At 37.8% G+C, this 144,179-nt stretch overlaps 6 protein-coding genes, 1 long non-coding RNA gene, 1 other non-coding gene and 1 pseudogene across 9 annotated transcripts; 3 read left to right on the top strand and 6 right to left on the bottom strand.

Moving 5' to 3' along the window:
• Nucleotides 1-40,131: 40,131 nt before the first annotated feature.
• LOC137742669 (uncharacterized) lies at nucleotides 40,132-45,588 on the top strand. The gene is made up of 10 exons (XM_068482593.1): nucleotides 40,132-40,684; nucleotides 40,947-41,021; nucleotides 41,384-41,437; nucleotides 41,807-41,885; nucleotides 41,983-42,110; nucleotides 42,390-42,473; nucleotides 42,933-43,016; nucleotides 43,208-43,359; nucleotides 43,960-44,110; nucleotides 44,881-45,588. The coding sequence occupies exons 1-10, from the start codon at nucleotides 40,142-40,144 to the stop codon at nucleotides 45,265-45,267; spliced, it is 1,737 nt and encodes a 578-aa protein (XP_068338694.1). The 5' UTR covers nucleotides 40,132-40,141; the 3' UTR covers nucleotides 45,268-45,588.
• A 1,071-nt stretch (nucleotides 45,589-46,659) lies between these two features.
• LOC137741546 (uncharacterized) lies at nucleotides 46,660-48,374 on the bottom strand. Its single transcript, XR_011069315.1, has 3 exons — nucleotides 48,199-48,374; nucleotides 47,428-47,512; nucleotides 46,660-46,923 (listed from the first exon to the last, which is right to left on the bottom strand). It is a non-coding gene; the product is annotated as an uncharacterized lncRNA (long non-coding RNA).
• A 5,570-nt stretch (nucleotides 48,375-53,944) lies between these two features.
• LOC137742451 (uncharacterized) lies at nucleotides 53,945-60,478 on the top strand. Its single transcript, XM_068482316.1, has 12 exons — nucleotides 53,945-54,418; nucleotides 54,736-54,800; nucleotides 55,315-55,398; nucleotides 55,566-55,859; nucleotides 56,652-56,791; nucleotides 57,450-57,537; nucleotides 57,829-58,011; nucleotides 58,092-58,253; nucleotides 58,418-58,611; nucleotides 59,378-59,528; nucleotides 59,897-60,062; nucleotides 60,145-60,478. The coding sequence occupies exons 1-12, from the start codon at nucleotides 53,980-53,982 to the stop codon at nucleotides 60,210-60,212; spliced, it is 2,034 nt and encodes a 677-aa protein (XP_068338417.1). The 5' UTR covers nucleotides 53,945-53,979; the 3' UTR covers nucleotides 60,213-60,478.
• A 121-nt stretch (nucleotides 60,479-60,599) lies between these two features.
• LOC137742939 (origin of replication complex subunit 1-like) lies at nucleotides 60,600-68,299 on the bottom strand (annotated as a pseudogene).
• Nucleotides 65,481-65,558, bottom strand: LOC137743964 (small nucleolar RNA snoR28). Its single transcript, XR_011069569.1, has one exon. It is a non-coding gene; the product is annotated as a small nucleolar RNA snoR28 (small nucleolar RNA).
• Nucleotides 68,300-69,579: 1,280 nt separating the features above from the next.
• Nucleotides 69,580-75,266, bottom strand: LOC137742311 (polyadenylate-binding protein RBP47B'-like). Of its 2 annotated transcripts, none has more exons than XM_068482151.1 (8): nucleotides 74,859-75,266; nucleotides 71,899-72,382; nucleotides 71,639-71,718; nucleotides 71,418-71,548; nucleotides 71,029-71,125; nucleotides 70,713-70,871; nucleotides 70,402-70,502; nucleotides 69,580-69,968 (listed from the first exon to the last, which is right to left on the bottom strand). In XM_068482151.1, the coding sequence occupies exons 1-8, from the start codon at nucleotides 75,042-75,044 to the stop codon at nucleotides 69,878-69,880; spliced, it is 1,329 nt and encodes a 442-aa protein (XP_068338252.1). In that variant the 5' UTR covers nucleotides 75,045-75,266; the 3' UTR covers nucleotides 69,580-69,877. The 2 variants fall into 2 exon arrangements, with proteins under 2 accessions (XP_068338252.1, XP_068338253.1); XM_068482152.1 differs by having other exon boundaries at nucleotides 71,639-71,715.
• Nucleotides 75,267-82,369: 7,103 nt separating this feature from the next.
• Nucleotides 82,370-87,422, top strand: LOC137742938 (1-acyl-sn-glycerol-3-phosphate acyltransferase 3-like). The gene is made up of 11 exons (XM_068482874.1): nucleotides 82,370-82,450; nucleotides 83,417-83,539; nucleotides 83,817-83,856; nucleotides 83,947-84,020; nucleotides 84,503-84,562; nucleotides 84,896-84,973; nucleotides 85,057-85,215; nucleotides 85,404-85,529; nucleotides 86,111-86,203; nucleotides 86,861-86,947; nucleotides 87,136-87,422. Exons 1-11 carry the CDS (start codon nucleotides 82,370-82,372, stop codon nucleotides 87,355-87,357), a joined length of 1,143 nt encoding a protein of 380 aa, XP_068338975.1. The 3' UTR covers nucleotides 87,358-87,422.
• Nucleotides 87,423-127,580: 40,158 nt separating this feature from the next.
• LOC137742937 (receptor-like protein 7) lies at nucleotides 127,581-130,454 on the bottom strand. Its single transcript, XM_068482873.1, has one exon. It carries the CDS (start codon nucleotides 130,452-130,454, stop codon nucleotides 127,581-127,583), a length of 2,874 nt encoding a protein of 957 aa, XP_068338974.1.
• A 1,865-nt stretch (nucleotides 130,455-132,319) lies between these two features.
• Nucleotides 132,320-133,651, bottom strand: LOC137742936 (uncharacterized mitochondrial protein AtMg00810-like). The gene is made up of 4 exons (XM_068482872.1): nucleotides 133,509-133,651; nucleotides 133,286-133,349; nucleotides 132,778-133,083; nucleotides 132,320-132,337 (listed from the first exon to the last, which is right to left on the bottom strand). Exons 1-4 carry the CDS (start codon nucleotides 133,649-133,651, stop codon nucleotides 132,320-132,322), a joined length of 531 nt encoding a protein of 176 aa, XP_068338973.1.
• Nucleotides 133,652-144,179: the final 10,528 nt, after the last annotated feature.

Here is a 144,179-nt window from a genome sequence, read left to right as displayed (position 1 = left end):
GAGGAGAAAGGGAAGGGAATGGTGCAGAAAATGGAGAGACTCACGGCTAGGGAGAAGATGGAAGTGTTTGTGGTGTGTTGTGTATGAAAATGAGATGTCCATGAATGAATGAATGCAAGGGTATTTATAGGAGTAGTGGAGGGAACATATGGCTATGTCATTTGTAGGTGAAGTAGGTGGATGTTGTAGGTGAAGTAGGTGGATGATATGTTAAGTGATAAGTGATAAGTGATATGATATGTGGTTATGATATGATAAGTGGTTAAGTGGTGATGATAAGTGATAAGTGATTAAGTGATATGATATGTGGTGATGATAAGTGATAAGTGCATGTGGGTTAACTAATGAAGGAAATGCATGTGCAATGACAATGTGTTAGAATGGATGTGTGTTATGCATGGCATGATTGGGATTAGGAAAGGTTTAAATGTCCTAAAACTAAAGAGAACAAGGTTCCAACACTTTGGCTCCAATTAGGTCTTCAATTTCGTCCAACACTTTGGCTTCAAGCATAAGCTATCCGTCCTTAGCCCAAAAGTGCTCCAAAAGTCTCCAAAATGCATCTTTTTGCTCCTTTAGCCCTTTGGACCTACAAACACACGAAAATAGCTTAAAGTACTAAAATAACTAAAGAAACATAACGTAAATGTACGAGAACAAGCCATTTAAGTCGCATAAATATGCTCCTATCAAATACCCCCACACTTAGCTTTTGCTAGTCCTCGAGCAAAACAGAAAAACAAAACAAAAAGAACAAAACACAACCTACACCTTCCAACAATCGTATCAGGGACTTCCAATGCACATGACAAGTTAAAAATCATTATTCTCACAGATTTGAGCCATCTTTACACTTAAGTACATTCTTAATCATAGTCACCACATACTAGTTCACAATTAAGCAATTAAAACACATTTCAAATGTAGTAACATGCCTTTAGAGAATTCCCTCAATTTCTTACTAGATGTACTCTCGTTTTTCACACAGATTTTCTGACTACACACCCTACACTAGGTATATGTGAGAAGATTGATGTAAACATGTAGATGAACACTCACATATGTTATAATAAGGAAAGCATTTTCTGGAGTTAATAAGCATGTTTAGATATGATCTCATGAATGGAATGCTACTACTTAGACGCGAGAACCAGTGACACCATAAGCTCATACCAAGTTCAAACTCCACAATTGAAATACATAACACTCAATATAGAAGTCAAAGGGTAGTAACGGGGCTAGGGTATTGGCTAACAATGAAAGGTGAAGGATAAACAAACATTCTTAAAGCAATAGTGAGCAAAGTATTGAATTAGGCACTTAGAATTCCCTTAAGAACGCAGAAGTCAACTTTGAACACCCAAGGGAAAATCACACAAAACTTAGGGCCATATTCAACTTTTTGGACCCTTTCTTCAACCATCAACGCTCGTGAGTTCATTCTTACTTATTTTCACTCCTTTTTTTTTTTTTTTTTTTTTCTTTTCTTCTTTTTCTTTTAAATCTCAAAACATACATATAAACGTAAGAACAAACTTTTACTCCCCCACACTCATTTTCTTGCATAATGTAACTCAAAAGGAATTCATTTAAGTCATGCTCACTAAACTTTAAGAACAAGGGTGGGGATTGTCCTAAACTAGGCTAGGTGAGGAAAATGTGGGTAAACAAAGAATAAAGGCTAAACAAGGCTCAACGGGGTTAAAACTTACAACATATACGAAGTATGGGAAGTAAGGCTATTTGGCTATGGTGGTGGTCACTACACAACTTCTTCTTGAATATGTGTTATGCAAATCAATAACATGCTTTGAATGAAATGGGCATGAGTTCTAGCATTTAGTTCTATCATGATACAATTGCATTCTAAGTAGCAACCAAGCAAGGAATAATGAGATCATGCAACAACTTTAGAAAATAAAGAATCACAGAAAATAACTCTCCAAAGAAAGTAATGGCTCGAGTCTCACAGGGATGTAGCGTTTGTTTGAGTTTCTTCCTTCAAGCATGTTACAAAAACGAATTTTTCTTTTATGATTGCATGTGAAGTCATACATTATAACCATAACCAAGCATATACCAAGAGTAAATCAAACTTTTCTCTATGTTTATAACTCTTTCTAACCGTCATGCAATTATAAACCAAATCCTTATCATTGTGTTGGAAGGTACCCTAAGACACAAACACACAAAAACGACTTTTAAAACAACTCTTTTTGGGTTTTTCAAAACAATTTTTCAAATTTTTATGGGATTTTCGAATTATAAAACAAAACACACTAAAACACTCTAAAACAACTTAAAAACACCTTAAAACAGCAAGGAACAACATTAGAAGTTATGGTGGATAAAACCCTACGAATTTGCATCAAAACACTTTAGTTACCCCCCCCACACTTAAATCAAACATTGTCCTCAATGTTTTAAGCATAGATTCACACAAAACATAAGTAAACACATAAAAAGCAACTAAAACATATTAAACATGGCATAATGTAATTAACAAAGAGAAGAGTTTAGGGACGCAAATCTGGTTATGGAGTGTAAATTCCCTCTTCTCCTTGGTGATTGCATTGAGGCTTTGATTTTTGTGATTCCACAGGCTTACTCTTGAACTGGTTTCTGCCCATCGTTGATTTTCCTTTGTGCTACTTCTTGAACTGGGCAGCAGGATGGTTCTTTTGGTTTCCCCCGAAGGTCTGAGCTTCCTCCTGTTATCTGTTTCTTTGTTCAATCTTTGCAGGAGTGGTCCCTTCTCTGGAAGTGTAACAACCGTTGAAGATAACTACTCGAGAGCAACGCTAGGTAAGCAATCAGGAATAGATTCCAGGCAGTTGGCTCCAGATCGGAAGACTGACTCCAAGTGCCGGCTGATTGCTTCTTTTACTTTGCCATGCAAGTAAGAACAAGGACAAAGAAAAAGACAGGGAAAGAGCATGATATGAGATACTTTTGCTTTTGACCTTGATGATATGAGATACCTTTGCTTTGAAGAAGCGGTGAATGAATCAGCACATGCTTCAATCCGCCGTTTCCTCCTGGGTCATATGTACTCCAGGCATCTGGTATCATCTTTGGGGAAGAAGAAAGAATTGAGTATTTTGAAAGGCTTTGCTGGGAGTGCGCCCTCAGAGCTGAGGGAGAGTTGGGCATTTTCTTCAGGTTTGCCCTGCCATAAAAGACGAAGGTCGACATATATAGAGATAATATCAAGTGGTGGTACTTTTTACCCTTGTCGACAAACGTTTTGATCCCGCAAATCCGGCTCTTTGAAATAGTGGCGCCTCTTCGATCTTTGAATACGCCTCTTCGATTTCTGAGCAGGCGCCCCTTCGATTTCTGAACGACGCCCCTTCGCTTTCTGAACGACACGTGGTAGTGCAGATGCGGCTCCTTTTGACAAAGATGCACGCGTCTTCTGAAAAGCAGAGAAAGCGTCGCCGAACTTTGCGCTTGTCGGCTAAAGATGTGTAGATGCGATGATGGCCTCCACGTGTTTTCAGCTTTGTCAGAAATCTTTTGACAAAGTTGAACGCGTTTTCTGAAAAGCCGAGGGAGCGTCGCCTAAATTACGCCGGAAAATCCGGCTCTTTGAATCGGTGGACGCGTCGTCTTGGCTTTTTATAGAGCTATCAATCACCCCAACACACACACTCTGAAGATTTCCCATTCCTGAAACTCGACTCCGGCCCTTTGTGAAATTTTAACTCCATCCACCCCTTCTCTTTGAACACTTTTGAAAAAAAATGGCAAACTCATCGAACCTTAGCTTAGATTTGAGCCTTAGCAGTGATACGGGCGCGCCGCGTCAAGGTAACGTATGGCGCCCTTCTTTCTTTTCTTCTAACGGTCCTCTCACAGGTGAAGACTCCGTGATGCAGGACGCCACAACAGCTACAATAGTAGCTAGGAACCTCCTCACTCCAAAAGATAGTAGGCTGCTGTCAGGACGGTCCGATGAGTTGGCCGTTTAAGAGTCCCTCGCACTTAGTGTTCAGTGTGCGAGTTCTGTGTCCAACATGGGCCAACGCCTGCTTGCCCGCTCCCGTCAGGTGGAATCATTGATGGCAGAGGTGGAAAGTCTCAAGCAGGAGATCCAGCAGCTTAAGTATGAGAATAGAAGTTTGCATGTGCTTGCAAATAACTATTCGTCGGGCATGAAGAGGAAGCTTGATGAGCTGCAAGAATCTGAGGGTCGAATTCACAATGACCGTCAAAGGCTTGCGTCTTATCTCCAGAGGCACCTTTTTCCTGGGTCATCCAGCGCTTGGCCAAGTATTGAGGCCTGGAATGCTCTAGCTCCGATGCCTCCCGCTCCGATGGCTTCCGCTCCGATGCCTCCCGCTTCTATGCCTCCCGCTTCTGCGCCTTCCGCTTCTGCGCCTCGTAGTGGGGCTTCACGTAAACAACATTTGTGAAGCTCCACCTTTCTCCATGTTTAGTATCTTTTTTTTTTTTTTTTTTTTTTTTTACATAAATAAAATCAAACGGCATGGAATTTATCTTTGAATGGGCGGTGATACTTGAAATGATCCGGTAATAGTTTAAATTCCAGATTGGGTGCCTGAATCATTAACCACATGTTAGTATAAAAGAAAATTGAAATTCGGGGAGGCGGCTTACCTGTGTGCTCCAAAATGAACTCCAGAATAAACACCCCTTCGAAAGTTATGACTTGTCCCGTGTCATAAAATCCAACTTCCTTGGGAATTGTGGTTTCAAATATGTCCTCTTTGATGCCTTCTACATCTTCTCCAGCCACTACCTTCTCTTGAATCATTCTTCTTGGTGTACAAAGTCCTTTGAAGAATTCAACACCATCTAAAACTTGCTGTGTTGCACCAAGAATTTGAATAGCATTTTGCTCCTTTGGGAAGGCTTCCACGATGTCCTTTTTACTCTCTTCTTGGTTGGGAATCAAAAACCTGCTAGGAAAAGGGACATTGGGTGGAATAACATCAGAATAACATGGAATTGGGACGTCCTTACTGGTGGTGGGTGGTTTAGAGGGCTTAGGGGGCTGCGGCAAGGGTTGTTCTACCCTTGCCGTGTGCATGTTTTCTTCCTCCTCCTCAATTAGCAGCTCTTCATCCACTTCTAGGCTATGTTTGGACATTTTTAGGTCAGCTCCAACCTCCATAGCACTTCCCAAAGTGATAGCATTATGGATTTCAACATCTTCCTTCGAGTTTTCAATAGTTGAGTTGGAAAGTTCACTTTGCTCTTGAATTTGTTTCATGAACTCCATAATCTGCCCAAATTGCTCGTCCAATTTACCCAACTTCTTGTCTTGATTTTGTTCGTCCTGCGTCAAAGAGGTTAGTAATTGAAAATTTTTATCATTATCCATGGACATACTTGAACTTGATTGGAATTGTTGTGGGGGAGGTTGTGGTGGCTGCATAGGTGTTGTATTGAACTCCTCATATGGTTGCCAATATGCTTCTTGTTGAGCCTCCTTGGCTTGATTTTGTGACCCATGCGCCAAAGAATTTATTTCATTAAGAATTTGAATATAATCTATTGGCGAACTTGAATTTAATTGAGCATATTGCATATGAAGTTGTGGTGGCTGCATAGGTCTTGAATAGAACTCCTCATATGGTTGCCAATATGCTTCACGTTGAACTTGTTGATCTTCCCACCATATAGAGTTTGAATGATCCCTCCAATCTCTTTGTGGACATTGATTGGCTTGAAATCCTTGCCTATATGAAGCACCAAATGTAGGGACACTCTGCATTGTGGTCCTTTCGGCATACGGCAACAATTTAGAAGTAAGATTTGCCAATTGAGCTTGAATGCTAGCAAAATCCATATCTTACTTCTCTAGTACCTAAAATCAAAGAAAGAGAACTAAATCAAATATCAAAAGTAACAACAAACAAAGAAAACAACACTAAGTTAGAAACTAAAACGAAAACAACTAAACCAAAAAAAAGAAAAGAACCAAGGGATTAGCAAAGTTGCTAATCCCCGGCAACGGCGCCAAAATTTGGTGCGAGAATTTCTTGACACTCAAATTAAACCCTCGTTTGACAATTGTAGTAGAATGGATAAGTGAGGGATCGTTCTAGACCGGGGATTAGGAGGGCTTGCTAAAACCTTCTAAATTGACTTAAAAACATAAAAACACAATATAAAACACTATTTAATGCTCGAAGAAAGCAAAACTAAAAATAAGAAAGATTAAGACTAAGACTTCAACGAAATAGGGGGGGATTGGATTTGGACGAATTTAAACTAAAATGAATACTTGGAAACAAAACAAATTGTAAATATGGATTTGACAGAAATGAATGGATGGGAAGCTAGCTAAGGGTTCTTTCTCTACACATGATATTTATGCATATGAATCAATTTCCAGTTATTCCTTCATTGAATTATGAACGACAATGCCCCAAATTAACCGTGACATCACTAGTTAACCCTCAGATTTTCCTTATATTATTGGATTGGATGGCATCATTCGACAACCCAAAACATTCTCAAAAGTTCCCTACATGTCATCATAATAGAGATACAATCGAAGATCATTAAGAATAATGAAAACCATAAGCATTGACAAAGCATTTGCAACTATGACATCATGTTACTCATGCTAAGAATTAAACTTAACGCGATCGTGACAAGCGACCTTCACTACTTTCAAGTATAAGTTAGTAACGATTATGTGAAACCTTCTTAAACTTTAGCCACATATTCATGCATGCTAATTAAGTGTCGACCCTCAATCAACAAACACAAATAAGTTAATCATCAAATAGTTAAGCCAATTGCATTCACGAATCAAGAGTTCATAACCGGAATTCATCAATTCATATCACATAAATAATCATGGTATTGAAATCACCCCTAGCCAAAAAGGGTTTAGTTCCTCATAACTTTGAAATCAAAGAAACACCTAAACATTCCAACAACTCAAACTTGAATTGTATGAACGTTTAGGCACTCTTCTCTTCCATTCCTCATATTATAAAACAAAGAGAATTGAATTTAAACATTGAAATCAAAGAAACGCGTAAACATTCCAACAACTCAAACGTGAATTGTATGAACGTTTAGGCCCTCTTCTCTTCGTCTTCGTTGTAGCACAAGGACTAAAGGATGTTGTTGGTGTGTTGAATGGATTGGGGGATTATGGAAATGGAAGAAATGGAGGAGAAAGGGAAGGGAATGGTGCAGAAAATGGAGAGACTCACGGCTAGGGAGAAGATGGAAGTGTTTGTGGTGTGTTGTGTATGAAAATGAGATGTCCATGAATGAATGAATGCAAGGGTATTTATAGGAGTAGTGGAGGGAACATATGGCTATGTCATTTGTAGGTGAAGTAGGTGGATGTTGTAGGTGAAGTAGGTGGATGATATGTTAAGTGATAAGTGATAAGTGATATGATATGTGGTTATGATATGATAAGTGGTTAAGTGGTGATGATAAGTGATAAGTGATTAAGTGATATGATATGTGGTGATGATAAGTGATAAGTGCATGTGGGTTAACTAATGAAGGAAATGCATGTGCAATGACAATGTGTTAGAATGGATGTGTGTTATGCATGGCATGATTGGGATTAGGAAAGGTTTAAATGTCCTAAAACTAAAGAGAACAAGGTTCCAACACTTTGGCTCCAATTAGGTCTTCAATTTCGTCCAACACTTTGGCTTCAAGCATAAGCTATCCGTCCTTAGCCCAAAAGTGCTCCAAAAGTCTCCAAAATGCATCTTTTTGCTCCTTTAGCCCTTTGGACCTACAAACACACGAAAATAGCTTAAAGTACTAAAATAACTAAAGAAACATAACGTAAATGTACGAGAACAAGCCATTTAAGTCGCATAAATATGCTCCTATCAAGAGTGCCATGAAGAAAGGCCTTCTGAACGTCTAACTGGTGAATGAACCAAGTACGGGCAGCAGCAACGGTAAGGAGACAGCGCAGAATGGTGAGTTTGGCAGTGGGTGAAAAGGTTTCCTGGTAATCAACTCCCTCAACCTGTGTGTATCATTTTGCAACAACACGAGCCTTGTAACGATCAAGAGAACTGTCAGACTTGTACTTTTTTTTTTTGTAGACCCATTTGGAGCCAATAGGCTTATGACCAGCTGGAAGAAGAACCAAGTCCCAAGTGTGATTACGTTATAACGCATCTAATTCTGTGTGCATAGCTTGTTGCCAGTTTGGATCAAGGATAACGTCAGCATATGTGGTAGGCTCAGATGAACTTGTAATGTTAGCTAAAAATGAATAATGGGCAGAAGAGAAACAAGAGTTAGAAAGAAAATGAGATATGGGATAACGGGTACCTTGTGCAGAACGTGGTGCCAAAGAAGAATGATTGACGTGGTGAGACATATGGTAGTCTTTAGTCCATGCTGGTGGCTGTTTGGGACGAATGGAATACTTGAGAGAAGGTAGAATGGGTGGTGAAGAGATGGGAATATCAAGGTCAGGGAGAGGCATTGAGAGGGGTAGGAAAATATGTAGGGGGTGCAGGATGGGTGGGAAGGTGTAGTGAGGGAGAAGAGGTGGGCACAAGTTGTGGAGGAATGTCGGTGAGGGAGAGAGCATATGGGATATTGGGAGTGGGAGTGTCGTCATGTGGAGCAGCAGTAGATGGGTCAGCGCCAGGTGGGATTAAGGTAGGAGGTTAATCAATGTGATTGGAAGGTGCATGAAGCGGTGGAGGGAAATAGGAAATAGGAGAAAAAGGGGTGGGGTCCTGATTTATGGGGTTAAGGGTAGTGGTATGAGAATCAGGAGATGAAAGATTGGAAAATGGGAATGAAGTCTCATGAAATATTACATCACGGCTGATCAAAAATTTTTTAGTGTCCAAGTTGTAAAGTTTATACCTTTTGTGACCTGTGGGATAGCCAACGAAAACATACTGGTGAGCTCTAGGTTCAAATTTATGGGTAGGGTGGACAACGGTAGCATAACTAAGACATCCAAAAACACGTAGATGCTCAAGGGATGGTGGACGTTTGTATAATAGTTCAAAGGGTGATTTGTTGGAAAGTAATGGAGAAGGTAAACGGTTGATGAGGTAGACGGCAGTGAGTACGAATTCACCCCAAAATATGAGTAGTATGTTAGACTGAATGCGTAAAGCACATGCCACTGTAAGAATATGGCGATGTTTGCGTTCCACGACCCCATTTTGTTGGAGGGTGTAAACACAAGTGCGTTGGAGTTTAATCCCATTTGATTGAAAATAATCCCTCATGGATAGGAATTCAGACCCAATGTCTACTCTGATGGTTTTAACTATGGCATGGAATTGAGTGTGAGCAAAGGTGATAAACGATCTTAAAAGATGTTGTGTCTCAGATTTGTGAGACATTAAAAACACCCAAGTGCATCGACTAAAATCGTCCACAATTGTAAGAAAGAAACGAGCCCCAGAGTGAGTAGGAATTTTGTAAGGACCTCATATGTCACAATGTAATAAAACAAACAGTGCATGAGTTGATATTGAACTTAAAGAAAACAGAAGTCGTGTCTGTTTGGCCAAAGGACAGACACTACAATTATTGTCAAAAGAAATAGCATGAGAAAATAACAAAGAAGAAGCTAATTTGAGACGAGAAGGGGATAGATGTCCCAGTCATTGGTGCCATAAATAGGAAGGATGAGAAACTTGATGAGAGGCAGGTGTCCGGTGTATATGCAACATGAAGTAAAGACCATCACACATCTTACCCGAACCAATCATCTTCCCTGAAGCCAAGTCTTGCAAAACACAAAAGGTGGGAAACAAAATGGCACCACAATTAAGAGAGTCAGTGACTTTGCTAGCGGACATGAGATTGAGATTAAAGGACGGAACACACAAGACATCGGCTAAAGTGATATCAAAATTAAATGGTATTGTGCCAGTGCAAGTGATTAGGATTGAAGAACCAGTGGGCAAGTTAACAACGGGTATAGATGGAGGTTTGGTGGTAGTAAATAAAGTGGAATCAGAAACGATATGGTCGGTAGCTCAGCTATCCAAGATCCATGGCTTAGTAAACACAGAATTAATGGTAGTAATAGAAAGAGAATTCGGACCTGCGGCATTTGCATAAGTGTTTCCATTACCAGAAGAAAGCAAAGAGAGAACATGAGTTAGTTGTTAAATTTGATCAGCATAGAGGGTACTCAACGGATTGGTACTGGTGGATGCAGAAGGGTATGTTGGTTGCAGCATAGATGGCCCTTGAAGACTTGACATGGTTTTCGCTGCACAGGCGGCATGCAAAGGACGTGAAGAAGAGCCCCGTTGCTTTCGGCCATTTTTATTGCCATTTCCTCCATTGGGATTAAGCACCCATGTGCCATTCTTGATTTTGCACCTGTCCTCTGTATGGCCTCTTTTGTCACAAAAATTGCAATGGTATTTTAAAGTGCGGCAATTATCGACGGTGTGTCCCTCTCGGTTGCAATGATCACAGCCCTGGTCAGAACGAGTTTGTGCTGCAGCAGCAAGGGAAAAATTATCAGAATTTATTGTGCAAAGGTTGTGAAAAATGACCTTGCGCAACGAATAAGTGCAAATTCGTCACGCATCTAAACAATTGTGCGACGCTTTAGTACTCGTTGCGCGAAAGTTATACAGACAAAGGCTTTCGTCGTACGATATAAAAGGGTACAAGTGTGCTTTGTGACGACAAATTTCTGGGGACGTCAACAATTTGTCTTGAAAAAAAATTGTGAAACGAAATATTTAAGCGGTGCGTGGTTTTGAGTGACAAAGACGCACATGGTAATAAGCAACGAAGCAAGTAAGATGGGCATTGTTTGGAGTGACGAAATATATAAGACACGCGTAATTTTGCGCGATGACCAGTCGGTGTCGTGCAAGTGTAAGTTTTAATGAAAAATAATAAATAGAATAAAAGGAAAATTATAATAAAAAAAAATTTCATACAAATGAAAAAAAAAAAAAAAAGCAAATTAATGAATAAAAAACAATTTTTATTTATAATATAAATAAAAATGTACGTACAAATACAAAGTTTTAAAAGAAAGCAGGAACAAAACTACGAAAAAAAATAGCAGAATAATCTATAGGCAAGTCATTTGGAGGTGCTTGGTAATCTTGCTGCTGGTAGGGGGTAGGGTTGGGGATGGGGTCGAAGGTCGACGAGCTTGATTGTTGTGCATGCTCGGGGTGTAAGGGCTCTGAGGGTGGTGGTGCAGAAAAATCGAGGAGACGTATTTAGGAGGAACTGAGGGCTTGTACAAGCATTGACATTTGAGAATTGTAAGATGCCAACTCACTTCCAGGCCAACGACTTCTTGTGTCAAAGCCATAACCTGGCCTTTTGATTACGAGGATGACGAGGCTTCACTCTCCCGCCGCCTGGCATTTCCCATCCCCCGACAATATATCCTTGGCCTCCAACTAAAAGTCTGGTCCAACGTCTCTATTAGGATGTGATACCCTACATCCTCAAGGGGATCCACAAACTCAATCGGCATGTCTGAGGGAAGCTGGGAGGTGAACTCTTGAAGCACCGACTGACCTTTCTCCACCATAGTCACCTGTGAAAAAAAAACATGGATTTTTAATAGAAAACAATTTGAAATGATTAGTATAAATCTTTAATGCATAAGAAATTACTTACATTTTGGGGCTCAGTCAACTCATCCCTAGGTTGAACATAAACGTCAGCAAAGACGTTGATCTCCGAAAATTTTGAACCCTCCTGAAATAGAAAAAGATAAGGAAAATGTTAGTAAAAAAAAAAAAAATAGCGACATTTTAAAATTGGAAATGAAAGCTGTAATATATACCTTCCGCCATGCCTCCATCCTATTGGAGAAAGGCCTCGACCCCGAATGGTGGAGAAGAGCCTTGTTCTCCTGATTGATCTTGTTCACTTTCGCCTTTTTCTGTTATACAAAAAATAAACGTATTAGTTGTAATACTTAAAGAAAATTAAAAAATAATAATAAACATTAGTAAAAATTAAAAAAAGTAAAATGAAAGAAGTCGTAATTAAAACCACACCATGTAGCCTGGCTCCTGAAAATGACTGCAAAGCCAAACCCAACTATTTTGTCGGTCCTCGAACTCTTTCGGGCAACCCTCCTTGAAATATTGGTGCAGGTCGCTCTTCCACTGGTTGTAGCATTCAGAGAATAAATGATTAAGGTACGCCAACATGTCCTCGTTCATGTCCTCCAAATTGTAGTTTGTCTGTAATGTAACAAATATTATGATAGTATTAGTAATAAAAGATAGTAATAAATATAAATATATAAATTTGACATTAAAATCATTAAAAATGCGACGCTACTTACCGACTAATGATTGCGCACCGTGTTCTTCATCATTTTCGGCATCGCCTTTCAACGTCGTGGGCCAATGCACTATTCTGCTCTGCCATTGGTGTTGTCCGATGTCGCTCACCATATCCGATTATGATACGATCGTTTGTCACCTGGGTGACCTTCGCAGTCTTCAATTGCCGACAAGGTCCCTGGGTGTTTTTCTTCACTGCAAAGAAATGAAAAAAATAAAACATATTAACCCAAAACTAATAACAAATCCTACTAAAATTTCGGCATAACCTCCCCTATCATTAAAACATTTTCCAAAACCCTGAAAATAACATAAACAATATACGTATCCAACACAATGATCATAACAGTTTAATGAAAGGTTCGGAACGATGATAACTTTTTAATCCTTACATGACATAACTTAACAAATTGAACCTACAATAACAAAACTTAGTTAACATGGGAATGGGGGAGTAAATTAGGATCGTAACCCGAGGCATCAGTTGCTATAACTGGTTGTGTACCCGAGGCATCAGTTGTGGATCCCGATGGCGACATCTGGTCCGAAGTGTGGAGGCCTGGTGAGCACGTCGGGTGCTAACAAGTAGCGCCACCAAAGAAGTCAATGATGCTAGCACCTGTGGGGCTCAAGGACCAACTGGGTCAACTGGATTCATCGGCCTATGGTCCATCTCTGCCAGAGCAGTGATGGCAATAGTAAGTTTAGTCGTTGGCCTAGGTGTAGAAGTCATTGGCCTCTGGGTTCTAATGAGTCGTGACATCTACAAAATTGGAAATAAATTTGTTTCGTACACAAAGATTTAACTTACCGTACACATGCATAATAATTTCAACTTAAATTTTAAAAAAAATTTAAAAACCCTAATTCTAAACTCAATTTAGGTTTGGCAGAAACAAAACTTAAAACTGATCTACTATACACAAACTAATCAATTCAGATAGGATATGGACCCAACAATTATAACTTATAAGAAGAAATAGCATAAAGGAGTAGTTGGAGGCAAAATCATAGTCTATGAGTGTATGCGTCTATATGTATGTACATGTTATATGTGTGTATGTACTCTGCCTGTATGTGTGTCCATGTATGCTAATTTAACACTTTCTATCTATTTAGGAGTCAAGACCTTCGAGAGAGAAGCATTAGTAGGCTAATTAAGCTGTTTCTGCTCTTCAAATTAAAAAACCCCATGGCCTTAATTCTATAACTATCTCTATCTGATTGTATGACTAACTAATTAAGCTACAACAATATTTATGTCTTCATGTGTTTGATTGCTTTTTTGATTTCCATTAAGAAGAGAATGCTTTGAAGTTATTTTCATTCATCTCAAGGTGGGGTATAATATACAACCTTAATCCTAACCAAATAGGGAAGAATAATTACAAGAGATTACAAAGAGATTTCTCCCAGATTCACGGGATCCATCATAAACTAGGAAATCCTAAATTATAGGAAACTATACAAGTCAACACTCCCCCTCAAGTTGGTGCATATATGTTACACATGCCCAACTTGTCTAGAAACTTAGAGAACTTTTCACTAGAAACTGCTTTGGTGAAAATGTCAACTATTTGATCTTTAGTTCTAATTGGAGGCATTTCAATTATTTTACCTTCTAGCTTTTCTTTAATAAAGAACCTGTCAACCTCCACATGTTTAGTTATATCATGTTGCGCTGGATTATGAGCAATATTGCGGGCAGCCTTATTATCACAAAACAACTTCATCGGTTGACCATGTTTGACACCCAAATCTTGTAGTAGTAGTTTAAGCCATATAATCTCACAAATACCAAGGGCCATAGTTTTGTACTCCGCTTCTGCACTTGACCTTGCTACTACTCCCTGCTTCTTGCTTCTCCAAGTAACCAAATTTCCACCAACAAAAGTGAAGTAACCTGATGTTGAGCGTCTATCATCATTTGAACTGGTCCAATCAGCATCCATATAACCTTTAATACTAAAATGACCATTCTTTTTAAATAAAATCCCTTTCCCTAGACTTCCTTTCAAATAACTCAATATTCTCATAACTGCATTCATGTGTTGTTCTCCTAGACCATGTATGTATTAACTAATGAGGTCTGGTTTAGTATGTACCAAATACATTAATCTTCCCACTAACCATTGATACCTCCGTTTATCTACCAGTACTTGGTTTAGATCAATGCTCAGCTTCATTCCTTCTGCCAACAGAGTAGTCACAGGTTTGCATGTTGACATGCCAGTTTCTTTTAACAGGTTAAGAATATACTTTCTTTGTGACAGGAAGATTCCTGACTTGCTCCTTCATACCTCAATCCTAAGAAAATATTTCATAGACCTAAGATCCTTCATCTTGAATTTTGTACTTAAAATATTTTTGCAAGGCTACACGTTCATTCGGATCACAGTTACTTTTCATATATCCAAATGTTCTCATAGACTTGGTAAATCTACCAAACCATGCTCTTGGGGACTGCTTTAACCTATACAATGATTTTCAAAGCCTGCACACCTTTTGTCTATGCATATCTGGAACGTTACTCCTTGGTGAAAGTTCCATGTAAATCTCTTCTATCAAATCCCCATGCAAGAAGACATTCGTCACATCGAACTGCTATAATGGCCAATTAAGATTTGCAGCCAAGGACAACAAAAAACAGACTGTATTGATCTTGGCCACAGGGGCAAATGTATCTGTATAGTCAATTCCATATTTTTGAGTGTATCCTTTTGTTACTAGTCTTGCCATGAAGCGATCCACCGTCCCATTAGCTTTATACTTCACTGTATAAACCCATTTACATCCCACAGGTTTCTTGCCAGCTAGTAAGTCTGTGATTTCCAAGGTAGCATTCTTCTTCAAAGACTTCAACTCTTCATTCATTGCTGCTTTCCAACGTGGATCAAGTAAAGCTTCCTGCACACTGTTAGAAATAGATACAGTAGATACTTGATGCACAAATGACTTATTTGATTCTGATAGGTGATTGGTAGACACATAATTACTTAACGGTTATAACACATTAGACTCAACGTTGGGCTTACTCATTGGATACCTAGTTTTGCATTTAGGGTTGACTTCATAAGTAAGTTTAGGAATACCTCGGTTAATGCGATTAGGGAGACGACTTGGTGGTGGTGCATCCAGGATTGAAGACGATTGATTATGGTTATTAGGACTCAAGATCGACTGTAAGGTAGCTAGCAACACAAGACTGTCCAGTGGTGAGGAAACTGGCAGTGAGCTATTAGGCAGTGAGTTATTTGGCGATGTCGAGTCATCCCTTTCAAAGTTTTGAACATTGTTTCAATGTGAATGATCACCACTTGTCTCCATGACATTACCACTAAGTTCCAATTCATTCACATCATTGTTTTCGTGTGAATGACCACCACTTATTTCCAAGACATCACCACTTAAATCCAAATCATTCACACTATTTATATCTGGAATAATATAATCCAGAGTTTGAACTTCTGTCTGATTCTCCCCTTGAAGTGAAGACTCGGAATTGGCAAAGTACATATCATTCTCATGAAACACAATATCCACAGTGACAAACAATTTTTTCGTCAAATGGTGATAACAATGATACCTTTTTTTATTTGAGGCATACCCCAAAAACACACACCATAAGGCTTGAGGTTCAAGCTTACTTCTCTGCTGTTTATGAAGATGAACAAAGGCCACACAGCCAAACACGTGAGGTGGAAGATTAGGAACTATAAGAGCATCAACAGATGAAGAGAGAGAGTCTGGAGCGGTGTCTGAAAGTCAACTGATCAGGATGGAGCACAATTCATGAGATACGCAGCTGAGGTGAGAGCTTCTCCTTAAAAGGATAATGGGAGACGCGCCTCGAGCAAAGAAGCATGAACAACCTCTAAAAGCTAACGATTGTTGCGTTCTGTAACACCATTTTGTTGTGGAGTATCTGGACATGTAGTTTGATGAACAATACCATGATGATCAAGAAAGGCACGAAGTTCAGAGTTCACATATTCGCTGTTATTGTCACTACTGAGAACCTGTATTTATGACTTATATTATACTTGAATCATTTTGAAAAACTGCTGAAACAAAGAAGTAACTTCACTTTTGGACTTCATCAAACAAACCCAAGTCATACGTGTGCAGTCATCAATAAAAGTAACAAACCAATGAGCACCACCAAGTGTAGCAGCTTTAGATGGTCCCCAAACATTAGAATAAATGATCATAAATGGGATTGAACTTTTATTCAAACTATACAGAAATGAAGTATGATGACTTTACAAACACCACATTTAAAGGTAGAAATATCATGGTTAACAAATAGGCTAGGAAATAACCTCCGTAGATAGCCGAATGAAGCATGTCCAAGTTGACGATGCCACAACCAAAGCTCTGAAGCTTTATTTTGATCCCCTTGATTTCCTTCCACTGCAAGAGCTTGAGTCAACATTCGGGAACTGTTCGATGTCAACTCCAAGTAGTAGAGTTTCCCCTTGCTAATACCATAACCAATTTTCTTACGAGTCCAAATGTCCTTAAACATAAAAAGAAGGCCAAAAAATCACAAGACAATGTAGGGCGACAATTATTTGGGCAACAGATAATAAATTATAGTCAAGAGAAGCAACAACGAGTACATAATCAAGATTCAGGGTATCAGAAAGTAAAACATCGCCTTCTCCGATAATGGGGGTAACATTACCATTGGCAACACTCACGATAGTTTTGGGTGATGGTTTTAGGGTTTGTACCTGTCTAGAAACACAAGTCATATGTTTAGTAGCACCTGGATTAATTATCCATGTATTATTCGTAGCAAATGCAGAAACCTTTAAAGCCTTACCATCATTACGTGTATCACTAAGAAAGGTCGACACTTTCTCAGCTATATGTTCAGAATCTACCGTCACTTTAGCAATGGAGGTACAACAAGGAAAAATTGGAAAACAATTGAACCGATCATGATTGATCCCAGTAGAAGTGTTTCGAGGTTTATTGTCATCACTGGCCACAATACTCAAGGCTGATGCCTTGTCATTTATACGATCTAATTTACTTTTGGATTCGACAACAGATTCGTATGCTCCAACTTCTATAATGGTGGGCTCGGTTATGTCAGGGTCACCCTTTATGGGCAAATAAAATAAAAAATAAATATGTTGACAATTCTGGGCAACAAGTCTAAGCAACAACAACACAGTAAGATGTTAATCAGTACATTGTAGTAACAACACAAACGTTGCTTGTTGATCATGAATCAGGACGGTGCACCGAAACCCTTGGCGGTGGTGCTGATCAAGGGAACATGGGGCTGCACAGAATTCTGAGCTGCAGGAATGTTTGCACAGGTTCCTTAACAGCAACGATGGCCTAATCGCTCTCTGTGATTCCGAGGACAGCAACGACAATTCCTCGCTTGCTGTGGTTTTCTTTCGAGGGATAACAACGGTACGAAGCACCGCTCGCTGATCAAAGACCATGCTACTGTCGGGCACGGTGTTGGGTTCGGACGGTGCACTGATTACTCAGCACTGCTAGGTTTCTTCTTAATTTTTTTTCCTTTTTCAACCTAACTCTGATACCAAGAAGAAAATGCTTTGAAGTTATTTTCATTCATCTCAAGGTGAGGTATAATATACAGCCTTAATCCTAACCAAATAGGGAAGAATAACTATAAGAAATTACAAGGAGATTTCTCCCAAATTACACGAGATCCATCATAAATTAGGAAATCCTAAATTATAGGAAATTATACAAGTCAACACATTATTTCTCAACACACTAAATCACTTTGCATACATTGTTGGAAGGAAGGAAAGTATGTGACAAACAAGTGCATCTGGCCATGCACTAATCCTACAATTATCTTTTGCTTAATGCTTTGACATCGAAGCCATCTGCACCCTGACGATTTGAAAACACAGTTAACACGCAATTCTCAAAATTTCACAAATAATTTCATCTGTATTCTGGTCTAGTTACACAGAAACAGTAGCAGTCAAAATTACATGATGATTGCAGTGAAAATTACACAGAAACAACACTTGCAGCGAAAATTTCGATCGAAACAAGTTGTAAGTTAAAGCTTTGCTTCGTTCCTGAGAAACGATGGGAATATCAAACAAGGAAAATGAGAACTGCAAGTGTGAAATTATGAACCTGGTTATCAATATTCTTTACAGATAATCTAGCTATATCTCCATGGAAACAAAAATATTACCAATATAGATTTTACTGCCAGAATAATCAGTAAAAGCATATTACCCTATTTTCTATTCACATTCAATCAAGAGCGAGACAAGGCCCTAAATGTAACCCCACGACCTTAATTTGAACCCTTTACTTGAAATTAAAAAACCCCTAATTTAAGAACCCTAATCTAACCCCCAATTTAAGAAAACCTAATCTAACCTCGCTGCCCAAAATCGTTCTCCTAATTTAAGACCTAAATCTAAGCCCAATTAAGAACCCTAAAAACTCTAATTTAAGAACCTAAATGTAACCCCCAATTTACGAACCCTAAATCTAACCCCACCGCCCCCAATTTGAAAAAAAAATAAATAAATAAATAAATAAATAAATAGAACCCTAATTCTAACCCCCAGTCAATAAACAAAATTGAAAATAAAAAATAAAGAGGAAATTACTTCTTGGAGATGAAGAGGGGACAACCAGAGAGAGGGATGGAGAGACGAGGTGAGTGAAGGAGAGACGGATGGAGATACAAAGGAAGGAAATAGAGGGTATCGCGCAAGGAAAAAGGAAAAAGAAGGAAGTGAGGGAGGGAGGAACGAGACACACGAGGTCAAAAATATAGAATCTTGCACGATGGAGGCTTTGTATCGCAAGGTTCTAAAAATCATCGCGCAAGTTTTTTAAAATTTACAAAAAAAAAAAAAAAAAAAAAAAAAAAAAAAAAAAAAAAGCTCCTTAATTGAATTTTCAGACACTTGTGCGACTAATACATGTATTTCATCGTGCAAATACCCTTTGGGCGATGAAATATATTTATTTATCGTGCAAGTGTCTGAGAATTCGATCTTCCCGTGTAAAATTAAAATGCTTGCTCGACCAAAAGTTGTTGTGCATGCGCAATTATGTTTTAAAATGGTTTTTTTTACTTTTTTTTTTTATATATATTTTGATTACAATTTATTATAATATAAAAATTGAACGAATTTATTTACAAAGTAATTCACATATAAAATGTTACAAATAAATTCCCTCAATCTTCATCTGAATTATAACATCAACCATTTCATGTGTTTTAAAAAAAAAGTTACAAATAAATTCCCTCAATTTTCATCTGAATTATAATAACTTTTACTTTTGTCGCTATCATCATTTTCAATGTCCCATTCTTCATCATCGATCGGGACGTCATCATCGTCGTTTGTGCGCACTGGACCATAGTATCGTGGAAGATTACCGAGGTCAATTGTGATCAACTGAATCAGTATTTCGATTGAAGATACTCTTTCTATCTGAAATGGTTATTGGATAAGATTAGTATTACAGAGTGTTTCTACAACACTTTCCCTCGAAGATTCTAGACGTTGGTCAGCAACATTGTCGATGTCATCGCCAGTAGGGTCTTGTTTTGGTATAGCATACACATTCCTATGATCCATCTTCTGAACAACTTTCCAACCCCTCCCTGCTTTAGGGTCATCTATATACACAATTTGCTTTGCCTGGTTGCTAAGATGTAAGGGTCGTCATCGTACCAAGTTTTGGTAGTGTTCACTAATAATAATCCATGATCTCTTTTCACACTTCCCTGCCTATTTGAGTTTGTATCAAACCATTGACACTTAAATAGGATCACTTAGCACTGGTCTTTGTAAAGTAATTATGCGACACTTGTTAGTTTGCCATAGAATTCAATATATGTACTTTTGCCTCCCCTTAAGACATGAACACCGTTGTTTTGTGTACACAACTTGTCATCTCGTGCACCCGTTAAGAACTTGATGATGTTGACATGGTAACTCGAGTACAATTCAATGTGAATCGATCTGAACACCAAGTTATATAACTCTTCACTGTACACCGGGGAATTCAATGCTTTCAATTGATTCACCTAATATTAGATAAATATTTAAATTTGTTAGTTTGAGCAAATTAATGGGTACAATATACATGTCCAACACAAAAAACTTCAAACTTACATATTCGAGAAACCACTGCAAAAACAATTCATGGTGTTTGTTGGCATACAAATGTGAAAAATGTGCCTGCTTCATCGTATTTTCATCCTCATCTAAGTATGACAGTGTCTCGTCACATTTGTTGTGTACAAACCAATGTGCTACCTCCATATCCTTCTTGGAAAATGACTCGTCTCGTATCAGATCTCTGAATGGTTGAGCGATTTGGGCAAAAAATGAAAGTTTCTCCTTTCTCACACCCCCGTCATTATTGCGAGGAGGACGATTGAAAGTTGTCTCAACATCCTTTAAATACATTCCACAAAATGTAAGCGCCTCATATCCCACCCAAGCTTGTATAATGGATCCTTCGGGCTTTGCTTTGTTTCGTACACTTTTCTTCAAGTCTTCGAGAAGCCTGCCAAAATAAAACAATACGATACAAATTTTACTAATCGTAAGATATTTAATATTGATTAATAACAATGACAAGGAATATATACCTTTCTATTGGATACATCCATCAAAAGTTGACTAGTCCAACAAGCAATGCCTCCTCTGGTAAGTGAACCATCAGGTGGATCATACTTGTGAAGAAAGCTGGAGGAAATATCATCTCAAACTTGCATAAAACTTGCATAGAACTTGCACAATGTCATGGCACAACTGACTAACATCCATTTTTCGCAATGTTCTTGAAGTCAATTGCAAAAAAAAATTGGACAACAACATGATTGGTTTCACTACATCGGCTGGCAAGAGATGTTGAATACCCACATGAAGTAGGTGTTGCAAAACCACATGGCATTCATGACTCTTTAGGCTAGCTAATTTACCCCCATCAACATTCACGCAATGCACGATATTTGAAGAATACCCATCGGGAAACTTTACAAACAATACAAACTTTAAAAATTCTTTTTTGTCATTCGGTTACATTGAAAAAAACGCAATATCCCTTATGGCTTTATCATTGTCCCTATTCATCCATAAACCCCGTTATATTCCCATTTGTTCCAAATCAAGATAAGGTTTGATCGTGTCCTTTATCTTGCCATTAATATCTAGAATTGTGCCGACCAATGTATCAAATACATTTTTCTCAACATGCATAACATCAAGGTTGTGTCTCAATTTTAGTTTTGACCAATATAGGAGCTCAAAAAACATAGACTTGTGCGTTTAGTTCTTATGTGTAGAAGGTCTCGTCCTATTGACATTGGTCCTAAACGGAACAAAATCCAAATGGTTAAGCTGTTCTAAAATTTAATCATCGAACCATTCTTTGGGTCTGAGGCGATGCTCCTTCTCCCCGTTAAACTCTTTATTCTTTTCTCACCACTCATGGTCCCAAGGCAACCATCTCCAATGACCAAGGTAACAAACTTTTCCTACGTGCCAACTAGATGTTACATCTTCCTTGCATACAGGGCATGCCATATAACCCCTAGTGCTCCACCTGGAAACCATTGCATATGCGGGGAAATCATTCAAAATCCACATCATTGCAACCCACAAAGTGAACATCTTACCAGTACACTTATCGTATGTGCGCACTCTGTATGTCCATAAATCTTTTAGCTCATCCATCAACGGCCATAAGTATACATCGATTGACTTACAAGGATCCTTAGTGATCAATAAAGTCATCATCATGTATTTTTTTTCATATATTTCCATGGCGGCAAATTATACGGAAATATGAAAATCGACAAAGTACTTGGTGTTGGTTTAAAACCCCAAACGGATTAAATCCATCAATGGTAAGTCCCAATCTAACATTCTGAGAATCAGCAGCACAATCAGGGAACGTTTGATCGAACTCTTTCCATGCCTCTCCACCTGTAAGATGCCTTAGGACATCGTCATCAACCCACTTTTCCTTATGCCATCTCATGTATGTGGCAGTATGCGTTAAGATATACATTTGCTGCAACCTAGGCTTCAAAGGCAAATAACGCATGACTTTTTGTGGGATCTTCGTCGATCTATTCTAAGATGCCATTTTGAACCTTGACTCATTGCATACAAGACATTTATCTAACGCTTCATTCTCCTTATAGAACATTACACAATTGTTTTTGCAAGCGCGAATTTTTCATGACCCAATTCGAGACCATTCGACACCTTTTGAGCATTTCTATGGTCTTTTGGCAAACAATTGTCCTTTAGTAGCATTCTTTTGAAAACCTCCAAAAAATAATCAAAACACTGGTTCGACATACGATACTTTATTTTACCGTGCATCAATTCCATAATAGTTGTGAGAAAGGAAAATCCATCACACCCCGAGTATAATTCTTGGTTGGTATTTTTTAATAATTTTACATATTCTTCAAATTCTCCCCTATCCATTGGTGTTGGTACATCATCTTCCACTTCCTGATTGGTATTTGTCAACACAAATGGAAAAATGTCATTCAAGATTTCCATGACTCGTTCATTAGGATCCATATTTGGTTCAACATTGCTCATTGTTGTCACATTTGAAGACGAAACATTGTGTGATTGTTCCTCATGATGGTTCCAAATATTATAGGTCTCTACCATTCCATTCCTTACTAAATGAAATCAAACATTTTCAAAAGTTTCCCTTAATGTGTTGTTACACCTCCTACAAGGACATCAGATTCTAGTTGCACCCGGGTTGTGTGTACGTGCAAAGTCAATAAAATCCTTGATTCCGTTCAAGTATTCGTTGGTGCATTTGTTCGGGTTATGCATCCATGTTCTGTCCATCATTTCTGTAACCACAATAATAGTACAACAATCACAACAACTTCTACATGATCTTCTCACCTTATGCCTCTGGTAAGGGCCCTATCCCATTCAGGAATGCAAAATTATGTCACATAATTTACGGCTACTTCGGATTAGATTTTGACGTGGAGAAATTTAGGTAGCATCTCTGTACAATGCTTCAAGTGCACAACATAGATATGAAATACTTATGTGCCACCCGAAGAATGTACATAGATGACATCGAAATTCCCACGACCAAAACCTAATCCTTTAACTATAAACTACGCGACATAACTTTGCATTCCCAAACTGTCCAAATAATGGGACAATTCAAGAATCAATTGGACCATAGTCATGCTTTCGCATCCATGCACTGAAGAGGAGGTCCAAGATGTTTTCCACATCACGGTTCAAGAAGGTAAAGAAGACGAAATCCCCGAGGAATATGTCACTGCTGCACCACCACAGCTCGAAGATGGGGGGCAAGCCACGGTCGATGATTTCAAGGAACTCAACTTAGGTACAAGCAAGGAACCAAAGCCTATCTTCGTAAGTGCATTATTAAGTACAGATGAGATAGAGGAGTATTATCAGTTGTTGTTAGAGTACAAAGACGTCTTTGCTTGGACCTATAAAGAAATGCCCGGCCTGGACCCTATCATCGCTGTTCATCATCTTGCGGTCAGGCCCGGAACACGACCGATAAAGCAAACTCAAAGACTCTATCGATCTGAGCTTATCCCACAAATCAAGGTCGAGATCGACAAGCTAATCGAAGCAGGCTTTATTCGAGAAGTGCAATACCCCAAGTGGATCTCCAACATCGTCATTGTCCTTAAGAAATCAGGACAAATACATGTTTGCGTAGACTTCCGGGACCTCAACGATGCTTGCCCAAATGATGACTTCCCCTTGCCAATCATTGAAATCATGGTGGATGCAACCACTGGCCATGAGGCATTATCATTCATGGATGGCTCTTCTGGGTACAATCAAATTCGCATGGCCCTCGAAGACGAGGAACTAACAGCCTTTCGTACTCCAAAAGGTGTCTACTGCTACAAGGTGATGCCCTTTGGTCTAAAGAACGCTGGAGCTACGTATCAACGCGCAATGCAGAAAATCTTCAATGACATGCTACACAAAAACGTAGAATGTTACGTAGATGATGTGGTGGTTAAGACGAAGAAAAGATCAGACCACTTGAAGGATCTACGAATAGTGTTCGAAAGGCTATGAAAATACAACCTTAAGATGAACCCGTTAAAGTGTGCGTTTGGCATTACCTCTGGAAAATTCCTTGGCTTCATCGGCAAGCACCGTGGTATTGAAGTAGACCAATCAAAGATCAAGGCCATTCAAAGCATGCCTGAGCCAAGAAACCTGCACGAGCTGAAAAGTCTACAAGGACGGCTAGCCTTCATCAGACGCTTCATCTCCAACCTCGCAGGGCGTTGTCAACCGTTTAGTCGCCTTATGAAGAAAGATGTTCCATTCGTATGGGACAAAGCATGCCATAATGCTTTTGAAAGCATAAAGAAATATTTGTCAAGTCCACTTGTCCTGGGGGCACCTGTGCCTGGGAAACCACTCATATTGTATATTGCTGCTCAAGAAAGTTCAATCGGAGCACTCTTGGCGCAAGAGAATGAATCCCAAAAAGAAGGAGCACTTTATTACCTCAGTCGAACTCTCACCGGCGCTGAGTTGAACTATTCCCCAATAGAAAAGATGTGCCTCGCTTTGGTGTTTGCCATTCAGAAACTCAGACATTACATGCATGCTTACACCATCCACTTGGTTGCTAAAGCCGACTCTGTCAAATATGTTATGTCTAAGCCAGTCTTGACAGAGTGACTCGCTAAATGGGCTTTGCTTCTTAATCAATATGAGATCATCTACGTCCCAGCTAAAGCCGTTAAGGGACAAGCGCTAGCAGACTTTCTTGCCGATCATCCAATCCCGGCTGATTGGAAAATCTCAGACGACTTGCCTGACGATGAGGTGTTCTACATCGACATCTTCCTGACATGGACGATGTTCTTCGACGGATCCGCACGAGCAGACGGAGCGGGGGTAGGAGTAGTATTCATGTCGCCACAAAGGCAAATACTACCTTACTCCTTCCAGCTAAGTGAGCTATGCTCCAACAATGTTGCTGAGTACCAAGCATTGATCATCGGGCTCCAAATGGCGATCAACATGGAAATCACAACTCTTGAGGTATATGGTGATTCCAAGCTCATAATCAATCAACTCTTAACTGAATATGAGGTGAGGAAAGATGATCTCGTCCCATACTTCCGGCTAGCGACTCAACTGCTACAAAAGTTCGAGGCCGTGACACTAGAACATGTGCCAAGAAAGGAAAATCAAATGGCAGACGCTTTCGCCAATCTAGCCTCGAGTATGACACTAGGAAAAGATGAAGCTGCAGACGTGCCAGTTTGCCAAAGATGGGTGCTTCCGCTCGTTAATGAAATGTCACTAGATGATACAAATGTCATCTCAGTACTTCCAGTCGATGCTGAAGAGTGGAAACAGCCGCTGATCGACTACTTAGAGCACAAAAAGTTTCCAGATGATCTTAGACACCGTTCCGAAATACGTGGACAAGCACCTCGCTTCCTTTACTACAAAGGAACACTCTACCGACGCTCTTTTGAAGGAGTGCTCCTGAGATGCCTAGGTGAGGAAGAAGCTAATCAAGCCATGGAAGAAGCACATTCAGGTGTGTGTGGGGCACATCAGTCTGGACCAAAGCTACATTTCCAGCTTAAAAGAATAGGTTACTACTGGCCGAGCATGGTGAAGGACTGCCTGGAACACGCCAAAAGGTGCCAAGCCTGCCAATTCCACGCCAACTTCATACATCAACCGCCTGAACCATTACACCCTATAATTGCTTCATGGCCGTTCGACGCATGGGGATTGGACGTTGTAGGACCGATTACACCAAAGTCATCTGCAGGAGAAGCTTACATCCTAGCTGCAACAGATTACTTCTCCAAATGGGCTGAAGCCATACCTTTAAGGGAAGTCAAAAAGGAAACTGTTGTTCGTTTCATCAAGGAGCATATCATCCACCGATATGGGGTGCCTCGCTACATTATCACTGACAACGGAAAGCAGTTCTCCAACCGACTCGTGGACGAGCTTTGCGACAAATACAAGTTCAAGCAGCACAAGTTTTCCATGTATCATGCTCCGGCCAACGGCCTCGTGGAAGCATTCAAGAAGACGTTGTGCAACCTCCTCAAAAAGGTAATCGGCCGAACAAAGAGAGACTGGCATGAAAGAATAAGTGAAGCACTTTGGGCATATAGGGCTACACATAGGACTCCTACCCAAGCTACGCCTTATTCTCTCGTATATGGCGTGGAAGCTGTTCTACCGCTCGAAAGTCAAATCCCATCACTAAGGATGGTTATACAAGAAGGCTTGATTGATGAAGAAAATGCAAAGTTGCGCCTTCAAGAGTTGGAAGCGCTGGATGAAAGAAGGCTCGAAGCTCAACAACACTTGGAATGCTACCAAGCACGGTTATCCAAGGCATTCAACAAGAAAGTCCGCCCAAGGTCTTTCCAAGCCGGAGATCTCGTGCTGGCATCGCGTAGGCCTATCATTACAACTCACAAGACAAAAAGTAAGTTCACATCAAAGTGGGATGGACCCTACGTAATACAAGAGCTCTACACCAATGGTGCCTACTTAATCATGGCAGAAGACGGATTGAAGATCGGCCCCATCAACGGCAGATTTTTGAAGCGCTACTACCCCTAAAGCAAACGCACCACGCTCCTGGCCCGCAAGAGCATAAACTGTGTACGGCAAAATCATCACCAAAATCACCATTAAAATCCAAAAAAAAAAAAAAACCATCACTCATTTGAACTACGTCATGACTTGGTCCCTCCTCAACCAAGGGTACATAGGCAACTTGAAACTTCAAAACTTCAAGTACAGTCACATCATTAACAAAAACACAAACACTTTGGAGAATAAAAAGCAAATTCAAGAATGCAAACACTTTATTTCTTTGAAGGAAAAAGCCTGATTACAAAATAGAAGGCAGAAGACACTACTCGAAAACTATGTCCCTAAAACTGCGGAGGCGATCTTCAAGCAAGCCTTCCAAAGTCTTCAAAGTCTCTACCTCGGTGAGAGACAAGATGGGCAACTCCATAGCCATGTCTTTCTCTTGTTCTAGGCGTGAAATCTCCTCTTGGCATTGAGAAAGTGTAGCTGCCCGCTCCCCGAGAACACTTTCAAGTCGTGATGCTTCGATGCCCAACTGTTCTTGCTCTCGTATCAACGTATCTAGACGTACTTGGATGGAAGCTAAAGAAGTTTATGTGGCTTGATAATTTCCCGAAGCAGCTTGCTGAGAAGACCGGACTTGGGTTAGTGACAAGTCTATTGCTGCAAGCTGGTGAGCTCTAACATCTGGACTCAACTTCTTCGAGGAAATAGCACGCAAGGAAAAATACTCAGTTGAAGCGGCTATAAGTTCGGCGATCTTGATCTTCAAAGATGAAGAATCAACGTTAAGATTGGCAATTGCAGAAATAAGCTTCGATAAATCCTCTTCAAGCAACGCAAGGTCCTCCAACGGGCATTTTGAAATCCTCTCCTCGATATGGCTCTTGATATCCATTCCTGCACGAAGATTGATGCGATGAATAAGCTGCTCAGTACCATTAAGGTTTGGCCCTCTTAGAGAAATCTCAGAGCTAGCTGGCAAAGGTATAGAACGCATGACGGGATCTTGCATACCTTCACCTACACACGGCAAACTTGGGAAACTTGACGGATTTGGGACAAGCTCTGTACCAGGTGGATCCCCGATCTCCCCGCCTGTAGGTAGGTCGCATCCAAATAGCATCTCCGTATAAGAGTGAATAGCTATGGTCGCCAAGTCAAAAGAACAAGAAAGCCCAACCTAAAGAGAACAAGGAAAGCTGTTAGAAAAAAAGCTAGAACAATGAAAGCAAAAGAAGTCATAAGAGAGAAGAAAATGCATACATCTTTCTCACACACTGCCATCGAGTTGAGGGAGCCTAAACACTTCTTTCTTCTTATGACGAAAATTGACATCGCTATCGACCTGAGCGCCTTCAAGTCGTCGTTTGTTTAAAACTTGTTGACGCTGCCACAAAACAAGTCCATCTTCATGCGAATCAACTTCATCACCGGCCTCTTCAGATACATCCAGATGTTGAGAAGACAAGCGTGGGCATTGAGGGACTAAAACCACTGGTCTGTCTTGCAAAGTGGCAGCACTCGCGCAATCAAAAGATATCAGTTGCGTAGAAACCACAGAACAACCCTTCCTCGATACATCAAGGCGTGAATGAGAAGAATTGGTACCACTTGCCATCCCCAAGTTCTCGTAATGTACCTTTGACCACCAACTTACGTAAGCACGGGTCATTGGACTACTCTTGAACTCGTCTTTGGTCGGCAGGATGATAGAAGCATTTGTACATGCACGGGTACAAGACTCCCAATGCATATACACGGCTTGCAATGAGTCTAATTGGTTTTTTCCTTCAGCTTGCCTGGCACATTTTGAACAAACCAAATTGCCTGCTGAAACGGTGGGGACTATACGGCTGAACAATGCATCGGTTTTCTTGCCGCAAAGAAACATACCCCGAGCGAAGACTTATAAGGTAAGATAAGTCCGAGAAGCGAAGATGCGAATCATCCATGATGCCTCGCCGCACCGAGCCAACTCTCGCCAGATGGTCCATCTTCAAGCCTTCACAGCTTCTAAACAGTGCTTGCGCTTGGGAATCATTGAGGCTCTTCGAAGAAAGCACACTAGAATACTTCGTCATCAAAGGCCCCGACTTGTCTAGAGTTGAAGAAAAAAGATGAGTGCCGAAGTACTCACCTAACCAACCATACACATAGTAGTAGGGAAGAACCGCAGCACGATCTTCAGTGTTTGCTGAGTTCGAAACAACACCCAAGCTGTGATAAATGTTGGCCAAGACCGGGATAGCAACACTAAAAGATTCACCTGCAGCCATCTTGCTAGCAACTTTGAAAACCCCAGGACGAACAAAGTTGACGTCGCCGGTTGGAAAAACAAACTTACAAAGCCAACAAGCTAAGAAAGCAGCTAGGTAAGATTCTTCCACATGCTCTGATGCTATGCCAAGGTCCTCAAACGCTCTCAACTCGGCAGAGGAACGACGCCTAGCTGAACCAATAGCACCAGACGGATATGGGTCTCCCTTTGGCTTAGTGGTTTTGTTGCAACCTCTTTTCTTCAAGGACTTCTTGTACCTTGTGTCCTCCCAATACTAGAAGCGGATCCATGAAGAAATCTTCACGCTTGATTTACCTCGAGCATCTTGGGAAAGCTTGTGATATGCCCAAAATAAACAGCGACAACTCGCAGGCAATCATCGGCTATTGCAGAGAGAAAGTTCCTCCACACTAGGAACGACCTCGTCATAAAACTTACCTTGGATTGGCAAGCCCCCTATCTTGTGGAGATCCCAAAGTGAAATTGACATCTCTCCTTGAGCTGTATGAAGCGTGTTAGTCGCTGAACACCAATGCTCGAGGAACGCATGAAGGACGGAATGATGGAGATCATAACTGAACAAAGATGCGTACACGGCATGGTAAAGGCCCACGCTAGTAAGCACATGTTTAGATCGGCCCAAGACATCTTCAAGCCAGTCCCAATAAGACTCAACAAAAACAGCTTCTCCAGTAGTCGACAAGACATCATTCCAAGCCATAGCTCCGCTGTGGATGTGACCACCAAGAAGCTTAAACGAAGCCGGATGATTGTCACGAGCATGGTGCGAAAGGTTCAAGATAAGAATCCTCAGTGTGCATGCCTTCTTCTCCGTATTTGATCGAACAAAGTCTGCCACCTCCCAAGATACTTCAGAAGACCACGATTTAATATGCATGGAGTTGTCTTTTGTAGGAAGAGCAAGCGCCTTAGGGCCAGTCAGTGGGGCGTAAATCTTCAGCGTTGTTCCCCTATCTTGCAAATCACTTTCCTTCGCAAGAATGGTGATGGTGTTGCTCTTAAAACACTTGAAAAATACCATAACCGCAACAAAGCAAAATCAGCCACAAAACTTGGGCAGCACAGCAAAAAGGGCAGCCACAAAACGGTCCTTCAAGACACGCTACAGTGGCAAAGAAAACCAAAATGTCACGCAATCGCACTACGCAACCCCGCAGCGATTACGCAAGCAGCTTCTTCCACCACATGGCGACGTAACCACCAAAGGAAAACTGTGACCAAAAGGCATTACACAGCGAAGCCCCGCTGCAGTCTCTTGCACAGCACCACACGGCAGCGCACCACCGAGGGAAAACTGTGATCAAAAGGCACTACACAGCGGAACCCCGTTGCAGTCTCTTGCACAAACACTAACTCACACACACTCACACAAACATACACACACTCACACGCACGTACATGCATATATCCCATTAAAAAAATAAAAATAAAAAGCAACACATCTTAATATGTTTTGCTTGTACTTAACACAATACGCTGAATGAAATAAAGTATGTTCATTGATCCCCGAGAAATTACAAATGCGTACAAAAAAAAAAAGATGGAGCACAAAGGTTGCTCACGTGAAGCCCCACTACTTGGCAAAACTCCAGGAGCGGGAGGCATCGAAGATAGATCATTTGAGGCCTCAATACTTGGTTGAACGCTAGATGACGAAGGCAAAAGGTGCCTCTGGAAGAAAGCCACAAGCCTTTGACGGTCGCTTTGAATTCGACCTTCAGATTTTTGCAGCTGATCAAGCTTCATCTTCATGCTCGTTGAATAATTATTTGCAAGCATGTGCAAATCTCTATTCTCGCGCTTAAGCTGTTTGATCTCTTGTTTAAGATTTTCCACCTCCGCCGTCAATGATTCAACTTGACGGGTTCAAGCAAGTAGGCGTTGGCCCATGTTGGACACAGAGCCCGCACATTGAACACTGAGAGCTAGGGACTCTTGAACGACCAACTCATCGGACCGTCTTGAAAGCAGCCTATTATCTCTAAGAGTGAGGAGGTTCCTAGCTACTACCATAGCCGTTGTTGCATCCATCATCACGGAGTCTTCACCTGTAAGAGTGCCATTAGAAGATAAGAAGGATGGGCACCATATATTACCTTGACACGGCACACCTGTATCACTGCTGAGACTCAAATCTACGCAAATGTTAGATGGGTTAGCCATTTTCAAAGATGTTAAGGGAAAACGGTGGGATGAAGTAAAATCTTAAAAAAAAATAAAAAATATACGCCGGAGACGATTTTCATGAGCAGGCAATCTTCAAAGTGTGCATGTTGGATGTGATCGATACCTTTATAAAGGGAGAGGCAACACAACCACCAATTCAAAAAAAAAAATCGAAGAGACACCACTCTTCAAATCTTAAAAGCCGGATTTTCCAGCGCAAAGTTCGTCAACGCTCTTCAGACGCAATCTCGGCTTTTCAGATAACGCGTGCAACTTTGTCAAAGATCTCTGACAAAGTTGAAAACGCGTGGAGATCATTATCCCAACTACCACACTTTTGCCGACAAGCGTGGGTGACAAAGCCGCACCCGCACTACTACTTGCCATTAAAATTCCTATATATGTCAACATTCATGGCAAGGCATACATCCAAAAACGCATGACTCTTCTTCTCGGCCGAGAATGTAGCTGCAACCAAACCTCTCAACATGCTCAGATTTCTTCTTCCCTTGAGAACACCTATTCAACCAAGTCTTCGAGAACAAACGTATCCCATATCATTAGGGTCGAAACTAAGAGTATCTCATAGCATGCCTTTCCCTCGTCTTTTCCTTTGTTCTTGTTCTTCCCTGAAAGACAAAGAGAAAGAGAGAGATCAGTCGGCACTTGGAATCAAGCTTCTCGTTTGGAGCCGACTGCCTAGAGTCCCTTCCCTGATTGCTTATCCAACCCTGCTCTCAAGTACTCATCTTCAACTATTGATGTACCCCCAAAGAAGATACCAGATGCCTGGAGTACCGATGAGGCAGGAGGAAACGGTAGATCGAAGCATGTGGAGACAAGCACAACAAATATATGTGTTGATTCATTCGCTGCTTCTTCAAAAGCAAAAGTATCTCATATCATCAAGGGCGAAAGCAAAGGTATCTCATATCATGCTTTTTCCCTGTCTTTTCCTTTGCCCTTACTCTTGCCTCCAAGACAAGGAGAAAGAAAGCAATCAGTCGGAACCCGAAATTAAACTTCCAATCTGGAACTGATTGCCCAGAACCTTTGCTTGGTTGCTTACCTAGCGTTGCTCTCGAGTGCTCATCTTCAACTATTGGTGAGTCTTGAATTCCCTCAGCGTATACTTCAGGACAGGTGACAGAGTGTCGGCTCTTTACACTGAAGCTGCCAAGCATAGATGAATTGCTAGGAAGTGATGCCCTGAAAGACCATTTAAAGGCAAAGGGTTGCGCACCACCTCGGCTATGTAAAAGAAACAAGCAGAGAATAATGCGGTACAAGGAGCTGGAACAAACTGCTGGAGCACGACACCTTCCCATGCAAAACCATCCAGACAGAGGAGTTTAAGTCAAATCCAAGCTCGACATCATTGTTCTAATCAGAGAGCTCGAAAGGCCTCAACAACCCTCCGCTGGCGCCGTCGCCAAAGAGCAAAGCCTTGCCATGCGACGCCGTTAAATCGTCAATACTTCTTCAAAAGCAAAAGTATCTCATATCATGCTTTCTCCATGTCTTTTCCTTTGTCCTTGTTCTTACCCGTTGGGCAAAGAGAAAGGGAGCAATCAGCCGGCATTTGGAATCAGTTTTCCGATCTGGAACCGACTGCCTAGAATCTATTCCCTGGTTGCTTACCTAGCGTTGCTCTCGAGTAGTCATTTTCAACGGTTGATACACTTCCAGAGAAGATACCACATTCGCTTGGAGAACAGCTAGGACAAGTGACAATGAAACATCAATCTTGTGGATCATCGGCAAACGCAACAACTGCACACGCTGATTCATCCCCTAACCCTCTTCAATATGAATTGGAAAGATTGAACAAAGAAACAGGTCATACCTCCACCTCGTGCTTGCCTGCCATGTGTCTGAATCCTGAAACCGCTCATGGTCCTATTTTCACTCAAGATCAAGCCTCGATGGCCCTTGAAGAAATCACAAGTTCGATTCAAAATCAAGTGTTCACCACCCTTGAATCAAATTCAACTCCAGATAAGAAGAGTAAGTTTAGACCTTCGGAGGAGACACAAAAAAAAAAACCCTCCAGCCCAGTTCAAGATTAAGCCTGTGGAAAATCAACGATTGGAGGAAACCAGAAAATCTTCCAGTCGAATTCAAGTTCAAGCCCCGACGACCCTTGAAGAAATTTCTAGCCCAATTCAAGATCAAGCCTCGACGGCCCTTGGGTTGACATCTACATTAAGGGACTTCAAAACGCATCTTCTACACATGACAAGCACATGAATACGACGCGCCTTGAAGTGGGGGCATTTGTAGACACCAAAATTTCAGTGAAATAAATACCAATGTATTAAAATTACAACATTTATTCATTTCACTTATATCACACATTCATTTCACGTACATCACACATTCATTTCACCTACATTACACATTTACTTCACCTACCAATTCCACTCACTTCACCAAAAAAATGGATGGTGGTGATTCACTTTCTTGGCCTATAAATAGCCTTCTCCATCAAGAGGAAAGGGGGAATTTTAGAAACCTACACCAAAGCCTTGAAACTCTAAAGCTCTCAAGAAAATCCCGAAGGATCAAGAAAGCACTCTTCGTTCTTCGTCAAATCCTCCTTCAAGATCAAGCCCCAACGGCCCTTGAAGAATTTCCACCGACTCAAGATCAAGCCCCGACGGCCCCTTGAAGAAAGTGTTCATCATTCATCATCCGTTCATCCTAAGATCAAGCCCCAACGGCCCTTTAGATCAACAATCTCAACAAACCTATACACCCATTCTTCAAGATCAAGCCCAACGCCCCTTGAAGATCCATTCATCAACTGTTCATCCCTAGATCAAGCCCCGACGGCCCTTTGGATCAACAGCTCATCCACAAACCTACACCCTACGAAGATAGAATCAGAGGATCAAATTCCAAAGAGATTGTAACCCCAAAAAATCATTAATACAAAAAATATATTTTGTACACGTATTCTTGTTTCTTGTTTCAGGAATTTTTCGTGTTTACAGCTATACTACGACAACCTTGTACTCTTGCAAGTATTTTTAAGTGTTTTTATCCTTACTTTTGCAAGTGGTAAAATCTCTATTAGTGAACATCACGTGAAGGACTAGCCTTGGCCCGGGGCGAGAGCACTAACACTGGGTGTAGCAATGATGAGCCACTATATGAAAATGAGCATGCCGTAACTCAAACATTCCAAACAACACAATAAACTCACCTGAACTTACCTGCGCGTCCCATAGAATTACTTAGCATTTCATAATAACATAGTATTTATGAGCAAGTAAAATGCATATGATTATGCCATGATCAAATGTAAATCTCAACCACTACGGCATGATTATAAAAGTAAGTAAAACGTGGCATAACATTCATAAATCAACTTAAAAGCATTTGTGGAAACTAAACAATATATATATATATATATAAACAAAATGCCCACTCATTGGAAAGACTCCCCTATATGCGAAACAACTAATAAAAATTACTTAACTAATACATATACAGAAAAGCTCGAAAAGACTCCCCATAATTTGCTTAAACGGAAGGTTTGATTATACATAAATGTTCTACTCGAAGTCACGGACCTACATGTGTCAACCACTCGCCGGCCAGAGGCTAGATGCGACCTCACGCGCCTTCCAACCCACAGCCACAAGGGCGGCCACGCGCAGGCACATGCACAGCAGAACCCTAATGGAATCCAAGAATACTTCGTCAGGCTTGACGGAATATTCCGTTAAACAGTTAATGGATGTTAACGGCGTTACCCGATGCCGTTAGAATATTCTGTCAACTCTGATGAAATATTCCTTGTCTTCTCCAATCAGCTTCTGGGGGAAAATTTCAAACCTTAATATCTTGCTCATTTCTTAACCATTTTTCACGAAATTTATATGGAAATGAAGCTCATGACGAGGGGAACAAATCTATACCTTTTGGAGGTCCAAAAACAGACGGGAAATTGCCTGAAAAAGCTTCGCAAGGTTCGATCAAAACTCTAACTTCTCAAAACTGGGTTGTTTCACGTCAAAGCTTCCTCAAACCTTCACTAAAGGCCTTAGGGAGTTGAGTAGAAACTTCCCCACATCCCAAAATCTTGTAACTCAGTCAGGATCATGATGATACCAACTCGACCAAGTCGGAGCTTCCGAGTTGCTCTGCGTTGACCACTCAAAACTCACGATGGTGGTATTTTGAGTCTCGATCTGTGAGTGTTTGATGTCGTTCTTGAGTGTTGCAGAGGAAAGATAGATCGGGTTAGAGAGAAAGAATGAAGAAGAAAAGAGAGAGAGTAAGGTGAATTCTGATTGGGTGACAGGAAATGGGAGTGGATTTCTGATTAGTTGCGTGAGAGAGGAACATATGTTGATTGGTGAAAAAGCAAATGGCACGGGTCCAATTTCAAAGAAAAAAAGAGATAGGGTTTTCAGACTTAAACAATAAAAAGTGCTCAGAAAATCTATCCAAAACAGTGTTTCTAATACTGATAAATTAGCACACATGTGTGTACAATCTTACTTGTCGTTTACGTATTTTAACGAGACATAACTTTTTCATTACGAATCCGATTCGGGTCAAACTCGTGCTCACACCATCGTATCAACGAATACTATTTAATTACGATAGCGAGAAAAATAATTTAAGAACAATAATCACATCCACGTCACTTGCCAACAAGGGCATAAATGTCAATTCACATACTCGGGGAGAAATTACATAGAAAATTAGGGACGGGTCATCACAACATGCTCTCCACTCTCAGTAATATTTTTCTCACTAAGTTAGCCTTTAGGTATCACCTTGGCCCTAGGATTAGGAAGCTACTACGAACTATGGCAGTTTGATCCATGTGCATTGGCACAAGGCACGTAGGCAATCTAACGAGACTAGATGCAACAGAATCCTCCTTGGATAACGCTCTCCTTCGTGGTTCGTGCAACGGTTCGTAGGAACGAGATGGCGATTTAGAATTTGTTAATTCCACAAGGTATATCTTATATCGAATTTCTTATGTTATTTGTACTAATTCCCAACAATGGTATCAGAGCCATAGGGATCGTTCCTCACCTTACAATTCAATGTAAATTGCGAGAACCACGATATCTATGGTTGCATAAACCTAAAAAAATCACTAAAGGCAAACAAGTCTTCTGGAGAAATAGACAAGGTCTCGAAGTCTTTCCCAGCAAACTCAAAGTCAGATGGCCTACCAAAAAGATGATCTACATAACCCAGCTTGTAGAAATCGACCTAACTCTAAACAAGCGAAGCCTCGAGCCCAGCCTTCTTCCCCTTCAGCTGCTCGTTCTCCTCGAGCAGACCAACACGGACGCATTGCAGTTCATCCACTTCCTTGTTCAGATTTTCGTTGATCTTCAGTGCACCTTGAAGTTCCAACACTTGAGGTTCAGCCTATCAACGCTCTTCTTAAAGTGGATCACTTGATTATAAGTAGCAATCAACTCTTCATCCTTTGCGTAAACAGTAGAACGAAGCACAGAAACAGCATGCTCAAGATCTTGAATCTGAGGTATGTAACAACCAATCTCTTTCTCTACACTTTCATACTTAACTTGGATCACGTTAAGCATAGTCTTCAAGTCAACAATCCCCTGTCAAACGGTCTCAAGCTGCAGAGATATTGGACCCATTCAAAGTGACGAGCTCAGACTCTAACTTCTTGATCTTCTCGGCATAAGAATAAGCCTTAGCTGCCATAGTCATTGTTATCTCCTTAGCAACCTTGGTATCCTCTTGGTCAAGAAGCATAGACTCAGCTACCAAAATTGCCATTTTCTGCATCATGGCAAGCAGAGCACTCCTCATATATTGAGTTGTGTGCTTCGCAAATGAACCTAGGCAAACAACCCCTCTAAGGCCATCAACAAGATTGGTACACGCGTCCATATCTTCAAGCATATTTGGCTTCAAAAGTGCACAGATCTCAACAACCTCTCCAGAAACAAGCTTGGTGGATTTCTCACAACTGCCTACGTGAGCAGTCTCCTCTTTCTCAGCAGGCGAACTAGTCTCAATAGTAAGAGAAGTACGTTGTGGCGCCACTTTATTAGTAGGGTCTACCTTATCGCTCTTCATAATAGCAAGCCTCTCCAAATGTGAGCCTAACTTAGCTCCCAACGGACGTCTTGGCACAGACTTCGGCACTAGGGGTAAGATGAAACCTCTATGCTAAGCAATCCTATCAGCAATTGTACTAGTTATCTTTGGCATGATAGAAGTCGCCGGCTCAGATCTAGCAACCTCATCCTTCTTCCTCTTGGAAGAAGTCAAGTTGATCACAAGCCTCTTGGTAGCGCGTGGACCCTCACGAGCAGCGGAAAAAGCCTTTGGTTTTTGCTCAACTAACATCTCTTGAGCAGGCAGGGAAGATCTCTTCTCTCGGGGGCAGCCCACATTTCTCTCGGCGAAGAGGACTAAGCAACCAGCACCATTCACGGTACTCAACGGGGATACCTAAAGCAGCGTACACCTTCTTTATATCTGGAGAAGTTTTGGGAGTTAAGCCAAATTCTAAATCTACATAGATAGATGAGGATAATCAACAAATTAGTGGGCAACTCAGCAAAAGCACAAAGTAGCCTAAAGACCAAGCAATCTACTTACCAGTGACAAAAATCGTCAGAACACGCAGCTTAGGGGAAGAATCAGACTCCCACTTTCCACTTGTCTCCAAAGTCTCATTGCTCCACTTGTCTTTTGCTCGAATGACTGAAGAGACTATGGCGGGATTGCAGCTGCTCAACTCCATCAATATGACCTATGTCAAATAAGTACCAGAATTCATTGACGGTCAGATCCAAGTCAAAGAATTAGCTTAGATTGAGGAATCTCACCATCACACGGATCGCATTTGGAAAACATTGAACGGGGGCACACTTCATGGAGCAAAGCAGTTCTTGGAAAAAACACAGCATAAGAAAAGTAAATTCCAACACGAAGTAGTAGGGGTGAAACTTGATAGCTTTTCGAGCCCCATTACATGGCTCACAGCTGCTACCCTCCTTGACAAGCTTCACACGCATCCCAGATGGAATGGCATGCCTATATGCTTCAAGGAAATCTCTAAACGAGTCATCAGAATAAATTTTGAAGTAAGCAGCCTTGAAGTAGCCTAGTTTACTCAAAGAACCGCCTTGACGATACAACGGCGATACACCATCATCACTCTTGTGGCTTGAAGAATACATGCTCGAAGAAATTCTACAAAGATGCAATGAAGAATTGTTAAATGGATGCACCAAAAAAAAAAAAAGTGCAGCAAGCTTCACAGCCTAAGAGCAGCAACCAAGGGAGCCCAGACCCCACTAGCTCCCGTTTCTCTTTCTCTCGGCCCAGCAGGCCTCACAACTCAACTTAATTGGAGAGGGGCTGACGGCCGTGCGCCTCCCTATCCCTCTTTCATCTCTCATGTGGGCCAACCCAATGGCCTAATTACACGGGCCCGAGTCCAAACCTCACGCCCCAACGCCTACCAGCCTTGGCCCAAGCCAAATGGCCCCTGATGCATGCCAGCCGAATCCAAGCTGATCCTCAGCCTGTCTCCGTGACCCACGTCACTGCACCCAGACCTCGGTCAGCGCCAAGCCGCCGCCGCATCAAACCGATAGCAGCCATGACCATGTCATCCCCAGCCAATTTTTTCACACATCCTCGATGACTTTGGAAGTGATTTATTTCCCTTTCCTAGAAGGATTTAATTTTCAATTAATGTCGGAATCTACACCTAAATAGGAAACAATCTTATGTTTCCTAAAGCAAGGGAAGATATCTACACCTGCTGCCTTTTCCTACGAGCAGCCCAACAAGTGTGAGGGCATCTGTGGAGCAAAAAATAATCAAGAAAATTATGGAGGTGACACGTGGACTTTTGGATTGAAAGGACAAAATTACCCTCGAGGCACAACGGGATTCCCACGCACATGCAACGAACAATAACGGCTCAATCAAGGAAAAGTCAAAGGTGATCAAAATGGTATTTATTCAAATCCCTCTCATCACTCCTCATCAAATCCTTATTCAAAAGGTAACTCTCAAATTTCTTATTTAATTTAGGATTAATTACCATGTTAATTGCAAGATATTATTTCACATAATATCTTGCAATTACTCACACAATTTCTCCATATATGGCAGGCCACTATTCTCCAAATATGGTCGGCCACTCCCCTATAAATATCCCTATTATCCCACTAAAAAGCTAAGTTATTAGCTATCCACAAACTCCTAAACACATTCTTTTCAGAGTTCTAACTTTGGCATCAAAGATTCTTCAGCCAAAGCCCCACCCATTCATCGTGGGCGCGTGGGGCATTTTCGTTAAAGGAGAAGACGGCAGAAATTTGCATCCACAAAAGCTACTCTTGAAACATGTATGTTTCTTTTGTTGGCAAGAAATTTGGTTTTTGTATTTTTTTTATTGAGTCTCACTTTCATCCAATATTATTAATTTTGATAATGTCTTTAATAAAAAAAAAATTAAAATAGAACAATAATTTAGTCCTAGTCCGAGCAAACATCAAACTAGTGACAGTACTATTTTCATTATCCCGTTTCTTAGTCTAACATTGCACCAAATGTTTCACTAAGTCAGTCCAGTTTAATCCTTAAAACTAGTCCAGTCCAAAATAGTATGCAACACTTGTGCAGCCCAAATGTTGCTAACCTTGGCCCAATAAACTCAGAACTCGTCTTTAAGCCCATTAATGACAGAAGAAATGAGAAACGCAGCTGCCATGGTCGTATGGCAATTGCTTCGCACCGTCTTATCTGGAAGCTCCTCCTCGTCATCCAGTGTTACAGCCATTTCCTCCCCTCCAAAACCAAAAACCCCAATTTCAAATCAGCACTCTTCCCCCAACCTCCACCTTCCGAAACGCTGTCGTTTACTGTATAATGTGTATGCTACGAAACCAATGGCGAGATTAATACCAATGGCCATGGCAGCCTCTCTACTCCCCCACATCACCTCCCACACTCTTCCTCTCAAACCCTATCTCTGGCCTTTTCCTCGCTCTCCAACCCCGACAACTCTCCTCTTCCTCAGACCCTTCTCTCTCTCCGCCCGCTCCGTCAACTGCTTCTCCGTCCCCCAAACTCCGCGCTCTCCAAACAGCTTCAATGGAGATGTTGGCCCTTACTTGTCCTGTTCTATGCCCCATCAGAGCCTTAAAGTCGCCGTCTTGCTTAGCGGTGGCGTCGATAGCAGTGTCGCCCTCCGCCTCCTCCATGCCGCCGGTCACTCCTGCACCGCCTTCTACCTCAAAATTTGGTTCCAAGTATGTTTGAATGAATCCCATTTTGACAGTTTTAGAAGAATTGGGAAATATTTTCTATTGGGTAGTGTAGAAACAGATAAAAATGTGGACTTGTTGGGTTATTGATTGGATTCGTTTCGTATTTCGGGTGTTCTGATTCAGCTGCCTCTGCTACTTTGTTAAAATTTTGATTATTTTGAGAATATAAATTAAAAAATAAAAATAAAAAAATAAAAAAAATAAAAAAAAAGCTGAGCTGCTTCTGATGTGTGGTTTTGTGTAGGAAGACTTTGAGAACTTTTGGTCAGAATGCCCATGGGAAGAAGACTTGAAGTATGCAAAAGCTGTCTGCAATCAGGTCACTTTATTTCACTTGCAATCTTCTTTAATTTCTAAACTATCAACATAAAGTGGGGTGAAAGTGATTTGATCTTTAATCTTATGTTTCCAAATGAGGCTTCACTCTGAGTGTTCACATTTTGTGGGGTGCTATGAGTTATAAACACAGACATGAGTGTTCACATTTGATCTTTAAATTTCTCTATCCTCATTTTTCATCCATCTGCCTTACATTTATGAGTAAAGAATCCCATATGTACACGTTTTTGGCAGAAACCTCTTGCTATTGTTTGTGATACAAGAAGTTTATCATGGTTTTCTTGGTATAGGCTATGCAAGCGGTGGCTCTTAACAACTGAAACTAATGACGTCTGTCTACAGGTTGAGGTCCCACTACAAGTTGTGCATTTGACGGATGAATATTGGAAGAATGTGGTATTCATTACTTTCCCTGTGCTTCAATCGTAGGTTATGTTCCAATTGTAGTCACTTCTGTACGTAGCCTTTTAGTAGTTATATCCTTGATGATTATATCTCACAACTGTTTAATATTCTATTATTTATTTCAGTTTTAAAACTTTATAATAGCATATGTGGGTTAGGCCAGTTGGTCAGCAGAGTGTTCTCAACCCTTGCACCCAAGTTTGATTTACCCTCCTGTAGTTTAGATTATTGCCATGTCACAAAAACAACAAAAAATCTTTAAATGGATAATTATTTTTTTGGCCAGTCTTCATTATCAGCTGCCTTCTCATTGGGTAACCGGAAGAAACTTTTGAAGTTTTTCTTCCCATCATGTTTCAGGTTTCCTACATTATTGAAGAGTATCAATGTGGCAGAACTCCTAACCCCGATGTTCTTTGCAATACAAGAATAAAATTTGGTATGCAATGAGTTGAATTTAAGATTTAGTTCTGACTCTTGTGATGCAGAATCCGACTTTTAGTTTTTTGTTTCTTCAAGTTTATGTTACTTTTCAGGTGCATTCATGGATTCCATCAACAGCATGAAGTTTGACTATGTGGCATCTGGGCATTACGCAAATGTTGTCCACCCATCTGCAAGTCAAACGGACAAAGATTCTGTTCTAGAACTCTCACAAGATATGGTACCTATATATGATACACCATTGACAACTTATATTTTCATCTTTTTGTCATTTTGGATTATCAATATTGGCTTGTTAAACTTGTTAAGTTTGAGATTATTTCATTTGATTCAAATAGGGTTTTTTGCTATGTAGACCTATATGTAAGTTTTGCTGTCATCATACATCATCATTTATATGTCTCTCTGTTATGATAAGCCTTGAAACATCATGGGATTGCATCTCATTTCCTGCTATATTTTTTTTTTTTTGTGCTGATTTTTCCTTCTGAATTTGTAGGTGAAGGATCAAACATACTTCCTTTCAAATCTTTCTCAGGCCCAGCTTAGGAGATTAATATTCCCACTTGGTTGTCTGTCAAAGGTCAGTGGTGGGTGCTATAGTTTGAATGCTATGCAATACTTCATTGGATACTTCCCTTAGCTAATTCTAAAATGTGCACATAATATTTCTTGAATCACAAATTTCAGCTGGGGAGTAAATTGTCTACAAAAATTTGAAAAGGCTCACTGTTGCTGTATTAAATTCTCCAATAATCTTATATAATACACGTTGAAATGAAGTGAATTGTTAACTTGTCAATAACAAACATTTCCACGGTTTCTCATTGCTACAAAAATAGCATTATTGTTGTGAATTTGTGAAAATATGTAATCTTTTATTTTGTAATTTGTAGTCTTTCCTTCGTTGTATTCTTTCTTTATGTTTGTAATCCTTTTAATTCATTTTTTGTTACTTTTCTTTCCACTCTGTAGACTCTTCAGTCTTCACTCTTGCATGTAATTCTTTATGCCGATTCCTTTTCTATGAATATTTCTGTAGGATGAAGTTCGCAAACTTGCAACAAAGTTTGATCTGCCTAACAAAGACAGAAAGGATTCACAAGGAATATGCTTTCTAGGGAAGGTATGTTTTGTGGAGCTCCCAACATTCCTACCCGTTTGCAGAAAATAATTTCATCCTTTGAATGGCACAACTACCTATATAGATGCCAAAATTTTGTATGGTAGCACGTGGAGTGGACATTTAAAATTCCTAACATCATTCACTCAGCCTTTTTTTTTTTTTTCTTTCTTTCTTTTTTTTTTTTTTAATAGATTAAGTTCAGTGAATTTATAGCGAGACACATAGGGGAGAAGGAAGGTGTCATATTGGAAGCTGAGTCAGGAGATTTCCTAGGAAATCATCGGGGGTTTTGGTTCTACACAATTGGTCAACGACAAGGTCTACGCCTCCCTGGAGGACCCTGGTACGCTGTCTTATTGTAATTGTTGGACCACTTCTAAGGTTTTCTGGTGGTACCTGTGTTGTTGTCGTTTTAATCCTAAAACTGGTCATTTGGGAATCAATAATTGGAATATTACAGTGTTTAACAGACTTAACTTTGTTATATTACCCAATAGTTTTAAATTGCTATATGGTTCTAAATTGAACATCAGTATTCCACTGTATATGATATATAGGATGATAATGACTTCTATATCATTATTTCCCTTTGACGTAGCTAGTAGCTACTAAAATCCTGTCAAATATTCCTACAAAATGTGATTGTGCCTTTGTAGCACGAATACTTTTGAAAGGTAAAATTCATTGCAAGCAAAGGTTTGCAATTTTTGGTTGAAAACATGAGACTACATTATGATATTGAAGCATGTTTGTATGATACCAAATATTTTTCCTTACATTTTTCAACTGTAGAAACTCAACCATGTAGGAAAGGTTGAGACATATGTGCACATTATCGGTATCCCTGTTTATTGAGAATCAGTGTATGAGCTTATGTTTGGGTCTACTTGTACCACTTCAAACAGGGTTTCAGCTTTACTGTCTGCTGTATCTTCTTTTGCAGGTATGTTGTTGAGAAGGATATAAAAAACAATGTCGTTTTTGTGTCAAGAAATTACTTTTCAGTTGACAAAAGAAGGCGCCTGTTTCGTGTAGGCTCCTTGAAATGGCTAAATGGTTTGTCCCCAAACCAGATCAATCAGCTAGAGTGCAAGGTACAAGGACGTTATAGGTTTTTCCTTATATTAGTTTTCAGAATGCAATACTATTGTTTTCCCGATGACTGTTTGTTGAGTAAATATTGGTCTAACTCTAAAATGACTTTTATAAATAATTTCCTTATTAATCTTGAACTCATACTTTCAATATTATCAATTAATGCACAACATGCATAGTGGCCACATTGTGGGTCCACTGCTACTACAATAAGAAATTATGTGTACAAATGAATGTAAACATTAACTACAGACCATACAGCATGATTCAAAACAAAAGGGGAAAAAAATTATCCGTACAAATGAATGTATCAAGTACATGTTTCTAGCCTAAAATTTTTACACGATTTTGTTACGTTTCGTTTGGTTTTTATTCTTTGCTTTTTAGTTGATCTTGTCTTTTCTTTTGAGTTTTGAAAACAAGACAGTTTTATGTTAGTGGCAGTCTCATAAGTAATGACTTTTGACTGTGGCATAGAAAACTTACCACTAGTTTTAGTTGTTTTCTCTGTCTTGTACTCCGTATCAAAGTCAGAACTTGCACCTGGAAGCGCTTACAACTTATTGTATCACCATCCATCAAATAAAGTCTTAAATCAAGTTGTGTTAGTTAGATGTAGACCAATTGTTATGTGTGTTTTTGGATGTCCACAAGTCTCACAAGGATGGGTTGTACAAGGAAAGCTTTGAATCGTGTTGTATGGTTTGTAGTTAATGTTTACTGTTTAGAATCCAAGTCGGAAGAAGCTGAAATGTTTTAAACCTTTCAGGTTAGGCATGGGCCTGCCTTTTGTAAGTGCAGCTTTATAATGGAACCTGGTGAAGATGGTCATGAAGATGTTGCAGTTGTCCACTTGTCTCAAGATGATCAAGGCCTGGCAGCTGGGCAGTTTGCGGCCTTTTACCAAGGAAGAACCTGCTTGGGCTCCGGTGTAATTTTGGAGTCTTGGGATGATCAAGGTTTTCCCGTGTGTGCAAGAGCCCATGAAATTGCAAGAATGGAAGATAAATCACTTCTCGGTAAACCAGTTAAGATAAAAGTAGAGCCAGAGAATCTTTTAAGAGAGTCTGGTGAGGTAGATGGCGTGGAACTTTGCGGAGGACTGAAAAATCCTGGAATTGCTGCTACTAAACAACCAATGCAGGTATCTCAATGAGAAGCAAAAACCCGATTCCTTGTAAATTGGCTGCGGAACTTATAGAGAAGTAGTTGCACATATTCTAGCGTTTTTACAAATGACTGTTCAATGTAGTGCTTCGGTCTTGCGATGATCCTCTGTTCATATGTTAGGAGTAGTAGTAGTAAAATTTGTTCAGCAGAGTTTGCATCGGTCATAAGGAGTTTTGGCCCTTGGTGCAGCAATTATTTTCAAGCAGTCTCTAATGTGAGTCCTTTGCCAAGGGCGGCATCGTAGTTTTCTTTCGTGTTTATGTATTGAATCCTGATTACTTGATCAAAGCTTCTTGAATTTTCTGAATTGAAACTTGTAATCTTTAAATCGTAATCCCATTCCGTCAGCCAATTCCGTTGGCAATTTGTTTTGGTTTTGTTAATGACATTGAAGGGCAACAAGAGAGCAGCAGAAGCACACCAACTTTCAAACCCAAGACCAAGAGGTGTCATGCAGGAGCTGGGCAGTTTCAGATGAAGCGTATGGAATGGAAATAAAGGAAATTTCGAATCTGTTTCGATTTCATGCTCTCATCCTATTCGGAGGAAAGTAAAATAAAGGGTATGAAAATTGGGACTAGAAGATCTCAGATGAGGATGAAAGTAAACTACATGGAATGGAAATTGGGACCCTCTGCAGGATCGATGGCAGGAGTGAAGGATTTGAGTTTGCAGTATGTTATGGATCTCCCGCAATCAAGCTCTCCGTTCTCACCGACGTGCGCGCAGACATTCCCGCTTCCGCTTGAAACAAAGGCAGGCCGCTTTGCCGAGTGTGTACGCGATGCAACCGTGCAGCGGGTCCTGTCTGTTCTCAGACTCACCTAGAGAGAGGGGAGAGAGAGGAGGTTAGGTGCTTTGACAGGGAATGGTAAGCAATCCTAGTTGATTGTTGGTGTGGCGCTCTAGCTCGATATATTTTTTGTGAATTAGTGCGACATGACAAATGCACACTTGTAACAGAAAATAACGTATTTGTCAAGGTTATATGGAGAGGAAAATGGTTTGGTTTTCTCTATTTTAATTGGAAATTTGCGGTTTTATTTCTGACTTTTAGATTGAATAAATTTAAGAAGAATGAAAGTATAGAATGCTAGAAAAAAAAAACTTTAATTTTTAGATTGAATAAAGTAAAAGAGAATGAAATTAACGGATGCCGAAGAAGAAAAAAGACATGCAAATATCACAAATGCTTTAATCTAGTTAGCTAAACACAAGTACTAAACTATTTCTGGAACTAACTATTTATGAAACTCAACACGAGTACACTATTTACGAAACTGACAACACGGGTACACTATTTATGAAATCGAAAACAGGTACACTATTTATGAAACTCAACATGAGTACACTATGTATGAAACTGAAAATGGGTACACTATTTATGAAATTGACTATTTATGAAACTCAACATGAGTACACTATTTATGAAATTGAAAATGGGTATGCTATTTCTGAAACTAACTATTTATGAAACTGAAAACAGGTAGGCTATTGGGTCTAGTGTAAGATCAAAGTCGTTAGCTCTTAGGTCTAGAGTCTTCGCTCCTTTCTTCTTCCTCCCCGGTCTGTCTAGGGAATGGTAACATCCAAGCATATCACTATCATGATGTTGTTGATGAACATGTTGGAGTCGAATAGCCTGAAATATGCATTTGACAACTTCGCAGTCGATTTCAACTTCAATGGACTAAAACTTGAGCTAAAAACTCACACCTCACCGAAATTTGTAAAAAGAAACGTAGATAGTATTGTATTTTTTTATTTATTGTTTTTGAAAATCATCCCTCAAGTTTTGATTGGATTTGGTAGACCCATCAAGCCTTCACACCATAAAAAAAAAAAAATCATCGTAAGAAGAAAAGAGAAATCATGCACTCCCAATTCATAAAAAAAAATAAAAAAAAAAATACAATCCCCCATTTATCCAAAAATAAAATAAAATAAAAATACATGGATGCACAAATACACAAAGACCACAAACAATTCATTAGAAGCATGGATGAATTTACATCAATGAAGCACTGATAATTTTGCATTTATTCTCTCAGCCACAAACATTACAGAGATTACATGACAAAGTCAAAAGTGAATCCAAAGCTACAGCACTGACAAAAGAAGGAAGGGATGAAGTTTTTCTGTTTACCTTATCATTCATGAATTTGCAAACCTCGAGATCATCGCTGTTTGTTTGTTCATCCAATCTGAAGCCATGGCCTAAAATCAAGGTCCTGTTGGAATATGTGGCCAAGTGGCCAACTCACATTCACTTTCGGCTCATAAAATAATAAGGTGGATAAAATCATTGTTGTTTTCCTTGTTTTGAGGAGAAAAGGAAAATGCTAGCTAGTAGCCTTATTATTTTATTTGTATTTGGTTGTTTTTAAAAGGGAATGAAGGGTGCAGCCGAGTGGAGAGGAAAAGAAGGAAGGGCACCATTTGTTTTTCAGCATTCCTTTTGTGAGAGCACCGAGAGTAGAGAAAAGTGAGGGAGCTCATTTGAGTTTTGGGAGCAAGAGAGAGTTGCAGAGAGAAATCTAGAGAGCTAGAGTTAAAGGTCTCTTGTGAAAGAACTCTTGGGGGTAGAGTGAGGTTCTTGGGAAAAATTCTGTGAGTGGGTGTATAAGGGATATGAGATTGAGTTATGTCGATTTAACTCATGTGTAACTTGTACTGTTTTTTCTCATAGTGAAGAGCAATATCTCTCCGAGGACGTAGGCAGGTTTTTGCCGAACCTCGTAAATTTCTCGGTGTCTTTATTTCTTATATTTTAAACTATTCAACTGTGGGTTTGTATGTTGGTGAAGATAATCAGCCAAGGCACAACAGGTCCTACACAGCAACAACATGCATGAGTAATATATTGAGCTTTTCATTCCAATTCTTTGAACAAAGATGAAGGATGGCAAATGCTTACCTTTGCGATATCGGAGAAAGGGATGGAGATGGTCCAGCTTAAGTTTTGGGGTTGCAAATTTGGTGAAGGATTGTTTGCAGTTTGAGCATCTTGAGGTGGCTCTGGTTGGTTGAAGGATGATTGAGGTAGGATTTGGTATTTGGACGGAGAAGAAGACAATTTTCCCCCAATTTCAGAGTTTGACGGAGAAGAAGATATAAAGGAAATAGACCAAATAAACGGGCCAAGACTTGACGTTAGGGGTAAATTCAGAAGCTCAATAAATTTTTTTTGCTTGGGCAAATTTTATTGGGCTGATTTGGTATTGAGTTTTGTTCTAAGCATTAAATAAAGTTAGTACATGGCTTTTGGTTAAAATTCAAAGTTTTGAAGCCATTTTCATTAGTTTTCTTTAAGATGATAAAAGCAAATATCAAAGGTGAAAGAAAACAATAAAAATAAAATTTTACCTATTTGGTTTGTTTATTCCATCAGGGAAATTTTTTCATAAGATAATTGAGTAGGTAATTTGTCACGTCAACTATTACTGTACAAGGTTGTCGATATTACACCATTGAAGATGTTTTATTGTTACTTTACCCGCTCTGGAACTATATTTGTAAAAGCGTCGGATTCGATCGGGTCATCCTTGATCTATATCTGAATTCATTTATAATCAATTTAACGGATTCAGTACCTATCAGATAATTGAATCTAGCTTGTCAAAATACCATTAGAAATCTCACTTTTTATTATATTTTTCAATTTTAAATTAAAAGTTTCACATGTTAAATAATAAGAAAATAAACTTAAATTACCATTAAACAAAAGTATAAATAATATTTTATATTAAATCGGATTAGATTATTATCTGAACGAATTAGCCTCAATCCATATTCGGATCTATTTACAATTGATTATCGAATTCAGATCCCTTTCGGAAAATTGGATTAGAAGTCAAGATCCATATCCTATTAATTTGAATTAGATCTAGGTCAAAATATGATCCATTAACAAGTCTTTTTCCATGTAAAATCATTATACATTGTATATTAGATGATTAGTACAAGGAGTATCAGATTCCTCGTACAGTCATACTACATGCAAATTGATCACAAGTCAGCAAGGTCGTGCTTATTCAAGGAGAGGTTTTTGTGTGAGGCACCAAATGTGGTGGGTCATGAGTATGGTATGAGAGGGAGTGGGACACAAAATAGGGTCGAGTGAACCTAGCAAAATCAGTGAGGGTAGGTAAATGGTGTTGGTTGCTAGGGTTTTTGCTTTGTGCTTTTTTGTTTTGAGCTCCAAACCTTGTGTTAGGCCGTTTGTTTGTGCTGCCTTGGAGATCCATATTTTTGTTGTGTGTTTCACCTGTAATTAGGGCTCTGTTTATGTTTTTGTTTTTTGTGCTAGCAATAAATTTCAGAGTAATTCCCAATTTAACTATCCTTAAGTTTTGTCAAAATTGCACTTTATTACATTTTATTTTTTTCTTCTCACTTTCATACCTAGAGTTTAATTTTCTTGTCACTTTCATACTTCTGTTAGGTCATTTATAATGAATCGGGTCGTAGAGCCATAGCACCATAGGGTCACCGGGGCATAGACCATGTTTTGGCCCAAAATGAGACAAAATCCAACTCTAATAGAGGGATGGGCCACAAAAAAGGGGACAACTAGGCCATTTCTCAACCCTTGGCCATTAGGTTGGGCAAAAGCGATAGCCCATGTTTTGGCCTGAAATGGTGGTCACCCACGTTTGATCTTAATCCAATGACGGTTGGTTATTCAACTTTTGTTGTTGTATTTTTTCCTTCATTGTTAGACCACCAACTGTAGGAGAAGGGGATGTGATTTGTAGGTATGATGGAAGAGAACAAGAGGACGAAAACGAGGCAATGAGCCATTTGTATATAATTAGATTGCTCACAGGTACCCGTTCATAAATTATAATGGAGCAAAGTTACTTGAGTATGTTGAATGACAAAGAAGACCGAACATCTTCTACAAGACCTGAGGAATTGGAACACGAACCACACGATACAAATTTTCCGAGGTCCGTTCGACATGAGGAAGAGAGATTTCGATGGGTTACGTTACGAACGGATAAAACATGTACATAGACCCTGCAAACTATTCATTTTGTTACTAAAAGAAATGCTAATAGAAGGTGGGAACTTCAACCTAACAAGAAAGTTAGCCGAGAGAACAACAGTGGTGCTCACCTAAGGTCCTCTTTTTTTTTACACCCTTCGATTAATCTGAAGGTGAATTAATCAATTCTATCACTCTAACAAACATTGGGGACGTGAATCAGCCATAGTTTAGTACTAAAGTGATTCTGAAAAAAATGGTTATAAAAAAAAACTAAGAGTTTTTTTATGTTTGGTAAACATTCGGCTTCAGCTTTTTTTCACAATTTTGGATGAAAAAAAACCAAAAACACAAAGCTGCAAAACCCAACTTTGAAAAATCAGTTTTTTTTATAAAAGTTTATCAAACACTATAATACTGTTTTTTTTTTTTTCAAAAACACTTTTACAAAAAAATTTACCAAACACTCTACTACTTTATTTCACAGCTGCTTATTCTCATAGCACAGCAGAAACAATTTTTTTTTCAATGGGAGTTTTAATGAAAAGCCGACGGTACTATTCACTTTAACGAAAAACCACATTTTTACACTAAAAAATCAATCATGTACTATTCACTTTAACGAAAAATCATATTTTTACACTAAAAAGTCAATTCTAGTACTATTCACTTTACGTTTTATTTTTTCCTTATCATTAAAACTCCAAGTTTTCATACCTAACAAACCAGCCCTCAGCCTCTTTCAATTCTATCACCAGCATTCCCATATTGAATCCCAATCAAAAGTCCCAACATCGTCGCCGCCAAATCTTCGTCCTCAGACAGTACATACCAAAAAACCCAACTTTTAAACCCATTACCCTCCATTGATTTCTTTGTGATGCTGCAATCAACTATCTCGTTTGCCCTTGAAGACCCATCTCGGTTTGTTCCTTCCCAATCACTCTCATAAGGCATATGGGCTGCTCTGCGAGGTTGGGCTTGAGCACGTCGACAGTGTTTAAATCGACGGAGGTGGTTTGTGTCTTCTTCTTGGGCACGGTGGCGGCAGTTGCAGAGAGTTGGGAACTCAACGAAGGGCGGCGTCGTCGGCTTGTAGCGCCCAGGTGCTGGGCTTGGCTGAAGGAGACACTCGCTGCCCTGAGGTAGGAGATAGAGGGGATGAAGGGGATAGAGGCATTCACTCCCTTTTTTTTAAAAAAATTATTATTTTGTTACGATGTAACAAGGATAATATCATATTATTGATTATTTCATTAATTTAAGTGTTTAAATGAAATAGGACCTCACAAGGTGAGCATTCCTGAGGAGAGCAATTTGGCAAAATTTGGAGAAAGGAATACGTGAATAGTGTGGAGAAACATAATAAGATAAAAGCAAATAGCGAAGGTGAGAGAAAATAATAAAATAGAATTATACCTACTTAGTTGGTCTATTCCTTCGGTGTAACTTTTTGACAAGAAAATTAAAAGGTAATTTGTCACGTTAATTATTATAGTACAATTTTTTTATTTTATTTGCTTACATCTTTGAAGATGTTTTATTGGTACTTTATAAGCTTTGGAACTAGACCTCTAAACGAGTTTGGATTCGGACTGGATCATCCTTAATCTATCCAGATTCATTTATAATCAGATTAACAAGTTCGGTACCTGTTCCCGATTATCGAATCTGATTTGTCGAAATATCATTAGTAGTCTCATTTTTAATTATATTTTTCTACTTTGAATTAAAAGTTTCACATGTTAAATAATAAGAAAACAAACTTAAATTATCATTAAACAAAAGTATAAATAATATGTTATACAAATTCGGGTCAAATAATTATTGGATCAAATTATCCTCAATCCATATTCAGATCCATTTACAATTGGACTATCGAATTCAGATCTTTTTCGGATAATCGGATTGGAAGTCACGATCCACATCCTATTAATTTTTTTGGATCAGATATGAGTCAAAATTTGATCCATTAACAGTTTTTTTTCATATCAAATCACTGTACAATGTATATTAGATTATCAGTACAAGGAGTATCAGATTCGTCGTATTGAGTGCAAATTGATCACAAATCAGCAAGGTCATCCCCATTCAAGAAGAGTTTTTTGTGTGAGACCACCATATATGATGGACCATAGGTGCGGTGTGAGAGGGAGACACAAAATAAGGTTGGGTGAACTTGGAAAAATCAATTGTGGTGGAGGGATCAAGATCCTCTCCTGATCTAAGGATGAGGATCCTCATGATCAAGAAGTGTGGACCGTTAGATATAAACGTGATTTTATCTCTCTCTTGACACATAGACACGTGGTCCAGCCTGGATACGAAAGAACTTTTCCCATTCATATCAAATCCCTCAACAGCCTCAATAAGAGGAATGCTAGCGAAGTGTGGGTTTAGAAAGGTAGATGGTGCCCCGACGGCCGCAAAAACAGTTAGATGCTAGGGGCTTTTTGCTTTGTGTTTTATTGTTTTGGGCTCCAAAACTCGTGTTGGGCTCTTTGTTTGTACTACTTTGGAGGTCCATAGTTTTGTTATGTGGTTCACTTGTAATTGGGCTTCTGTTTACATATATATTTTGTGTTCGTATTTAATTTTAGGGTAATTCTCATATTACTATCCTTAAATTTCGTCAAAATCGCACTTTTATTACGTTACATTTTTTTCATCTTACTTTCATACCTATAATTTGATTTTCTTGCCACTTTCATACTTTTGTTAGTCTTTTAGTTAACTCCTTCGTTAACTGATGAAGTGTCATAGTTTTTACCCTATCCAATATGTTATGTGTAGTGGTAAAATAAATAAATATTACAAATCAATTATTTACTTTCAAGAAGTCTAACCACCATTCTTCTCTCTTCTCTTTTTGAATTTTCTTGACACTTACTCACCTTCCAAGCACCTTTTCTTCTTTTAATTTTCTTCAATTTTCATCAACTTTTTTTGTTTTCCTTGAATATCTTCAATTTCTTAGTTTTCTACACTAATTACTTAATTTTTTTCCATTATCCGCACATCTACGGTTTCCTTTCCTCCTCCACCTACAATCTCACCTTCTCCATCTGCAAAATAAAAAAATAATGCAAATTGAATACAAAAATATCCATCAAAAGTCCAAAAGTCCTCCCATTTGGTTTGTGGTATTGTTATTAATGAAGAGCACTCCAAAGTCCTCTCAACCTGCCAACAAATCAGAGAAGGCAAATATCCAATTTCCCATATGAAAAAAAAAAAAAAAAAACAAAACAAAAAACAAAAGAACAAAACTAAGCAGCAGCGTGGAAGAAGTCTTCCTGGCCCGAAGTTCCTTGCACGCGCCTTTAGTTAGGTGTTTTTTTGTTTTTTTTTTCTTTTGTTTTTATTATTATATAAAGTTATTAGATGATTTTTTTCTTCTTAAATTTAAAATTTTGAAATCCTTTTTAGTAGTTTTCTTTTATTAAATTTTTGGCCTTATGTGGCATGAATTAGTGAGTTAAGATTTTACCACATCATTAGTTAATAGAAAAGATAACGGTTAGACTGACGAAAATGTCAAAGTAACAAAAAATTAAATACAAATTTAGGTGTGAAAGTAAACGAAAAACAATAAGCGTAGTAAAGTCTGATTTATGGGAAATTTGAGGGCAGTAAAGTGTATATTACTCTTAGTTCAAATGATTTTGATTAACCATTTTTTAAAAGACGCATAAACCCCCGAACAAGATGGAACTGGATAAACCCCTCACCCGCCAAACCCCGAAAACTCACACACAAAAAATGGCAGCTCCACTGGAGCTCTTGTGCTACAGAGGAACCACCAGTTCTTCTCCCTCTCTCTCCAAAACTCTCTCCCGCCTCTCTTCCCCTTTCGCAATCCCCAAATCTCTCTCTCCGATTCTCCGCACTCATTGCCTTTCGCTCCACGCTTCTCTTCACTCCCTTCCTCGCTTCGTTTCCCGCCACTCCGCCAATGAATTCAATATATCCTCCGTAGCAGATGACCAACTACAAGAAGAAGACGACGGAGAAGAAGAGGGGGAGCTCGTGGATGAGTCCGACGGCGGCGGCGATTTATTGACGGTCGACGTCGATGACCTCGAAGAAGACGCTCGTTATGTAGTTGAAGAGTTCTCTTCCTCTTTGTCCACCCAACTCAGAATCGGTGTGTTCCTTCTTGTCAATGGGAAACCCAGTTCATAATTTGATTGTAATTGCAAAACCCAATTCGTAATTTGATCAAATTATTCTAAAAGCTGCTGAATTTTCCGAAAGGTAAAAAAATTCAGGGAAAAATGAGGCTGCATTAACTTTCTCTTTCTTTTCAATGGGTGTCAAAAAATTTATTGAAAAGATTTTCCTTCAGGTTTTTACTCCTTTAAATGTTTGCTAAAATAATTAACTTTGTGTTTGGTGGAATTTTCCCATTTTGTTTTGGGATTATTGATGGCTAAGTTTCTACTGTGTCTTGCATCAACGAAGATGACAATGATGACCAAGAAAAAGTTAGTCGAAAGCAAAGGAGGCTGACAAGTACCGTTAAAACTGTGAGTATCTTATCATGGCATATTATCTATTTATATGAAACTACTGAAAGTTCATGTTTGGTCCCAAGGTCTCCGGTGCATATCCAAGCTAACGTAAATGAGTTCAACGTCTTCTCATTACAGTGGTTATCGTCATCTTTTCCACTTAGGACCTTAGGCTATCTTAGGAATTGAAAATGGATACGCTGTAGTTAAAAGATTATAACTAGGACCGTGGATTGGTGGGTCTTCTCAAAATTACTGCAGCCATAGTTTTGATTAAATCGGTTTCCGCAACTAGGTGTCATGAACACTTTTTTGGAGTGTGTCGACTTTGCATTTGCATATGCCCCCATTTTTGTGTATCTTATGCTTCTGGAAAACTTTTATTATATTTTCTTTCCTTTTTATTTTCTAAGTGCACGTTGATTTCTATGATGCAATCAGACTATTATGTCCAATGATGTAAGTTGGGGATTCTTTGTGTTGGAATGAAGAAAATTCAGTCTCTAAACCATTCAAATTTCAATTGCAGATCCCTGACCATCTTCTACCAAGGGTTGCAATTGTTGGAAGGCCGAATGTTGGTAAATCAGCATTATTTAATCGTCTTGTCTCGGTATGTAACAAGAATGTGGCCTTTTGTTTTCTATTTACCATCAATACTTCTAACACTGAGGAGTACATTTTCAAGCTTCCAGATGTAAAATGTATGAGTTTTTACTTCGTAAATTAACTTCCTTTTTGCTTTCCTTTTCCTGGTTCTATATATGTTATGTATTTCAGGGGAACAAGGCAATTGTAGTGGATGAGCCTGGGGTTACTAGGGATCGCCTGTATGGTAGATCCTTTTGGGGTGACCATGAGTTTATGGTGGTGGATACCGGTGGTGTTCTTACAGTTTCAAAGTCCCAGGCAAATGTCATGGAAGAATTAGCTATTTCAACGACCATTGGTATGGATGGAATCCCACTTGCCTCTAGGGAGGCAGCTGTTGCTAGGATGCCCTCAATGATAGAGAAACAAGCTACTGCAGCTGTTGAAGAATCATCTGTCATTATATTCCTCGTTGATGGCCAGGTACAGCTTTTGGTAAATGGATGCAGGACCACTGCAATGTGCCTTTGTTTTCCAGCTTTCGGCTTCATTGTGTTATAGAAGAGTATGAGGTTAAACTCTTTTATTCTTCTAACGATAGTCATATTCAAGCAGTGGGATATGATGCTGGTATTCAGGAAACTTTCGAAGTCAACAACTATGATTTATATTGGAAATACTAAACAAAATTGATCATAGAAATTGTAAAATAGTATAAATATAAACATACAGGTTTACAATAATAAGGTGGAGGAAGTGAATTTGCTTTTGGAAATCATTAAATTTACAGCTTGGTTTTAGGGATCTTTGTCAAAGACTTTCAAAAATATTCTTTTAAAGCAATTTTGATTGGTGGGACTTTTGATTTGAATGCAATGTGTTTTTGCTAGAGTGATGTCAATCTGATTGTGATAGATTTTCCCATACATGCTACTTATACTGTTATTCAAATTTTTGATGAAAAAAAAAAAAAAAAAATTAAAGTTTGTGTTTCTTACAAAATAAATATTGAATATTCCCAGTAATACTTGAACTTGTCAAAAAAAGTCCATGAGGTTGAGTAATATGATTCCAAAAGTTATAAAAACTCTGTTTTCAATTGATAACCAATTTTTTACAAATGATTGAGTTTGTACAATTATGTATTTGAATTGAACTTTTGAAGGTTTTTAAACTAAAACATAGTTTGGCCAAGACTGTGAACTTGAATAGAGCCTGGGTTTATAACTTTACATAGTAATGATATTAGTATATAGTATTGACAGTGCTAAACAGGCAGGTCTAACTGCAGCAGATGAGGAAATTTCAGATTGGCTACGTAAAAACTTCTCAGATAAGTACATCATTCTTGCAGTTAACAAGTGTGAATCTCCACGTAAAGGGATCATGCAAGCATCAGAATTTTGGTCATTGGGGTGAGCTAAACTCTTGTCCATTTTGTTCACGTATGTTACCTTACTAAATTTTGAGAAAAGGGTTCTGGTAAATGTTTTTATTTTCTTGTAAAAACTGATAAATAGTAATGTGTATCTGTTAGCCTAATGAATTTATACATTCAGGGTACCTTGGTTTTTTCAGATACATAATATTCCTAGTATTGGATGGTAAATATCTCTATTTCTCTCTTATAGTCTTGTTACACCTGTTGTGAGGATTATAGGTGTAGGGTTGTGCTAAGGTGATGCATGATAGCATTATCCTAGGGGTAAATACACTCTTTTTGTTATGTTGATACACTTTTCACCATTGTAGTCTGGTAAATATTTCAATTTAGCTCTGCTTTATTACCAACTTGGACAAGACACTAAAGACACAAGCAATAGGGTAAATAATCTGATAATCAAAAAAAAATTTCAACATATGTCACGAATTTCAAGCTGTACTAGTATGTTTATTTTTCTAACTAGGCTTGCGAATATTGAACTGTCTTGATAAGAAAAAACAAGAACTAGTGCTAGGTAAATTTTATTGTTCTGATAAAGAAAACTCAGATGCATTTCAAGTTTCTGGTGGATACAGAATGGTATACTAATATTAATTTCTGAAAGGTACGATTTTTGTTTGGTTGACCAGGTTTTCACCACTTCCTATATCTGCTATATCTGGAACTGGAACCGGAGAGCTTCTTGATCTTTTGTGTTCAGGGCTGAAAAAGAATGAGGTTTGTAATCACAGAAATTTTATTGTTGGTATATCAGTATTCAAGTTTGACTGTCTTTTGTTGAATATTGAATTTCAATTGGCAATGGCAATTGGCTTTAGCTTAACTTTACCTTATATTACTCAATTTTCAAAGCTGCTTATTTTGAGCCTGTTAGTGAACTTTTCAGTTTCAATAGTAGAATTTTTTTGGTGCTTTTTGTCATTTACTAAGCCCAAAAAGTCATGTTCTTACCATGTTTTATGAATATTTTCATTTCTTTATGATTTGGTTTATTATGCTTTTATATAGGACCCGGAGGAATTTGCTGAACAGGAAGACTATGTTCCTGCAATTGCAATTGTGGGCCGACCAAATGTTGGTAAGAGTAGCATTTTGAATGCATTGGTTGGAGAGGACAGGACAATTGTTAGCCCAGTCAGTGGAACGACCCGTGATGCTATTGATATGGAGTTTACTGGACCAGATGGACAGGTTTGATTGGTTCACGGTTATACATCCTACTTGGATACATATAATTGCAACATTTGTTTTTGGTTTGTTTTATCTTGCAGAAGTTCCGGCTAATTGATACTGCTGGAATCAGAAGAAGAGCAGTTGTCGCTTCATCAGGTAGCATGACGGAGGCTTTATCAGTAAATCGAGCATTTCGTGCCATTCGTCGTTCCGATGTTGTGGCACTTGTCATTGAGGCCCTGGCTTGTATCACAGAACAGGTACTTTGTCCATTCTTTTTGAGTTATCATTTAAAGATCCGAAGAACATGCCGACAGTTTTATGTCTTTATATGTAAGACATTTATGTTTCCTATACATTGATCACATTTACTTTACACAAGTAGATTTCTCTTAACTATGTTTCCTTCTATATTGTCTTCTAGGATTGCAAGATTGCTGAAAGGATAGAAAGAGAAGGCAAAGGTTGCCTGATTGTTGTAAACAAATGGGATACCATACCGAATAAAAACCAGCAAACTGCAACATATTATGAGGAGGATGTTAGGGAGAAGCTTCGTATTCTTGGTTGGGCACCTATTGTATATTCAACTGCAATAGCTGGTCAGAGTGTCGATAAGTATGTTCTGTGTTTAACATCATCTCTTTTATAACTTCACTTGCATCATAGTTGCATTCTTTAGCTAACTTCATGTATGTCAAGAAACCCATATTCTCCATTGACACCATAATATATACATACATACATATATATATATTTATTTATTTATAAAATGCACACCTCTAACTGGAAGAAGTTTTAATTGTTTGTCGTTATATTGATTGAGATGTGGGTCTATTTTTAAGTAGCTTGATGTGCTGCATCTTCTAATAAATGTGTCTCGAGCTTTAGATTCTTGTTAAGATGATGTATGCTGTACAGTTGTGTATATAAGCTATTCTTGCCCCTATAGAAAGAAGTTGCATGATGCAAAATGCAGATGGTTCTTATAAGGTTTCAGCGTATTTTAGGCTTAAACCATTTTGTAATATGGGTTTTAGTTTATGAGTTATATGCGTTTGACTTTTTATATAGGTACCGATGAAAACTATGCAGGTTATGGATGGAGTTTCCCAATAATCCTATGCATAATTTTCTACATTCACTATCAGAATAGTTCGAAGTGTTATAGGAACTTCATAATGCACCCTTGACAACTACTTTGCTTTTTAGGAAGCCGAAGGTCCATTACAACTTAAAAAATGTGCCAGAGGATTCCAATTATATCGATATGATTATATATATGACAAAATGCATTACTTTGATGTGCAAGCAATTTGAAATGACAAGTCATGGTCTAAAACCTCTTGTACATTAAGGGAAATACTGTCTTGTTTGGTTTTAGGATTATCGATGCTGCTAGCACAGTTGAGAAAGAAAGATCAAGAAGGCTTAGTACTTCTGTAGTAAACCAAGTGGTCCAGGAAGCACTAGCTTTTAAATCACCACCGAGGACACGAGGTGGCAAAAGGGGCCGCATTTATTACTGCACTCAGGTACTTGTTTTATGCAAGACTCATTTTTCTCCCTTTTTGGTGATTATGTCTCTTTAATTCCTTTTGATTATAAATCTTTGCAAGTGACATCCTTGTCTATGCGAAATTTGGATGCTAGCGTCCACAAAATTACGAGAAATTCTTGTAATAAACATAAATTATTATCTGTTAATGCCTGAAAGCATACAGCCGTAACTACTATAAGATTTTAGATGATTCAGTGCTACATACCCACTCGACGGACTATTTTCCATGCATGCCTATCTGTAGGGTAGTATCTGTTCTTTTGAACTTGCATGTAAACTGCGCATCCAGTATTTTCTTATGAACATGGCAAATCATTGGTATTTACTTTGGATAATTTACAGGCAGCTATAAGGCCACCAACATTTGTCTTCTTTGTCAATGATGCAAAACTTTTCCCTGAGACATACCGGCGTTATATGGAGAAGCAACTGCGTTCAGATGCTGGGTTTTTGGGCACTCCAATTCGGCTTCTATGGTCTAACAGGAGGAAAACAGAAAAAGAGGAAGGTCAGTTTACTCTAGCCTGTTATAATGCTCACACATACATTTTTCATGCATGCATGCCTACATAAATTTCACACGTTTGCAGGCAGAGCTGCAACGAGAGCACAAGCAAATCTTGTGCCACGTGAGAGAAAATTGGAGTTGGCTACATAAAGCATATGGAATATATACAGTATCATCACATAACCAGCAAGGCATTTGTTTTCGGAAAGCTTTGTGCACGGGTGAAACTAGTTAATATCAGATGCTGAAGGTAAACTTGCAATGTGGTTGATTTAAAACTTTCTCCAATTCGTGCTTGAGACTTACGGAAAAGGACTGTAATTTCATGTATGTAACCAAATTTTGATGGCTTAGAACTTGTTAGGCCTTTGAATTGTAATTTGAAATCAATGTAAATAAAAAATCTTGTCTCCTCCTGATCCCGCCTTCTAAAGTATCTAAACATTTAAACATCAATGTAATTTATGGCTTCCAAGGGTTGCTATAACCCGATCCAAATAACTGCTTTCCTTCACTTTAACAAGTGCCGATGCATCTTGGAAGTTGGAATTGTAACAAGAGCCTCTGCTTGTTTCTTGTCTATATGAGCAAGGGAGCTTTTCGCTTGCTCGTCAAGCTTTCAAGCGCTCTCGAGTCTCAACAACTGCTGCCTAATCTCTGAACCCACGGGTCTTAAGGTGAAAGGAAATAGAGCATTTCTACTTCCAGGCTGTAAAATTATGACCATCAGATTCCGTCTCAAGCCTAATACAAGCATGCGATAAGCCGGAGTATTGTTGCTTCTCCGGTCCTGTCCTGTCCTGTCCTGTTAATTCAATGGAAAGGTGAAACTTAACGAACGGTTGTCCTTGAGTGCAAACGCCACATTGTCGCTGAAACGCAGCCATTTCAAAATCATATCAGCAGCTCACACAACAGAATGCTCGTTGAAACGGTTATCGGATGTTAAGTAATGCATTTACATGAAAATTCAACTTGCAACTTTGGGTTAAGGAGCCAGCTAATACACACAATTCATCGGAAAGCTGCTGCTATTTTAGGAGAGGGATGATAATATAACTACAAAGATCACGGACAACCAGAGTCTGATCGGTTGTTGCAATGCAATGACTGGATAGACAAGTACTGACCTTGGGAAATTGGGCTGCAACTTCTGCAACCTGTGCTTTGCTCCTGATTCACATAGAATAATTCTGCATTCGCTGAGCTTACAACTGCCAAACAATACTAATGAGATATATCACATAATCCATGTGTAAAAACTTCAGTTGGTATCTACTCCAGAAAGTATCCTCTAATCGTTCCATCTCAATGCTACTCTTTCAAATCACACTTGCAGATGCAAATTATATGCTTTGCAAATATCAGTAAAAAATAAAGGGCCTCATCGTGTGAAAGTAAAGTCTTTTAAACATGCAATACGATGTCTGTCATAAAATACGTCCAAAATACACATAGAAATGAAAACACTTGTCATAACTGCCACCAAACGGATTATATTTTGACCATTCTTTCAAATGAAATGCATACGACTACAAATAAGCTTGGGACTGGACTAAAAGGTTCCTTGAACTCTCAATGCTTTCGGAGTCAAAAGCCAAAACTGGTGCAGTTGGACACACACTCCCACTTGACAAGACAATAAGGAATGGAGGAGATCAATAGACAATTATGTCCCTACGTACGCATGTATGTAGAGAAAAATTAACATCATAACAAGTCTTACCCTATTTTTAGTAGTGTGTCATGTCCAGGAAATGCTTCTCTATTGCTGGTACAGAGACATGAAACTGTCAATGCCAACTGCAACGCAAAACATAATTACAATGAAAACACTATGACATACAAATCAATCCTAAACCACCGCTGCTAAAGTCTACCGTGAAGACATCAATGAGACTGGTAAACCAAAACAAAACAGTGTCTACTTGAGCTGCAATACAGCAGTCAGGCAGAAATATTTTACTCAGTTTGGAAAAAAAATTTCATCACCTGCAAGGAGAAAAACAAAAATTTCTCTCACAAAAGTAAAGAAAATTATTTTCCTTTTACAAGTTAAAACATAAGTAAAGAAAACTTCCTGTCAACCCAGTAATAGTATACAGCAGCTAAACTAGTACCAAGTTAATTGTTACTGTTGCAGAAATTCACAAAAAAATAAATAAACGTAAAAAAATCTTAAATCCCACACTTGATATTTTGTGGTCGTATAAGCCATTTTTTCCCATGCTGCATTCCTTATAAGAATGGCACTAATAAGATTTAGCAAACTCCAAATGCAACAGTTTCAAAATGCAGGAAGATCAATTCTTAACTGCCTCCATTTTCATTTTTTTATCTACCTGAAAATTTTCCAGCTATCTAGGCCTCATTCATCAAGTATTAGGAAAAGCACATTAATGTAGTCATCATTGTATCATCTACATCACTCAAGAGCATTGATACCCTGTCTAAGAAGTAATGTACCAGCTATACAGATTAAGTTTCAACAGTACAAATCATTGTTTATCAACAATGTGACATAATGTGACTCACTTGAATATGAGGTGCCTGGAACATTTCTTGGATGGCTGCTTCAACCTCTGCCATACCAACAAGGGTTTTTCCTGCAAAGTGGAAACATATAAATCCGTAAGTGACAATAAAAAGCTTCATAAGAAAAGTTAATAACTTCAATTCCTTGGTTGAATTACCTCAAGGTTACTGGTTAAAAGGCTGCTTATTCAATATCCAGAATAATGCATTAGGAATATTTAAGTTCATTTATGTATTATTTGTATTGACTGTCTCCTGGTTACTTGTTCAACATCACAATATTCTGAGGAAGTCCCAATCTGGGGCCATGTTGGAGGGGAGAGGCAAATAAAAATTCCCTTGAGAAAGAGCTTGTATATCTCTAGAACCAAATTATCCACTTCAATGCATCAACATCAAATGTTTCATGTCCTTGAGCTAAAGATGGTGCAAATCAAAACATTCATACCAAGTTTCAAATCAAATTTACAACTCTTGTGCATGAATATTCGATATACTTCCTGGTTCTCATTTTCTAGTAATCAAGAAGTCCTGAAATAGAAATACTATACTTATATTTCAAGGCAAATTTACAACTCTATGTTCCATTGATGTGATCAGTGGAGGAAACTAAAAGCCGAGATTAATTATAGTTTGAACTAAATGATAGCAATAACTTGAGAGTTCAAAAGTGTGGAATATGATTGAGAGAGAACATTTTTCCAAGATTTGCATGACCATTGACAGATACAACTAAGTTAAGATATTTCTGTCTACTAGATGATTTCAGGAATTGAAGCTAATCAAACATGGTGATAGAAGTTGATGGTAGTGCAGAGAGTATAGGACATATTACCATAACAATACCAAAGCAAGGATCTTTCAGTTCAAGTTTCCTACTTTAAAGGGGCTGTCCCTCATTGTTTTCCTTGCACCATCAATTTATGAAAAAGCCAGTCTGGTAAATCAATTATTAAAGTTCGATAAGCATCATTAGGAGTTGAGGTTAGTTTCTTCAGTCTATAGTCTGATTTCTGCAGCACGCCTGCATATCTCCAGTGCACGACGTGCATACCCTGAAATAGCTGCCACCTGAATGTATTTTTCAAATAATATCAGAGACTGAGTGTCCAGTGGAGAATCCTCTAATGAATTTATAAATTTTATGACGAAACACAGAGCAAAAAACTGGCCTTTCTTGAAGCAAACTCTATAGCTTGTTGTTTGAATGCATTAATTCCTTTAAGGCGGCTCAAAACTATTTCTTGAAGTTGTTGGTAATTATAGGGGCCAAAGCAAAGCCTTTGGATTCCCATACAACTTGAAATACGAGGAAGCAACTTCTCAGGAAGATCCATGGTATTTGCTATGCCTGAACAGGTATTTTATTACAGGTTAATGCTGCAGTCATAAAAAATCTCATAGTCATCGTCATTATTTTCACTAGAACTGTTTTTTTTTTTTTTTTTCTTTCTTTCTCCTACTTTCCTTTTTGTATTTGAGAATCCATTAATCCCAGAAAAGAAAGATCACTGTGAGATAAGAATGCAATCATCTTTCAACAAGGATGTGTACCGGAGATAAAGTATACCTATAGAACCTGAAACCAAAAAAGGACATGTATATTTCAAGAATACTCATAGTAAAAACAATCTATATCATATATAATGCATGACTGGAATACTATTAACAAATATTCTCATCACAAAATACAAAAGTTGCCAACTGAAAGGAGAAAAAATGGTTACCGACTGGTTTCTGGTCAGAAGGAGATCGAGTTCATCAATGAGAAGAATACAAGGCTTGTCATCCTCTTTACCAATTTTCTTTCCTTCAGAGAACCGCTCATTTAGCAAGTGGAGAGCCTTTTTCCAACCAACTCTGTGCCCACTTAAGGCTTCATATATAACCTGTGAAAACACAACAGGTGTTACAAGGCAACAATGGCATGCCAGCATGATAAGGTATAGCATCAAATCTAAATGTAATTTACCCTGTAGATATTCTCTGGTGACACCAATTTTAGACCATTTATCTCCACAAAACAGTGGGTTCTTATACTTCCTGCATTCAGATTCTTCATTACTGCAAGTACACTCATTGTCTGCAGTTATAGAAAGATACAAAAAAGAAGTGAAACCCATTTCATGCATCAATAGTACATAAAAGAAATGTATAGGCTGTCTGAAATAAAAGCTATCTCTTTATAAATAGTTCAACAGATCGTACCTTTCCAGTTCCAGGAACACCATGAATGTACAGGCAACGTCCCAAACACTTATCATCTTGAATCTTTGATAAATGCAGTTATTTCCAACATTTCTCTGCATGCAAGCAGGTCTCCATTATTACAAACAATACAGTAACAAATAAAAGAAGATAAAAAACCTGTAATGAATGATTCTCACGTACTTATCCCTGCAATGCAAAGATTTAGGCAATGATGACAGCAGAAGTGCTGCCTTTGCTATTTCAAGATCAGTCTACTTATGGCATCTTACATGCTCAGGGATTTTCTTCATTCCTCTCTTTTGAAGTCCAAAGAACCACCTCTTCTGTGAATTCTGTAGATACACAATTGAATAGTTTAATTTGGGGGAGAAAACATACTGAATCCACAAGTATGAGATAGAAGGTAGTGTCCATACTGCAGCCAACTCATGAGCTCGAAATGGTTTAGCTATTATACTTTTTATGCTTTCCTCGTCATAGTCCATGTCTTCTTCTGAATCAAAGTCTGAGTCTTTGCCAACTTTCCAATCTTCATCACTTCCAGCTTCATCATCATCCTACCAAATTGTTAAAACCCAAAAATTCCAACTCACATTCAATCTGTTTGGGATTTATGTAGTATGTTCAATTTTGGTTCTCGTTGCCTGAAACACTTACCCCTTCACCGTCATCAATTTCTGAAAGACGCTTGAAGCTGTGCCAATGAATATCATATTCATATTCACATAAAAAAACGTCATCCCCTTCATTGCTTGCTTTGGCATATTCTTTAGGACTCATGACAAAACAATGTCGAAGAATAGATTCCATCTGTTAAATTATGAATTCATCATACAAATGTCCTAAGTTGATGAAGTAGCTACCAAAAAATGTCGAAGAATAGATTCCATGTTAGACAGTTAAAAACGAATGCAAATGAGAAGACTCAAAGACAGTTAAAGCCGCATGCAAATGAGAAGACTCGAAGACTTCCAGAAATGAAAGAGACACTTCACCAAAAAGTTACCAGTTAAAGATATACGTTTCATTCTCATATCGAGTTGTTAAATTGCAATAGTTCGGTAAATTTTAAGACCTCTGCTAAAAGTTGCACCTTTTTCCTAACCTTACAATTTTCCAATGTCTTTCTAAGCTCCCAATACAAGAATAAAAATGACTATATACTAGCCTTTCCTCTTAGAAAAGCCTAAAATAATTTTAGAGTTGATATCTGGTAAGAACCCCACCTTTAGCATGTTCTGCCAGCTTTCAACATCTTTAGCAGCTACCTAAAGGAAAGAAAACTGGTGGTATAAAGCCTATCAACTTCCCAAAAAAAAAAAAAAAAAAAAAAAACACACTAAATTTTACCAAGACCGCACAGTCAATCCTTTCCCTGAGACCCTAGTAATGTCAAGATCTCTCCTTACTCAAAATTAAAAGTTACCACCTAAACAAGAGAAGTTATTACTAATGCCATATGATACTCGTCTTCTCCTTCACAAGTTTTTTCAACTTATTTAGCATGATCCTATAAACTTAATCAGCACAATTCTATGAACTTAATCAGCATAATTCTATAAACTTATTGTTGAGAATGAATCCCACATTGATGAAAGGAGGGACCTTGCATGGGCTTATTAGTAAATTGGGCTACTCTCCGTATTACCAATTGGTTTTATGGTGAAACCTCAACTCTTTCGTGGTATCTGAGTAGGTAGTCTCACCTGTGAAGCCTAATGGCCACACGGACTCCACGTCACCTGAATTGTGTTGTCCACGTGTTAGGCTTGAAAATTCGCCACACGTGAGAGGGCTTGTTGAGAATGAATCACACATTGATGAGAGGAAGGACCTTGAATGTGCCTTTAAGTAGTTGGGCTACTCCACATATTGTCAATTGATTTTATGGTGGAACCTCAACTTTCTTCACTCATTAATCACAACATTATAAATTGAGTCCGCATGTTAAAACTTTACACTGGATTAACTTTCTCCATAAGGAAAAATGAAGGTATACTCAATTTTACACTATTTTGAAAATGTTCAACTAAAAAGATACTAATAGAACACGCCTGCCAATGAAAGTAGTCAAAACAGCACAACCTGCCCCAATTTTCAAATGCAAGTCTTTTTCATAGTCACAAGGGAAAATAAATTACTGGAAACTAATGTTAAAATCTGTGTGCATATCACTCAATTTATAAACTCCTTGCAATCAACTCCTGATCTAAGAATTAATCCTAGTTTATGTTTATTGGTGTTGGCTTAATATGCTTTTGCTAATTTATTTTGGCTTTTTTTTTCTCTCTCGAGTTAAACATATGCCATGAAATCTTTCTGGCTTAGTTAGTTTCCTATAATAATTGTTCTTACTAAAAAGAATAATCAAGGTTAGATAGTATCTTTCACCTCAATGTCAGCAAAATCATTTGTGCGATAAATTTCTCTCCGCAAATTATGAGATTGTCTTCCAGCAGCAGTCTCTTCTGGGATTAAATACCAACGTACCCGACACCAATAGCTGCCATCTACTTCTTTCCATATGCTGCAAAATTTAAAAAACACAAAGTACCAAAGTCCAAAAACATTACAACCAAACCAACAGCAAACATCTCACCATTCACAAAATTAAATCAAATTACACATCTACCTTTCAAAGTGGGCAGCCCACAAATTACTGGAGAGAAGCTTCTCCCTCAATGTTCTAAGCAGCTTCTTCCCCTCTGGAGGTGTTGGAAGCTGGACCACTTTACCCAACTTGCGAGCCTCACAAAACCCACAAATCCAATCCCCTTCAGGAACATCCTTCGGTGGAGGTTTCAAGCTTTTCAAATGAAACCCACCTAAGCAATCATCACACTCAATCATCACAGCCTTCCCAGACTTAAAACAAACCCTACATTCCTCCACTTCAACCAATACCTCATCTGAACTCGCATCCTCTCTCCTCCTCACAAACACATTATCGCCCACCTCAAACTCACCCCCATCATACACAACCTTCTTGTAATAAGCCCGTCTTTTTGGCACTGACTTAACGCTCTTTTCTCCTCGAAAGTGACATTTTTCGAGGCCCTAGATCGCGTAACCACCGTGCTTTTCTGCTCCCTTTTTCTTCTTAGTCTCCGACTGCCCTGGAGTCACCGGAGAGATTGCATTTTTAATCTCAATCAAATCTCCCTCGTCTTTAGCGTTCAACTTCTTGCCCTTTCAGCAGATTTTGGGGTTTTAGCAATTCCCACATTTCCCCCCTTTGTTCGTGTTTTTCCAGAATCATTTCGCAATTCGTGTTGAGTTGTCGCGTCTTTCATCGGCGAACCTTCAAAAAGTTTCTGGGGAGTTGCGGAACCGGCGAGCTGACCGGCGGGGAGTCGGGGTTAGAGGAGTTGCGGGAGTGAGAGACGGCGGTGGCTTGGAGTTAGAACGCTTGGATTTCTTGGGGGACTGCAGGACCCTCTTCGGAGTCTCTGCCATTGCAGCTCCGACTCCGAGCGTGCAGAAACGATGGAAAGTAATTAGCGAAGAAAACATTCCAGACGGACAGAGAAAGAGAATTTAGGGGGGAAAATGGCGGGAAAATTGCTGTGGAGGGAAATCTGATACGGTAATAGGACTGCTCACAGATGGCCCAACTACCTCTACTTGGCCCATTTCCTCCGTCATAGAGTTTTTTTTAGTTCTTATTTTCAAGTGAAGATGAATATTACTAGACCGTCGTACTGAATGGCTCATCCGTGATCAGAAATTAAATATAAATGCTATATATCAACTAAAATGATCATAAATCAAATCTCAATTGTTTAGCCGGTCATGATCTCAACGATATAACGGTTTATCAAAAATCAGAATTATTTAACGGATCATAATTAAATATCAACAATATATTGGCCAACTATCGACGATATATTAATTAAGTGTCGCCATATAGCAATCAAATATTAACAACAACATCAACCAAATATCCAAAAACATTTTTTTAATAGTGTTGACAATGGTTTTTCTTTCAAATTTTGAAAGGTCTTTTATTTGATAATGAGTAAACTGCTGATTTTCCCCTTTGATTTTCACTTAGCTTTTGATTTCCCTCTAAACTTTTTAATTGGAAAATCAAGCACTTAAACTAATTTATTTGGCCAATTTCCCCCCACTGTTAATTTTTCATAGATTTCATCCAAATTAACGTTAACTTTTATCACATGTATACCACGTGACCCTTCTTTGAGGACAAAAGTGTCACTTCGTTAGACTTCAGACACAAAAAAAAAACTACAGAATCACATAGATTGCCATAGGTTGACAATCTAGAAATCTAGGGTTTTCAATTATTTTAAAGAACAAAGGGACCAAACTACCCTCAGATGTTGTACACATGCTTCCATTTAACAAAAATTTGGATGAAATAAATGAAAAACTAATAGCAGGGGAAATTGGCCAAAAAAATTAGTTCAAGTCCTTAATTTTCCAATAAAAAAGTTAAAGGGAAAATCGGAAGTTAAATGAAAGTTCAGAGGGGAAAATCGACAGTTTACTCTTTAATAATTGATACAAAAGGTTCATTATTTTCACATGGAAGTAGTTACGTTGACTAGAGCGGCTGTGTCAGCCCTTTGCATCCGAGTTCAAACCACCCTCCACCCCCATTTAACCCACCCCGTATTATTATTTTGGGGATCAAATTTTCCATACTTGTATAAAAAAGTAACCACTCAAAACTAATCCCTTTTTCCTCAAACTACACCAAAAAAAAAAAACCAAAAAAAAAAAAAAAACAAACAAACAACAACAACATAAAAACCTGTCTTAATACTGTTTTAAACTTAGCAATCATCCTAGCTCATGAGGATGGATGTTTGATAACTCAAAAATCTTAATGCGAAAAATAAGGGTCCCAAACTTAACTCAAAAAGGGGTCCCGTATCGACATAGCCACCGGGTCTCAAACTTTAACACAATTTCATATCGACAGCCTATGATTAGATCCTACGGAATACTAGATCAAAGTGCAGTGTACCGCTGTACTCTTCCCGGCCTCAGTTTCACTCCGGTGTTTATAAGGGCGGTCTGTATAAACACTATGCGAACCATGACTAAGCTTGCTGCGTAAACGATGATGTTCTCAACCACAAGGGCCGGCACAAAATGGCCCTTTCGTGGCACGCGAGGTAAGCTGCATTTAACCTAGCAATCAACCAAGAGAAGCAAACAAGTCAATACACAGTTATGTATATTACATAGTATGATGGTTTCCTCTGTACACCAATGGTGTCGAGAGAATCTAATATTACAATTCACAACAACGATCTTTGAAAGTAGGGAGTATTTGTTCTGTTCTTTCTTGCCTTGGAAGAACCATTAATGCGGGTAACGTAATAGAAAATAAAAATGTCAATGCTTCAACCAAAACTATGTTTGTATGTCATGTGAGGCCATTTTTTAACAGTTCATGAATAATTCCGCAATGGTTGATAGTTGATACGCTGACCTTATCGCATGGTTAAAAGATACAAACCGACAACATATAATTTTATTTATTAACTCGTTCAACTTTAATTTTACTAAATATAATTCAGTTAAAAGATGTTACATTAACAAAAAAGGTGAGAAGATGTACTTATCAACATCTGGTGTTGCCAAGGGATCATCCAACTCTTCTCTCTGTTCAACAGACAGGATAGTACCTCCCACAGTTGCAACATCTTGAACTCCTTCAACCTGAAAACAGAAAAATCCAAAAATACACTCAAAGAAAAGCAAAGAAGTTGCAATCGTTAAACTCCCACGTCAATTCCTTGTCAAGTTGTAGATGAAGTACTCTAGTACCAGCTAGCTAACTGAACAATATGGAAGACTACAAGTTGAAAGTTCTTTGAACCAACAATAGCAACAATCAGGATACATGCGAAACTGAATTTATAGACTTGCCTGTTGAGGATACTGACCATAGCCAGCATATGCACCGTATGCATATAATGATGGATCAGGAGTAGCCCCATAAGCATAGGCATCGTAGCCTTGTCCATAACCATAATATGCAGCCCATTGGTTTGGATCTACTTGCTGACCCCAGCTACCAGGTACATCCTACGATATGACAGTTTTTCAGGTTATACTTGACTATAAATTGTTTTTTATGCATCCGTGAGAAGATGTAACAAACTCGAGTTCTCTTTCATGCATCGTACATCAAGGAAAGAAGAAATATATGGAGAACAACACTCTCATCCAAAAAAGTAATCACCTGTTTCGCTGTTGGGCTCCTGCCCCAAGAAATACGGACTACTTGTTGACCAATCATCTTTCCCTGCATCCTTTGGATAGCTTCTTCAGCAGATGCCCTGTATGGACAGAAGTGAAACCAATAAACAACAAAAAGTAACATTTTGTCTTTCTTGGGGAAGTTGAAAGGCCTGAGAAAAACATTGCAAACATTTTCTTGCCTCTTTCCTTCATGCAATGCCCCTTGTTCAAGCAAAGGAGACACGTGACAGGGGCTAACATAAATAAGCCAACATTCTAACTCTAATCAGCTATGTATTTGGAACCAAGATGGATGGCGAACCATTTTTTTGATAAAAATAAAATAAAGAAAATGGAACAATCAAATGAAGGCTAAAATGCTAAACGAACCTTGTCCCAAACTGTACAAAACCACATCCTTTGCCCACAGGAATCTTGACATAGAAAATCTCTCCAAACTGCATAAAAGTTTGCTTGAGTTCATCCTCCATCACGTTAGGATCCAAGTTACCAACAAAAATCTGCATTGAACATAACCATGTAGATCATAAGAATAATAAATTAGACACAAAAACGAAATAAAGTAATACAGTTAAGCACATCAGACATACTGTAGTGTTGTTTACGTCATAATCTGCTGTTGGAAGCACTGGAACTGCTGGTGTAGTGTATGCTGGAACAGGATATACTGCTGCCAGAAAAATCCACAGGTAAGTGCATAGGATCAGGTTAACTTGACTTTTTTCAAGAGAGCATTGTGGAGACAATAGAAATAATACTACATAAACTTAATACGTGAAACCAAGTAGGAGCACGCCCTTCTGTCCACAACTTGAATTTATTTCTATATCGATATATGAAATGCCCTTACCTTTTGCAGTAGCATATTGTTGCTGAAAACCGGTGGTTTTCTTCGGTGTTGCTGCACTGATACGCATTGGTCTACTTGAGCAATACTGACCATTCATTTCTGACATAGCTCGGTTCCTTTCAGTCTCATCAGCAAACTTGACAAACCCATATCCCTTTGAGCGTCCAGTGTTAGGATCAGTCACAACCTTGGCACCTCTAACTGATGGATAATTAGTTCGAAAGGTTTCTTGCAAGGTATAATCTGTAACATCAGGGGCTAAATCGCCTACAAAAATAGAGTGCTCAGGCGCAGCATCAGGACGTCTTTCCCCAATACCAAAGGAAGCCCAGTTTAACCTAAAAGTTTGTTCAGTTCCAGGCATTTGTGTCCCATTGTAAGCATGAAGAACCCTTTCCGCTGCGGCATGAGAAACAAATTCTACAAACCCATAGCCCTCCGGCTGGCCAGTAATTTTATTACGTATTATCTTTATTGAAATCACCTGCATAAAGTAATCATATAAAAGTACGTAATAGCATCTCCTTTCAGCAGACTGCTATAGAATTGCATAATTAGTTTAATTAAGCCACCTATCAAGCTTGCTTTTTCTTTTTTGTGGATGGGAGTCAGGGACACAAAAACTTAAATTAAACCATATAAATAAGAAATACAACCAAAGATGGATGAGATGTATAAGCTGCAAAACTTAATTCTTTCAAAAACAATATCCACTGCCAGCACCTTATCATCAAAGACTATTATTTCATCCAAACAAATTTAAGCAGAATCCAAAACGAAACACCGCCAAAGGGTATCACCCTCTTATTTGTCCCAACTCCCAAATAAACCTCAACCAGGAAAAAAATAGTCTTGCCCAAACCCACTTCATTCAAGTACTTTCAGTAACCTAATCCAGACTTGGTAGTAAGCCAAAAAAATATGATCAGCACTCTCTACATTACTTCGCATAGGATACACCAACTTGCAAATTAAAGAAGTACAATGTCGTCTATTTGGTGACTACAAACCACACAACAATATGTACTTTAGTTGGTACATCAGTATTTCAAAATCAATTTATATGCTCTGGAATGGGATTAACTGGAACAAAGAATGAAAAGGGTGCAAGGAAAGACTTAATGAATAAGCTAAAATTTTCAGTCCATCCCGGGATCAATCAAATATTAACTAAGCCATGAGTAGACCTGACAATTTTGAAACTCTCTATGTCAAGTTCCTCCTAAATGAATGTTCCAAGAAATGCATGAGAAGGTGAAAGGAAGCAAGAACAGTAATCAGTAATTATGTCAAATCGCAAAGCTTAGCTACACAATAGAGATGCATAGGAGCAGACGAACATAAAAAAACTAGTGTACAGCACTGAAAATAACTATCTGTAGATTATGAACACTCAGGACTGCTGGTCGAGGGGAAGCCCAACAACGAAGTCTATCCCATGAAGATCCAGCCTTCTCCTCCCTTGCTCAATCAAACATCCTTCTACTCCTCTCCATCCCCACCACACAAAAGAGTACCGTGACCCCACATCTCCTAACACTAGAGAGATTATACCTCTCACAGTACAAGAAGCAGCTCGAATGGGCTTCTGGCTTCCCTAAACATCCACAAGATCAAAGGATCAAAGCAATAGGACAAAAAATCAAGAAGTGATCAGAGCTCTCAGCAGCACTTTTGCACATCACACACCAGTGTGGTAAGAGATACTAGTAAGGCTGATTCCTCTTAACCAGATCACAAGTGAACAGCCATACCTTGGGAGGTACCTTGGCCTTCCAAATTGCTTGAAAGGGCTCAATAAAGGGTGTAGATGAGTTGCCTATTCATTTTTACTCATTTTTATTATAAAATTCATACATAACTGATATAAGTAAAGGACCACAGATTGGAAAGATGAATCAACATTTGAAATATCTTCCCAACTGAAGTTTAGTGCAAGTAAACATAAATGAAGTCTATGAATTTGAATATTGGCATTTCTCCCACTCGCTGGTCCAAGTCATATTTCACACAGTATTTCAAATCAAAGTTCCTTATATCATCAAGTCCAAACACAGAGCAAAGATTGATCTAGGTTCCAGAAAGTAAACAATAAAGAAGATGTCAGCTAGCATAGATGGCAATTTCTCTTGATATCATGAATTAGGAATATAATTTCACATTCACCAGGGATTATGGAATGGCAGAAGACGCCCTTCCATTTCATATCCCAAAGAGTTAATAAACCACCAACGGGCCAACAAGTTAAATATCAGAAGAGCGGCCTTGCTTTCTTAACTCTTCTAGAAATAACCACAAATATAATCTAGTAAACTGAATAGAACAGTGGAAATCATACTCGCAAATTCAATTGGTCTTTACAAAAAAAATGGACTATTAATCATCTAGTGGTCACAGGACTCCAATTACAAAGTCACAACATCCAACATATCGTCATCCTCACTAAAAAATTGTCCAGTTACACAGTAGTTTCTTTTCCCCTTGTTTGAGTTACAACGGAAGGGAATCAAACCCTTCACCCAAGCCTAATCCAAACCCATTTCCCACCCACCCTCATCACTTGCGCTAACAAAACAACAATATTCAGCTCTAAAGGCGATAAATTTCCATTTCTTGTAGGCTGCTCAATGCCCTACCCACCATATACCTATAAATTAGCCCAAAATATGTATTCACAAAATTCATGCTTTATCAATAACCAAAGCAAACAATAATATATCAATCAAAGACTTGTCCTACATCAGTTCAGTCTGTCATTGACTCATTGTAACACATATATATTCATCCCTAGAAGAAAGCAATTCCAGGCAACCCAAAACGACACGATGCAGTAAGCAAAACGCAAAATCAAGAGGGAAATACGTTTTTTATTCCAAGTGGATTATGGTCACTAAACTCAAAATTTCCCGTAAAACCCTAACGGATAGTATACAAATGAAGAGAGAGAGAGAGAGACAGACCTCTCCGGTGTGAGCAAAGCAGGTATTGAGGTAGTTTTCGTCGACCCAATACTGTAAATCGCCAATCCAGAGGGTTCTGACCTCCTCCACTGAAGTTGGCTGATTATGATGCTGGTACCCCTGAGACGCCATCGTAGGAGCCGCCGCCATCATACTACTCAGCGGCTGAAGCTGAGCGCTCATCATTTTTCTTAGTTTCTGAAACTATGCTAACTTGGAACCACTGCTTTTCTGCCGGCAACCAGAACAAAGACGGACCCAGCAGCACTCAGGGATAACAACTGTTACGACAGCGTTCTGTTACCCCGACTAAATACACACTCCGTTTTTGCACTTTGCTCAACCGTGGGTGGTGGTCATTGATTTCCGTTGAATTAGTTTGGTTTAATTTATCTAAGATACAAATTTTAAAATTTAAATTCTTATTAAAAGGGATGAGCATCACTCTCATTCCAAAATTAGATCGAAAAATGCCCGAACTGAAAATCTCGAAACCTTAAGTACGCGGAGCTGAACCGATCCCGAAAGTTTCGATTTAGGATTCAAACTCATCTATGTAATTTTTTAGTAATCTCAAACCGAACCGAAAATTTTATATATATATATATATATATTTTTACTTTATAATTACAAATTACTTGGATTGTTGATGGTTAAGATTCAATCTCAATCGTCCATTGTAAACCTATTCCCTCAGACCTCTCTAACTCTCGAATCCATCTTCCATTCAAACTTAAACCTAAGTACCTAACCCTCTCATCTCTCTCGAATCTCGGCTCCGCTCCTCCGTCCACCTTCTTCGATGCGAATCCGGCCAGCCACAAGCAAGCACACCTTCTCCGACACACATAGAGAAGTAAGCACAGATTCTCCGACACACACAAAGAAGCAAGCACACCTTCTATGACGTGAATCCAACACAAATTGAGTCCCAAATTCCAAGTAAGGGTTTCTGATTTTGGGTGGGTTTTTGTTGTTTTCATTTGCAGTCCAATTGCATGTTGATTTATGGATTTGTGATTTGATAGGGTTTCGGGTTGGGTGGATTTTGAATTAGGTTTAGGGTTGCAAGTTGGGTTTAAGGTTGCAGATCTTTGGGAGGGTTTCAGGGTTTAGGTTGCAAGTCAAGCCCAATCCTAAAGTGACTCGAAATCTTAAATTTTTTTCGAGCATCTTGTTTTGGGAATCCCAAGTGTTTGGCTCAGTTTCAAGATATAAAATCGCAACCTGAAATATTTTGGTTTGGGACTCGAGTTGGAGGTTTTGATTTGGGATCCCAACCCGAACCACCTTTAGCGATAATGCTCAGTGACAAGTGAGATAAATTATTAAGTAAGTCACTTAGCATTTCTAATGGAAACGTCAACAGATAAATTTTAAATGTTAATTTGACGACTGACGTGGCAATGTCGAATTTTTTCTTCCTCCAACCCATATGTTTTTTTTTTTTTAAATCATATTTGTAGGACTTATTTAAAAAAAATAAATAAATGGAATAAATTTTCAAAATTAGTCAGACCCACATAATAAAATAAGGTTAATCTTAGTTTACTATCTTGAAGTTTTTTTATTTTCAACATTTCATATGTCAAGTTTTTTTCGTCTTAATTTAGTACCTAAAGTCATACATTCGTTAAGTTATCTGTTAAAACAACCGTTAACCTATAACGAGACGCCCATGTGGATAATGACTGGATGACACGTGTTAATATGGACCAACGTGAATATTAAACAATTAAAAAAATTCTTTTGTCTTCTCCCTCCCTCTTTCCCAGCACATCCTCCTCTTCCTCCTCGTAAATCTCATCTCACTTGCTCAAGATCCACAAGAACACCACTTCCCTTTGTAAAATCCCCCAAAACCATGTTCATACCAAAACCCACCTCCAGATTCGTCTTCTCTACCCTCACCCTCCTACTCCTACTCCATTTCACAACCCCATCAAATCCTCTAAACCCCAAAACCCCATCACAAACGAAACCGAAGACGGAATGACAGCACCGTCGGGAGCGGTTCCGGCTCTAACATCAAGAGGAGCAGTGACAAAGAATAGAAAAGCGAGAATGGGAGGATATGGCGTCATGGCGGGACTAGGTGTTCGATCTGGACCTCCTGATCGACGACCCATACACATTTTGTTTAGATCCAATGGCGTTGACGCCGCCGTTGTGGGTTTGTACTGTTTTTCCCAAATTACTCCACCATTTTGGGGAAGCTAGGGTTTTACATTGAGGATTTGTGAGGGAGTGCCATAAGAGGAAGGGCTAAGACCTAGGTGCTTCAATCCGATCCAAATTTTGTGACATTTTCATAATCTCTGTCATTTGGTTGTGTGGAGGAAAAGAATACAAGGAGGGAGATAGTTGTGTGGAGGAAACTGGCATTTGGTTGGTGGAAGGTTAATTATGCTGGTGCATAGAGAGAAGAGACGGCGATTGGTGGTACGGGTTGGGTGATTAAAAACAGCAGTGGTTGGTTCCAATTGGGAGGAGGTCATGGTGGAGTGAGGGCAGCCTCCAGTTTAACCATCGAATCTATGGCGGTGAGGGAGGCCTTATGGGCCTACGTTGAGAAGGGAACATGTAATTGTGGAGTCCGACTCCCTTAACCTCATCTGCTGACTCCTTAACCTCATCTTTGTGCTAAATGGTAAAGAAATATATGATGCTGCCATTGAAATTTATTAGCACTATAATCAGGCCTATAAATATATGTGCATCCACCATAAAATACCATATCAAAATCGTGTTGAAATGCTTATTGAAATAATAGAATCAAAGTAAGATTAATATAAATTTTTTATTTACAAAGAGCCAGATTGAGATTGTTGTGGGTTTTAAAAAGTTACTACCGGTCATTAATTCTTAAACGGAACACTAATTATTTCTGAAAATGAAAACGGGTATTACATTATTTCTGAAACTAAAACAGTACTACACTATTTATGAAACTGAACACGAGTACTACACTATTTCTAAATTGAACACGTGTAGTACACTCTTTCTGAAACTGAACACGAATATTACACTATTTTTGAAACTGAACACGAGTATTACATTATTTCTAAAACTGAACACAAGTATCACACTATTTATGAAATTGAAAACATGTACCACACTATTTATGAAACTGATTGCGAGTATTACACTATTTCTGAAACTAAATAGGGGTATTATACTATTTATGAAACTGAACTCAAGTAATATACTATTTTTGAAACTGAATATTGGTACTATCAATATAAAATGTATGCACATAAAAATCAAAGTTTATAATAACATGAACCTCCTCTCTTGGCAACTTCAACCAAAACTTCAAATAACCAGAAACAAAAATTTCACAACCAAAATATTATAAGAGGCGAGAAAACTATCTTGTAATCGGTGACACCACCTGATAAGTACATAATGGGCAAATTGTACTATATAAACACATGATAATTTTATCTATTGCACCATTGAGACCTTTAAAATAATATACTTGTTGCCCGTAATTTTCACTTACAAATAAACATGAATACTACTAAACACAATGACATTAGCAAGACAAACCAAAGTTAGCTGAAGGTCTAAACTCAAAATAATAAGAAATATCCAAACCAAAGCTTAAAGAATAATATTTATTTGGTTAAAGTTTCACTCAAGCTTGACAGAATATATAAAATCAAGTACAAGCTCTGTCACCCTAATGCATGTAAACTCAAAACTTCGATTTCGATAACTCGAAAGGCCGCAAATAGAGAGAAAAAAAACAAAAAACAAAATGTAGAGCCGTGCCGCACACAAATAGCTCTTGGCAATTTTGAGATAACAATTCACAACCAAAGGTAAAGCTGATAAGGTTGTAAACACGAAAAATTCCTGAAACAAGAACACGTGTACAAAATATATTTTGTATTAATTAATGATTTTGGGGTTACAATCTCTTTGTAATTTGATCCTCTGATTCGATCTCTGTAAGGTGTTGATTTGTGGATGTGCGATTGATCCAAGGGCCGTCGAGGCTTGATCTTGGATGAACAGTTTGAAGTTTCTTCAAGGGCCGTTGGGGCTTGATCCTGAAGGTTGAGGGAAGTTTCTTCAAGGGGCCTTCAGGGCTTGATCTTTGAAGGTTGATGAACAGGTCTTCAAGGAGGCTTTTGGGCTTGATCTTGAAGGTTGATGGATGAGCGGATCTTCAAGGGCTTTTGGGCTTAATCTTGAAGAATGATTGGATACGTGGATTTGTTGAGGTTGTTGATCCAAAGGGCTGTTGGGGCTTGATCTTAGGATGAACGGATGATGAACGATGAACACTTTCTTCAAGGGCCGTCGGGGCTTGATCTTGAGTTGGTGAAAGTTCTTCAAGGGCCGTTGGGGCTTGATCTTGAATGAGGATTTGACGAAGAACGAAGAGTGCTTTCTTGATCCTTCGGGATTTGCTTGAGAGCTTTAGAGTTTCAAGGCTTCAAGGTTTTGGTGTGATGTAAATTCCTCTCCTTTTTCTCTTGATGGAGAAGCCTATTTATAGGCTTTGAGAGTGAATCACCACCATCCATTTTTTTGGTGAAGTGAGTAGATGTTGTAGGTGAAATAAATAGAGTTGGTAGGTGAAGTAAGTATGTGAGGTTGGTGAAGTAAGTGGAAGTTGTAGGTGAAATGAGTGTGTGATGTAGGTGAAATAAATGGAAGTTGTAGGTGAAATTAATGTGTGATGTAGGTGAAATGAATAAATGTTGTAATTTTAATACATTGGTTAACATTTATTTCACTGAAATTTCGGTGTCTACAAAAGTTTTCTGAATTTTCAATTAATTTTGGTGGCCATAGGAAAGATTGATGAACTTTAGATATTGATGGTGGACTGACATATATAAGAGAAATAATAATAATAATCACAAAAACAAGTTGTGCTCTCAAACCTAACGAGGTCTTCTCGAAACGTGGTTCTAGTTCAACCATGGATCTGTCCACCCGTCCATATAGTAATATAGCATCCTGCGGGATCTGAAATACAACGCCATCATCGACAAGTGAAAGCCTGTGGATATCAGGAAATTGAATTTGATCTTGAGGTTGCCGGAGATTGTGGATGCGAGCGCTTTGGAAGACGTGGATGGCTTTTGTGGTTGCAGAGACGGTGGGTTTATGAGGTACTGAGATGACGTCGTGGCGGACATGGAAGAAGAGGAGGAGTGCAGGCAGGGAGAGAGCAGACGATCTCCAGATGAGAAGAACACCCGTGATGGAAACGGAGAACATAAACGGCCAATACTGACGGTAGGGTAAAATTGGAAGCTCAATAAATTATTTATTTGGGCCAGTCTTTATTGGGCTGGTTTGATATTGTGTTTTGTCCTAACCATTAAATAAAGTTATTCTATGGTATTTTTAATAAAATTCAAAATATTGAAGCCTTTTTCATTTGTTTTCTTTTTTTTTTTTTTAAAAAAAAGGCTTATTAGTCGAAATGTCCCCTGAAACTGCTATTGAGCCTCATTTGATCCCCTGAAACTGACATTTTCATTTTTTTTTTGTCTGACTTTACCTACTTCCAATACTGGACCCTTAAATTTAAGGGTATTTTAGATATTTTAGTTTTTACTCATTTATTTACCTCTAGCCTACACATTAAACAAGTCACAATTTTATTTTTGACAACTCTAAATCAAACGCATAAATTTTGGGTTTTTTTTTAAAAAAAATAAATTATTCAATCAATAGAAAATTTTCGAGCAACAAATCATTGTATCAACCAAAATAAGGGTTACATTTGTTTGTAAAGTCGAAACTTTGCAATTAAGCTATCCTATCCAAAATACTTCTCAAACCTAAAAAATCATTTACAGCAAATGTGCACAGTTTGAAACAAAAAATTTCACATTGTTGAGCACTGATTCCACTAGGCATGAGCTTGTTCAAATTATGCACATTTGCTTTAAATATTTTTTTGGTTTGGAAAGTATTTTGGTAGGATAGTTTCATGGTATAATGATTTTATTGTATGAATATTTATCAATTGCAAAGTTTCGAGCTAATACATGGATGTCTTGCAAGTGAAATAACTTTACGAACAAATGTAACCATTATTTTGATTGATACAATGATTTTGTTGCTCGAAAATTTTCTATTGATTGAATAAATTATTAAAAATGCCCAAAATTTATGCATTTGAAGTAGAGTTGTCAAAAATAAAACTGAGACTTGTTTAGTGTGTAGGCTAGAGGTAAATAAATGTGTAAAAACTAAAATATCTAAAATACCCTTTAAATTTACAGTCCATTAACAGAAGTGGGTAAAGTGAGACAAAAGAGTTGAAAATGTCAATTTTAGGGGGCAAATTAGACAAAACCAGTTTCAAGAGGTAAACTGAGACTCAATGGTAATTTCAAGGAGCATTTCGACTAATAAGCCTAAAAAAAATAAACTAAAAACATTTTATTCTAAACCTTGCGTGACAATGTACTTCGTTGCATAATATTAAAAGCAACAAATTACTTCGTCGTGCAGATTTCTAAACAAAAACAATTTCATAATTAAATAACATTAAAATTACTTGACTTTTGTTTGAGGTTTACTCGACGAAGGCCTTTGTCACCATAAAATCTATGCAATGACATGTTTTCGTTCCCTTGTAGTTTATGCGACGAAGCTATTCTTCGTCGTGCAAATGCTTTTTTCATGAGCTTTGCGTGACAACACTTTTGTGACAAAGCCTTCGTTGCTTAAATTATTAATGGACGAAAATTGTCCTTTTGCGACAAAAACTTTGCTTTGTCGCAAAACGTGTTAATTGTAGTAGTGAGTTTTGACTACGAAATTTGTATAGTCAAGATACATTATTTGTAATCTCATCCCCGCACAAAAAAATGCAAGTATTATCATGTAGTTAATACCAAATGTGTTTAAAATATAATATATAGAAAACTAGATTACCGTCTTTGAAAAATATTTAATTTTCATTATAACCTAATGTTAAATTAAATTTTGAATGATAAAAAAAAAAAAAAAAAAAATCCAATCTGACCACGATTGATAAAATAAATAAGTGATTAGATTCCTTTTTTGTGATTATATAATCTATGTTAGAGAGAGAACAATCTACATGAAACGAATTCATTGTCATGTGATATCCTGATCTAATCCTACAAAGCCAAATGTTGAGGAATTTACATATATTAATGCTTTATTAGACCGGAACACCGTGTGACGGTAAATCTGTTCTATGTAAGTTAATCTCTTATTAGAAACGTGATTATATTTCTCTTTTCGTTTGGAAAAAGAATAGTGACCATTAGAAAATGTCAAAACGCATGCACGTCATGTAATGATGAGTTCCCTTTGTAATAGCACCACATGGAGCGTTTGAAGCGGCTTCCTGTTCGCTTCTCAGACTCTCACGCTGTGTTCTCGTTTCGTTGTGACCCCAAAACGGTCTCCTCTCTGCCTCCCGTTGCATCTGTGTCTCGTCTCCATACTCAAAGCCAAACAGCATTAGCAGCTGCTGCTGCCGCCGCAGCGCCTCACAATCCATGGCCATCCCAGCTATAGTTGCGATTGTCCCCATCGGCGTTCTCTTGGTACTCTCGGGCCTCATTGTTAATCTCTTGCAGGTACGTATCTGATGACATTAATTAAATAACTAAAACTTGCTTCACAAGGAAAATAAATTTGCCATCATTTCTTATTGTTGCATGGATATTGAATGACCCAATTGCATGTTAAGGAGAACGTTGAGATTTTTGAAGCCTAACATATGCCACAACGCATGATGTGAAATAAGAATTTGTGGTTATTCAATGGCTTTATTTCATCACGTAACAAAGAAATTCGAGGTTTCAACCCGTCACATAATTTTGATAAAATGGGTGAATAGTAATACTGATGTTAGTGCTGGGATCTCAAGAACCGACTATAATTTGCATTCATTAATCAATTTGCTCTAAAGCACTATGGAAAGTTTTCTAATTTAACTGGAAAAAGTTGCAAGGATGAATTATCAGAACACTTATTTATATCTAAATTAGAAAATTTTCCATAGTGCTTTAGACCTTCTATCTATTCATCACCATCAGAAAAGAATGACTTTTGGCTCAACATATGGCATCCTTGCTGCATAATTAAGGTCCTCCACTTCCATGCCAAACTTACACGCACACATAGACGCATACAAGAATGTTCAAATATGTAGCTTTGTGTAATTTTACGGAAGTGTACTGTTCTAAGTTGCTGGGTAAAAATCCAGTGGTTAGTTACAAACATATCATTGACTGCAGATGACACTATACCGCAATGATAAAAAGCAATCAAGTCTATGCATTTTGGTGTGGGTTCGATTGTCACTGATCCCCCTCCCTTTTGCAACTAATATGTAATAACAATTTAACCCACTACAACTATAGTTTGTAAAAAAAAAAAAAAAAAAAAAGAAAAAAAAAACAGAAAAAGAAAAAAAAAACTCGTCATTGACTTACATGCTCTATAGATCGTCCCATTTATCCAGTGGCTTATAACATTGTTTTTACCTCACTAAACTAATTAACGGTGTTTTCCATTGATTATTCAATATGCGCTTTCAGATAGTGTTTTCCATCCTTGTTCGTCCTGTATCAAAGAGTATGTATAGAAAGATCAACAAAGTAGTAGCAGAATTGCTGTGGTTGGAACTCATATGGCTCATTGATTGGTGGGCAGGCATCAAGGTGTGCTTCTTTCTTCTAGTTGTTTATGTTCATGCCCTTTATGTCTCATTTTCTCAACCATATAACGGATGTATCTTTTAGTCAATTGTAACCTTGTCGAAATCAATACATACACATCTTTGGAAATTTTCATCTTTGGAAATTTTTTTAGTATGCTTATAATTTGTGGGGTTGACCCTATTGACCCTGCGAGCATTAAGCATTCCCGTGTTTAATGGGTGTACTTGGGTTTTAGATTTTAATCAAGGTCTAACTACAGTTGGAACTTCTGCTACAGGTTGAGTTGTATGTAGATTCAGAAACTTTTCAATTAATGGGTGAGGTGACAATTATTAATATTTTGATGGCATTTACATTTACAAATCTCTCACGTCGACTGACTGTTGCCTTGTTTGAGGAATTTCCAGGTAAAGAACACGCACTTCTCATTTCCAATCACAAAAGTGACATTGATTGGCTTGTCGGATGGCTTGTAGCTCAGGTGCTTATCTTTCCAAATATATCACTAGCAGTCACTTTTATGATGTTAAACAAGCATACTAACTGTTGACAGTATTGATTTAATTTTTTTAACAAACAATATTATCTACTCTAAGAGAAAGGAGGGTGGACGAAACTTCACAATGGATTAGTAATAATCTGATTCAGCTGTTGACAGTATTTTTAAAGCATATAATTTTCTGGCTTCATAAAAAGCAAGATACCATCATAGGGTCTGCGATCTTCCTGCCTCCCTTTGTTGTACTTCATCTGTTAACCTCAAAATACTTTTCCACAAAACCATCTACTCACGCTGTCTCTTGTGTGTTTTTTGTTCTTTTTCCTTATTCAAAACACCTCAGACCTCACCCTTATCATGAAAATGGATTTCAAGTAAATTAAGTTGGCAGAGTTAGAAATTTATTAACCTCTTGCGTCTTTTTATTTCTAGTTCATTTATCTGTATTAATATGTTGTAAACAGCGCTCAGGTTGCCTTGGTAGCACACTAGCCATCATGAAGAAAGAGATAATGTTCATCCCAGTGAGTTTTTACTCAGTATGTATCTTTCCGTTCCTATGAAGTTAGTGAAGGATTTATGTTGTATGTATTTAGTTATGCTTTTTGTAATTGGGATTTAAGAAAACCAGAATAAGGGCTGAAGTATCAATTAGGCCAGAGTAAGTTATTTTCATTGCAAACTATGATTTATAAACTTTTTTTTTTTTTTTGGATAGAACGAATTCGGTTATTTAGTTGAATTCTTGTCACTCTCCTCAATCCAATTGCTATCAACTTGTTGCAATTCCCCTTCTTTTACTCATTAATGTAATTTTGCAAAGTTAGTAAGGGTTGATAAATGGTACATGCACACAGGTCATAGGTTGGTCAATGTGGTTTTCTGAATATGTCTTCTTGGAAAGGCGATGGACGAAAGATGAAAACACGTTGAAGGTATATTTAAATTTGTTTATATGCATATATTTGACACAGTCTTCTTCTTTCTCATGGTATAACTCACGGGTTCTTCATTACAGTCAGGTTTCCGAAGACTAGAGGACTTCCCCGTCCCATTTTGGTTGGCTCTCTTTGTAGAAGGAACGCGATTTACACAGGCAAAGCTAATGGTAGCTCAAGAGTTTGCAGCTTCCAGGGGGTTGCCAATTCCTAGGAACGTCTTGCTTCCACGGACGAAGGTAACTATAATGTGTTTAAAAGTGAAGTTTGGCAGAACTGCTATTTTCCAGATACTTTTAACGGAGCGTTAAAATAAATCAAAGAGCAATAATGCAAAGATGATGCCTTGCCATGCAGAACTGTTGAGATGTATGTTTTTAGCTTCATTATCTTTTCTTTTTCTGAATTTTAATTTTCGTACTTGCAGGGGTTTGTTTCATCAGTAAGTAACATGCGCTCATTTGTTCCGGCAATTTATGATTGTACAGTGGCCGTCCCCAACAATCAGCCACCACCTACATTGTTGAAAATATTAAGACGGCAATCTTCTGTGGTAGGGCAACATAACTCTTTCTGCATATGCTACTTGTTATGAACTTGTGATTAGTTGTTATTATTAACCATTTGTTGCTACTGCAACATTAATCTCGTGTGGAGAACATCACACTTTCGGTAATCAATCTACCTTCCGATGTCATTTTATCTGTTTTAAGATTCTTTTCAAACTACTCCTTCAGTATACGACCACATTAGTTGAATCGGGTCATGTAGGACGTACTTGTGAGCTGTAACCACAACATGTAATTGGACGAATGAATTGAAATTATATGAATTTTATGCATACATGACGTGAAATGGTTATTAGTATATAACCACAATAAACACTTAAGGATGCAACAAAACTAGGAAAAGAAAGGAAGATACAAAGTACTCATGGATATACAAAAACTAAGCAGTACAGACATGAAAAATGGCCTGAACATGTCGATGTATCCTTCTGCATGGTCCTGCTTATGGTGTTTATGCTTATGTTAAAAAAACTGTATCCATTTTGCATGTAGAGCTAAGGCCAACAGTTGTGGGAAAAGGTTCCAAAATAATGTTACTAACTATAAGGAGTTCCGATTGTTGCAGGTAAAATTACAAATCAGGAGACACTCAATGCGGGAGTTGCCAGAAACTGCTGATGGAATTGGACAGTGGTGTAAAGATGTGTTTGTTACCAAGGTATAGTATGGTCATTGATACAACCTTTCTTTTCTTTTCTCTTCTTATCTGGAATTTTCTTATGCTTGAAAACTTCTCATACAAGCAATATTTGGTGAAAGGGGTGTTAGAATATGAGTATGAAACTGAATATTATAGCTGGTTGTAGTGTTTCAATTGATATAGAAAAGTCTTGCTAGAAAGCTTAAAACTATCCTAATTCTTGTAGGATTGTAATTCAGATATGATTTGGATTCATAGTTGGTATCCTATGATGTTTCTAATAGGAGAATTATTAGGATTAATCTATAATAAAAAGTGGCCACTGCTCTCACAAAATATACGCTCAATATTGAACTAAGACCTATTGTTAGTTTGAGTACTTTTGGTTTTGCAAGAGAGAAGGTGCACTGTTTAGAAGTCTGATTTGGCTTCTTCTTCTATTGCTTTCACGGGTTAGTTTGTTATTGTGTTTATTGTATTGTGATTTTAATGCTTGTATAAATTTGTGGTTCATGAGCTTAATCTTTTAACTTATGTTTTCGATAAGTTTAGTCTTACAAGGGGAACTGAACAACGAACCTCAAGTGCAGATCGTAACCACTTGAGCCACAATGCCCTTCCTCGTGACTATATATTTGATGTTTTTTTCTTCTTTTTCAACTTTCCAACTACCAGGATGCCTTATTAGAGAAGAACTTTGCCAAAGGCTCATTCAGTGATCAGCAACTTCAAAACATTGGCAGACCTATCAAGTCCTTAATTGTAAGATTCTTCAACTGACTAAATTACCATTTTTCTCTTTATTACTCTCTTTCAATCATGGAGGAGGAGGTTTCAAACTCAGTGTGCAAGGGGGTGGATGTGATACACTGCCTTGACTAACTAGCCTAAGTCACGATTACTTCCTCTTTCTCGCTCTACTTCCATATTTTTTTGTTACAACTATATAGGTCGTCGTATTCTGGTCGATCCTCCAGGCCTATGGAATTTACAAATTTGTGCAGTGGTCTGCCCTCCTAACCTCATGGCAAGGCATTGCATTTTCAGCAACATTCTTGGTTCTTATTGGAATTATCATGCAAGTTCTCATCCAGTCATCCGAGTCGGAGCGTTATACACCTCTAACAGTACCCCCAAAAGACCCAGCACAGCAGCGACTCATTCAGAAATGATCTTCAAGGATATATATACATATATGAAAAATTAGTAACCGGTCCTTAGTTACTAAGATTCATTAACTGAGGCCTTATTAGTTTTCAGATTTTGATCGAAGTCTCTAGCATTAATTTATTTGATTAATGAATTAATTTACATGAAAGTTGCATAATTTTTTAAATTGATATTAATTGATTTAGGGTTTTAATACTTAGACCTTTATTAAACTCTTAATTAATTTTCAATTCAAAACATTTCCAAAATAAAAAAATTAGAATAAGTTTGTGCCCACTTTTTTTTTTTTAAAAAAAAAAAAACCGGGGACAACTTATCCATCCATTCTGGGAGCCGGGAAGACACAGAGGCATTTCAGCCTCCCTTGGCCACAAGTTTGGCTTTCGCACCAGCAGCGGGTTTCAAACCCAAGACCTCCAATTTTTAATTTGAAGAAAGCCTCGCAATCCGTCATTTACTACTGGGTCACTAGCTCGTGGTTTGTGCCCATTAATTTTTTATAAAAATATTTTCAATTTTTCAATTTTTTTAATCTTAAATGTAACCATTCTTATATTTCAATTTATTATATGTAAAATGTAACATTTTATTAATATAAAATGTGCACATTCTTTTTTTGTCTAAAATCCATTCAATTTTTTTTTTTTTTCTAATCCATTTTATAAGTTGATATGATTACATTCATTTACATTGATTTGAGAATGTATTCATATGAAGTTTAATCAAGGAAATTTACTAATGTTATTAAGCCTAATGACTATTTTTGTTGGTGTGGTGGTACATGTTTTGGTACAATAATTTTTTGATTAATTTTAATGAATGTACCCATATATAATATATTTGGAGAGTATAATTATCCTTTAATATTTTCTCATAAATTATAGCTTTTATTTAAAATCTCATTAATATAAACAACTACAAATTTCAAATTTTAATTTAAAAAAATATAATAACCTACATAAAAAACATTATTACATTAATGTTAGGGACTTCGATAAAAAACTGAATACCAACAAGGTTTTAGTTAAAGAACATTGACAATCAGGGATCGCATCCAAAGTCTTCCATATACATATATACAAGGGTTAATAAACTGGACCCACATAAGTGATGGTCGCAGTTTTTAATTGGAATCCGGTCCTCCCTGGATCCTCTTTGTGAGGATTCCAGGGATCCATGAACCATGTCCATTCATCGTACATTGTGCGGTCAGAAATCATTTTAAATATTTTTATTTAAAATTAAACACAAACAGTACCTGACAAAAATTGATCACACAATGTACGATGAATTGATATGATTTACGGATCCCCAAGATCCTCACCAAAAGGATTCCGAGAGGGTCCTGGTTTTAATTGGCACCATTATGTGAGTGAGGCTAGAGGGACTACATTTTAATTCTAAAAAAAAAAAAAGAGAATTGTTATTTGCACTCCAAAAATCTCATTTGGCATTCCAAACTTTCCATAATTTGAAATAAAAATACACTTGGGAGGAGTGTAAAATGAGATTTTTAGAGTGCTAATAACAGTTCAAAAAAAATAAAAAATAAAGCTATAGAAATCATATTACGTAAACCATATCTAAATCATCTTTCAAATAAATGTATAATTCACAATACATGCAAGTATCACCTATATATTAAAGAGATGGTTCAAATGGATTACAACATGTTCTTGACTTCACAGATAAAAGATCTTGCAAAACTCAATAATTATTTTGTCATATTCACACAATTGGCAACCTAATTTGGTATCGAATTCGTCATCCATGAGATTCGAACCTAAGACCTCTCACTTCCAAATGATGAGGAATATCACCAGACTGTAATACCGATTCATCTATTTTGTTTATAGTTTTTAACTTTTATTTTTTATGAATAAGTAAAGTATATGGAGAAAAATAGGACGGAGAAGAGCGATGCACAGTTCCTTAAAAAAAAAAAAAAAAAAACTAGCCTTTTGCCAATTGGCCTTTTAATTTATTATTCAAATAACTCATTTATAATTTTATTAAAAATTATTCAAAAAAGAAATGAAGCAAACCAAGAAATCATCCGCTACCGTGGGAGTTTTTTGTTTTTGTTATTTCATTTTCCCAAAATTTTGAATTTTAAATTCATTTTAAAATTAAAATGTAATGAATTACTTTAACTCTTTTTGGTTCAATTGTAATTTTTGAAATTCTTGAAGGGCAACTTATGGTATTTCAAGTGTTTCCCCATTTTGAAAATATATAAATATAAACTATCCTTTCCATATCATTTACGCTCATGCAAGAGACCTCTTTTTAATCACGGGCACTACTAAAAGACGATTGTTTACCATCCATTTGGTTGTCTGAGCAAATTATTATGTTCACAATCACCGCCCATTTCTCCACCATCTTAACTTCTTGTATGTTTAGAATGACTATGTTTTTTGGATTCTTTTGTAGTACATAGCTCCCCGAGCTCATTGAAAGAAACAACTTTGTATGTACTGTCTACAAAAAAGGGACGTCGATTTCTCCACCTTTAATTATGTCAGATCCTAAGCATATTTAATCCGGACATAAAACAATAAAAACAAAAACATACAGCATAATTCAAAAAAATAAGAGTCCGTTTGACAACCTAAATTTTTAGTTTTTAATTTTGAGAAATGAAATCATTTAGTAATGCGGTTTAGTGATATTTCTATTTAATTGTAAATAAGAGATTTTAGATTCAAATTTCGTGAATGACGAATTCGATACCAATTTATTCCACAGCCCTTTTGGGAAATAATAACCACACACTTGTCTCTCCTACTACACACACGTCATTCTTATATAACCAGTGCATGAACAAATGAAACAAAAACCATGACCAAGATTAAATAGATGTGTACTGGAGTGTTGACATCATTTCTCTTTGAATTTTTGGTTTTCAATTTTCAAATTTATTTTGAAGGATTGAATAAAGGAAATTTAATTGGTAATTGTTTTCAGTTTTCAATAGTGAACTTGTAATTATTAGAAACTATCTATCCGCTGATTATCTAATGTGGACTTTGTGGTTCCTTGTTTATTGATTTTCCCTTCACGTTTTGGTGTTCCAAATGTCACCATGTTTGTAGAGGATTCTTAGGATTAGGGCGTGACACTAATTCTTTCATTTTTTGAGCGGAATGATTGAAATGGATAAGTTTCTTTAATGAGTAATTTATATTCTACCTTCAAGAGTTTCATGTTCTAATTCGATCCCAGACAACAAGACCTTAGTGAAAAATAAAGAAAAAGAAGTGCAAAATGATATTTTTAAGACGTTTATAACAATTTTCAAAAGTTAGTGTTCAGATCAAATGTTAGAAACTAAATTTGCCGAATTTTTAATACCCTTGTCCTTAATCGCTTGACTTCAAATGAGTTTGCCTAATAAATACGCAAAGCTTCCCTATAGTAGCTAGGCTAGCTAGAGCTGTTACATCCAAACGTCTTACTCTAAGCCAAAACAAACGTTTCCTGGCCGCAAGGTAAAGAAGAAGAATCTTAAAAAATAATTCATGACTTCCAAGTCTTCAATCGATCGACATATCAATCCATCACTCATCGATCGACTCATATTTTTTTTTTATTTTTTTATTTATGCTTTGCATGAGTTGTGTCTATAAAATGAGTTTACTTCTCCACTCTTAATTATCCGAGAGCTATAAAACAATATTTCCTACAACCAGAAAAACACTGTGACATGAAAATGGAATCTTGGTTGTCCAAGTTTACCTGTTTACATCATCTTCTTTTGCTATTACTCAGTGCTACTCACTGTTTTTCATTTGTGTAGACGTAGATACAGACACTTTGCCACGCTGACGAGCACTCGTTCTTGTTATCCAAAAGTTGCATCTTGGACTCGAGAAGGAGATCAAAATAAGAATAAGAGTAACTGTTTTTCGTGGGATGGTGTTGAGTGCCGTGCGGAGTCTGGCCGTGTGTAAAACCCCATCCCCGTTTTTAAAAATAGTTTTGGTTTTTTATTTAAGAAGGATCTTGGTGAGCCTAAGGGGCCCACCCCCTGATTTGTCCCCTCGGTTCCTTTCCCTTTTCTTTCTTTTCTGATTTTTGTAACACTCTCTCTATCTGTCTCACTACAGCTTTCCCTTTTTTCTCTGAAAACACACACACACACATAGAGCAACCATCACCACCAGCACCTGGGCTTGAGACCTCAAGAACCTTAGGCCAAGCACGGCCCTCCACCGTGACAGCCATGGTGCAAACTTCCTCAACGAACTCCGGTGACTTTCGGGGATTTTCCGACGTAGGTAAGTTTCGAGACTCCTTTGATCTTCCTTCTTGTAGTCTGCATTACTTGGTTAGTGATTAAAATAGCTTTGGTGAAGGTTTTAGCACGAAAAACAACACGAGGGGCATTTTCCAAAAATCTGGAAACTTCAAAATCATGGTCATTTGGCCATCTTTCAGGCCATTTTCCGGCCAAATCCGGCCATCACTCAGTCCCCACTTTCTCTTCTCCACATTCCTAACTACATTTTGGCTTTTGAATCACTCAATTTGGTTAAACAACGAAGAAGTTACTAAGCTTTGAAAATTGTCCAAACATTTGTTGAGAAGTATGATTTTCGTTTTGAATCACTCGATTTTGTTGAGTATTGAAGAGGTTATGAACGTTTAAAGTTTACCCAGTTTCCGGCGAGTTTTCTAGTTTTCTTGTGGACCAGTCACCTTTCAGCCTATTTTCCAGCCACTCGAGCAATCATTGGGCTTCCAAATAGGTATAATCTTATTCTACACTTTCTTATTTTCATTTTGATATATTATGGGTCAAATTTGGTTAAAAATCGATTGAGTTACGAATCTTTGAAAATTGCCCAAAGAGTTTTTAACGGAATGACCAAAATCATGGATGGTAGACAATCTCATGGACCATTTCTATTGATTTTTAATGTCAGGGATTATTTCTATTGATCATGCAAATCTTAGGGCCCATTTTGTATAATAACCCTTCTTTGGAATATTCATGGAATATTCTTTGGAATATTCTTTGCGTTGACTTTTATGAAATTTACCCGGAACCCTACTTAGGGTAATTTGACATCCTGAATCAGTTTCTGACGTCCGTTTTCTCAAATTCAATTGTTATAATAGAGTTTTATTAATTGGATCCTCTATGTGCTTAGGTGCATATATTGTGACGATTCCGTGTTCGTTAGTTTGCATGGCTCTTCGGCGGCTAAGTATCTGTGAGTGAATCCCTTCTAAAATGCATGTTTTAATAGTAGAAATGCATACATGAAAAGCGTGATTTAATGATTACATTTTATGAGATAACATGCTTATTAAGACTAGTTTGAATTATTAATATTTTTCCTATAACCCGTGTTCTTTATAGAATATCTGATGGATGACGATATAATATTTCGAACATGTTTCGAACACCTCTTTATAGTATAGATGATGGATGACTTTATACTATGAAGTTGCTTTTCAATTATATGTATGTTCAATGGTTTTGTATTTACCTAGTGGTCCCTATTCCGTTACGGGGTGAGGGATGGATTCCGTCATGGGCGAGGTTTCAGTGTTGGCATAGGGCCTGAAGAAATAATCTCTAGCTATGGGCTGAGAGACACTGGAAGCTGGCACAGGGCTTGATGGTGATTTTCCTCTGGCAATTGGCACAGGGACAGGGAGTTGGCACGAGGCCTGGAGTGAGATTGGATATTCACTAGCGATTACTATATATAAGAGATGTATTTTGAGACATTACACGACATGCTAGGTTTCGGAAAACCTATTTTTATTTATCATGGTGTATGTGTTTTCATAAAATCTGGGGATTAGTATGTTGATAACTGTTTTATTATATATATATATATATATATATATATATATATAATATATCAACTTAGTCCACTCATGTTTGTTTTGCGCCCCTTTCAGGACTTAGAATCTAGGCATACAATCCCGGCGTCAATGCACTTCTGCATCGGCATCTTCGAGTCCTCTCGGTGTAGGACCCATCTATTTGTTCGTTCAATTTTATATTGTCTCCTTTAATGTTCTAGTTAGTTGTATGCTCTAAACACATTCCTTAAATGCATATTAATTATATTTAAATTTCTATTATCTTATTCATATTTAATTCTCAGCATTTGCATTCAATAAATGGCTTTCGTCACCCTCGGGTGTCGGCCAGCACGTGCCTATCCTGGTGTTTGGGGAATATCGGGATTGGGGCATGTCACCGTGTCATTGGCCTTGACCTGAAGAGGCTGTCTCTAGGGTTCTATCGATTCCAACAGCACTCTCTTTTGACTTGTTCACTTGCAAATGCTTGAGCTCTTAGATAACAACTTCAATTCCTCTGAAATACCATCGAGATTGGACCATGACCTTTCCAGTCTATCCTATCTCAGCTTTTCATTGTCTGCATTTTCTAGCCAAATTCCATCTGAAATTTCAAAGCTATCCACACTGTCTACCCTTTATCTGTCTCATAATACCGGTTTGGAGCTTAGGAAGTCCAACATGAGAATCCTAGCCCAAGTTATATTGTAATTGGGAGATTAATCTGTTAATTTGTGTTTATGTAGAAATTGGAAGAAGCAAAGAACATGTATGCTTTTAGCACCACCACCTACACTGGATTCCAATGAACTGTATCTAAAGAAACATCTGAAAATTCAAAGGTATGCATGGTAATCAGGTGCATTTGTGTTTTGCAGCTCATGGAATGCTTTTTGCAAGCTTAGATTCAGTTCATGAAAGTTCTTATTGCTGTGGTTGCAGCTTATGGAATGATTTTTAACAAATCAGGCCATAATCAATTTGTGCAGGAATACCAAGAAATCATGGAAATCAGGGATTAGGGTTAATCTCCCTGTTAACATGTTGTCAGTAACATGTCCAGGGCAAGCTTTGAATGCACTTGATGACTTGCCTAAAAATGTCACATGGACTTAGAATCAGGGCTCAATTCCCATGAGCATGGATTTTCATCCTTCACAGCAGACTCTGCTTCTTGGTTTGTATTTTTTTAAGTAGCTCCTTATATTTATAGGAAAACTAATGAAATGGCTTGAAAACTTTGAGTTTTAATAATAAGGACAAAATAAAGGGTAAAGTGAATAGTACCAAGATTGACTTTTTAGTATAAAAATATGGTTTTTCGTAAAAGTGAACAGTGTCGGGAGCTTTTCGTTAAAATTCCCTATATTTATTTGTATACCTTCGGCTCTACAGCTGTGTTTGCTAATTAGGTTTTTTCCCTAGATGCTTGCTGCTCATAATTGACTGTTGATTGTTCTCTATATATGCTTCAATTGGTATCAATATGGGGGACATAGGGTTGTGGGAAGTTGGATCTAGGGAGACCCTATGCATGGTAGTTGATAGATACTTTTCTATTTGAAAGTTCTTATTGTTATGGTTGCTGTGTATTTACTTAGATTAATTATAAATTAGAGGTGGTTAAAAATTCGAAATTGTATTGATGCATGTTTTCTTCTTTCTTCCCAGCTATCAATTTGTTGTCTGAGGAGAATAGCTGAATAGATCAGATACTACATGAAGAAAATCATTTTGGTAATGAAGAAGAAAGAAGAGTGAAGTAATGAGATATGAAGAGAACTTTGTCGCCAAGATTAAAATAGAGATTGTAGTGAGCAAAGTCCTGGTATGAAGAGTCTGAGTTATGTAATTGTTAATGGCTTTGTACCTTTCTATTTGTCAGCTATAGATGTTCTAAAAGATACACATACCCCTCCACGGAGAATCAAGTTCATTAGTTTACATTATATATCATTTTTGTGATGTAAGAAACCACATCCATCTAAAAGTATTAGTGAAGTTGTTTTTTAAAGTCAGGTTGGTAGGACAAGTTGCCATATATATTTTTAAGAAGTTTTCAACTTCGAATTTTGTGATGTGTGATTGCAGAGCAGGGAGAATGTGACCCCAATTAGCTCCAAGCTTGCGGTAAACTTTTCTTTTTGTTCAGGGTTATGAGAATTCTTACAAAAAGAACTCGAACAACTCAGATTTTAGTTTTCAGTTTAAAGCTGTTTTTAATTTGGTCTGCCATGTTATGTTTGTTAATAGGAACCCAGAAGCGTCTTGAATTCAGTTTCCAAACTCTGATTGAAAGTGGAACTTGGTGCTATTAAGCTATCGTCCTTAGCCCTCAGAATTCAGGTAGCCCTATAACTTTTACATTGCTGCTTTCGTTTTATGTACTATTTATTGTTCTAAGAATTGTATTCTTCAGTTAAATAATGATTCATCCTCATTTTCCCATCTCCTTGGTTTTTTTCGTTTAGATTTTTCTGTTTGCGTATTATAATTTTTTAGGGTTTTGGTTACTGTGCACTTATCACGTAAGTCAATTCTCATCTGATTTGTACATCCACAATCCTTACAATTTCCATCTCAGTATACTGATCAATTCAATTCTCATCTTGAAGCTCTTCCTTCCAATTATGCAATCTTTTGCCCTCTTTGCATCTCAGTATACGCGTCCATTGATTTCAATTATAAAGACCTTTTCTTTCTCCAATTATGCCTTTGTCAACTCTTTTTAATTTAAATGTACGCATTTAGCACTCACATTTATATGATAGAGCAGATGAAAAAGGAGGGAAACATGGATTATACATGCACCTTCACTTTGTTTTCTTATACGTCCTACTGTTACAATATATGTTGAGAGAACTTGCCCTACTAACCTGGACAGAAGGAATACTGCACGTGCGTACAATATTCCTTGTCAGCAGACTACCACATGGTTTCAGCTCATGTGCTCTGATGTGTTACAGCATGGGCAGCAAGCACGCCACCTTTACAACATTTGTTTATTGCATGCGTGTGTGTAAGATGTATATAAAACAACCAACTGCCATTACAACAGATATATGAATAACACAACCAAATATTAAACTTAATATGGTATCAGAGCATAGGCAATCCTTTGCTCTGCTCTGCCTTCACTCTTCCGCTGCTATACTGTGAACAGCGACATCTGTTACTGCAGCAACCAGTGCACTGCAAGCTGCACACTCGCTGCCTTGCCGTCGCAAAGCTGCTACACAGCCATCGTCGCTGCTCTACTTGTCACAGCCATTAAGCACAGCCGCAGAGCACAGCCAAGCACAGCCACTGCACACTGCCTGCCGACATGGCAACTGACTCTTCCAGCAAACACACCAAATACGAAGATCCCAGCGATCCTCTTTATCTTCATCACTCTGATCAGCCTGGAGCGATCCTCGTCACACACCTTTTGAATGACGAAAATTACTCCACTTGGAGCCGAGCCATGGCTATGACCCTCAATGCCAAGAACAAGGAAGGATTCATCAATGGATCCATTAAAAGGCCCGAGTCTGCATCCACAAGTGAATTCCAACAGTGGACTCGTTGCAACAACCTCGTGAAATCCTGGCTGCTCAACTCTGTCTCGAAAGATATCGAAGCAAGTGTCATCTACAACAATGTTGCAGCTGATATTTGGAATGAGTTGAAGGAACGTTTCTCTCACACAAACAGTGTACATCTCTTCCATATTGAACAAGAGATACATGGAAGTGTTCAAGGAAATTTGAACATTGGTGCATATTATACCAAACTGAAAAGTTTTTGGGATGAACGTGATGCCATGTGCACTCTCCCAACCTGTACATGTGGAGCTGCAAAAGAATTAATGCAGTTTCAGTAAAGTCAGAAAACCATGAAGTTCCTCATGGGCCTCAATGAATCCTACGCTGCGGTTCGTGGGCAACTTTTACTTATGGATCCCCTCCCTGTTGTCAACAAAGCTTTCTCACTTATTATTCAAGATGAGAAGCAAAGAACAATTTCAATGCATGCTCCTGAAAGGTCCTCAGTCACCGATACCGCAGCTTTCGCCGTGAGGGATAACATGCGAAACTCTGGTAGGAATTTTTCTCCAAGAAATTCCCATCTAAAATGTGGTCGTTGTGATGCAACTGGACACACTTCAGATACCTGTCGTGCACACCTCAAGTGCGACTACTGTAATTGGAGAGGTCACACCATTGATCAATGCCGCAAACTGAAAAAGGGAAAAGACAACAGCAATAGGGGAGATTATCAAGATCGCAGGGGTTCCAATTACAAGGTTAATCATGTTGATACCCAGCCAACGCCTCCAGCAACATCTCCTTCGTCCTACAGCCTCACTTCCGAGCAATATCACAATCTGCTTGCACTCCTTGATAAGAGTCAATCCAACTCCACATCTAATCATGTCGGTACCACCTCTACTATGAATAACTTGTCAGGTAGAGTTTTTTGTGCTTCTGCTCTCAATAAGGGAAGAGACTGGATTTTCGATACAGGCGCCACAGACCACATGGTCTGCTCACCAAGCTTAATGACCACAAGTGTTCCGGTATACAATCGACAAGTGCACTTACCCAATCATGCACTTGCCGATGTCACACATATTGGCACAGTTCATCTCTCGAATGATCTCACCCTTCACAACGTGCTTTGTGTTCCATCATTTAAACTGAATTTAATTTCTGTCAGCAAACTCACTAATACCTCATCTTGCTTTGTCATCTTCACTGATAAAATGTGTCTACTTCAGGGCCAACGATCGGGGAAGATGATTGGGATGGGAACTGAACGAGAAGGACTCTACTACCTAGATAATGTGATGAAAACCAGGTGCAATTCAGCGTCAATTGTTGCCTCTTCTTTTTCTCAGCTTTGGCATCAACGCCTTGGCCATCTTTCCAACAAGACCTTACGGCATCTCTCTACTTGCATTAAAAATTTGAATTTTTGTAGCATTGATGATTGTTTGATCTGTCCATTAACCAAACAAACACGTGCTCCTTTTCCTTTGAGTTCTATCACCACAAAGGCTCCTTTTGAGTTAATTCATGTTGACATTTGGGGAGGTTACCATGTTCCCACTATCACAGGGGCACAATATTTCTTAACTATTGTGGATGATTTCTCAAGATGCACATGGGTTTATTTAATGAATCATAAATCAGATGCACGATCTTATCTCATCACTTTCATCCACCTTGTTGAAACACAATTTTCCAGACGAGTCAAGGTTCTTCGTAGTGATAACGGTCCAGAATTTTCTATGACCCAATTTTTTTCAGATAAGGGGATTCTCCATCAAACAAGTTGTGCCTCTACTCCCCAACAAAACGGGGTAGCAGAGCGCAAACACCGCCACTTACTCAATGTTGCTAGAGCCTTACTTTTTCAATCTCATCTTCCTAAGAAATTTTGGGGTGATGCAATCCTCACTGCCACTTATCTCATAAATCGGACTCCCACTCCTCTTCTTCAAGGCAAATCACCCTATGAAATACTTCACCACAAACAGCCAGCGTATGCACATTTGCGAGTGTTTGGTTGCTTATGTTTTTCTTCCACCCACCACCATCGTCCCACAAAATTTGATGCAAGAGCCACACGGTGTTTTTTTCTTGGGTATCCATATGGCACAAAGGGATATCGAGTTTACGACCTTCACACGGGTAAAATATTTATCACCCGTGATGTTATTTTCCATGAACATGTGTTCCCTTTTTCATCTTCTGCTGCAGTTTCACCACTTGTGTTTCCACATACTCAAGATATTGCCTATGATGATCCCATCATTCATCCGTCCATTCTACTGGAGCAGGATTCCGTCGATCCATCCTCTTCTTCGCCGGTGAGTCCTGTTTCGGTTTCATCTCCTTTTCTTTCCACCTCACCACCTCGTCTTAAACGACCCACTCATGCACCTAGTTATCTTCAACAATATCACATCGACATCAACCTCCCTTCTCGGTCCGTCCCTTCATCTCACTCGGCGTTGACCAAGGTACTAGGTACTCCTTACCCTTTGTTTGATGTCCTCACATACGATCGTTTATCTGCTCGACATCGTGCTTTCACCACTTCCATTTCAGCTGCCATAGAACCCAGCTCATTCTCACAGGCTATACGCGACCCTTACTGGCGTTTCGCTATGGAAGAAGAACTGGCAGCCCTTGCTGCGAATAGGACATGGTCTCTGCAACCATTGCCCCCTGGCAAGAAGCCGGTTGGATGTAAATGGGTTTACAAAATCAAAATTCGATCCGATGGATCCATTGAGAGATATAAAGCACGCTTGGTTGCCAAAGGTTATAGCCAAATTGAAGGCTTAGACTATCGAGAGACCTTTGCTCCGGTTGCAAAATTGACTACAGTTCGTCTACTCCTTGCTGTTGCCTCGGTCCAACAATGGCACCTCCACCAGCTTGATGTTAATAACGCTTTCCTCCATGGTGATCTTGAAGAAGATGTCTACATGTCCTTGCCTCCTGGTTTCGGGCGAAAGGGGGAGACACGAGTTTGTAAACTTCATAAATCTTTGTATGGGCTTAAGCAAGCCTCTCGTCAATGGTTTATCAAACTCTCTTGTGCTCTTAGAAAGGCCGGTTATCAACAATCCAAGGCAGATTATTCATTGTTCGTCCGAAACCATGATGGTAAATTCACTGCCCTCCTTGTCTATGTTGATGATATTATCTTGGCAGGAAATAACATACAAGCAATTGAAGATACCAAGTCTTTTCTTGTGAAGCAATTCAAGTTGAAAGACCTTGGCCAATTAAGATATTTCTTGGGCATTGAAATTGCTCGTTCTAGCAAGGGGATCACCCTCTCACAGCGAAAATATGCCTTTGAAATACTTGAGGATGCAGGTCATCTTGGCGCAAAACCAGCCACCTCTCCTATGGAGCAAAACTTATCACTCAGAAAGGACGAAGGACAATGGGTTACTGATCCTTCCTCTTATCGACGACTTGTTGGGAGACTAATCTACCTGACAATCACGCGCCCTGATTTGATGTATGCTGTCCATATTCTTAGTCAATTTATGGAGAAGCCTCGAACTCCACACTTAGAGGCAGCCCAACGAGTCTTACGATACGTTAAGCACACACTAGGGCAAGGTATTTTTCTTTATGCAAGAAGTCCAATTCAATTGAATGCTTTTTGTGATGCGGATTGGGCCAGATGTCGAGACACACGACGTTCTACCACCGGATACTGTGTATTTCTTGGAGAATCCTCGATCTCCTGGAAAAGCAAGAAACAAAATACTGTGTCACGTTCTAGTGCAGAGGCGGAGTATCGTTCAATGGCAGCAACTTGTTGTGAAGTCACTTGGTTGAAATCTGTTCTACAAGACTTGGGTATCAAACATAAACGTCCAGTCAAGTTATATTGTGATAATCAAGCGGCACTTCACATCGCTTCGAATCCGGTCTTTCACGAAAGAACCAAACACATAGAAATTGACTGCCATCTTGTACGAGAAAGGGTTCAAAGTGGAATGATCGAGACATCTCACATCTCAACCATGAAACAACCAGCCGACATATTCACAAAGCCATTGAGCTTATACCAGTTTACGACTTTGCTTTGCAAGTTAGGAATAATCAACATTCATTCCAAACTTGAGGGGGAGTGTTGAGAGAACTTGCCCCACTAACCTGGACAGAAGGAATACTGCACGTGGGTACAATATTCCTTGTCAGCAGACTACCACATGGTTTCAGCTCATGTGCTCTGATGTGTTACAGCATGGGCAGCAAGCACGCCACCTTTACAACATTTGTTTATTGCATGCATGTGTGTAAGATGTATATAAAACAACCAACTGCCATTACAACAGATATATGAATAACACAACCAAATATTAAACTTAATAATATATGTATGACACGCATCTTGTTTTATGGTGAAGTGGCGAAGCCCTAACTGCCTTCTGTCATCCATGCATGAGCAACTACATCCTCATGCATGTACCAGCACACCTCCATAGTAGTCCATATCCACCTGACTTCGTACTTTACTCGAAATCAAGCTCTCTCACTCTCTAACTAATTTTTCTGGAGAAAAATTTGTATAAAATGATTTACAGTGTCACAGTTATATAATCCAGTACAAATAATGAAATTATGTGTTAAACTTCTTTACTTATCTTTGTGCTATTCGCACAAAGCAGTACCATATACATATAAATTACTCTTGATTTTGGACTATCACTTCGAAATGATCTAGTGTTGTGGTACTGCACATGCGTTTTATATGTGTTCATTACTTCAACCTGATTTAGTGTTGTGCTACTACGCGTGCGTTTTATATATATTCATTAAGTTGTCCCACTTGATACTTGTTTTTTCCTCACCTCTACCATTTGATTATTTGTTTTTGCTCATCTTTTGTTCCCCAAAATAATTTTTCAAGAAAAGTTGGACACTCACTGATTAGTTTAGACTGCACAATGATATTCTTATTGGTGGTAATGGTATATGTATCATTCTTCTCAATTAATTTGTGCCACTTTTTGCTTTTGCTTATCTTTTATTCCCCCAATAATATAATAGATATAGTTATATACCTTGAAAAGTTGTTCACTAATCATAATAGATTGCAGAATGATAATAGTGGTAGTCCTGCATATATATTATATGTCCGCCGCACATAATGCAAACAACTAATACGGCTAAAATTTGTCCCTTGTGTATTTTCCTCATCCGAATTGGGGTTTTTAAAGTTTATCAAGAAATCTGATCTGGGATTCTGAATTTTTATTTTACAACTCAGTAATTTGTGGAGTTTTTCTTAGGTTTTATCAAGAAGTTTGATCTAGGTTTCATATATTTTGTGACTCACATTGTTTTTTAGCATTTTTTTCTGTGCAATGAAAGATTTCTGCATTCTTTTGATTTCTGGGCCTGCATCAAGCTTCTGCCTTTCTATTTTGATGAAATATTGATGGAAATGAATTTCTTGCCAAGGCTCACAAGGCACTGAAATGCCCCTGCAGAGCCGACTTACGAAGTGGGCCCTGTGGACTTCAGTTTTCAGAGGCTTTTCTCTGTTATCTTAAAAGCACAGCGGAAGAAAAGGGATCAGGCTGTGTGCATCCATTTGTAGTTTTGCAGAATTGTATTAAAGCTAATCCTTCTAAAGACAATTTAGAAGGAGATGCGATTAACAAAGATAACGACTACAAAATCTTCGCCCCAACATGGTCCAGAGAATCTCAAAGATTAACAAAGATGACGACTACACCTCTGTTTCTCTTTTCCTTTTCTTATAACAAACAATGACCATTGAGTTTTTTTCTTTCTTTTTTTGAAAAATAAAGTTGGCCTTTCAATGAACAAAAAAAAAAAAAAAAAAGAAGACCGGATTGTTAGTCATTTATATATTTTCTTTTCACCACTAAGAACAACAAAAAAGTGATCCTTATTGTTTTGTTAGTATGAAATGGTATCTTTAGATTTTCATGAAGTGTGTTTTGCTTCCAGGACTCAGAGGGTGGATATAGCGGTGGACAGGGACAGGCAAGTAATGTAATCTCCAACTGAAGGCTGGTAAGAGGGCTCGTTTTAGCCCTCTGGCTCTCCAAGATATTAATATTTTAATGAACAGTACAAGATCATTTTTGCCTCCATTTCCAACCGAGGGCCAAAGGGACATAGGGCTCATTTTAGCCTTGTCACAAAAAACTGTCTCCAACCGAGGGTCAAAGGGCTATAGGGTCAAACATAATTTATTATTTAAAAACTACAACTTAAATTCAAATCCAACAGCTAAGTGTTGTTTAAGTTTCATGTTGTTAAATGTTTTTTTTTTATGTTGTTGAATGTTATTTAATGTTGTTTAATATTGTTTAATGTTGTTGAAAAAATTGAAGGAAAGATTATTGGAAGAGGTAAGAAATATAATGTGAAAAGTTGAAATAGAATGAAGTGAGATAGTATAGAATGGTGAAAATTATGTGAGAAATGATGTAGGAATGACTTAAGGTATTGCTTGAAAAAATAAAGGGGATTTTTAAATTTCATAAACCAAGGCATAATTTAAAATTTTAAATGATGTAGGAATGGCTTAGGAAAAAAAAAAAAAAAAGGGAATTTTTAAATTTCATAAACAAAAATTTGGCCCAATAAAAAAACATTTGAATCCAATGGTAACAAGCCGTTGAATTTCAAATTTGGCAACCAATCATTTCAGTTATATTCGACAGGAATAAGTACTATTACTGTCAGTTATATCCGACAGGAAATTTGACAAGAAATCCGACAGGATTAATCAAAATTTTGGCTCAGCCCAGGGCTGGCTAGCTGGCTAGATTGGGCTAGCCGATTGGCCATTTGGCCCTTGCAGATTTCGTGGGGCCCACGAGCCCTCTAGCCTAACTCTCGGTTGGAAATGGTTTTCAGGCAATTTTCGGTCCTCTGGACCCTTCGGTTGGAGATAGCCTTAATATTTTAATGAACAATATATGACCATATTTACCTCCATCTCGAGCGGAAGGCCAAAGGGCCATAGGGCTCGTTTTAGCCCTGTCACAAAAAACTATCTCCAACCGAGGACCATAGGGTCAAACATAATTTATTATTTAAATTTAAAAACTACAACAACTTAAATTTAAAAACAACAACTAATATTTAAAAACTACAACTTAAATTTAAAAACTACATTAACTTAAATTTGAAAACTACAACTTAAATTTAATATCCATAATCAACATTATCTTCATCATCCGCCATTGTAGGAGTATAGTCAGAGGTAAACAACTGCCGTCGGGTCATAATATTTATTTTTTTCCTATTAAAATAGGCTTTACTCATTGGAGTGTAATTCGAAGTGTTCCTTTCCATATTATTATCATCCATCTCTTCTTGTATTTGTTTGGCTCGTTCTTCATGCCTACGGTTCCTTTCTTCCACATCAATGGCATTTTGCTCCACCATTAATCGCAATGAGGCCGCTACATCTTGTTGAGCGGCGCAATCATCATTTGCCTTGCCTTTTTCCTTTAGCCTTCGGGCCTTGTTTCGTCTCATAGCCCTAGGTATGAAACCTTCAGCCGAAGACATATTTTCTACTCTTGTTTGTTGAATGGTAGGAGATCCATCTTCATCCATATCTACAGTTGAGGATACAATTAGGGGTGGGCATAAAAACCGCAAAACTGCATCGAACCGAAGAAAAAAAACCGAAAAAAACCGTGTTGACCGGAAAAGTCAACTTTGAGTGAAAAACCAAACCGAACCGTTCAAACCGGTTCCGGTTCTGGTTTCGAATGACCAAGAACCGGCCGAACCGAACCGAGCCGTTTTATTAATAATAAATAAATAAATTATATATACACACACATGTCATGGTATAATAGGTTGAAAAATAGGTTGAAAAATTGTGTACACGAGCTGCTGCTTCTTGCTTGCTCTCTGAAGTCTGAAAACTTGCAATTTGTTTCATCATTATTTTGTTTGTTGACTGATTGACCAGTGCATATGTATTTTAGTTGTCTCTTTTTGTTGACTTGGTGCCACTACCAAAGACATTTGCATTAAAAAAGATGTGTTGTATGCAACTTTATGTAATCAGTTTTAGAAGATGTATTTGAATGCATAATGATTTGGTGTTCAAATAATTTATTATTAGGAACCGTAAACCGGCAAGAACCGAATCGGAACCGGTGTAGACCGAACCGTAATGTTCTAGTCATAAATTTAAGTGGAACCGCACCGAATCGAACCGTTAATATATTTCGGTTCCGGTTCCAATTTAGGGGTGGAACCGCACCGAACCGCACCGTGCCCACCCCTAGATACAATTCCGAACACCGGCGTAGGACCTACTCTATGTTGAGGTGGATCTTCAAATAACACCCACCCTTTACAAATTTCCCAACAACAGTAAAACTGAAAGGGTTTCGAGCTACCCTTCATATACAATTCCTCCGCTTGGCGTACCTAGAAAATATAATTACAAAAATTAATGGAAATTAATTTATGAAATTAAATGTAATATAATTAAATATTTAAAATAAATTGTGACAACACTTACTTTGTCGTAGTAGTTAACGCCACTTTCATGTATACTTGCGGCTGCTAACAGTGCTTGATACCATTTGTTCAAACTTAGTTGAAGATGTTTCTTCCATCTTGAAGAACAACTCTCATGGTTTCGGATATTTGGTGGAGTGGTGCATTCGTAGAACTCTAAATATTTTGTAGACACACGAGTCCAAACACCTTCACTTGTTTGAGAACTCCCCCTCACACTATCTTCCGACATCCATCTATAAGCCCTACAAAGAGCCTCATCTTCTTTCCGAGTCCAAGCTCTACGTTTCATTGCAGATGAGGCCATTTGAAAATTATTGAAAAAATTGAAGGAAAGATTATTGGAAGATGTAAGAAAATATAATGTGAAGAATTGAAATAGAATGAAGTGAGATAGTATGGAATGGTGAAAATTATGTGAGAAATGGTGTAGTAATGGTTTAGGTATTTATAGGAAAAAAAAGGGAATTTTTTAAATTCATAATATTTTTTTTTTTTCTTCTGAATCCAACGGTAACTAACGTCAGCTGGCCATTGTATTTCAAAATTTGGCCTACAATTCCTGTCAGATATAACCAACAGGAATAACTACAATGTTGTCGGATATAACCGACAAGAGTAATGAATTTGCCCGGGGGCTGGCTGGATTCGGTAAGCTGGTTGGCCCTTTTTTCCCATGAGGCCCATGAACCCTTTGGCCTAACCCTTAGTTGGAGACGGTTTTCGAGGCTGTTTTCGGCCCTCTGTGTCTAACTTAAAGAAAGAGTCAATTTCCACAAAGGCACAGCCTATACTGCCACTTTATGTAAGCCCGGGCCTCTGATCCTCTGGACTTTTCGGTTGGAGATGACCTAAATTGGTCTCACTAGCTGCCGTTTTGGCTTAGCCAGTGTCGATATATCTTTGTTTAACTAAGGTAATGTTAGTTGTGATAGCTTGACTAGGCTTATACAACATTACTTATCTACTCTATTAGATAGTGCTTTGCATTCTTTTCCTTACAATTGATAGTGTGTTCTTTGATTTACAATTGATAGCGTGTTCTTTGATTTCCCAGATACCACATCTTGCAACGACTTATGCTGCAGTTAATGCACTTATAACTCTCGGTGGTGATGAGGCGCTTTCATAAATTAATAGGTGGTCTGTTTATGCTCCATTTGAGAAAAATTCTTTTTCACGACAATGCATTATGTAACATTTTGAAGTGATTTGACATGATTTCTTTTTCTTTTCAGAGGCGAACTCTACAAATTTTTGCAGCAAATGAAACTTCCAAGCGGCGGCTTCAGGTTAGATATCACATTGATTTGTGTGGTTCTGTAGTTTGAGGACATATATGTACAATCATCATATCATTACCTTTGATATACTTTTACCATGACTAATTACTTCTTGAATGCATGATGGTGGAGAAATTGATGTCTGGCCTTGCTACACTGCGGTTTCTGTTAGTCTTTCTCTGTTCTGTTAGTTTCTGTTAGCCTCTCTCTGTCTATCACACTAGTGGAGAAATGTACTTTTGTTATTCATCTATTTTGACGAAAATTGACGACACAATCATTTTATCTATTTTGATGGGCCCATTTTAGCAGATAAAAATGGGATTGCTGAAGCTAAGAAAGCTGTGTCATCTAGCAGTGATGATTCTTCAGATGAGGAATCTGATGAGAAGGAAATAAGTAATGTCTTGTTTCCTAATAAGACTACTAATGCACATATACTATCGGCTAATTTTTTGTGTTTGATTTGTGATTTTGAAAATAGTGGTTATTTCTAAGTGTGTGTTACTGTTTGGTTTAAGGCTCCTAAATCTAAGGTAGCTGCTAAGAATGACCCAACTGCTGCTACAAAGAAGAAAGAAGTCTCACCTGAAAGCTCAGATGAGAGTAGCGAGATTTGGAAGATGATGATGTGAGTTTTTGGTTTTCCAACCTGGTGCCATAATTTTTTTTGCCGTAGGGGTTATTGCATGGGACGTTCACCTGAACATTGAGTCACTCATATTTGTATATTTGGGATACATTGTGTTGTGTATTTATTCTTTGTTAGAATGGGAAAGATACCTTTTGGTCGATAGTGATCCTCAACTTTTGTGTTCACAGGAAACCCCTGCAAAGGTTACTGCCCAAAAAGCCTGCTCAGTTGTAAAGAAAGGCTCATCAGTGGCTGTTAAGAAGGCAGACACTAGCAGCTCTGGATCTAAAAAGAGCTCTGAATCTGAAGATGAGGTGTTTGCTTATGCTTAAATATTTGTATCATCTGAAGAACTTGCAATATAGGATGAACCATTTTAATATGAGAGTTTAGTAATTAGTTTGAATCCTAATCTTTCTAAGCATGGTTAGGAAGCTATGAAAAAAGTAGAAAGGATGCTTTAAGCTCATTTGATGATTGTTCATAGAAGAATTCTGGTGATAGTTCAGAGGAAGCGAAGGTTTACGTTTTTTTTTTTTTTTTAAATTCCAATTGGAATGTGTTGCAATAATATCAGTCTTTGTGAGATCAAATGAATTACACTTGCCTCTTTACCTCTTTCTACATGTTTTATACAATTTCAAAACCTGCAGCACAACATGGGCACGCTTGCTAGTTATATCTAAAATGCTTGATTTAGTAGTTTATTTATAGGCATTGACATGCCTCTTTTCCAAAGGTTGCGTCTGCTTCCAAAAGACAAAGGATGCAACCTTTTGTTCAACAATCATATCCCAACCTTGTGAAAAAGTTGCAGGAAACCTTTCAGGTATTCTAGTGGTTTGAACAAATGAGGCATCTGATACAACACATGTATAAGTGCCTTTTGTTTAACTGATGTGTCTTCCAAATGGGCAGTTATACTCTTGTTTAAATTCAAACAATATTAACTGGTGAAGACCATCCCGTGACCACCTTCATGACAAAATAAATTAAAAGGAATAGTTACACATACTAACAATATAGGCAGTTCAAGACTAACCCACTTTTCCACTTTAATTTTCATTTATTTGAATATTTAATATTTAAATATTAATAATACTAATATTCAAATATTAAATTTCTAACAATCCCCACATGAATGAAAATTAATAAAAATTAATGCAGATGAAGATACAGACACTTAGAGAGACTTTAATTGGACAAATACCTTATGGGGATAGGTAGCTTTTGGCTTTGAATCTTCCTTAGTGAAATATTATTGGATTTACTAGCTAATCAAAGAACGTGATGTCTTGAACTGCTCAGCCGTTGATGTAAACCAAGACAATAATATTCACACGGTATTCATCCAAACACATATGATTCTACGGTTGTGGTTGTCTTTAGTCAACGAGTGAACTATTAAATCTCGCTAAATTTAAGGCCTAAGGGCAATAATTGCTAGAAGTGTTTTTTCCATAATGGCTAGTGAGGCATGAAGGCCTAAGAAGATAGATATATAAGGTCTATCTTAGTTGTCTCCTTCTTCTTAAAGTAAAAAAACGTGATCGATTTAACAATGACGTTAAATTAACCACAATTATCAAAAAATTGTGAGGGTAGCTTATCTATTTTTGAGATATTATATTTATTTAAGAAGAATGAAAATATAATTTGTTAATTGAATGAGACAGTCAAAATGTCATCTCTTGTAATGAGTAATTGTTTAAGGTATGGCAAGGTTGGAGACCTTCTTATAAATACCTTAAATGTGGGGGAGTTTACTCAAGTGTTAACAAATTACTTATCAAGTCTGAACGCATGTTTGGAGGAATTACGTTGCAAAATAACTAGTCTCGAATGTAATATAATTTCATAAATGGAAGTGCGCACCATAAGTGATAGTTACCAACATAGTGGATCCAATTAATTAAAGGTTTGACTAGAGAGTAAATTGTATCATCGAGGGGAATGGGTTAAAAGCCTACGTCTTAAGAATCGCCATAATAGCAACCTAACCTAGTTGATTGGAGATCCCAACATCTATGTTCAAAGGGACAACCGAATTGTGGATGATTCAATGTGAGCATTGCGGAGATAATACTCATGTCCTTTGATGAAACAGTGCTATTTGCAACATGTTTAGAATAAGCTTTGCTTTTAATCATTCTATACTTGGAAATAACAAGTGGGGTATTGCAGGATACTCTTAATGGGAAGTCACCTATCTTGAGTGAGGAATGAGGTAGTTCCTGTGAGAATTTTTTGAAGGGCTTAATTCTCTAAAAGCACTCAGGAGAAACGGAGAATTGTTCAGGGCCAAAATGAATACAACCGAGCGACCACGGAGTGTCTTAAAGGGTATTGTGTGATTACTATTTTCTTGGTTTACATAAACGGCTGAGTAGTTCAAGACATCGCATTCACTAATTAGCCAAGTAAATCCGATAGAAATTCTCTACAGAAGGTTCAAGGCCAAAAGCTACCTATCCTGATGCGGTACTTTTCCTACTAAATTCTCTCTCTTGTGTCCGCATTGTCATTTGTTCTTAACTGGGGATTAGGAGGGATTGCAAAATCACTTGGAAACTGACTCAAAAACGTAAAATAAAGTTTAAAACACTAAACTAGACTCAAAGAATGCAAAACTAAACACTTAAAACACTAAAACAAACCAAAAGATTCAAACAGCACCCAAAACACTCAAAACTGCCTTAAAAACATAATCTGGGCAGTTTTGAGCACTTTGACTACTTTGGACGAATTTGGGAAATAAATTGATTCAAAACACTTAGAAACACAAACTACGACACTTTCTAACTAAATTGGACAATAAAGTAAAGGGGGATTGAGTTTTGGATGAAATTAAACTAAATGCACAGATTGCAAATTAAAGCAGAATGTAAATATGAATTTGATGGAATTGAATGGATGGGAAGCTTAGCTAAGGGGTTCATCTCCATACATGTTATACTTGCATATAAAACGATTTCCAATTGTTTTTCAATAAACCATGAATTCTCAACGCCCCAGATTAACCGTGAATTGCACTAATTAACCCTCAGATTTTCCTAACGTTATTGAATTCACAAGTTCCCTACATGAATTGCATAATAGAGATACAAGCAAGAATCATTAAGTTCTTTGAAAACCATAAGCATTGACGAAGCACTCGTTACTATGAATTGCATGAAACTTATGCCAAGAATTTACTTAACGCAATTGAGATCATCAACTTTTACTACTTGTGAATATAAGTTTGTAACGATTAGGTGAAACTTCCTTATATCCTAGCATTAGATTTACGCATGATAATTAAGCGTGCACTCTCAACCAACACACACAAATCAATGTAATTCACATAGATAAGTAAATTGAATTCACAACTTACGAAACGCAATTAGAAGTAATCAAATCATATTGCAAGCATAAACATGTATTTCGAATCCCCCCTAGCCAAGGGGGGGTTTAGTTCCTCATACAAGACAAAGATAAGTAAATTTAACCATTGAAATCAAGGAAAAGGAAACACCTAAAAATTCCAACAACTCAAACTTGAATTGTATGAACGTTTAGGCCCTCTTCTCCTCCTTTTTGTTGCAGCACAAGGTCTAAGGACAGGTTTAGGGCCTTAGGTGTATGGAGAGGTTTGGACGAATTTATGGAATGAATGAATGTGTATGAGAGGTGGTGATTTGATCTAGGGGTTAATATGAGTATATATAGGCACTTAAAACCCTAGGGTAATCAGATATGGACTTGAATTAATTAATGGGAGAGCATGGGAGTGACAGCTAGGGTGAATGATTAAAGGGTGCTGCTAGGTTGGAAAGGTGTGTGGATTGGCTGGAATGAAGGGAGTAATGCACGGCAAAGGGTGAATGGGTGATGGGATGCATGGTTTTGGGAGAGAATGGGAATGCATGTGGCTGCAATGGATTAAAGGATGGGAGTGCATGTGGCTGCAATGGATTAAAGAATGGGAGTGCATGTGGCTGAATTATGAAGAGTGAATGCATGTAGGGGTGCGGCTATGGTGGGAAATTTTGGGCATAAAATATCCTAAGGTTTATTACATAATTTAGGAAAGGATTGGACCCCCAAATCCCTAAGGAAAAGGAGATATGAAATCAGAAATCAAAGGAAAAAGGGAAAGTAACTTGCGGCATTGAATTGTAAGAAAGGGAATGTGTTTTAAGGCTGAAATTAGGGAAGGATTTAGGATAGAAAAAGTATGTAAAGTGTGGCTGAGATTAAGGTAAAAAGGAATGTAGTTTAATGACATAGAATAGGCAACAAAGACCTCTCTTGCACGGCAAGGAAGGGAACCACTTATGGAAGGCCACGGCAAGGCAATTAGGTTGCAAGGAAAACTTGATTTGTGTTCTAAAATGCATAGGAGTCTTCAATGTTGCTCAAACATAAGATCTTTAGGTCTTCAATTTCGTCCATTCCTTTTGCTCCAAACATAAGCTATCCATTCCAAGTCCAATTTTGCTCCAAAATGCTCCAAAATGCATCTTTTTGCTTCCTTAGCCATATGAAAAAAACACACGAAAATGGCTTAAACGACTAAAACAACTATGAATTAACAATATAAATGCACGAAAACAAGCTAAGTAAGTCACCTAAATATGCTCCTATCAAATTCCCCCACACTTAGCTTTTGCTAGTCCTCGAGCAAAACAAAACGAAAGAAACTAAAAACAAACCAAAACACATTCTAAACCTTCCAACATGTATCTCAGGGATTTCAAACGAACATGACACAATATAGAACATCATTCCCATGACATTTAGCTTACTTTACACTTCAACAAACACTTAATCATAGTTACCACTTATTATTTCACATTTAATCAATTAAAACAACATTTTGAATGTAGTAACATGCCTTAGAGAATTCCCTCAATTCCTTACTAGAATGCACTCAATTTTCACACAGATTTTCTAACTCCACACCCTACACTAGGTATATGTGAGGAGATTGATGTAAATATGAATTCTAACACTCACATATGTTATATCAAAGAAAGCATTTTCTGGATTTACGACAATGACATGAATATGATCTCATGAATGGAATGCTACTACTTAGAATGAGAACCAGTGATTCCATATGCTCATACCAAATTCAAACTCCACAAATTGAACACATAACATCAAGATAGAAGTTGAGGGTTGTAACGGGGATAAGGGTAATGGTTTAACAAAGAAAGGTAAAGTAAAACAAAGGTTCTTAAAGTAATAGGAAGCGAAGTAATGAAATTGACACTTAAACTCACTTTTAATGGCAAAAATCAACTTTTAAACACAAGGGAAGATTCATGCAACAACTAGGGTCAAATTCACTCTTTTGGACCCTTCCTTCAATAACCAATACTTGTGAGATCATTCTCACTTATTTTTCAACTCTTTTTCTTTCTTTTCAACACTTTTCTAATTTCTTTTTATTTTTCCACGAATTTTTTTCTTTTTTTTTCTTTATTTCATTCTTTGGCCGTGCCCTATTATCTTCCCCCACACTTATTTTTTGCAATATATTGATCAAAAGGAGTTCATTCTAAGTCATGCTTCACTATCCTTTAAGAACAAGGGTATGGAAAGTCCTAATCTAGGCTAGGTGAGGATAATGTGGTTAACAAAGAAACTAAGCTTGAAAAGGCTCAAAAGGGGTAATCCTACAATACATGTGAAAAGGGATAGGCTTTTTGGCTTTGGCTTGACTAACAACTTCATCTTATTGTATGTTATGCAATCAATATCATGCTTTGAATGAATTGGGCATGAGTTCTAGTATTTGGAACTACAATGAAATGCATTCCAAGTAGCAACCAAGCAAAGAATGATGAGATCATGTAACGACTTTAGAAAACAAGAAGTCATAGATTTATACTCTCCAAAGAACGTTATAGGCTCAAGTCTCACAAGGATGTAGCTTTAGTTTAAGTTCCTTCGTTCAAGCATGTTACAAAAACAGATTTTCTCTTTGTAATTACATGTGAATTCATAAGCTATAACCATAACCAAGCATAAACCAAAGCATAAATCAACTTCCAGCCATGTTTACAACATTCTTTAATAGTCATGTAATTTAAAACCAAATCCTCATCATTGTGTTGGAAGGTGACCTAAGACCCAAACAAACACACAAAAACAACTTGAAAACAACTCTTTTTGGGGTTTTTCAAAACTTTTTTGCAATTTTTTTTTGTAAATTTTCGGATTTTCTGATCCAAACACATAAAAACACTTCAAAACACACTAAAAACACTTAAAAACAGTGAGAAACAACATTATAAGTGATAGGTGATAAAATCCCACGAAAATCATGTAAAATCATACAAAAACACTTGTTTACCCCCCCCCCCCCCCCCACACTTAAATCAAACATTGTCCTCAATGTTTCAAGCATAGACTCACACAAATAACAAACAAACAAACAAAACAACATCTAACAACCTAACATGGCAGAAACAAAATCAACAACAAAGAGAAGAGTTTAGGAACGCAAATCTGGAATTGGAGTGCTTTCTTGGTCTTCCTTTGTTGAATGCATGGGTTGCCTCCCAAGTAGCGCTTGCTTTAACGTCGTACAGCCAGACGAATACGCCATGCTAGGCTTCACTAGTAGTACCCGCGGCATGGAGGGGTACATCATCCACCACATGCTCCTCGAAGTTCTCGTAGTAAGGCTTTAAACGGTGTCCATTCACTTTAAATTCATGTCCCGTCTTCAAGCTTTGAATTTGGACTGCACCATGAGGAAAGACATTAGTAATAACAAAAGGACCTATCCATTTAGAACGTAACTTACCTGGGAACAAGCGAAGGCGAGAATTGAAAAGTAACACTTTCTGCCCTATTGAGAATGTCTTGCTCCGAATCATCCTGTCATGGTAAGCCTTTGTTTTCTCTTTGTAAATGCATGCGTTCTCATAAGCCTCATTCCTTATCTCCTCCAGCTCATTCAATTGAAGCTTCCTATGAACTCCAACAGCATCAATGTCCATATTGAATGTCTTTACGGCCCAATGTGCTTTATGCTCCAATTCAACGGGAAGATGGCATGGTTTCCCATAAATGAGCCGAAATGGAGACATTCCAATTGGTGTTTTGTAGGCGGTACGATATGCCCACAACGCGTCATTCAAACGCAAGCTCCAATCCTTCCGAGTTGGCCCAACAGTCTTTTCTAAAATCTGCTTGATTTCTCGATTAGAAACCTCGGCTTGCCCAATTGTTTGAGGATGATAAGGTGTTGCCACCTTATGTGTGACATTGTACTTCTTGAGCAACGCCTCTATGGTCCGATTACAAAAGTGAGAGCCTCCATCACTTATAAGAACCCTTGGCATTCCAAATCTTGCAAATATGTTAGTTTTCACAAATTCTGCAACCACTTTGGAATCATTAGTACGGGTGGCTTTAGCTTCCACCCATTTCGAAACATAATCAACCGCAAGTAAAATATAAACACAACCATAGGATGAAGGAAAAGGACCCATAAAATCAATGCCCCAAACATCAAAGATTTCGACAGAAAAGATGGGATGTTGCGGCATTTGGTCTTTGGCACCTATATTGCCCGTCCTTTGACAACGATCACAAGTCACACAAAAAGTTCTAGCATCCTTAAATATAGTAGGCCAATAAAATCCACATTCTAAAACTTTATGTGCTGTTCTTTGAGTGCCGAAATGACCCCCACATGCATAAGTGTGACAGAAAGTTAAAATTGAATTAAACTCCGTTTCATGAACACACCTACGTAAAATCTGATCAGGGCAATATTTCCACAAATATGGGTCATCCCACACATAAAAACGTGCATCCTTTTTAAGTTTATCACTTTGTTGCTTGTTTAGGGAGCTTGGAACTTGTTTAGACACTAAATAGTTCACTAAATCGGCATACCATGGTGCACTTACCTCGATGGACAGCAACTGCTCATCTGGGAATGTCTCTGGGATAGGCACGGCATCCTCCTCATGCACCAAACGGCTTAAGTGGTCAGCCACCACGTTTTCACTTCCTTTCTTGTCCCGGATTTCGATGTCGAACTCTTGAAGTAGGAGCATCCAACGAATAAGTCTTGGTTTGGCCTCCTTCTTCGTAAGTAAGTACTTCAATGCTGCATGATCAGAATAGATTATCACTTTAGTACCAAGTAAATAAGAACGAAACTTATCTAAAGCAAAAACAACAGCAAGAAGTTCTTTTTCCGTTGTGGAGTAGTTCAATTGAGCATCATTTAGGGTCCGAGATGCATAGTATATGACATGCGGCTGCTTGTTCTTCCGTTGGCCTAAAACAGCTCCTAATGCATAATCTGAGGCATCACACATAAGCTCAAAAGGAAGGCTCCAATCTGGTGGAACTATGATAGGGGCCGAAGTAAGCATCTCCTTTAGGTGTTTGAAGGCCTTCTCACATTCCTCGTCGAACTTGAATGGCACCTCTTTTTGGAGAAGTCGGCATAGGGGTTGGGAAATCTTAGAAAAGTCTTTGATGAATCGCCTATAAAATCCTGCATGTCCAAGAAAAGAACGAACCTCTCTAACCGAAGTAGGAGAAGGTAAGTAGCGTACAAGATCTATTTTGGATTTATCCACTTCAATACCCTTGGCCGAAATAATATGTCCTAGAACTATTCCTTGTTTTACCATAAAATGACATTTTTCCCAATTTAAAACAAGGTTAGTTTCAATGCATCGTTTTAAGATTAATGTGAGATTATCTAAACAATCATCAAACGAATCACCAAACACGCTAAAATCATCCATGAAAATTTCAATAATCTTTTCTACAAAATCTGAAAAGATACTTACCATGCATCTTTGGAAGGTGGCTGGTGCATTACATAAACCAAATGGCATTCGACGATAAGCAAAAGTACCAAATGGACAAGTAAAAGTAGTCTTTTCTTGATCATCTGGAGCTATAACAATTTGATTATATCCCGAATAACCATCAAGAAAACAATAAAAAGAATGACCGGCTAACCTTTCAAGCATTTGATCAATGAATGGCAAAGGGAAATGATCTTTCCTTGTGGTGGCGTTAAGCTTCCTATAGTCAATGCACACTCTCCAACCTGTTTGGATACGAGTTGGCACAAGCTCATTCTCGGCATTCTTCACCACAGTCACTCCGGATTTCTTGGGCACAACTTGAACCGGTGAAACCCAACGGCTATCCGAGATAGGATAGATCACCCCACAATCTAGAAGCTTGATAATCTCCTTTTTCACAACTTCCATCATTGGAGGGTTGAGCCGGCGTTGAGCCTCTCTAGTTGGTTTAGCCCCCTTCTCTAGAAGTATGCGATGCATGCAAGTTGTAGGACTAATACCCTTGATGTCGGCCAAGGTCCATCCTATGGCCGTTTTGTGCTCTTTCAACACCCGAATCAATTTTTCCTCCTCCATTGACGTGAGGGATGAGGAAACTATGACGGGCAACGTCTCATTATCTCCCAAATAGACATACTTCAAATGATCCGGCAATGGTTTAAGCTCAAGAATGGGTGCCTGAATCACTGAAGGTAACAACTTGTTAGTAGAAACAGGAATTGGAATTGGGTTTGGAGGCTTACCAAAGTGGTGTGGCAACGACTCAAGGGCAGCAACCATCTCGGCCTCATCTTCACATGTAGGCACGGCATGGAATTCCACATGCATGCCGTGGGTTTTATCCTCCCCTACCCCTTCGGTTTTAAGTCTCATTCCTTTGGTAATGGTCGTTTCAAGGGGGTCTCTCTCCAAGGAGTCAAGATAATCCTGCGCCAATGAATCAAATATATCAATAGAAAAACAAGAATGATCATCTTTAGGGTATTTTATAGTTTCAGAAAGATTGAAATCAATAACTTCCCCATCAAATTCCATTGATAATGTCCCCTTGAACACGTCTATCTTGGTGCGGGCCGTTTTCATGAAAGGTCTCCCAAGGAGGATCGGCAATGGGGTAGAATGGGCCGAATCTTCCATGTCAAGCACATAGAAGTCCGCTGGGAAAATTAAATTGTTAACCTGCACCAAAACATCTTCCAAAACTCCTTTTGGATATGCATTAGAACGATCGGCTAATTGAATAATCACACCATCATTTTTAAGCTCTCCTAAGTTCATAGATGCATAAATTGAATAAGGCATGACATTAATTGACGCTCCTAAGTCTAACATAGCATGTTCAAACTTAGTATTTCCAATAACACAAGGAATTGTAAAACTACCCGGATCTTTGCATTTAGGTGGTAGTTTCCTTTGTAGCACTGCAGACACATTCTCACTTACCTGGACTACCTCCTTGTTTGAAATCCTCTTCCTCGTTGTGCAAAGCTCTTTTAAGAACTTGGCATACTTAGGGACTTGCTTGATTGCATCAAGGAGCGGAATGTTGACTTGAACTTTCCTAAAGGTTTCCAGAATGTCCTTTTCACTCTCCTCCTTCTTTGATTGCCTAAACCTGCTAGGAAAGGGCACGTTTAGTAGAATAGAACTTGTCAAAGTCGAATTTGGACTTACCTTAGGCGTGTTGGACGGTTTTGGCATAATAGGGGGCTGCGGCAAAGTTTCTTTCACCCTTGTCGTGGCCTTCTTTGCTTGTTCCTCCTCTTCTTGCAGTAACACGTCCTCTTCTTGACTTGTTTTGGACGGGCTTGGGGTGGTTCCGACCTCCTTACCACTTCTCAACATGATTGCCTTGGCAGATTCGAATCCTCCCTTTGGATTGACAATGGTTGAGCTAGGGAGCTTGCCTTGGTCTCGGAATTGTCCTACAAACTCCGCAATCTGCCCAATTTGTTTCTCCAAGTGATCCACCCTTTTGTCTTGGTTTTGCATGGCTTTGGTTTGATTCTCTTGCCCCTGAGACAAATTGGTAAGTAACTTAAGAAGTGTTTCATTGTCCAACGACGTACCTTGATTGTTTTGGGCAGGTTGTGCTTGGTTTGGATTGGGGCCGAATGGCTTGGTGTAGAACCCCGGGGGTTGTTGTCTAAAGCCTCCTTGTTGTTGAGGTTGTTGAGGCTCTTTCCATTTGAAGTTTGGATGGTCTCTCCAACCCGGATTGTATGTGTTGGAATATGGATCATTCTTTGGTTGATTGTGGCTTGGAAATCCAATGGCATTTGCACTCTCCCATCCCCCATTCTCAACCAATTGAGGGCACCTTTCCGAAGGGTGTCCTTGGATAGAACATACACCACATACAATCGGTCCTTGTATCTTCATTCCTTCGGCCATCTGAGACACAATAGAAGTAAGATTAGCTAACTGAGATTGAATATCGGATTGAGAACTTACCTCATTCAAGTGTTGCCGTGGGGGGTCCCTTTGCCCAAGTCCTTCATATTGTTGTGCATTTAGAGCACGGTTTGCAATTAGGGTCTTGGCTGCCATAGGAGTTTTGTCCACCAATGCACCTCCCGCCGAAGCATCGAGCATTTGCCTTTCAATGGGAAGAAGGCCCTCATAGAAGTATTGAAGGAGAAGCTCCTCCTTCATTTGATGTTGAGGACATGATGCAACAAGGGCTTTAAAACGCTCGTAGTATGCCGGAAAAGATTCTCCTTGACTTTGTTGGATTCCGCTAATTTTCTTCCTCAAGAGAATGACTCTTGAAGTAGGGAAGAACTTCTCCAAGAACGCTCTTTTCATGCTCTCCCAAGAAGTAACGGTCCCAGGTGCCAATTCATAAAGCCAATCCTTAGCCTTTTCTACAAGAGAGAATGGAAAAGCTTTCATCTTCAAAATATTCCCATCAACGTTAATGGGTGTCATGCTTGAGCATACAACTTCAAACTCCTTCAAATGCTTGTTTGGATCTTCCATGGACAGCCCATGGTACTTGGGAATATGATGCAGCAAGCTTGACTTCAATTCGAACTCATCGGTCTTGCCTTGGGCCGCCCTAGGATATTGAATGCATAATGGCATGGCATTATCTAATCCCGAGGCAGAAAGCTCCTTGATTGTTCGATTCTCTATCGCCATGACCTGTTCTTCTTCCTCCACTTCTTCTTCTTCAGATTCGGCCTCAGAACTAGAACTAGGTGGATTAGGTTCTGGTTGCTTCCTCTTTCTTCTCAAAGTTCGTTCAAAATCGTCGTCAAACTCCAAGATATTCTCACGAACGGGATGAGAACTACGAGTCATACACTTGTACCTAGAACAATGAAGCAAAAGAATTTAGCAACTCTCTTAGAAGCACGGCAAACACACCCAAAACAAGGAATATGTCACGGCACACAAACAAAAGCAAACAGATTATGCACGGCAAACACAAAAAAAAAATAAAAAGAAAGAACAAATACACACACTCGACTCTTGACCTTAAGACACACTTTGACCCGACACAAACACAAGGGATTAGCTTCAAGGCCAAAATGAATACAACCGAGCGACCACGGAGTGTCTTAAAGGGTATTGTGTGATTACTATTTTCTTGGTTTACATAAATGGCTGAGTAGTTCAAGACATCGCATTCACTAATTAGCCAAGTAAATCTGATAGAAATTCTCTATAGAAGGTTCAAGGCCAAAAGCTACCTATCCTGATGCGGTACTTTTCCTACTAAATTCTCTCTCTAGTGTCCGCATTGTCATTTGCATAGTATTGAGTCAATTTCCATTCATGCGGAGGATTTTAATATTGTTATATATTAAATTTATTAATTGAATGAAAATTAGAAGTAGAGCTTTTTGGTAGAAAGATGTCTCTATTCAAATGAAAATTTGCAACTTTTGACTCTTCATTAATAGTCACATACTTTCTAAAGATGTATCTCAAATTCTATAAATAGGGAAGTCCCCTATAAACATAAAATAGCATTTAATTATACATATATTCATGCGTATAGTGCACTAAATATTAGAGAGTCGTTGTATCATACCCCGATCCGGAATGTCAACCTGAACACCCGAATCGTGATCTGATGGCCATCACCTGAAGGGTGACAAAGCCAAAAAGTAAAAATGAAAAATAAAAACTTCTCTTATACAAGTAATTATTACAAAATCCTTACAGAGTAAAAATAATAAAAACTCTTAAATCCCTTGTCTAACCAAATCTCTGCTCGTCAAACACATGTCTTGTTAAATAACTTATCTGTAAAATAAAAGGATAAGGGGTGAGCAACAACCATCATCGTCGCTCAATGAGTAGAATATGTAATATGCCAGTTAAGCGATGTCATTTTAGTCACTATAAAAACTACAATAATAATATCAAATCATTATGCACGTAGTGCCATATCACATCATCCCTTTACACGTTCATTATATCCTTCATAATTAGTAACTCACCACGTGACTTCTATTGACCATTCTGCCCTAATGTTCTCATGTGCAGTTTACATTTATCTCTCGGATTAATGCAACACTAAAGTTCTCATGCTCCATGAACAATTCCAAATATTCACATATCACTATATTAATAATTCCGAAAGCATTTCCACAAATCCAACATGCTTGACTAGAAATAGAGATATTTGAAAATAGTATAATTTGCAACACATTACATAAACCACTCACCTTAATAATCCGATATTTGGCAAGACAACCCAACTAATAATCTCCACACACCAAACCCCTAATTTTAACGAATGTTCCTGAATGCTCCGTCTTGTTTTTGGGGCTCTCGGCAGCTCTCTGCAACTCTGCTCTCTGTGCGTGCAGATGAAATGAAAGAGTTTGAGGGAAAGAGAGATGTAAAATAGAGAGTGAGCGACAGAGTGGGTGGGAGACACGGAAGAGTGGAAGAGAGTAAAAATATAATAAGATTTGTAAGTGGGAATGAGATGGCAGAAAGTGAGGGAAAAGGGCGGGGAGGGGGAGAAGGTGTGATGATTGTGTTGTAGTGTTTTGATAAAATAATAAAATATAGGATGATTGATGATAAAATAATAAAATGGAAATGATGGTTTGTGTAGTGTGGTAGGTAGTGTGGGTGGGAAGGATCTCACTACACCTAATTTAAAATTTCACAGAAGCCTAACCAAAAACGGGTTCTCACACGTTGAGTTTATATGTGAGGGTTTTAATACAATCGTGGTTTATAGAGTCATATAGTTTGAAATGTTGCTATTACAAACACGTGATTATTATATTTTGGGAGACAAGTGCTGATGAATCATGAGCATTGTAGTGGAACGTAAATTTATCTTAAGAACAAAATGTTCAACATTTGCCTCGATCGTATTTTCAGATTTTTCTAATCCATTATATCATGTTCATTTAATTATTATTTTTTTTTATTGAACATGTTCATTTAATTTTGGTTACTCATTTGTATGCATTAATTTTGATATATAATTTGCATGAATTATTTCTTAATTTTCTATGTGATTTAATATAACTATTGGACCTTATTTTTCTAACAAAGTATACACTATAATTTATGGAGAAAATTTTCATTATGACCGGAACATGTGTTTTTATATAAGAGGTGAAAAATTTTATTTTTTAAGTTATTAACTTTTTAATACACATATTTTACCATTTGTATAATACCACGTAGTGTACCATCCTGAACTCTGATCACACTTAAAAATCTCTCATAATTTATAATGTTGAGCAAAAATGTTTCCTTCCATATCTGATTGATGCTACCGTTGCAATTTGTTTTTGTGCAATATCCTACTTTTTGGTTTTTTTTTTTTTTTTTTTTTGTCAAACATACTTTTTCATCTTTCAATTTGCTTTCATTCAATTTGATTTTTTATTCTATATATATTCCCTCCCTCCCCCCCCCCCCCCCCCCCCCCCCCCCGCGCGCTTCAACACACGTTCTACCACTTTGGGGCCAAATATTTGTATTAGTATTTAATTAATGTGAACTTTTATTATAAATTATTTCTCTATGCAAAATTTAAAATATAAATAGAAATTATTAAAAAAAGACATAAAGTAATAATTTAATTTGACATATCTAGTGGAAAACAAAACTTTAAAAAGAAAATATAAAATTCAATTTAAAGTTTATCTTTAAAATTTGACATCTTATTTGGAGATACTCCAATACATTTGTTCTGATTTTTTTAATAACAAGTAAAATACTTGGATTAGATCATCTCCAAAGTAGAGGTGTCAAACTTTGAACATAAAATTTAAATTTGACAATTTATGTGACATTCTTCTTTGGAGATACTCCAATACATTTGTACTGATTTTTTTATTAACAAGTAAAATACTTGGATTAGAGCATCTCCAAAGTAGAAGTGTCAAACTTTGAACATAAAATTTAAATTTGACAGTTTATGTGACATTTTGACATCTTTTAAAGTTTTACTCTCTACTAGATATGTCAAATTAAATTATTATTTTATTATATTATAAAAGCATCTCCAAAAGAGACGTTAAATTCATATGGCTAACTTGGCAATTTGATATATTGTCAATATTTTCCTTTTATTCGATATGTCAAAATTTATTGCTTAATTTATTGTTTTTTTTTTTAACAAAAATAATAAAAGTTGGGTTGTTGTTGGTTTAAAAAATATACAATAATACTTAAATATGCTAGAATTTAAGATAAGGCAAGTGAAATGCCTTTGGAAATAGCAAAAACATATTTGAAAGCAATTTCAAATTTGACATCTTTTTATCTATGTTAGTTTATGTCAAATTTGACATCTCGATTGTAGAAAATAGTATACCATTCGTTATTGTTATATGTTTATGTGATATTTTTGATATCTCATTTAGAAATGGTCTTATACAACTAAACCCTACGAAATCATGTTTCCATCTTCGTTTCCCATGTCTTCAAACCCTTCTTTTTTGACTGGCAATGGTGGGAAAAAAATTAACATATCGGTAAGAAAGAAAAAAGTTGTCACATCATTCTAGCTTTTTTATATCACTAGGTGGACTTGAAGTCGTGCTTCACTTTGCCGTGGTGATGAATGAAACGCCAAATATCCCCTGCTAATCTATCTACCTATTGCTTTTTTTTTTTTTTTTTAGGAGAAACCATCTACCTATCGTTTGTCCCACTTTTAAGGCTTAAAGTCTTGAACCAAATTACACGGCTTTCACTATCACCACAAACATTCTCGTCAAGGGATTAGTGTTTATCCTACTAATTCATTAAGGTTTAGTCTTGAACCAAATTATACGCCTTTGACTATCACCATAAAGTGTTTGGAGGTGTTTGTTAAAAGAGAAATGAGGAGACTTTTAAAAGCCAAACTCATCATGGACTTGTTGCCACCTCATTCTTTGACTAATATTTTATAATATCAGGACGAAAATTAACGTTAAATTATAAGGTAATAGAGTATCCATAGAGAATCCTACTTTGAAAGAGTTAGTCTCCTTAGCATTTCTCTTATTATAGTCACATTCTTGGACAATTGAGAAACAAGTTGGAGGAAGCTTCAACCAAAGATATTTTTGTTGGATATGGCAAAACTGAAAAAGGCTATGCTGTGTAGAATCTTGAAACCAAGTAGATTCTATTGTCAAGGTGTGTTATATTTGATGTGAATGCTAATTGGAATCGGGAAACTGAAAAAGAGCTGCCAAAGACCATTTGTGCAAATTTGAAGCTGGATGAAAAATTAAAGGGAGTTGAAATAGATGAAGGTGAGTCTGGTATACCTCTTACTTAGAAGGGAGAAATACACATACAAATTTGCTTCAAACTTAGTAATGCCCTTGTGCATTTCTTATGGATTCCTCGCACCTCTACATCATGGCGTCACATGACCATCTTGGATGTATCTCTAGATTGGAGCGTGTACGTACAAATGAAGAACAATGAATGACATTGAAGAAAAACAAAATAATACAAGGTACAAAAAAAAGGTTAAACTGCGAAGATCCCATGGTTTTTTTTTTGGGGTGATTAAAAATGTTTTTCGCTCCGATGTAAAGGACAAGAACTGAACTCCTTTTAGAAATGCAACTCCTCATTGCTTTCTTTCGATAAGCTGAAAGCTAGGTGAGTGGTTACAAATAATGTTGATTATGTGTATGATAAGTATACATCATAATTTATGATGGCGAGCAAAAATATTCTCTTTCATATCTGATTGATGTTATATATATATATATCCCTGTGCTTCAACGCACGTCCTTCCACTTTGTGGTCAAATATTTGTATTTGTACATAATTAATGTGAACATTTATTATGAAATATTTTTCTATGACAAATGACTTTCTACCATAATGGTAGAGAGCAGTGTTGCCCCTACACCATGCGGTATGGGTTTGAACTCATGTTTCCTAATCTAACATTTAATCTAATAAATCTATCAAATGACAAAAATAAATAAATAAATAAATAAAAATCTCCATGTAAAATTTAAAATATAAAGTAGAAATTATAAAAAGGAAATAACGTAGTAAAATAATAATTTAATTTAACATATCCAGTAGAGAGCAAAACTTAAAAGATGACAAATTCAAATTTAAAATTTATGTTTAAAATTTGACATCTCTTTTGAAAATGCTCCAACACGTTTGTCATGCTCGAAACTTTTTTAATTGGCAATGGTGGAAAAAAAATTAACAAATTGGTAAGAAAAAAAAAGTTGTCACTTTTCATCATACTAGCAATTTTTTATGGGATATGATATCCACACACCCCATTTTACTTCTCACACACCTTTTTAATTTTCGGCCGTCGGATCAAATGAATTGAAGAAAATCAATAGACAAAAATTATCAAGGGGTGTGTGAGAAGTAAAATAAGGTGTGTGGATAGCACACCCCTTTTTATATCTGCAGGTTGAGACTTGAAGTCGTGTTTCACTTTGTCGTGGTGGTGAATGAAACGCCAAAGATCCCCTGCTTAAATCTGGCACACATATCATGTTTTTTGTGTTCGTGTCGTTTTTGTGACATACTCGATATCTTAACGGGTCGTGTTGTGTAACATTCGTTAAAGTAAAGAGGTAATATGACCCGACCCGAAATCGATCTGTTAATATTATCAGTTAATACCCGACCCGTTACCTGTTAAAGAAAATATATTTTAAATCAATAAATAATGAAAATGAAAAACATAATTTGATTCAAAAAATAGAAAACAAAATACTAAATTTGTATGCATACCACATTGTTACATAAATATTACTTCCAAAAAAAAAAAAAAAAAAAAAAAAAAAAAAACTATGCTCTCTGTAAATGATGATGTTTTCAAGAGTTTCTTGGTAGTCTAAATTTATAGTTCCATTTTTTCCACTGATATCCAATATGATAATGTGTCTTACTGCTCGATTTATTTCTTACTCATGATCATAGAGTTGTTAGAGCAAGGGTTGTCAATAGTGGGTTCTGTGTGGTGGTTGAGGGTGGTTTGGCTTGCGACGAACTCAAATGCAATGGTTGTTCAGTCAAAGATTTCTCTGGAGAAGGCTTCTCGGACCTCAACACAGCTCCCCAAGGGATTGGCACTTTGTTGTGTAGTCAGGCTCTTGCTTGTTGATTGTGCTACATGAAGAGAACAAAGTTAGTTCTGAAAGGTGCCTTTGTGGGGCTTTAGGTGTAGGCCTTGAGGCTCGCAATCAAAACTAACTAAGTGCTAGGCGTGCCACTGCTATCTTAGTATAGCAGATGTAGAAAAAGTGTGTTTTAAGTCAATTACTTGCGCCCCAAATTACTCAAGCTTCTTGTTATCAAAGGATTGTCTTGGATGAGTTAAGTCCACATTAAGTTCTTTTTCTTGCCTTGTAAACAAGGACTTTTAGTTCATGGTCTTGTATGTTCGAATGGAGGGAGTCCAGAGCCCCTTAAGTCATTTGTTTGGTTCCAAGTTACTTTTGATGACAATATATCCATTAACCTAACCAGATCAAGATACAAATGAGACTCTTAAATAGAAAAACAGGTGGAAATAACTTGAATATATGTTGGAAAATGCATTAAGTAATAGATCTACTAATTTAGAAAACAAACAAAGAGTTTCGGACAAGATTTCACCTTGTTTGGCAAGGTTGAACTTCTTGCAGTCACTTCTCTTTGAATTTACAAGGGTTATTTGCTAAAGAGGGATGGATGGTAAACCAGTTTACACGAAGGAATCGATACTACACCACCAAGGGAGGTAGCAGAGCTTTTGTACTAGACAAGAGATAGCTTTTTCAGAGAACTATTTCTAAAAAGGACTGAATCTGGGTTAATTTCAGCTTTTAGATGCAAATCTGGCTTGAGGGCAGAGTTTGTATATTTGTTTGTTTGATTCGTTGAGTGTCCTTGTCCCCGTTGTCTCTTCTTCCTTTTATAGGTAGTGAAGCCCGACTGATGTAACTTTTGTTCTTGCTCGAAAGTACTTAGAGGGTAGTGAGCCATCAGCTTTTTACTTATAATGCCACTGGAAAGTGTTCTTTGGCTTGTAGTATGTTAGTCTCCATCACTTGTCATTTCAATGGTAAGCACGTGACTTGTATCTTGGTTGAGAAGGCTTCAATTTGCCTCTAGGCTCGATGTTGGGCTTCGGGCAAGTCCCTTTTTAATTGGCATCCTTGGGCTTTCCTTCATTTAAGCTCAATGTTCAAATATTAACCCAAACAATGGTATTAGGAATTATTTATTTCATTATTTGTATGAATCGGTCGTTTGTAGAATTAAATCGTAAAAACTTGTTTTAGCCCTACCCATAGTTTAATTGGTGTCTTGGATGTAAAACCAAGTTGAAAAATTTCTTACCAATGGTATTACTATTTGATAATTTTGTAATCCTTGAATTTATGTTTTTTTTTTTTTTTTAATATTTAACTTATTGGGCACAATAATGAAAACAGTGCTAACATTGAATGGAAAAGTACTGACAACTTTGTCAGAACAGAGGCACAAAAAATCTTTTAATTGTGCTTACATCTTTGAGCACAAAATATGGTATGGTGCCCCTTGACCAAAGGGAACGCTCGTAGAGGGTACACATAAGATTTTAGTTGTTGCACTGTTGCTATTGGTGTAAGGGTACATATGTCAGTGCCCTTAGGCCTAGTAGGGCACAAATAACTTTTTGTGTGCTTTGGCCATATTTTTTCTGGAGTGACCATTTGGATCTCTTTAACCAAATAGGCGATCTGTATTAAACAAAATTTGTTAAAAAATTAATTTTGATTTCCAAAAAAAGAAAGAAAAGAAAGTGAATTAAGAGACCAAAAATCCAAGCAAGATTTTTATTTTTTATTTTTATAGAAACCCTCAGCAGTACGAGAAAAATTTTGTTGATAACAAAAAAAGAAAGTTACATATAGTCAGGGGAGGACATAAACCTTACCCCTCTAGAAATGAAAACACAAAAGATACAAATAAAAAAAGAGGGGACATTAAACCTAACCCCTCCAAAGCCAAACCTAAAAGGTCTAAACCAACCAAGTCAAACAAACTTATACTAACCCACATATTATAAGATACCACCATAAACCAGACCACACAAAATAGTACAACAGACACAACAGCTGCAACATGAACATGAATTAAATAGGACTAAGTCCTTTGCCCTCTACTCCCCTTTTTGGCTCTTGGCTGCCTCGTCCTCTTGCTAAATGTCTCTACAAACCATTCATGCTTCTTCTCCGCAAAAGCGTTCCCGGCAACGAATCCAACAATTAGACCACAAAAAACTCCAGGAAGAACCACGTACCAATCAAACTTAAATGGAATTTCAGGGTCTTCATCTTCTTCAAAAACTGAAGGTGGCGACGGTGTTAAGCTCTTCGAATCCTTGCATTTCTTTGACAGAGGTTTTCCGCACAAACCTGAGTTTCCTTGGTACGAATCCTCCTGAAATGTATTAAATTGCTGGCCAAGTGGTATAGGCCCCCAAAGATGGTTATGGGATACGTTGAAATACTCAAGGAAATTGAGTTGCACTAAAGTACTGGGGATACTTCCTGAGAACTGGTTTCCAGAGAGATCCAATGATTCAAGAGCTGTCAAGTTCCCAAGAGATGCGGGAATGAGACCATTGAAAGTGTTATTGGAGAGGTTTAGCAAATGAAGGCCTCTTAGTTTCCCAATGATACCTGTTGGAATCTCACCTTCAAATTTATTACTTGACAGATCTACGAGTCTAAGAAGATATGGAGTCCTCAAATATTTCAACTCGACCCCTTTTGCAAGAATTGTAATCTTGTATGGATAATTATAAGTGACATCATCTGGGCTAGCGGAAGAGACTACTTCAAAATAAGTTTGATTGGTTTCATTAACAAACTTCATGAAATTCCAGTTCTCCAAGTAGTTAGAGGGCAACATACCGGAAAAACCATTGTGAGATAGATCAATGATGCACAAGTTTGGGAACTCATGGTTGGTTGCAGGCTTCCCAATTATTCCATGAAATTCATTATGACACAAAATGAGAGCCTTTAACACCGGAAGTCCTCCTAACAAAGACGGGAAGATGTCTCTGATGTAATTGTTTCCGAGGTTAAGAAACTCCAACTGAGTGCAATGGGCCATGGATCTTGGTACCTTTCCGTGCAAATGATTGTAACTTAAATCTACCATTCTCAAACTATTTTTGTTTGGACATAGTTGAGGAATATCTCCATCAAAAGAATTGTTTGGCAAGTTGAGTACTTCCAAGGCACTGGAGTTCCCCAAACACTGTGGAAGCATACCACTTAGGTTGTTGTTGGCCAAATCCAGAACTTGTAGATTCTTGTTGCAGAACAATGGCGAAATCTCTCCATTATAATCATTGTTTGAAACAACATAAAGAATTATTGATTGGGGTGGAATTGGCAGTGAACCTTGTAACAAGTTTGACTCCATCGCAAAATACAACAGATTTTTCCATGGAAGAATTAGTGGATTTTGGTCAAATGACTCGAGACCAGTTAAGAAGTTAAATGACAGATCCAGATTCCACAGCGTTTCTCTAGATGCATTCCAGAACCATTTTGGTATTTGGCCATGAATATTATTGTCAGAGAGATGTAGATCATACAACTCGTCCTGATTTTTCAAAAACTCGGGAAATTCTGTTAAGTTGCATGAATCCAACCACAGAAGTTGAAACTTTGGAAGAGTAGCGTTCAAATTGGGTTTAATTTGCAGAGAAAATTGGTTGGACGACAACCGAAGATTGTTTAAATTTTTGAGGTTGGAAAACTGATCAAATTCAACTAATCCGCTCAACTTATTAAAGGAAAGGTCTAGATAAATTAGTTGGGCCAAATTCCTTGTAACCCAAGATGGGATTTTACCAGTTAGTTCATTAGACCCCAAGTCTAGTTGGGTAAGTTGTGTCAAGTTAGCAAGAAAACATGGGAATTGTCCCGTTAAGTTGGTATACGCAAGTCCCAAATGATCAAGTTTGGTTAGCTTTCCAACCCAAGACCAGGAATAATTAGATACTAAAGATTGATCATAAAATGAAGAAATGTCAAGGTAAACGAGCTGAGTAAGGTTTCTGAGTGAAGATGGAACATGGGGGTCAAACAGACAAAAAGAGATGCTAAATAGAATTAAAGAACGAAGATTTCCAATTGACGTAGGGAGTGGACCGGAGAAACTTGTTTCCCCAACGGCCAATTTCTTGAAGCAATTGGTAAAGTTAAAGTTAGGAAAATGACCTGTTAGTTGTAAGTTATATTGAAGATTAAGAACCTTTAAGTTTGGTAGGTGGAAAACACTGACAGGGAACTCCCCATAGAACCCACAATCGTTAAGTTTGAGAGATGTGAGGGATGATGCATTTACAAAGTTATCAGGAAAAGTGGAGAATATTTCTACCCAACCAAGATGAAGTTGTTTTAAGTTGGTCATGTTTTGGACTAGGCTTCTTAGATTGGCTTTTGTTAGTGTTAATTTACCATTGTCTGACAAATCAAGGGAAGATAGCTTTGATAGCTTTGAAATTTCAGCTGGAACTTGGCCAGAAAATAAGGACTGTGAAAGGTCGAGATAGGTTAGACTCGTAAGGTCACGGCCTAATCTTGATGGTATTTGAGAGAAATTGAAGTGGTTATCTGAGAGATCAAGCCTCTGCAAGTGTACAAGTCGGAAGAGGCTGCTGTTGGAGTTGATAGAACCATAGAGACAGCTGCTGCCAAGTTCAAGGCCAATGACATGGCCGGACTCTTCATCGCACTCAACACCATCCCACGAACAACAGTTAGTCTGATTCTGATGTCCTCCTTTTGGCGTCCAAGATGTAACCTTTGGATAAGCATAAGACTCCTCAGAAGCGAACCTTTTAACCTGAAAGCTATTCTTGAATTGTAACAATGCAGAGCACTCAGCGAAATGTGCAAGTGTCTGCACAAATGAAAAACAGTGAGTGACATTGAGTAAAAGCAAAACAACACAACGTACGGAAAACAAGTTAAACCATGAAGATATCATTCCCATTCCCGTTCCCTCTCCCATAACTGTTTCTTTCTTTTTTTTTTTTTTTTTTTTTTCCTTTTGCCAATGACTAAATGTTTTTTCGTTCTGTTGTAAACAAGGAGAGCAACTAAGGTCCTTTTATAGACACAACTTCTCAATGCTTTCTTTCCAGAAGCTGAAGCATGAAAGGTGTGTGGTATTAGTTGAAGTTGAGTGGATTAGTAAAAAAAACCAAGGGTGAAAGGAAGACGATCTCGAAGATGAATAGGTGATTTTATTTATTTATTTATTTTTTAATGAAACCCTACGAAATCACGTTTTCCATCTTCTGCTCCCATATCTTCAAACGCTTCCTTTTTTTGAGACGACTTTGCTAGTGGTTGACTAGCAATGGTGTAAAAAATATTAACATATTTCCACCTTGCTAGTGGTTGACTAGTAATGGTGTAAAAAATATTAACATATTTCCACCTTCAACTCACATATTTGTGGCGGAGGAGACTTGGAGTTGTGTTTCACTTTGCCATGGTGGCGAATGAAACGCCAAAGATCCCCTTCTAATTAACTTATAATTGAGGGGGTGGGTTGGGACGGTTTTTAACCTTCCTTTATTCTCAGCGAGTTTTGATGAATTAATTATGCATAGATACTACAAAAGTAATGTTTATCAAGATCGGATTATCGATACTATTATTAAATAGAATTCTTTTTGTCAAATTAGTGATGTCAAATTACTCCGTTTCCAAATTATTATAATTGTTTTAAACCATGAAGAAAAATGAAGTTTTAACGAAAATCACTGTTCATTTTAATGAAAAATCACATTTTTACATTAAAAAGTCAATCCTGATGTTATTCACTTTACCTTTTATTTTGTTCTTATCGTTAAAACTCAAAGTTTTCAAACTATTTTTATTAATTTTCATTAAAGAAAAAAATTGTAAAAAAATTTATAACCTCTCACCGGGAGTCGGTGGCTCCCAACTACCTCCTGTCCCCGCCTCTTCCATCTCCTCTTCCATCAATTTCTTTCATGTTTATCACGCTGGCTGAAGTCATGTTCCATAGTGGAACTGGAACTTCCACTTATACTTTTCCATTAATTCATAATTGCTAAAATGCTAATCAGCTAGTTTTGGTTTGTCCCACTTTTAAGGGAGTATTATTGCTCACTACCATTAACCTAGGTGTGTGCTCATCATAAATCTGTTGAATATTTATTGACAATCAATGACAAATTTTTCTATAGAAATAAATTCGAATATACTAGTAAATAATAAATGCAACTTAATAATTTGGTAGAGTATGAACAAAACGAAATTAATATAGTAAAAAAAAAGTGACCAAGACTTGCGTAGAGCAATATCTGAAATAGAATTTCGTCCCTATTCAGTGCTTGTAGTTTGATGGACATTTGCTTCACCAGGATTCAACGATCAAACCAGGATTCTAGCACTGGAAAACTTGGCTTCTGGTGAATATCATTGTGGTTCTCTTAGTAAAAAAGTTTTGGGATTTTAGAAGAAGAATTTGTTTTTTTTGTTTTTTAAATGCCATGCAAATGGATGTATATATAATGCAGATACGTCTGTTCGCAATTTGTTCAAAAAAAAAAAAAAAACAAAAAAGCCTGTTCACAATATGAATATGTGATGTATCCTTTGCGTGGCACCTTCGCAAAGAGATGTGTTGCTTTTTGGTGTTCTTTCTTCGTCTTTGCCTTTAGTGATTTTTATTTTAGGCTGAGAAAGATCATATGACGAAAGAGTGAAAATTATATCAGCATAAACATAAGATGGGAAATTGTAACATTAATCTGCATGCCATTTCTTGAATTGTTGCATTGTGACTTTCGAGTTTGTTTGAATATTAAAATTTTAACGGATCTACAAGTAAAGCACAAACTGAAACCAAAATCTTGTGAAACCAAACTGAACCCAAACCAAATTGTTTGGTTCTATTTCGGTTCTTACCCCAAAACTACATCGAACAGGACCGAAATAAATTTCGTTTTCAGGTTTACCCTAAAACTACATCAAACCAAAAATTGTCCACCCCTATAATTGAATGGTATCCTTGTTTGAAATTGTAAACATTTAAGGATTGTGTAAGGTCAATTGCATCCAAATTTGAGGGTGCAAATTGTAATTTATTCTAATATATGTTGGATATGATTACGATGATGTTGGCTTTATTATGTGTGTACGCAATATAAGATTGATGTATAGATATACACTTAATCAAAGGGTGTGATAAGATGTATGGCTTATCATAAGGGTTATACACTTTTACAAGCGATGTGATCCATACTAGGTGAGTGCATAAATTGACTTACCACACTTACAGCATAGGAAATATTCGGATGAGTGTGAGACAAATAAATCAACCTCCCCATTAGTCTTTGATATCTACCTCTATCAACCGGTTCCTGATTTGGATGAATCCCCAAATAATGTTTCTCCACGATGGGAGTGTCCGCAGGTTTGCATCCCAGCATGCCTGTTTCTTTTAATAAATCCAGAACATATTTATGTTCAGACAAGAAAATACCTCTAGATGACCAAGCTACTTCCACGCCAAGAAAATATTTCAAATCTCCCAAATTCTTCATCTCAAACTCAGCTATAAGGTTTTGTTCTAACTTCATCATCTATTCAGAATCATCACCCGTTATTATCATGTCATCCACATAAATAATTAAGGTTATCACTTTACCACTTCTCCGCTTCACAAATAATGTATGATCCGAGTGACTTTGATATACCATTCCTCCTCATAACTTGAGTAAATCTACCAAACCATGCACGAGGTGATTGCTTAGGTCCATAAAGTGACTTTCACAACCTACATACTCCAGTTTTTCCTCCAGCATTGTACCCTGGAGGGAAATCCATATATACCTCTTCTTCCAAGTGCCTATGAAGAAAAGCATTTTTCACATCAAACTGTTTCAGTGGCCAATTTAAATTTGCAGCTAAAGAAATCAGAACTCGTACTATATTCATCTTTGCTACTGGAGAAAAAGTTTCCTAATAATTAACACCATAAGTTTGAGTATAACCCTTTGCTAATAACCTTGCTTTATACCTGCCTACCGATTTGTCTGCCTTGTACTTGATTGTAAAGACCCATCTACACCCAACCGGTTTCTTGCCTTTAGGTAGCTCTGTTACCTCCCATGTATCATTCTTGTGTAGTGCCATCATTTCTTCATCCATTGCAACTGCCCATTTAGAATCCTTTAAGGCCTCCTCAACTCGTGTTGGTGCTTGGATTGCTTCCACATTATTTACCCAAGCTTGCTGTTCCGATGCAAGGTTTTTGCATGACACAAAATTTGCTATTGGATACTTTACTTTTCCTTTAGAAGAGAACCTGTCAGGAGGAACACCATGATTTTACCTTGGCGGCAACTTGTACGTACTTACATCATTATTTGGATTGGTTATATGAGCATCTGTAGTACTTACCTTAGGGATATTCAGAGTAGACACATTGGGTGGCACTATCGAGCTAGAGAGAGGGTGATGTGGGTTCTACAGGTGGCACTTCTTCCCTTGAAGTACTTGGTTCGGCAATAGGCTGCTGGACTGTTATAGCTTCCTCGGCAAGACCCTGTTGAAAGTCTACACTCATATAGGCATGCAGCAGTTGAAGGCCCATATCATTCTCGGTAGTTTCTTGCCGACAGACTGGTGTCCCATTTTCATCCTTGTCGTCAACACATGCTCCCCCTGAACTACATATCATATCCTCTGGTACCTCTAACAACCCAAGATCAATCACCACTAGTGTTCTCCCCCTAGTGATTTGAAGGTGGTGGGATCGAAGAATAAAAATACTTTGATTCAGAAAAAGTAACATCCACAGTCACATACATATGTCGAGTTTCAGGATGATAACACTTATACCCTTTCTGTTGGGAGGCAAACCTAACAAAAACGCACCAAAGGGCACATGGATCCAATTTGCTACGATGAATCCTGTGAATATGAACATATGCTACACATCCAAACACACGAAGAGTAAGGGTATTAGTGGATACTACAGGAACATGTTCCGTCAATACTTGAAGAAGTGTACAGAATTCTACAACCTGAGATGGCATACGGTTAATCACATACACAACATAGGTAACGACTTCAGGCCAAAAACGCTTAGGCATGGACGCACCAATAAGCAAGGCACGAGCAGTTTCCAAGATATGACGATTGTTTCTCTCAGCAATCCCATTCTATTGCAGAGTATGTGGACATGTAGTTTGATGAATAATTCCACAATCTTGTAGAAACTGGGATAGCTCAGAATTTATGTACTCTTCACCATTGTCAGAACGCAAAACTTTAATATCAATGGAATACTGAGTCTTAACCATCTGTTGAAACATACGAAACACATCATAAACCTCACTTTTATTTTTCAACATATACAACCACGTCATACAAGTGCAATCATCCACGAAAGTAACAAACCACCTAATTCCGAAGTAGTACTAACAAGGGAAGGCCCCCACACATCAGAGTGTACTAGTGCAAATGGAGAAGATCTTCTATTCATACTTGGAGGGAATGAAACACGATGACCTTTGGCTAAAATACATACTTCACATTTCAATTATGAGCCTTCAATACCACTGAACAAATCAGGTAATATATGTTTCAAATAACCAAACGATGCATACCCCAAACGACGATGCAATAACAATACATTCTGTAGATTACTATTACGTGACGAACGAACCAAATTAGCTCTTCCAGGAACCACATTATCCACATAATATAGCCCCTCTTTCTTAGTGCCATGCCCAATGATCTCCTTTGTCTAAATATCTTGAAGTAAGAAAATGAAGGATACATTACTACAACACAATCCAATTGTTCAGTAACTTGAGGTACAGACAATAAGTGATGGGACAATGACGGAACCAATAAACAATCATGTAACGGAAGAGAGGGTGAAATAGACACTGTTCCTGCTCCAACAACAGCAGCAGTAGTACCATTGGTAGTTGCCACAGACTTTCTATGAGAATCTTTCATGGACTGAAACAAAGTTCTATCATACGTCATATGATCCATTGCATCGGATCTAAAATCCAACCTGTATTGATCATTGTAATCACACACACGATAATAATACACGGCAATTATAGCACCAAACAAACAGAACCACACTGCAATCCAAGGCAGTAGCAGAAAACAGAAACACACTTACGGGGTCAATTGCAAAACCACAGCAATTGTACACCACTTTCCATGCTGCAAAAACACAAGCAGCAACACTAAAAGACAAAAAAATAATGGATTGTACGCTGCAATTCCAGCAACAGCCAATCCCTATTTTTTTCCTTTTTTGTTTTGGCAAACAACACGGCAAAACCATACACGGGCCGCAGCAAAGCACAGAACACGATACTACTCACGGAAAAGCTTGTAGCAACACGTTTACAGTGCTGGACTTGATTACAGTCGCAGCAGCACACAATTTTTGTTTAGGGTTCTGGATCGAAACCTAGCTCTTGATACCAAATAGAATTTTACGGATTAATTTTTCTGTATTTCACAATTCTGAATAAAAGGTACATACAATCCTTGTTACAAAAAAAAAAACAAAAATAAAGGACACATTATCCTTCCTAAAACATAACTCTAATAATTACAAAATATTTACATTCATTTTTTTCCTAAATATTGACTTATTCCAATATAACTGACACCATTGATTAAAGCGGATGTGTCAGTTTTTAGAGTTGATGTAAGTTGTATACGACAGGAATATCAAAATATCTATTTCAAAACCCTCGCACATCTCTTTCTCCTTCACTCTTCCTGCACCGCTGCACTCCCTTTCCCCCGCTGCACTCCTCTTCCCCTTCCCTACTGCACTTCTCCTTCACTCTCCATGGATGATCAATTCAAGGAGAAACTTGAGCATCCTAAACAAACCCCATAGCCTCCATTGCTTCAGCTTTTTTCTATTCCTGGTAAGAATCTCCCAAAAAATAAATTCAATTTTTGTTTTTGGGATAATTTTGGTTAATGGGTCTGACCCAATTAGTCTCGATTGTTCTGGGTGAAAGAAGTGTGTGTGGAATCAATGAGTTTCATATCCAGTTATCCTAATGGTGAAATCATGGAGTTTCTTTTATGTACCATCTCAAATTCCTAGTCAAAGACAAGATTCGTTTGTGAAATTTTCTTATACTCTACATAATTAAGTGCAATCTAGGTTGCCTGCCCACATATAACTGCAATCGGAAATTGAATGTCATCCATTTTTACAACTAGATATTGATTTCGAGTTCAATATATTTGAACAACTAGCTATTGATTTCTTCAATCTCGGTTTTATTTACACTTTCCTTCTCTAAAAGTGTCTTGAGTATTTTTCTTCTCGATGGGCTAGTACTAACAGAGTTAGTAAGTTACAATGGTGAAAGAAGGAGCTAATTGTTCAGTACCTGTAAATTTTGAATCATTTTGGATCATGTCCTGTGCGTTTTCATAAATATGTGTAAACGTTATTCTCTCTAATTTCACCTACCAGACAATTTAAGGAATGCCTTTGAACTTTATTTTTATTCTTTTTTTAATTATTAATTGATTTAGTGGCGGTTACGAACGACATCAGTATATATTTATCCGACATAATTACTCAACAATTAATGTCGCCTGACTCGCCTCTATCCAATGGGAGCATTAATGTCGCCTATATTTGACACCATTGACCTTTTTATAATTTAAAAGCTTTCTTTTTTCTTGGCAGTTTAAGGAAGCTAGCCGACAGCAAAAGCATTTTTGTGACGCAAGCAATGATGTCGGTTCTTTTATCCGCCAGTACATAAATTTTTGTTAGATTTTCATTAATATCCGACATAAATGGATTTTTCTTGTCGTTTTTTAAAGTGAAATTATTGGGTACTTTTATAGTAGTGCCGTTGCAAATACTTATTTTCTACGGGAAAAAGTCCTCGCTGTGCGTTGGAAATTGCTCCATTGGAAATATTTCTTACAACCAAAACGTTGTGTGGAAAAATATTTTTCCAATAATAAAATGTTATTTACAAAAGCACATAGTCGTTGCAATTACCATTACCGACAATTAACAATTATCGTAAATACGCACAAAAATATATTTTTGATGGTCAAGAGTGTCGTTAGAATTATACTTGTGAGTCCTACTTCGTCAGCAAAAATAGAATGATGCAACAATTTTTTTAAGGTTTATTATATTAACCTCCTACAAATTGTTGAATAAACCTCACATATATAATGCACCCTATATTTGCTTTTTCAATAAAAAATTATCTTAATACACCCCACATATTTCCCCATAATACCCTCACACCTCACATTCTCAATATACACCTTCCATTTTCTACATGCACCCCATATTTTCTGTACACCTCATATTTCTCAAATCTTATAAAGCTTTTAATTTGGACAAAAAATGCCGACTGGAATTTTGACAAAAGATGTCGTTTGAGATTTAAAGCATATGTGGGTTATTTTCAATTCCACCATTAAAACTCATGTCGTTTGTTTTTAATATTTGGTGGTAATTTTAGGTGCGTAATTCTTCATGTAATCCATGTGATCCCTAAAAGATGAATACGAACATAAAAGCTTGAATAACGTAGCAAAAGCAAGATTAAATAATTATCGATGTCGTCAAATTCACTAAAACAATAAAAATATGAAGTCTTCCTCATGTGAAGCTTCTGAAACAACATTTCGTGTTTCATTCGTCAAAAATAATTTTTCTCAATCAACATGCTTGTAGTTTTATTTGTTAGGATTTTGTTCAACAATGGAGGGTCGGAGGGATTTTGATAGTTGAAGAAGATAAATAATACGTTAAAAGTGATTTTGGGTGTATTTAGAAATTTTTTATTTTTTATTTTTAAACCTAATAAGGTCAAAATTGCCATTGCATAGTAGGGTAAATAAATCATTTAATATTAAATTTTAATATGGAATGCATTCAATATTTTGTGGGGTGCTAATATAAAAAGCCTTTTTTTTAAAGAACTTTAATAATATTTTCAATGGCAATTTTTGTTGAAAGAATTGTTTTATATTAATGAAATCATATATTAAACTACATATACAAAATCAACGTAAAAAATTTAAAGTACTTGTTACAATCCTATGATATGTCTTATAACGTTAGTCTTCCATGTCAACTTTAATCAACCGTCGACGAGTTCAAATTAGTGCTACGAACATTGATCCATAAGTATAATCTTTGTTTTGCCAAAAAGAAAAGACAACTTATATTAAGCACAATATAATCGTCAATTGATAAGAAACCCAAACAATAAAAATTAGAAAACAAACCATTATCTATCCTAGGTAAAAATAAAAAATGGATTCAGGCTCACCCGCAATTGATTCAAGCAAAACGTGCATTTCTCCCTTAGAAATATCCATTCTTAAGCACAAATGAGCCACTAGACTTTGCTCTTATAAGTTCTTACTTCAAAACATACATTTCATAAACCTCACATTTCTATCACCTTCAGCCTTTATGGCAGAATTCCTGATAGAACAACAAAGAACTTAGTACCCTTAACTAGCGAATTTGATCACTCGGATCATTAACATCATCATCTGCTATTTCATCTATTACTGGTTCATTCCTAACAGATTCTCGTTCTCCAAACCAACAAAAAACAGACTTTTGGACCTTGATAGTAAATAGAAAATTGCACGTATATAGCCCACCTTAAGCAGAATTTGTGTCACATCCTCATAGCTAGTCACATATTCCTAAATCAGATTCTCAACATAAAATCCATTCTTGGGGGTCATCCTTGATCTAAAAAAGATTAAAATAAAACCCATGAGTATCTTAACTAATGAAGATGAACTAAAAAAGAAAAAAGAAAAAAAAAAGCATCAGTGAAAGAACTTAATAATAAAGAAAACCTCCACCTCAAGGTTCTGCGGGGTTGGATCAAGTAATTCTCCAATTTGTTCGTTATGTATCTGTGGTAGAGAAAAATGTACAAAACACATTACTAAATAAGGATCCTTGATAATATATAGAAAGAATTTTAAAGAGTAACAACAAGTGGATACTACAGGTACGCCACAAAATACAAAATTGTCCTAGTTGAAATGACTGTTCATCGAAGGATATGAATTAGTGCCTATCCATATGACAAGTGTTTGGGTTAATATTTAAACATCGGGTTGCAGATGTGTGAAAGTCCAGAAACACCAATTCAAGGAAGACTTGCCCGAAGCCCAGAGAAAAATTGGCGCTTTCCCATTAATGCATAGGTCATGTGCCTATGATTTAAATGTCAAGTGATGGGGACTAACTCACAATCAGCCAAAAAACACTTTTCAGTGGCAGTACAAGTAAAAAGCTGATGACTCACTACCCTTCAATTGCTTTCGGGCAAGAGTAAAGCTACTGCAGTCAGGCTAATCTGCCTATAAAAGGAGGAAGAGGCCCCAGAGACAAGGACACTCAACCAATCAAACAAACAAACAAACAAACAAACTCTGCTCTCAAGCCAGATTTGCATCTAAAAGCTGTAATTAGCCCAAATCTTAGTCCTTTTCAGGATCATTCCCTACAAAAGCCATCTTTTGTCTAGTTTAGAAGCTCTGCTATCACCCCTAGTGGCATAGTATCGATTCCTTTGTGTAAACTTGTTTACCATCCATCCATTTTTAGCGTATAAACCCTGTAAACTCAAAAGAGAAGTGATTGCAAGAAGTTCAACCTTGCCCGACAAGGTGAAATCTTGCTCAAAGCTCTTTGTTTGTTTTATAAGTTAATAGATCTACTGCTTAATGTATTCTCCAACATGTTTTCAAGTCATGTCCATGTGTTTTCCTATTTCAAGAGTCTTATTTATGCCTGGATCTGGTCACTTTAATGGATACGCCTTCATTTAAAACCAACCAAGAACCGAGTAGATGACTTATGGGGATCTAGACTCCCCTTATTTGATCATACATGACTATGAACTGAAAGTCCTTGGTCACAAGGCAAGAAAAAGAACTTAATGTGGACTTAACCCATCCATGACAATCCTTTGATAACAAGAAGTCCAAGTAACTTGGGGTGCAAGTAATCAACTAAACACACTTGTTCTACATCTGCTATACTGAGATAGCAGTGGCACGCCTAACACTTGGTTAGTTTTGATTGCGAGCCTTAAGGCCTACATCTAAGGCCCTACAAAAGGCACCTTTCAAAACTAACTATCCTTTTCTTGCAGTACATCAGCAAGCAAGAGCTCGACTACACATCCAAAGTACCAATCCTTTGGGAAGCTATGTTGAGAGCCGAGGAGCCCGCTCCGGAGAGATCTTCGCCTGAACAACAAGATTGAAGTATTGTAAGCGGCTAAGGCATTTCTAACCACAGGTACGCCAACCATCCTAAAAACAGCTTCCTAGTACGAACTAAAAAGTAAACATGAATCAAAATCTGCCTGAATTTAGTTTTCGAAGCTAAGAAGATTAACAAAAATCCAATTCCTCACTCCTCATATTGTTCAGGTTTCGCCAAATCAGAGTTCAAAATTGTAATTCCATACAAATGTAGATTAATCAAAGAATCATACATGTCCGGATTTCAAACCAAAACCGAATCAAATGAAAATGTAAGGTCCCCAACAGATAAACTGCGCCACGAGACCTTCTTAACAGTCATCTCCCCAATTCGCACCATCTTTAGTAGGCCTAGTTCTCACAACCTATACAAATATCAAAAACCAAAAGTAATGATACAATTAAGGAATAAATAAATGACAACTCACATCTCAATTACCTCACTGATGGGTCCAGATGTGGCAGGAGTTTACCTCCGTCGATCGATCAATCTCACCCTGAAAATTAAGCAATTTCAAAATTAAGCTTCTAAAGTTTAAATTTTAAATTATTTAAAATTCTCAAGTCTCAGATTCTGAAATTAGACAAAAAACGCCTTCACCACCGGCAACATTTGTTTCTGGTCGCCCGATTCTGTGATCTTAGATTTGGATGAGAAGCTGGAGATGAGAAACACTTGTAAGTGGGGGAAGGACTTCAAGTTTTGACGTCGGCTGGCAGAGTAGCACCAAGTCGGACCGATTCTATACGAATTTCGATCAAAAGAGAAAGAGAAATCTCAGCACAAGTTATGTGCAATATAAGAAGGAACACATACATGAGCATATTGGAACGAAGTCTTGGGATTTTTACCTTAGAGCAGTTCCACCGTGAGAAAGACCCCCTCAGGCTATTTACTATTTAATCCATTCAATGAATAGTAACTGTCTTTAATAAACAGTAATTGCCTTTTGCATCTTCACCTCTACACTAAATAACCCTGGCAATAGGTAATAAAATATTAGTATTTTTTTATTTATAAAATAATACAAAATAACAATTAACGCATTCACGCTTATATGCCTGTCGGTGTCGTGTATCAATGTGGGTGACCGCTATATATATCCCTCCATCACCTTCCCACTAACAGCAGGTGCAGATATTTTAATATCCCAAATCAAATAAAATCTGCACTTGTTTACCTTTCTTCTTTGATCCCTTTCTTTTTGCATATCAAAATCAAAAACCCAAATTTTCAAATCCAATCTAACTGAAAAACGGGTTCCAAATTTTGTTAATTGTGGGTTTTGGAGAAACACAAAAAAAAGACATCAAAGAGGAACCCAAAAGAAAAAATGTATGAAATTTTACAAGATATGTCGTCTGCATGTCCGTCCTTGTCACCGGCACAGCCGGTTTTGTTGGAACCCATGTCTCCTGACCCTTAAAAAGCGCGGAGACGGCGTCGTCGGAATTGACAACTTCAACAGCTACTACGACCCGTCGTTGAAGAAGGCTCGCCGGTCACTCCTCAAGACCCACAGTGTTTTCATCGTTGAGGGCGACATAAACGACAATTGCCTTCTGGACAAGTTGTTCGATACAGTGGCATTCACCCATGTGATGCACTTGGCGGCTCAGGCTGGTGTCCGGTACACCATGGAGAACCCTTGCAGCAACATCACCGGCCTCGTGACACTTCTCGAAGTCTGCAAATCGGCCAATCCTCAGCCATCCATTGTTTGGGCCTCGTCCAGCTCTGTTTACGACATGACACAAAAAAATAAAAAATCCTGACGTCAGCCCATGTCAGACTGTTTTCGGGTGCTCGGGCCGGCACGAATCCACGACCTCTCCCTCGGGCTTGCTTAGACTCACTCGCCAGCCAATGCTAAGCTTCCTTCCTCGGGCAATCAAGCCCTGTTCCGTAGCTTGTCCCTCAAGCACGAGCTCCTGCTGGAGCTGCTCTTATAGAAGAAACTGCGGACTTGGGTGCGCAATTTGACGCGGCTGTGGTGTGTAGTAGAGGAACTCATGGTTTTCCTTTTTAGAGTTAAGTTCAGATTAGTGAATTTTGAGGGGTTTGTTATTGCAGAGGAGGGGAGGACGTGTTCATGACTTGCCGGGTTTTCTTCTGATTTCGAAAAGGTGGTATTGGGCTTGGGTTTGCAAAGGTGAGGCGTGTGGAAATTTTTTGATGAAGGCACAAATAGAGAGAAATGGAGAAGATTTTGATGAATGCAACTCTGAGGTTTTGAGAATGAAATGAAGCATAGAGGTTAGGGTTTTGTTTCTACAGAGGAAAGGCATAGTTGCAAGAGAGATGAAAATGAGGGGAGAGAGCTAAACGGTGCTGAGTTCTCTCTTTGAAAATAGAGAGTTAAGTTTTTGGATGCCATGCCAAAATTTTGGCAGCCCTCCAAAATTTTTGTCACCCGCCTCCAATTTTTTTTAATTATGAATGATTCTATTTTTTTTTTGGGGTCAAAATGTATGATTCTATTTGAATCTATCATTTTAACGGGATATGCATTCTATGAAATAAATTTCAACGATCCAATTGTTAAACTTGTTTGTATATACTTCAAGGTTGCATACGTATAAAATCACAAAAAAATAAATATTTAGAGATTAGGTAACATGACGAAATTTTTCTATGATTATAAAAGAAAAATCACGATTAAACGGTTTATTTAGCTCCGACTTTGATAATTTTTTTTAGTTTATTTATTTATTTTTTTACAGCTACACTTCTCGACCCTATTATAATGCAATGAACGAATTTGATCTTCAATTTAAAATATTTACACTAGCTGATACACAAAATCTTATGTTATACTTAATAGAAATATAAATTAAACTCCAAGAGTTTGTTGAATCTATCATTTTGACGAAATACGCATTCTATGAAACTACTTTCAACTATCCAACCATCAAAATTGTTTGTATATACTCCGAGATCACATGCGTAAAAAGTCACATAAGCCAACATTCAAATTAGGAATGAATTTTTTTTACGGTTGTAAATGACAAATCACGATTTAACGGTGATTTTAGCTTCGATTTTGATATTTTTTTTACAACTTCACTCCTCGACCCTATTAGAATACAATGAACAAATTTGATCTTCAATTTAAAATATTTACACTAGTGGATACAACAAAATCTTATGTTATACTTAATAGGAGTATAAAATAAACTCTTAGTGTTTGTTGAATCTATCGTTTTGACGAGATTCGCATTCTACAAAACTAGTTTCAACGATCCAACCGTCAAACTTATTTGTATATACTAAGAGATCACACGCGTTAAAAATCAATAAAAGAAATATTCAAAGATTAGGTAACGGGACAAAAAAATTCAACGGTAAAAAAGTCACGATTTTACAGTTATTTTAGCTCTGCTTTTGCTT

Source organism: Pyrus communis, chromosome 8 (genome assembly GCF_963583255.1).
Source record: "Pyrus communis chromosome 8, drPyrComm1.1, whole genome shotgun sequence".
In the NCBI taxonomy this organism is placed as follows: domain Eukaryota; kingdom Viridiplantae; phylum Streptophyta; class Magnoliopsida; order Rosales; family Rosaceae; genus Pyrus; species Pyrus communis.
The sequence above is the reverse complement of the archived record's forward strand: the minus strand, read 5'-3'. Positions and strand labels throughout refer to the sequence as shown.

Bases quoted from the DNA above. Each gene is read 5' to 3' on its own strand.
- LOC137742669 (XM_068482593.1), top strand. From the start codon at position 40,142: ATGGTCGTATGGCAATTGCTTCGCACCGTCTTATCTGGAAGCTCCTCC. The intron at 42,111-42,389 runs GTACCTATATAT...CTGAATTTGTAG, and splicing joins TAGAACTCTCACAAGATATG to GTGAAGGATCAAACATACTT. The intron at 43,360-43,959 runs GTACGCTGTCTT...CTTCTTTTGCAG, and splicing joins CGCCTCCCTGGAGGACCCTG to GTATGTTGTTGAGAAGGATA.
- LOC137742451 (XM_068482316.1), top strand. From the start codon at position 53,980: ATGGAACTGGATAAACCCCTCACCCGCCAAACCCCGAAAACTCACACA. The intron at 54,801-55,314 runs GTGAGTATCTTA...TTTCAATTGCAG, and splicing joins TGACAAGTACCGTTAAAACT to ATCCCTGACCATCTTCTACC. The intron at 55,399-55,565 runs GTATGTAACAAG...TATGTATTTCAG, and splicing joins TATTTAATCGTCTTGTCTCG to GGGAACAAGGCAATTGTAGT.
- LOC137742311 (XM_068482151.1), bottom strand. From the start codon at position 75,044: ATGATGAGCGCTCAGCTTCAGCCGCTGAGTAGTATGATGGCGGCGGCT. The intron at 71,126-71,417 runs GTTCGTTTAGCA...CTGTCCATACAG, and splicing joins TTTGTACAGTTTGGGACAAG to GGCATCTGCTGAAGAAGCTA. The intron at 70,872-71,028 runs GTGATTACTTTT...GTCATATCGTAG, and splicing joins GGAGCCCAACAGCGAAACAG to GATGTACCTGGTAGCTGGGG.
- LOC137742938 (XM_068482874.1), top strand. From the start codon at position 82,370: ATGGCCATCCCAGCTATAGTTGCGATTGTCCCCATCGGCGTTCTCTTG. The intron at 84,563-84,895 runs GTGAGTTTTTAC...ACATGCACACAG, and splicing joins AAGAGATAATGTTCATCCCA to GTCATAGGTTGGTCAATGTG. The intron at 86,948-87,135 runs GTAAGATTCTTC...ACAACTATATAG, and splicing joins GACCTATCAAGTCCTTAATT to GTCGTCGTATTCTGGTCGAT.
- LOC137742937 (XM_068482873.1), bottom strand. From the start codon at position 130,454: ATGGGAATGATATCTTCATGGTTTAACTTGTTTTCCGTACGTTGTGTT.
- LOC137742936 (XM_068482872.1), bottom strand. From the start codon at position 133,651: ATGGATGAAGAAATGATGGCACTACACAAGAATGATACATGGGAGGTA. The intron at 133,350-133,508 runs GTTATTAGCAAA...TTTTCTTCATAG, and splicing joins GTAGGCAGGTATAAAGCAAG to GCACTTGGAAGAAGAGGTAT. The intron at 133,084-133,285 runs GTATGTAGGTTG...GATTCTGAATAG, and splicing joins ATGCTGGAGGAAAAACTGGA to ATGATGAAGTTAGAACAAAA.